Below are 113,583 nucleotides of genomic sequence, written 5' to 3'. Positions count from 1 at the left end.
ATAATCCTTTGAATGCGGAGGCTGGTGGGGTGATAAGTGAGGAAAAGGGGGACCCTATCATGGTTCTGGGAGGGAGAGGAAGGTATGATGCGCGGGAAATGGGCCGGACACGGTTGAGGGCCATGTCAACCACCGTGGGTGGAAAACCTCGGTTAAGGAAGAAGGAGGACATGTCAGAGGGACTGTTTTTGAAAGTGGTATCATCAGAACAGATGCGACGGAGGCGAAGGAACTGAGAGAATGGGATGGAGTCCTTACAGGAAGCGGGGTGTGAGGAGCTGTAGTCGAGGTAGCTGTGGGAGTCGGTAGGCTTGTAATGAATATTGGTGGACAGTCTATCACCAGAAATTGAGACAGGGAGGTTAAGGAAGGGAAGGGAAGTGTCAGAGATGAACCATGTGAAAATGATGGAGGGGTGGAAATTGGAAGCAAAATTAATACATTTTTCCAGGTCCAGACGAGAGCATGAAGCGACCGAAGCAATCATCGATGTACCAGAGAAAGAGTTGTGGGAGGGGGCCGGAGTAGGACTGGAACAAGGAGTGTTCCACATACCCCATAAAGAGACAGACATAACTGGGGCCCATGCGGAAAGCCATAGCCACACCTTTTATTTGGAGGAAGTGAGAGGAGTTTAAGGAGAAATTGTTCAGTGAGAGAACAAGTTCAGCCAGACGGAGGAGAGTAGTGGTGGATAGGGATCTAGTGTTCGGGCCTCTGTTCGAGGAAGAAGCGGAGAGCCCTCAGACCATCCTGGTGGGGGATGGAGGTGTAGAGTGATTGGACGTCCATGGTGAAGAGGTGGCGGTTGGGGCCAGGGAACTGGAAATTGTTGATATGATGTAGGGTGTCAGAGGAATCACAGATGTAGGTGGGAAGGGACTGGACAAGGGGAGAGAGAATGGAGTCAAGATAGCAAGAAATGAGTTCCATGGGGCAGGAACAGGCTGACACGATCGGTCTGACGGGACAGTCCTGTTTGTGGATTTTGGGTAGGAGGTAGAAGCGGGCCATCCGAGGTTGGGAGACTATGAGCTTGGAAGCTGTGGAAGGAAGATCTCCAGAGGAGATGAGGTCAGTAACAGTCCTGGAAACAATGGGTTGATGTTCAGTGGTGGGGTCATGGTCCTTCTAGATGGTAGTGGTCGTGGGTTTGGAAGGTGCTGTCTAAGTAGCTTTGGTAAACTCCTGCAGTGCATCTTATAGATGGTACAGAGCGTCGGTGGTGGAGGGAGTGAATGTTTGTGGATGTGGTGCCAATCAAGCGGGCTGCTTTGTCCTGGATGGTGTCAAGCTTCTTGAATGTTTTGGGAGCTGCACTCATCCAGGAAAGTGGGGAGTATTCCATCACACTCCTGAATTGTGCCTTGTAGACGGTGGACAGGCTTCGGGGAGTCAGGAGGTGAGTTACTCGTCGCAGGATTCCTAGCCTCTGACCTGCTCTTGTAGCCACAATATTTCTATGGCTAGTCCAGTTCAGTTTCTGGTCAATGGTAACCCCCAGGATGTTGATAGTGGGGGATTCAGTGATGGTAATGCCATTGAAAGTCAAAGGGTGATGGTTAGATTCTCTCTTGTTGGAGATGGTCATTCCCTGGCACTTGTGTGGCATGAATGTTACTTGCCACCTGTCAGTCCAAGCCTGGATATTGTCCAGGTCTTGCTGCATTTGGACATGGACTGCTTCAGTATCTGAGGAGTTGCGAATGGTGCTGAACATTGTGCAATCATCAGCGAACATCCCCACTTCTGACCTTATGATGGAAGGAAGGTCATTGATGAAGCAGCTGAAGATGATTGGGTCGAGGACACTACCCTGAGGAACTCCTGCAGTGATGTCCTGGAACTGAGATGACTGCCCTCCAACAGCCACAAACATCTTCCTTTGTGCTAGGTATGACTCCAACCAGTGGAGAGTTTTCCCCTGATTCCCATTGACTCCAGTTTTGCTAGGGATCCTTGCTGCCACACTCGGTCAAATGCTGCCTTGATGTGGCTTTAAACGAAAGACAATCACTCTCACCTCACCTCAGGAGTTCAGCTCTTTTGTCCATGTTTGGACTAAGGCTGTAATGAGGTCAGGAGCTGAGGGGCCCTGGCGGAACTCAAAATGGGCTCCAGTGAGAGGTTTTTGCTAAGCAAGTGCTGTTTAATAGCACCGTTGATTTACTTTACTGATGATTGAGAGCAGACTGATGGTGCGGTAATTGGCCGGGTTGGATTTGTCCTGCTTTTTGTGTACAGGACACACCTGGGCAATTTTCCACATAGCCGGGTAGAGGCCAGTGTTGTATCTGTACTTGAAAACCTTGTCTAGGGGCGTGGCAAGTTCTGGAGCACAAGTCTTCAGAACTATTGCCGGAATATTTTCAAGGCCCACAGCCTTTGCAGTATCCAGTGCCTTCCACCATTTCTTGATATCATGTGGAGTGAATCGAAATGTTTGAAGACTGGCATCTGTGATGCTGGGGACCTCCAGAGGAGGCCAAGATGGATAATCCACTCAGCACTTCTGGCTGAAGATTGTAGCAAATGCTTCAGCCTCATCTTTTACATCAATGTGCTGGGCTCCCTCATCATTGAGGATGGGAATACAACTCCACCAGTGAGTTGTTTAATTGTCCACCACCATGCATGACTGGATGTGGCAGGACTGCAGAGCTTAGATCTGATCCATTGGTTGTGGGATCACTTAGCTCTGTCTATCATTTGCTGCTTATGCTGTTTGGCATGCAAGTAGTCCTGTGTTGGAACTTCACCAGGTTGACACTTCAGGTATGCCTGGTGCTACTCCTGTCATGCCCTCCTGCATGGAACCAGAGTTGATCACCTGGCTTAATGGTAATGGTAGAGTGGGGGATATGCAGGATCATGAGGTTACAGATTGTGTTCGAGTACAATTCTGCTGCTGCTGATGGCCCACAGCGCCTCATGGAGGTCCAGTCTTGAGTTTCTAGATCTGTTAGAAATCTATCCCATTTAGCACGGTAGTAGTGCCGCACAACACAATGGAGGGTATCCTCAATGTGAAGGCAGGACTTTGTCTCCACAAGGACTGTGCAGTGGTCACTTCTACTGATACTGTCATGGACAGATATATCTGCAGCAGGCAGGTTGGTGAGGATGAGGTCAAGTATGTTTTTCCCTCACCACCCGCCACAGACCCACTCTAGCAGCTATGTCCTTTAGGACTCAGCCAGCTCGGTCAGTAGTGGTGCTACTGAGCCACTCTCGGTGATGGACATTTGGACATTGAAGTCCCCGACCCAGGGTACATTCTGCACCCTTGCCACCCTCATTCATCAGCTGAGGGAGGGCGGTACGTGGTATTCAGCAGGAAGTTTCTTTGCCCATGTTTGACCTGATGCCATGAGACTTCAAGGGGTCCAGAGTCAATGTTGAGGACTCCCAGGGCGACTCCCTCCAGATTGTATATCACTGTGGCTCCACCCCTGCTGGGTCTGTCCTGCCAGTGGGACAGGACATACCCAGGGATAGCGATGGAGGTGTCTGGGACATTATCTGTAAGATATGATTCCATGAGGATGACTATGTCATGCTCTTGCTTGACCGGTCTGTGAGATAGCTCTCCCAATTTTAGCACTAGCCCCCAGATATTAGTAAAGAGGACTTAGCAGGGTCAGCAGGGCTGAGTTTGCCATTGTCATTTCCGGTCGGTTTCATTCCTTTTTTGAGACTTTGTAGTGGTTTGGTACAACTGAATAGCTTGCTAGGCCATTTCAGGGTCAACATGTAGAATCACATGTAGGTTAGACCATGTAAGAACAGCAGATTTCCTTCCCTAAAGGACATTAGTGAACCAGATGGGTTTTTACAACAATTGACAATGGTTTCATGGTTCTCATTAGATTCCACATTCCCATCTAACCCTGATAACCTTTGATTCCCTTGCCTAACAAGAATCTATCTACCTCTGCCTTAAAAATATTCAATGACCCCGCCTCCATCACCTTCTGAGGCAGAGAGTTCCAAAGTCGCACAACCCTCTGAGAGAAAAAATTTCTCCTCATCTCTGTCCTAAAAGGGCAACCCCTAATTTTAAAACACTGCCCCCTAGTTCTGGATTCACCCACAAAAGGAAACATCCTTTCCACATCCACCTTGTCAAGGCCGTTCAGGATCTTGTATACTTCAATCAAATCTCCTCTCACTCTTCTAAACTCCAGTGGAAACAAGCCCAGTCTGTCCAACCTTTCCTCATAAAACAACCCATTCATTCCAGGTATCAATCTAGTAAACTTCCTTTGAACCTCCCCCAATGCATTTACATCCTTCCTTAAATAAGGAGACCAAAACTGCACACAGTATTCGAGGTGCGGTCTCACCAAAGCCCTGTTTAATTGAAGTATAACATCCTTACTTTTACATTCAATCCCTCTCGTAATAAAGGACGGCATCCATTAGCCTTATTAATTACTTGCTGTACCTGCGTACTAACTTTTTGTGACTCATGTACTAGAACACCTAGATCCCTCTGCACCTCCGAATTATGCAGCCGTTTTCCATTTAAGCAATAATCTGCTTTTTTGTTCTTCCTACCAAAATGAACAGCTTCACATTTTCCCACATTAAACTCCATCTGCCAAATCTTTGCCCATCCACCCAACCTATCTATATCCATCGACAGCCTCCTCATGTCCTCTTCACAACATACTTTCCTAACAATCTTTGTTTCATCTGCAAATTTAGCTACCGTGTCTTTGCTCCCCTCATCTAAGTCATTGATATAAATCCTAAAAAGCTGAGTACCCAGCACAGACCCCTGTTGGATGAATGGTGGAGCAGGCTCGATGGGCTGAATGGCCTATTCCTGTTCCTATGTTCCTATGTTTCAGTGATGTTGGTTCAGGGATATATATTGGTTCCCAGAAACTGGGGAGAACTCCCCTGTTCTTCTTCGAATAGTGCCACCCATCTGAGGGAGCAGGTGGGGCCTTGTTTTAACGTCTTACCCGAAAGTCTTGAACTTGAGCGTACAGGCAACAATTTCAAAATTTGCAGATGACATGAAACTTGAAAGTATAGTAAACTGTGAGGGAGATAGCAATAGAATTCAGAGGATATACTGTAGACAGGCTGGTGGACTAGGTGGATATGTGTGAGGTGATACATTTTGGTAGGAAGAATAGGAGAGACAGTGTAAACTAATGGCCCAATTTCAAAGGGACCGATTTGAGATTGTTTATGCATAAATCTTTTAAGGTGGCAGGACACCTTAATAAAGCAGTTAATAAAACATACGGGATCCTAGCTTTTATAAATCAAGACATAGAGCACAAAAGCCAGAAAGTTATGCTAAGCCTACATAAAACAATAGCTCGACCCCAACTAAAGCATTGTGTCCAATTCCACACTTTAGGAAGGATGAGAGTGATTAAGTAGAATGCTCTTTCAGCGAGCCAGTGCAGACTGGATGGGCCGAATGGCCTCCTTCTGCACTGTAAGGATTCTGTGAAGGCTTTGGAGAGGGCGGAGAAGAGATTTAGTCCAGGCTTGAGGAATTACAATTCTGTGGCTAGACCGGAGAAGTTGATGCTGTTCTCTTTAGAGTGAGAAGGCTAAGAGGAGATTTGATGGAGGCATTTAATTTCATGAAGGATTCAGATAGTAAATAAAGAGAAACTGTTTCCAATGGTTGAAGGGCTGATAACTGGAGGACACAGGTTCAAGGTGTTTGGCAAAGTATCCAGAGGTAGCATGAAGAAAATCTTTATTACATAGCGAGTGGGTGGGATTTGGAACACACTGTCTAAAAGGGTGGTGAACTCAGATGCAATAGTAGCCTTCAACATGCTACTGAAGGTTCTTGGGGAAGGAAACAGTTAACTCACAAGGCGTTCTATTGCTAATTATCAGTTAACAACCTAAGTAGCTGTTTGGATGTATTAAAGGGATAACATCCCTCATTTTCTTTAATTTAGTTTAATTGGTTGCTCAAAAAAGTAAAAGGGATAACAGGTGAGGCAAGTTCTCTCTGTAGAGAGTTTCATGCACCAGAAATAAAACTCTATCTGAAGGAGTCAGAATCGGTCTTGGTCTTTATTGCTATTTAGCTATTGGAGCTTAACAAGGGTGGGTGGAGATAAAATTTTTGCCCCCGTTTGTCCGTAAACAATAAATCTCAAAAACTAATGGATGGATTTCAATGAAACTTGGTACACTCATAGGGTATGGCCCAAGGAAGAACTAATTAGCTTTTGGTGAAGTTGCGGATCTGGATCCTGGAATTCTTCTAAAGGATCCATTGGCATTGGAAGATAGGGCATATTGACTTTTTTTTTAAGAGTGTTATGGGTTGTTCTATTTAGAATATTGTTGATTGTTTTAGAATGTTGTGGATTGTCTCAGCTGCTGTGGTGGAATTTGTCACAGCTGTTAAAATGTGAGCAGAGTTTTCAAAGCAGGTTGTTGGATGTGGGCCGGCCTTAAACCTCTTCAGTGAGATGGGAGCTCTTAATAAAAAGATTTCTTTTCCTGCTTTGTAGTTATAGAACAGGGAAACACCTCAAAGAAGAACTGCGTAATTGTAATAATATTCAATCAACACAACGTGACAAAGGTATGCACATGACTGAGTGACCTCTTCACTTATTAGTGGTAGTTTTTTCTTCAAATTGAGCCAGGCTAAGTGTATCCTGCAAGGAAGGTTTCAAATTCAAGGGGAGACAAGTTAAAAATAAAGAAATTGGCAGAAAGAACGAATATCAGATAGAATCAGTTCATCCAAAGGGTATCACATTGTGGAATAAATTACTGGAAAAGTATATTGAGGCAGGCAATATAAATGGATCAAGCTTATGTTAACTCTTGCTCTCTCCACAGCTGAGTGTTTCCAGCACTTTCTGCTTTTATTTCAGATTTTGCAGCATCTGCGGTGACTGCAGGGGTTGGAATCTAGCAATGAAGAACAGGTTTGTCGGGCTCGTGGCTTTATTCCTGTTCCTAAATCTGTTCCAAATTGGTGGGCCAAGAGGAAGCGTTATATAAAGCTGTTGTGTTACCATGACAATTGAACTATGGGATTCAAACAAGTGATAGGTCAGAAAGTCTGGTTGAAGTTATCACTTGAGCGCATGTCAACAGCCCCTACTTAGCAAAGTGCCATCTGTGGCGCACACAAGTCAGATTCTGGGACTAAGATGACCTGTTGGCAACAGACTAGCATTGTAAGGACATAAGAAATAGGAGGAGGAGTAGACCATATGGTCCCCTAAGCTTCCTCCACCAGCCAGTAAGAATCACAGCTGTTCTTCAGCCTCTGCTACATTTTTCCCATCCTATTCCCATTTTTTGGGCACGTATTAAGAAATCATGATTTAGAAAGCCTGACGCTGATGGGAAAGATCATTGGTAAAAGATAACGAGCTAGACAAAGAACGATCTTTCTATAGAGCTGCGCAAAGTGGATGAATGTGCCAACGAAGTTGGCCTCTAGAGCAAGATCAACATGGAGGCCTATGGTGGCCAATGCTCTCTTAGGGCATGGTACCTAAACAGAGAAAGATTCACATGTCCCTTGATTCCCCAAGGGTTCAAAAAAAATCAGCCTTGAATATATTAAACCACTGAACCTCCTTAACCGTCTGGAATAGAGAATCCTGTAAATTCACAACCCCATCGAGTGAAGAAATTTCTCCTCTTCTCAGTCCTAAATGGCTGAATCCCTCATCCTGAGACTGTGACCTCGTGTTCCAGTCTCCAGCCAGGGAAAACAACCTCTCAGCAGCTACCCTGTCAAACCCCCTCAGAATCCCACAACCTCTTTTATTGTGGTGGGGTGGGGGGTTGTTATTTTCCCCCTTATTAGGGATAATTATTCACCTCAGTTTGGGGTTATTATTTTCTTCTGCTTAGTTAATTTTTTTTTCCTGTACAGGGTGTGGGTTTATCATTTGCACCTGTTTGGGAGTATTTGCTTTCTTTTTGGCATGGGGTAATTTGCCTCTGTTTGGGGGTTAATATCTGCCCCTGTTTTGAGGCTAATATTTGCCTATTTGGGGTGCAGGATATTTTACCTCCTGTTTGAAAGCCAGGAATTATTCCCCACCTTTGCTATTTGGGGTTAGTAGATGCTCCCTGTTTGGGGGATGGGGGTTAATGTTCATCTGTTTTGGGGAGGGTAAATTTTTTTTTGTTCACTCATGGGATGTGGGTGTCGCTGGCTAGGCCAGCATTTATTGCCCATCCCTAATTGCCCTTGAGAAGGTGGTGCTGAGCTGCCTTCTTGAACCGCTGCAGTCCATGTGGTGTATGTACACCTACAGCGCTGTTAGGAAGGGGGTTACAGGATTTTGATCCAGCGACAGTGAAGGAACGGCGATATATTTCCAAGTCAGGATGGTGAGTGGCTTGGAGGGGAACTTCCAGGTGGTGGCGTTCCCGTGTGTCTGCTGCCCTTGTCCTTCTAGGTGTTAGAGGTCGCAGGTTGGAAGGTGCTATCAAAGGAGCCTTGGTGAGTTGCTGCAGTAAATCTTGTAGATGGTAATTGTAATAATATTGAATCAACACAACGTGACAAAGGTATGCCCTCTACTGAGTGACATCTTCACTTATTAGATGTAGTTTTTTTCTTCAATTTGAACCAGGCTATGTGCATTCTGCAATGAAGGTTTCAAATTCCAGGGGATACAAGTTAAAAATAAGGATCGGTAATGGAGAGGGTGAATGTTGTTGAGAATGGATGGGGTACCAATCAAGCAGGTTGCTTTATCCTGGATGGTGTCGAGCTCCTTGAGTGTTTTTGGAACTGCACTCATCCTGGCAAGTGCAGCATATTCCATCACATTCCTGATTTGTGACTTGTAGATGGTGAACAGGCTTTGGGGAGTCAGGAAGTGAGCTACTCTCTTACAAAATTCCCAGCCTTTGACCTGCTCTTGTAGCCACACTATTTAAATGGCTAGTCCAGTTCAGTTTCTGGTCAATGGTAACCATCAGAATGTTGATAGTTGGGGATTCAGCGATGGTTGCGAATGGTGCAGAACATTGTGCAATCATCTGCGAACATCCCCACTTCTGACCTTATGATGGAGGGAAGGTCATTGATGAAGCAGCTGAAGATGGTTGGGCGGAGGACACTACCCTGGGGAACTCCTGCAATGATGTCCTGGAGCTGAGATGACTGACCTCCAACAACCACAACCGTCTTCCTTTGTGCTAGGTATGACTCCAACCAGTGGAGAGCTTTTCCCTGATTCACACGGACTTCAGTTTTGCTAGGGCTCCTTGATGCCACACTTGGTCAAATGCTGCCTTGATGTCAAGGGCAGTCACTCTCACCTCACCTCTGGAGTTCAGCTCTTTTATCCATGTTGGGACCAAGGCTGTAACGTGGTCAGGAACTGAGTGACCCTGGTGGAACCCAAACTGAGCATCAGTGAGCAGGTTATTGCTAAACAAGTGCTGCTTGATAGTGCTGTTGATGATCCCTTCGACCACTTTACTGATGATCAAGAGTAGACTGATGGGCGGTAACTGGCCAGGTTGGATTTGTCCTGCTTTTTGTGTACAGGACATACCTGGGCAATTTTCCACATAGCCAGGTAGATGCCAATGTTGTGGCAATACTGGAACAGCTTTTCTAGGGGCACAGCAAGTTCTGAAGCACAAGTCCTCAGTACTATTGCTGGAATATTGTCAGGGCCCATCGCCTTTGCACTATCGAGTGTCTTCAGCTATTTCTTGATATCACGTGGAGTGATAATAATTTCCACTGCTTGGCATTATCATTTGCCTGTTTGAGGTTTAGTATCGCCCCTGTTTGGGTTAATATTTTCAAATATAAATATATTTAATTTTTCCCCTACTTGATTGATATTTTTCCGTGTTTAGGGTTAATATTTCTCCTACTTAATGGATAGATTCTCCAGTTACTTCAATGGATGAGTGTTCAGCAAACAAAAAACAATTTACAGCCTAGGTTGATGTTGTCTTATGTATGACATTAGGCCAAGTCTCAATTTACATAACTGATTGCAAATACTACATATGAAGTCAGTGTTGGAGGGCTGGGTGGAGACAATGGCTTTACACTTTGCTCGCTTGTCCTGAAGGCACAGGACTCTGTTCTCCTCAAATGTCAAAATCGCTTGATGATAGAGACTTGTCCAGTTAGGTCTGTCCAAGGTTGTTTTCCTTTCGAGTATTGTGATCAAGCTTGCAAGCTCTGAGGTTAGCATTCAGATTGTCTTTATATCTGAGTTTGCGACGTCCTGTGGTGCAGGTTCCCATGTGCTCAGTTGGATGTAGAGTCCTGTCTTTGGTATATGGGAATCTTCCATGCGAGCCACATGACCAACCCAGGGAAGCTGAGCTCTGATGGGGACTCTCTCGATGCCAGGTATGTCACACTTTGCAAGAACCTCGGTGTTGGGGACTTTGTCCTTTCTTTTTACTCGTTCACAGGACGTGGTTGTTGCTGGCTAGGCCACCATTTATTGTCCATCCCTAAATGCCCTTGAGGAGGTGGTGGGTGAGCTGCCTTCTTGAACCGCTGCTGTCCATGTGGTGTAGGTACACCCACAGTGCTGTTAGGGAGGGAGTTCCAGGATTTTGACCCAGTGACACTGAAGGAACGGCCAATATGTTTCCAAGTCAAGGTGGTGTGTGGCTTGGAGGGGAACTTCCAGATGATGGTGGTGTTCCCATGCATCTGCTGCCCTTACCTTCTAAGTGATAGAGGTCATGGGTTTTGAAGATGCTGTCGAAGGAGCCTTGGTGAGTTGCTGCAGTGCATCTTGTAGACGGTACACGCTGCTACTAATGCGACCTGATGTTGTAAATATATCTCAGTGAAGGTGGAACGCTTTCAGTTGTTTTATGTGATGCCAGTAGGTTATCCAAGTCTCGCACCCATAAAGATGTGATGTAAGAACCACTAAATGATAGACTTTGATCTTTGTTCTGAAACAAACTCAGCACTCTTTCCAAAATCTGTGAGTGAGATTTCCAAACGCTAAGCTTATTTTTGCCAGGCAATGGTTGATTTTGTCACCAGCATAGTGTCTTTGGAGAGGATACTCCCAAGATAGCAAAACCTCTGTACTGAATGGAGAGATTTGTTGTTGATAGCGACTGTGGGGTCTTGGAGTACATGACCAGGGATGGATTGATACAAGATCTCTGTCTTCTTCAGACTTATTTGCCAGGCCAAAGTGTTCTGTGGCTAGGGCAAAGTGATCAACAAGCAGCTGAATGGTTTCCAGAGTATGTGCTATGAGAGCGCAGTCATCCGCGATCAAGAGTTCACTCAGCAGATGTTCAGTAATCTTTGTACAAGCCTTGAGCCTTTGCAAGTTGTAGAGGTTGTTATCTGTCCTGAATTAATTGTGTACTCCTGTGTCAAGAGCTTTGAGTGCATACTCAGCATGGCCGAGAAGTATATGACAAACAGAGCTGGAGCCAATATACAGCCTTGCATGGTGCCATTGGCAACAAGAAAGGCATCCAATGACATACCACTTTGCATCACGCTGGCCATCATGCCATCGTGAAATGAGCGAATGACACTGATCAATCATCTTTTCAGGGCAGCCATATTTGTACAGAATTTTCCACAGGCCTTCCCAGTTTACCATCTGAAAAGCCTCGATCAGGTCAACAAACACCACATAGAGGTCCTTATTCTGTTGCACGGACTTTTCTTGAACTTGACGTGCTGCAAAGATCATATCCACTGCTCCCCATCCTGCAGACTGTGATTCTGGGTACACAGAGTCAATGAGGTGAGTGACAATCGGATTAAGAATAACCCTTGCAAGGATTTTTCCTGCTGTTGAAAGAAGTGATATTCCACGATGATTGTCAAAGACGGACTTGCTCCCTTTCCACTTGTAGAGATGAATTATGGAGGCGTCCTTGTCATCTTGGGGAACAGTGCTCTGGTTCCAGATTATGTAGAAGAGACTAGTGAGTCTCCTAAAAACGTGAGTCCCTCCGGACTTGAACACTTCAGGTGGGATGCCAATCAGCTCCTGGCGCCTTGCCCATAGAAAGCTGCTTTACGGCCTTTGTGACTTCCGCTTGAGAAGGATCGAGAGCAGGCTCTCCCAGAGTGTGGTGCTGTGGAAGTGACTCAGTGGTATCATTACATCCTATGGATTGTTGGTTTAGGAGAGTGCTCTGCCCAACGAGAGAGAATCTCATGCCTATTTGTTAGGAGCTGATTGCCATCTGCCGAGAGGATGGGTGTCACACTGTTGGTTTTGGGGCCATAGACTGATCACACACCTTCATTTTCAGCCTTCACGTCGGTTTTCCCAGCAGCTGCTGGAAGCTCATCGACCTTGTTTTCCCACCATTGGCTTTTTGTCTCTCTGAGTTTGGCCTGTAGCATGTGTTTTGCGCAATGATATCCAGCGTGCCTTGCTGGTGATTTTTGTCCGTTGTGTAAGATCTGTGAATGTCGTGCACTTAGTCTAGAAGCTTGCCTGTGTCTTGACCGTTGTTGTCGAACCAGTCCTGATGCTTCTGTTTAACAAATCCTAGGACCTCAGATACTGTACCATGCTGTAAGTAACATCCTTTAACTTTTTCCAAGAATCTTCAATGGAATATTGCCCTCAGGGATATCAGCTAATCCTGTGGCTAGCTTGCGTTCTAGTTCTTGTCTCTTGGCCATGTCTTTGAGAACAGTTACATCAAGTTTCCTTTGTGTCTTGACTGTGTGATTTGAGTAAAATTTGTACTTTGACCTGAGATTTCATTTTCAAAGACCCAATACTTCTGACGAGCCAATGGTCAGACCTTCTGCATCTCTAAGGGAGCGGGGTGGAGCACACGTCCTTGGGGTCTCTCTGCCGTACGATGATGTGGTCCAACACGTACTGGCATTAGGGACCATCCATGTTGTTTCAGTTTGTCTGCTTGCTGGAAGGCTATGTTTGTGATGGGTCGCTGCACTTAGAGAGGAGGAGTTGGCCATTGGAGTTTGCTCTGCCGATACCACGGTGTACCAGTGCTCCTCTCCATTAGCTCACTCAGGCATTGAAATCACCGAGAATAATGAGTTTGTCCTGATGGGATACCCTTCTAATCTTCTTGCTGAGGTCATCAAAGAATGCTTCTTTGACCTCATCTGTATGTGTCATTTTTGGAGCATAGGCGCTAATAAATGTTGCATGCTGGTTATTGGCAAGATCTAAATGAAGGACTATGAGTCGATCGCTGATCCCTGTAGGAAGTTAGTCAAACTTGCACTCGAATTCAGGTCGAATGGCAAAGCTCACGCCTGACTGTCGAGTCAGGTCCTCGGACTTGCCCATCCAGTTGAATGTGTAGCCTGCACCCACCTCCTCGAGGTGAGGCTCCTCAGCGAGCCTTGCGTCACTGAGGGCCACTATGTCTATGTTATACCTGCCCAGCATTCTGGCTATGAGGTTCTGCACTCTGGTCTCGTATTGCTGTCTAGAAATATTCTGACAGTCCGCGACCGAGTTTCATGCAAAGACTAATAGTCTTGCTCTTTACATTTCAACCATGCTGAGTGGATGACCAGCCAGGAGTGGTAACCTGGCAGGTACAGGGAGAGCTGGCTGCGTTTAGGGTTCCTTTTCTTCCCCTTCTCTGGATTGGGGAGAAAAGTGCTGTACCTGAAGAGGTCTGTTCTGTCGCCTCAGGAGCGTACAAATTCCACATCTGCCCCAATCTGTGGAGAGCCATTGCCACCCTGAAGCCCCATGACTTATGGCTGGATACTGCCAGTAGCATCCTCTATCTGTCCCCATCACCACTTTTCCAACACCACAGGGCTTGGTAGGTCTGATGTCATGGTTAAAGACTTGCTGAGCAACCTGCACATTGAGTATATGTAAGTAGGTGGGGTTTCCGCAGATCCTCTCCCAGTCCCTTATCCAAGGCAGCTCATACTATACTGGTGCAAGGGTAGCAGCTGAAAGGATGCAGGTTTGATTTTGGAGTTGTCCATCTCCTAGATAAGCGGCTGAGGAGGCTGAAACGCCTCATTCACCCATGACATCGCTGTCCAATCCACCGACACCATCCGCTGACGTATACCTTGCTAGTTGTGTATTTAAGACCGAGATAGATAGGTTCTTGATTGGTAAGGGGATCAAAGGTTATGGGGAGAAGGCGGGAGAATGGGGTTGAGAAACCTATCAGCCACGATTGAATGGCGGAGCAGACTCGATGGGCCGAATGGCCTAATTTCTGCTCCTATGTCTTATGGTCTTATGGTTAACCCATCACTGGGGGTTTAGAAATCAGAGTGACCTTCTCCTGGTAGGCTGCCAATTAAGGCTGACCCGGAACTGTCTGGTATAGAGGCACCAAACACCCGCCTGAACACCTCTTCCCACAGATCTAAACAGGGATTGGCACATGGAGACGGGCAGTCGGAGTTTGATTGGGTGAGGCTATTTGAGATGCTGACCAGGTGGATGAAAAATGACTTTTTGTGGATGAAGAGCATCTTTCAACTCTCTTCACCACTCTAGTCCTTGCTAATCCTTTGACCCCCCCCAATTTGCCCTATTTGATTTAATATTTCCCCCTTATTTGATTTCATATTTTCCCTGTTCAGTTAACATGTTACATATTTGGGGGTTAATATTTCACCAATTTAGGATGAATATTAACCCTGTTTAATTAATATTTTTTTCTGTTGAGGGTTAATATTTGCTCCCGGTTGGGGGGTTATTGTTCACCTGGTTTGGGTTGGGGGGGGGGTGAGGGTTGTTATGTGCCCCTGTCCGGACTCCAAGGTGTTATTGGCCCCTCTCCCATGTGTAGGACCGGGCGGCTGCCCCATGCGGGGAGCTCCGCCTGTCCGCTCCACCTCCGGGCGGGTCGCAGGGAGCGGCGCTTCCGCCTTTGGGCAAGAGGGAAAGCGGGGACGGGACAGGGGGATCTGGAGGTTGGGGTGTGGAGGCGGCGGCGGCGGCGGGGGGGAGACAGGCCGCGGAGATCCGGACAGGACGGGGGTCGGTCAGGATGTCGGAGGCCGAGTGCAAGCAGTGGATCCTGGACACCATCGACTCGCTGCGGTGCCGGAAGGCTCGGCCGGACCTGGAGCGGATCTGTAAGATGGTGCAGCGGAGGCACGGGCTGGCCCCGAGCCGCACCCGGCGGCAGCTGGAGCGGCTGCTGAAATCCCGCACCGTGCTGCGGGTCAGCTACAAGGGCTCGCACTCGTACCGCAACGCCGCTAAATGGCAGGCGGGCCAGGCGGAGCCCGAGCCCCAGCCCCCGCAGCCCCAGCCCCGCACCGTGCTGACCCGAGCCCGGCTCCGGGGGGTCCGGGAGCAGCAGGTGAGCCGGGCCGGGAGCAGGAAGCAGCGGCCGGGGGAGCGGAGCAGCGCCGCGAGCAGGAGGAGGATCCCGGAGCCCGGGACCGGCACCGGCACCGAGCGCAAGGCGAGTGTCGGAGAGTCAGGCTGGGAAACTACTAGTTAGTGAGGGAGTGACAACTAGTTAGTGAGGGAGTGACAACTAGTTAGTCCGGGGGGGTAATAACCAGCTACCGTGCGAGTGACAGCTAGTTAGTCCGGGAGGGTGATGACTAGTTACTGTGCGAGTGACAACTAGTTAGTGAGGGAGTGACAACTAGTTAGTCTGGGAGTAATAACCAGCTACCGTGCGAGTGACAGCTAGTTAGTCCGGGAGGGTAATGACTAGTTACTGTGCGAGTGACAACTAGTTAGTGAGGGAGTGACAACTAGTTAGTCCGGGGGGTAATAACCAGCTACCGTGCGAGTGACAGCTAGTTAGTCCGGGAGGGTAATGACTAGTTACTGTGCGAGTGACAACTAGTTAGTGAGGGAGTGACAACTAGTTAGTCCGGGAGTAATAACCAGCTACTGTGCGAGTGACAGCTAGTTAATCTGGGGGTAATGACTAGTTACTGTGCGAGTGACAATTAGTTAGTCTGGGAGTAATAACTAGTTAGTTTGGGAGTAATAACTAATGAGCGAGGGAGTGACAGCTAGTTAGTCTGGGAGTAATAATTAGTTGGTGAGGGAGTGACAACTAGTTAGTGAGGGAGTAATAATTGGTTACAGTGGAAGTGACAACTAGTTAGTCCATGAGTGACAGGTAGTTAGTGAGGGAGTAATAACTAGTTACTGTGGGACTGACAGCTAGTTAGTGAGGGAGTGATGATGAGTTAGTTTGGGAGTAATAACCAGTTAGTCTGGAAGTGACAGCTAGTTAGTCCACGAGTGACAGCTGGATAGTGAGGAAGTGACAACTAGTTAATCAGGGAATAATAGTTAGTTACTGTGGGAGTGACAGCTGGTTAGTCAAGGAGTAATAACTAGTTGGTGTGGAACTGACAAATAGTTAATGTCAGACTGTGCCCACTAGTTAATGCCAGCTATTTAGTGTTAGACTGTGCTCATTAGTTAGATTGGGAATGCAAGACCATGCCTACTAGATAGGGACTGCCAGCTAGTTAGTGTCATACCACGTGCACTAATTAGGGAGTACCCAGGTAGTTAGTGTCAGACTCTTCCCACTAGACTGTGCCTACTAGTTAGCGTGGATGGTTGGTATCAGACTGTGTCCAGTGGTTACTTCAGATTACCAACCAGCTATTGGTTGGCCCTTTAGTTTGTGTGGAAATACCAGCTGGTTAATATCAGACCAGCCCACCACTGTTGGATCGTGCCTACTGTTTAGCGTGTGAGCTGTTTAGTTAGGTTAGGGATGTGTATCCAAGTTAGCATGGGTGTTCCAATGTGGAATGTTATTGGTTGAGTTTGGGTTCTGCTGGCTCCTGTGGTGGGATTTGAACCCTGTGTCCCCAGAGCATTGGTCTGGGCCTCCAGGTTGCTAACCTAGTGACATTAACACTGCACCATTGTCTCCCCTAAGGATCCTTGAGAGGGTGCGGAGGAGATTTACCAGAATGGGTCCAGGGATGAGGGATTTTAGTTACAAGGTCAGGTTGGAGAAGCTGTGGTTGTTCTCCTCAGAGCGAAGGAGATTGAGGGGAGATTTGGTAGAGGTGGACAAGATTATGACGGGTTTGGATAAGGTAGATAAAGAAAAGCTGTTCCCATGAGCTGATGGTACAAGGACGAGGGTACACAGATTTAAGGTTTTGGGTAAGGGGTGATGGTGAGGGAGAACTGGTAATGACCTGGAACTGGCTGCTCATGAAGGTAGTGGAAGCAGAAACATTGAATGATTTCAAAAGGAAATTGGATGGGGCACTTGAGGGAAATAAACTTGCAGGGCTACGGGGATAGAACGAAGGAATGGGATTGGGTGGACTGCTGTACGGAGAGCCGGCATGGACTCGATGGGCTGAATGGTGTCCTATGCCATAAGGACTCTGATTGCCAGCTACCTATTGTTGGACCATGTCCAACAGTGTCGGATTCTGCCCACCAGTGTTGGACTGTGCCCTGCCTCCCCCTCCCCCGCCCCCGGCCACTCGTCCTCCCACCCTCCCTCACCCATCCCGCTCGCCCCCTCCCCCGCCCTCCCACGTACCTTTTAGATGAGTTAAGCGTTTCAGCCTCAGCCACTGTTAGGGTGGGAATGCCACCTAATTAGCGTCAGACTGTGCTCACTAGTTAGTGTGTGAGCCATCTAGTTAGTATTGGAATGTGCCCACTAATTAGTGTGGGAGTGCCAACTAGTTAATGTTAGACTGTGCCCACTAGTTAGTGTGGGATTGCTAGTTACCTAATGTCGGATCTTGCCTGCTGGTGTGACAGCTAGTTAAATGTCAGATTGTGCCTACTAGTTAATGTGGGAGTGCTATGTAGTCAGCTTTGGACCATGAACACTAGTTAGTGTGAGTGCCAACTAGTTAATGTGGGACTGCCAGCTCGTTCGTGTCAGACCTTTCCCACTAGTTAAAGAGTGATTGTCAGCGGTTCCCACTGGTTAGCTTGGGAGTGCTAGCTAGTTAATGTCAGACCATGTCCACTAGTATCAGACAGTGCCTACTGAGTGCCAACTAGTTAGATCCAGACCATGCCAGCTAATGCTGTCCGTGCCAACTAATCAGGGAACGTTAGCTTCAGACCATGCCCACTAGTTAGTGTTGGATCATAGCCACTAGTGTCAGAGTCTTGCCTTCAGTTAGTGTTGGAGCCTGCCACTAGTTTGTTTGGGAGTGTACAATAGTGGGTGTCAGAGCGTGTTCCCTGGTGGGCGTCAGTACATGCCTGCTGCTGGATGTTGGGCTATGCTTAACTATTGGTTAGCATTGGACTATGCCCACGAGTTAGGTTTGGACTGTGTCTGTCTAATGGTTAGACTGAAACATACCGAAATGCAGGTTATTTGCCAGGACTGTGTTAAAGGATTGTTAGCGTTGGACTGTCCCCACCGGGTATGTTTCTGACTATGCTTACCTAATGGTTAGTGCAGGACATTTCCTAACCAATGGATAGTGTCAGACTTTGTTGTCCAATTAGTTTTGGACTCTGTCTAGCAGTTGCTGTGATACAGGTCCAGTAGTTGGTATAGGACCATCTGTAATTAACTGTTGTTGTGGAACCCTGGCTAACTAACAATAGATGTCGACTGTGTCTAATGATTGGTGTTGGATTGCATCTCACAATTAATGACAGACCGTGCTCACTAGCTAATATCGATTGTACCCAAATGATAGTTAGGATTGGACTGTACTTTCCCCATGCTATTGGACAATGCCAATTGTATCTAGTTAGGACTCTGTCTAACAAATAGTTGGTATTGAACTGGGCTCATTAGTTTGTGTTGGATTGTATCCAAAGCAGACTGTGCCTACTAGTTAATGTCACCTGTACCAACCTAATGGTTACTGTCAGACCGTACCCACTAGTTAGTCTTTGTTTCTTGTCCAGTAGTGTGACAGCTATGGACTATGTCTAACTAATGGGTAGTACTGAATTGTGTTTAATGGTTCATGTTGGACTGCATCTAACGAATAGTTACTGTTGGACTGTGGCCACTGTTTAATATGTGCCCTTTGGTTAGTCTCTACAGTATCTAGTGGTTAGTGCCGGTATGTGTCTAAATAATGGTTAATGTTATACTGGCCCATTAATTAAGCCTGGTCTATGTCCTTCAGTTAGTGTCGGACTGTATCTAAGTAATGGTTGGTGTGGGACCGTCTAATTTATGGTTAGTGGTAAGATTGTGTCTAACTAATGGTTAGTGCCATACTGTGCACCGGTGGTTAATGTCAGATTGTGTCCAAGTAATGATTAGTTTTGGACTGTGTCTAATGATTAGTCTGTGTCTAACTAACGTTTAGTGTCAGAGTGCCAATTCGTTGGTATCAGACCATGTATAACTAATGGTTAGTATTGGACTCTGCCTGGTGGTTAGTGTTTGACTGTGTATGACGAATGGTTAGTGTCAGTCTCTGCCCATTTGTTGATACTGGATTGTGTCTAACTAACGGTTAGCGTCGGACTGTGTCCAGACATAAGTTGAGGTTGGACTATGACCACTGATTAATGTTGGGCTGCTTCTGTTTAGTGGTTGGTATCGAACTATATCTTGCGAATGATTAGTATCAGACTATGTCAAACTAATGATTAGTGTCAGACTGTACCCCCTAGTTGATGAAGGACTGTGTCTAATTAATGGTTAGTGCCAAATTTGACCATGAAAGGGCTTGACTGTATGACACTAAGAGTGGCAGACTATATTTAACTAATGGTCAATGTTGGACTCTATCTAACTAGTATTGGACTATGGCCACCAGTTAGTGCTGGACTGTTTCAAACTAATCACTGATTCATACGCAACAGAATGTGGCCATTTGGCCCATCATTCCTTTGTTGGCTCTGAAAGAGCTATCCAATTGTTCCTCCAATGGAAATATTTTCTCCTTATTTACCCTAGCAAGCTAATGGTTAGTTCTGGACTGTCTTTAACTAATGGTGAATGTCAGACTGTATTGTACTAATTTAGAGTCGGATTGTGGCTATTAGATATCGGTGGAGTTCAGCTAACTAATAGCTAGGGTTTAACTGGTCTCACTAGATAATGTCTCATTGTACCTAACTAAAAGGCTAGTGCCAGACTGTGCCCACTAGTATTATTAGATTGTACCTAAGTAAAGGTTGGCTTCAACTAACCCATTAATTACTGTCAGATTCTATCAAACCAATGGTTAGTACCAAACTACATCTAACTAATGCTGTACCTCATTCAATCCCTCCACTGTCTTTAATTATTGGGGAAACGGTAGCATAGTGAAAATGTCACTGGACTTGTAATCCAGAGACCCAGGTTAAATACTCTGGGGACATGGGTTCAAATCCCACCATGGTGGAATTTAAATTCAATTAATAACTCTGGAATATAAGGCTAGTTTCAGTAATGGTGACCACGACAACAATATTGGTGTAAAATCCCATCTGATTCACTTTAAGGAAGGAAATCTGCCATCCTTACCTGGTCTGGCCTACCTGTAGCTCCAGACCCACAGCAATGTGGTTGACTCTTAACTGCCCCCTGAAATGGCCTAGCAAGCCATTCCACTAAAGGGCAATTAGGGATGGGCAAGAAATGTTGGCCTTGTCAGCGACACCCACATCCCATGAAAGAGTAAAGGAAAAAAATAATGATTAGCTTGTCTGACATCCAGCATTGGATGAGCAGATATCTCCCCCAGTTAAATATTGATAAAATAGAAACTATTGCCTTTGGTTCCTGCCATCCCTCTCCCTGGCCATTGAGGCTGAACCAGACAGTGTACAGGCCTGGCATCATATTTGACTCTGAGCTAAGCTTATGACCACTTATGAACACCATGTCTTTGAGCGCCTATTTCCACCTCATGAAACCAATGCTCCACTTCAACTCTCCTACTGCTAAAATCCTCGTTCACGCCATTGTTGCCTCTAAACTTTATTACTGCAATACTCTTCTGGCCGGCCTCCCACCTTGCACCCTTTGTAACCTTGAGACCACCCAGCTGCTTGTGTCCTAACTCGCACCAGGTTCCGTCCACTCACCATCCCTGTGCTCACCGACATTGGCTTCAAGCCCATCAACACCTTGATTTTAAAATTCTCATCCTCGTTTTCAAATCCCTCCATGGCCTGGCCCCTCCCTGTATTTGTAACCTCACCCAGTTCCATAACCCTCAGGTACCTGGGCTCCTCCAATTCTGGCCTCTTGAGCAGCCCCGATTCTGATTGCTCCACCATTGGTGGCTTCAGCTGCCCGGGCCCTAAGCTCTGGCATTCCCTCCCTAAGCATCTCCACTTCTCTACTGCGTTCCTCTCCTTTATGAGGCTCCTTTACCTCTTTCACCAAGCTTTTGATCACCTGCTGCAGTATTTCCTGATGTGACTCTGTGTCAAATTTTGTTCGATAGCTGATTCTGTGAAGCTTCTTGAGACGTGCTGGACTATTGGAAGTGTTACCATTTGGATGCAGCGTTAAATCGAAGCCCCACCTACGCTGTTGGGTGGATCTAAAAGGCTCACGAGGCACTATTTCAAAGAAAAGCTGGAAGTGTCCTGGGCAATATTTATCCCTCAATCAACAGCACAAAAAATATATTATTTGGTCATTATCACGTTGCTGTTTGTGGGAGCTTGCTGTGCACAGATTGGCTGCTGAGTTTCTTGCATTACACCAGTGACTACACTTCAAAGGTACTTCACTGGCAGTAAAGCGCTTTGAGACATCTGGTGGCTGCGGAAGTTGCTATGTAAATGCAAGTTGTTGCTGTTGACTGTATATGATTAATTATTAATGCCCACTCATAAGTTTTATACTGTTTCTAACCAATGGTTAGTCTTAGACTTTATCTAACCAGTGGTTAGAGTTTGAACACATCTAACCAATGGTTAGTGTTGGACTGTATCTATAATGGAGAGTCAGGGTGGAGGCAAATGAGAAGTCAATGAGTATGACAGGTCAATCAGGGCAGAGACTAAAGTTGGACCGGAGAGAAAAGTTTTTAGTAATGGGGGAGTTGGAAAGCAAGAAAATGGATTATGAAAGAGAGTTGGGAGGGACAGTACACCTGTCCTGAATCAATGAGTTGGAGAGAAAGGATGATATGAGATGTGGAAGAGGGGCAGGAGTTAGAAATGTGAGGATGGGATGTGAGGGTGTTAAGCAAACTTGCCATGGAGCTAGGCTAACAAGACTAACCTTCTGCTGGTGACCAGTGGGACAGTTCCAGATTTACTGTTCTAGTTTACTTTTTCACCTGACTCTCCACCATCGTATCTTACTCACTAGATTCATTGAATTCACAATGCTAGTCACAGAAAGGTTCAGTGTTGTCACTGGGCTGGTTTAGCATGTTGGTACCAATACAGTGTAGGGCAAATCGCATTCTGAGGTAGTGTGCTTTGTCTTAGTGCTCCCACAGTGCTCTACATTGCTCCATCAAGGGGAAAAGCTTTCCATTGTGCATGGTGTTCTAGAAAAGAAATCAAAAACATGCATTTATACAGCGACTTTCATGACCTCAGGACATCCCAAACTGTTTTAAAGCCAATTAAGTGGTTTTGAGATGCAGCCACTGTTGTGATGCTTGAAATGCAACAGCCATTTTGTGCACAGCAAGGAGATAATGACCAAAACAATCTGTCTTACTGATGAGAGATCATCGACCTGAAATGCTAACTCTGTTTCTCCCCACAGGTGTTGCCTGACCTGCTGAGTTTTTCCAGCATTTTTATTTTTTGTGGTTCTTATTTCAAATTTCCAGCATCCGCGGTATTTTGCTTTCGAAATAAAAACCAAATGCTGGAAAACCCTAGGTCTGGCAGCATCTGGAGAGAGAAACAGAATTAATGTTTCGAGTCCAATACGACGACTCTTTGGAACTTTGCTTTTGAATCTGTTTGACTGATGTTGACTGAGGGATATATAGTAGCCAGGACGCTGAGGATAACTCCCCTGCTGTTCTTCGAAATACTGCCATGGGATCTCACCTGAGAGGGCAGACGGGGCCTCGGTTTAATGTCTCGTCTGAAAGAGGCACCTCACACAGAGCAACACTCCCTCAGTACCGGACTGAAGTGGCAGCCTAGATTTTGTCCTTGAGCTTCTGGAGTGGGACTTGAACACATGGCCTTCTGAGTCAGGGGCAAGAGGGCTAGTCATTGAGCCAGATATATGAGCAAAAGCCATAATCCATTATGTTTGCTTCAATTCCGTACCCCTTTATCCATCTGCTCTGTCCCCAGAATTTCAGTACATTGTAGCGCTAGGAATGTGAGACTTTCATATGGTGTGAAAGAAAAACTGGACTTGTAAATCCAACAAGCAAGGAAACTTGAAGCCAACCACATCTCTGTTCATTTATAATCCTCACCTGTGAAATACCTCCAGCCTGTTAGCCCATAGGTGATCTTCATCAATGGGCATTCATGCTGCAGTCACTAATGTGCTGCTCATGTGATTGGTTGGAAGTTGGATGATGTGTTCCTGAGGTTATATCATGTTGTTCTTTGTGATGGGCGTGAATTTGAGAAATAAAATATTTTTCAGTGGGAGCATGGTCACAAGCCCCTGGAGTCTCTTCTGCCATTGAGCTTAGATTGATACTGATGTGTACCTCGACTCCGACATGGTCCATAATCCTTAATACCCTTATCCACGAAAAATCTATCAATCTCAGGTTAGAAATTTTCAATTGAACCCCCAGCCTTGGCAGGTTCTTAGGCGACAGAATTCCAGATTTCCACTACCCTTTGTGTGAGGAAGTGCTTCCTGACATCACCAGGACCTGCCCAGCTCTAATTTTAAGAGTTTTCCCCCCCTTGTTCTGGACTCCCCTCACCAGAGGAAATAGTTTCTCTACATCCAATCTATCAATTCCTTTAATTGTCTCGAATACCTCAATCAGGTCACTCCTTAATCTCCAGTGGTGCTTCTAGCTGGATAGCTGATGAATTGCAGTGGTTCCCATTACCAACGCTATTCATTTGTGTTGGCTGCGGAAGGGACTGCCATTTCCGAATTCGGCCAATACAGCCACAATTGACGATGTTCAGTACGGAAGTGACGTACATTCTGGGCGCTGTCCATCGTCTCCCAAGACGGACAGATGCCAATAACCTAACCTAGCTGTAGTTTCCGTGACAGGCTCGCCGCATTAAAGGTATGAATTGGGTGTCCGCAGTACATCCTCTGTCTGAGTACTGTCGCTTTCTCTCTCTCTCTGCAGAAGACCAGGAGATCGAAAGGAGCTGACCCATCAGGCGATGAAGGAAGTGATGAAGAAGCTCCACCAGAGGACCAGGAATCCACAAGCCAAACCCCGAATGAGGCATGGAATGGCGTGGAGTCCGTCGCTGATTGTGCGAGTGAGGACTGTGATACTGAAGAGAGTCCCATCAAACCGCCTGCCACCGAAGGTCGCCCAACTGAAGATGTTGTCGAGGAACTGCCCACTGACAAGCAGGTTGAAGCATCTTCAGCTGTGGAGCACAGCCCTTCACCTTGTCCCAGTGTGGATGCCGAGATGAAGCTTGATGTTGAGGCTCTTAAGACTGTGCAGGAGCGACTTTCTCCAGATAACGCAGGGAATGTTGGTTCATCTGAAGAGTCAACCCCTATGGAGGAGGACTGCAGTGAAAAATGCTCCCAGGAACCCTGCGCCAATCAAGGTAATTTGGCTTTTAAACATGTTGGAACACATTATAATGGTCAAACTGGTAGCTGGACCCGGTAGAAAGTTCCAGTACCAGTGATTTACATTTGCACGTTTATACCACAAGTGTGCAGAAGAGCACTGAGATTAGTTACGTGGTGTAAGTACAGCCCAAATCTGGAGTGAGGACAGACCCATTTATACTGGATCAAAATGGAGTGGGATTTCCTGAAGTTGCTCCTGAGCCAGATTTGGCCTCAACTCCAGAGTTGCAGGACCCACACATTTAATGGCTGTGCAAGGTGAAACCCTCTGCGTCAATGCTGATATCTGATGGGTGCAAGGACCCCCTTAAAACCCATTGCAGTATGGCTCATAGCTGTTAAAACCACAATGGCAGACAAAGTGAGTTAGCAGAGCAGTCCCATTAAGCTTCAGAAAATATAGAAACAAAGTTCTTAATAACAGAACAAATGGCAGAACGCAATTAATTAATCCCTGTTGTTAAATTGGCTGTTTGGCTTACAATCTCGTAAAACTGTATTTCATGTAAAACCCTTAACAAGAATGTGAAATGAGTGGATTAACGAAAGGTTGAATGGATCAGTAATTTATCACAGATGCACTGTTGTGTTGACCAGAAAACTGCATTTGTACATCAACCTGGGAATACATTGAGGCGCGATTAAATTGTTAAGGAATATAGGTAGTAACGTTTTGGGGTAGCTTTTTGAACAAAGAAAAGTACAGCACAGGAACAGGCCCTTCGGCCCTCCAAGCCTGCGCCGATCATATTGCCTGTCAACTAAAACGTTTTGCACTTCCAGGGTCCGTATCCCTCTATTCCCATCCTATTCATGTATTTGTCAAGCTGCCTCTTAAACACCACTATCGTACCTGCTTCCACTACCTCCTCTGGCAGCGAATTCCAGACACTCACTACCCTCTGCGTAAAAAACTTGCCTCACACATCTCCTCTATAGTTTTCTCCTCTCACCTTAAATCTATGTCCCCTAGTAATTGACTCTTCCACCCTGGGAAAAAGCTTCTGACTATCTACTCTGTCCATGACACTCATAATTTTGTAAACTTCTATCAAGTCGCCCCTCAATCTCCGTCGCTCTAGTGAGAACAATCCGAGTTTCTCCAACCTCTCCTCATAGCTAATAACCTCCAGACCAGGCAGCATCCTGGTAAACCTCCTCTGCACCCTCTCCAACGCCTCCATATCCTTCTGGTAATGTGGCGACCAGAATTGCACGCAATATTCCCAGTGTGGCCTAACCAAGGTTCTATACAGCTGCAGCATGACTTCCCAGCTTTTATACTCAATACCCCTGCCAATGAAGGCAAGCATGCCATATGCCTTCCTGACTACCTTATCCACCTGCGTTGCCAATTTCAGTGACCTGTGGACCTGTACACCCAGATCCCTCTGCCCGTCAATGCACTTAAGGGTTCTGCCATTTACTGCATAATTCCTGCCTGTATTAGACCTTCCAAAATGCATTACCTCGCATTTGCCCGGATTAAACTCCATCTGCCATTTCTCCGCCCAAGTCTCCAACCGATCTATATCCCTTAGTTCTAAGGAAGTCTATTTGCCTCTTTTCACTTTCACATGGACCTGTATGACTCTATGGAAATCAATGGATGTGGGATGGGAAAGGGCAACAAAGTGTGCGATAGGAGATCAGCCAGAATCTTACTGAGTGGCAGAGCAGGATCAAAGAGGTGTATAGCCTACTCCTGCTCCTGGGTCTTATGGGAGTTCTCCCCAGTGTCTTGTAACATTCATCCCTCAACAAACAATACTAAAACCGACTGGTCGTGATAACTTGCTGTTTGTGGGATCTTGCTGTGTGTAGATTGGTTGCTGTGAAATGAACAGTAGAACAACGCGAAGCAAAATTTATGCAGAACTGGATGGAAGGATTTTTTAAAAATTCAGTCATGGGATGTGGGCGTCACTGGCTAGGTCAGCATTTATTGCCCATCCCTAAATGCCTTTGAGAAAGCAGTGGTGAGCTGCCTTCTTGGACTGCTGCAGTCCAGGTGGTGTAGGTACACCCACAGTGCTGATAGGGAGGGAGTGCCAGGATTTTGACCCAGCGACAGTGAAGGGACGGCGATATATTTCCAAGTCAGGATGGTGAGTGGCTTGGAGGGGAACTTGCAGGTGGCGGTGTTCCCATGCCAAGGGACGATGGTTAGATTCTCTCTTGTTGAAGATGGTCATTGCCTGGCACTTGTGTGGCACAAATTTTACTTGCCACTTGTCAGCCCAAGCCTGGATATTGTCCAAGTCTTGCTGCATTTGGATATGGACTGCTTCAGTATCTGAGGAGTCACAAATGGTGCTGAACATTGTGCAGTCATCAGAGAACATCCCCACTTCTGACCTTATGATGGAAGGAAGGTCATTGATGAAGCAGACACGACCCTGAGGAACTCCTGCAATGATGTGCCTGGAACTGAGATGATTGACCTCCAACAACTGTCTTCCTTTGTGCTAGGTATGACTCCAACCAGCAGAGAGGATAGTGCATAGAACATTACGACACAGGTAGTACTGTATAGCATTTTATGGAACTGTACAGCACACTTCATAGAAGCACCTTATGTAACAGGCATGGAAACAAATGGCCGGAGGGGTGAAGATACACTCCTGAGCCCCGATACCTGGACAATGAGGAGTGAGTTGATGGGTGACCTCAGAGAGGTATCAAAGGTAGTTTGGAATGTTAAGTATTTGCTACAATTAAGCAAACTGAAGGGGTAACTGTCCAACAAACGGGAGTGTCGGGCTACCGTTATCAATGATGCAGCTGGTAGACATTGAAGAACAGGTAAACACCGAGTATAATGTGGGCTATGGCCTTGTGGGAGCCCATGATTTTGTTTCTGCTTATGGGTTAACTATGCTTTGTCAGTCTAGCTCACTGGTAACACTCTCAGTTCAGAAGAGGCAGGAGACTTTGGTATCAAATCGCACTCCAGGACTTGAACATCCAGTTTAGGTTAGCACCTCAGTGCTAAGGGAGTGCTGCAGTGTCAGAGGGGCGTTGCCGATGGAACCCTGCACTGTCTAGGGGGAGCGGTGCTGAGGAAGATGATTACACTTCAGAAAGTGCTCATTGACTGTAAAGCAGTTTGGGGCACCCTATAAAGATGCTGTATAAATGCAAGTCAGGACAATGGGAGGGCTCTCTTGCTCTTCAAACAGTGTCGTGGGATCTTTTACATCCACTTGAAAATTAGACAGAACTTTAGTTTATTGTTTCATTCGAAAGACAGAACCTCTGACAGCGCTGCCCCTCGGACAGCACGGCCCCTCCAACAACGCAGCACCCCTTCAGCACTGAGGTGTTAACCTAAATTATGTGTTCAAGTCCTGGAGTGGGATTTGAACCCAGAGTCTCCTGACTCTTCTGAGCTGAGCGTTACTGGTGAGCTAAACCAATGAAGCATCATTAACCCATCAGCACAAACAAAATCTCATGCTTCATCACATTACCATATCCCACGTTATACTACGTTTACCTGTTCTTTGATGTTTACCAGCTGCATCTTGATAATGATAGCCCGGCGCTCCCATTTGTTGGACCCCTTCAGTTTGCTTACTTGTAGTAAGTAATTGGCATTCCAAACTACCTTTGATGCCTCTTCAGAGGTCACCCATCAACTCACTCCTCCCTCCAGGTATCAGGGCTCAGGAGTGTGTCTTTGTCCCTCCCGCCTTTTGTTTCCATGCCTTTTTTATAAGGTGCTTCTTAAAAGTGTGCAATACAGTTCTATAAAACGCTATACAGTATTGTTCTGTATAGTACTGTCTGTATGGTAGTGTTCTATGCACTATCCTCTCCATACAGTTCTGTACAAATTTGTACAGTATAGTTGTGTTTCTCATGGTTCTGCCGTCACTCTCTCCGTCCCAGCCTGGATCTGTACTTCCAATACCCAGTCATTGAAGCATATCGTGCAAGCAGTGGTCTATTTTGTGGTAATGGGGGCTGAGAACAGGGAAAGTCTGTAAACACTGCCACAAAACGCACAGTGCCACAGATGCTGGAAGTCTGCAATAAAGAACAGTAAATGCTGGAAACACTCAGTGGGTTAGAAAGCATCTGGAGAGAGAGGGAGTTAGGGTTAATGTTTCAGGTCAGTGACCCTCCCACAGGGCTCAGATCCTGAGACAGCCCGAGCCGCCTCTCTGCAGCCGCTCATCAACTTGTTGTGCCTTCAGCTGCCTGGGCCCCTAAGCTCTGGAATTCCCTCCTTAATTTTTTTTGTAAAAATATACTTTATTCATAAAATATCTTCAATCACATTCAAAACCATTTCAAAAACAACATTACAAGGGTACAATCCAGGTTAAACTTTTACAAAATGTATCACCAGGTGCATCAGTACAAACAATATTACAATCATTTACAGCCTTTCATTTTGATCTGTACAGCCCGAGGGGCTCTAAACAGTTCCCAGTCTCTCGGTGCGCTGTGGTAGAAAGGTCTTAGACAGCGACCCTTCCCCATTGCGCCTTTGCGGCAGCTGCCCCAAGCTTTAGTGCGTCCCTCAGCACGTAGTCCTGGACTTTGGATTGTGCCAGTCCGCAACAATCGGTCGGGGACAACTCTTTGTGCTGGAAGACCAACAAGTTTCGGGCAGACCAAAGCGCCTCTTTCACCGAGTTGATGATCCTCCAGCTGCAGTCGATGTTTGTCTCGGTGTGTGTCCCTGGGAACAGCCCGTAGAGCACAGAGTCCTGTGTCACAGAACTGCTCGGGATGAACCTCGACAGCAACCACTGCATCTCTCTCCAGACTTTCTTTGCAAAGGCACAATCCACAAGGAGGTGAACAACGGTCTCTTCCCCACCACAGCCACCTCGAGGGCAACGTGCAGAGGGGGTGAGACTCCTGGCGTGTAGGAAGGATCTGACGGGGAGGGCCTTTCTCACCACCAGCCAAGCTACGTCTTGGTGCTTGTTGGAAAGTTCTGGCGATGAGGCATTCTGCCAAATGACTTTGACAGTCTGCTCGGGGAACCATCCCACAGGGTCCACCCTCTCCTTTTCCCTCAGGGCCTCTAGGACGTTACGTGCTGACCACTGCCTGATGGACTTGTGGTCAAAGGTGTTTTTCTGCATAAATTTTTCCACCAGGGACAGGTGGTACGGCACGGTCCAACTACTTGGAGCGTTCCGCGGCAGCGTGGCCAGACCCATCCTTCGCAACACCGGGGACAGGTAGAACCTCAGCACGTAGTGACACTTGGTGTTTGCGTACTGAGGGTCTACGCACCGCTTGATGCAGCCACACACAAAGGTGGCCATCAGTATGAGGGCGATGTTGGGCACGTTTTTTCCCCCTTTATCTAGAGGCTTGTACATCGCGTCCCTGCAGACACGATCCATTTTCGACCTCATCGCTTCTCGGCCTTTTGGCTAAGATCAAGTGTAGGATCGCTTCTCGGCCTTTTGGCTAAGATCAAGTGTTGCAGGGGCGACACCATGGTCCTGCCATGGCAAGGTCGGGATGGAAGGGCGATAACCAATCGCAATCCAAATCTATACCGTGGGTTACCTATCACCGTCCGAGTCACGGTGAACCACAGCGACGAAGGAGGATCACCTATGGATCGGGGCTTCTTCACCAGGAGGATCCTGTTGAAGGCGTGCGGCTTCCAAGCTACGGAGATCTTCACCCTGCACGACTCCCGCAAAGGTGGTTATTTCGACGTGACTTTCAAGCGAGTGGCAGACTGCGTCCGGCTCCTGAGGGTGTTCGAGGAGAAGAGAGACCTGCCGGAGATGAAGATCCTGACGGCGGAGCCGCACTTTTCTCTGCCGTTGCAACGGGAACGTGAGGTGATGGTGCATGTGTACAACCCCTTCGTCCCTGTCGCCGACGTGGTCACCTTCCTCACCAGGTACTTCGATAAGGTGGGGAGCGGCACCGAGATTCGAGACGACTTGGGGATCTGGACAGGCAAACGCCTGTTTAAGGTCACGCTAAAGACCGATGGTAAGGGAGCCATTTTCCACCCTCCTTCCAGTTTCGCAATCGGGGGAAACCGTGGCTACCTGGTCTACGCTGGGCAACCCAAGCATTGTCGCTCATGCGGCAAGGCTGGCCATGTGGCGGCCAACTGCAGCGCCTCCCTCTGCAAGATCTGCAAACAGGAAGGGCACCAGACAAAAGACTGCAAACAGGCCAAGTGCTGAATTCCCTCCTTAATATATTATTGCGCCCAGCGTGGGACTCGAACTCACGACCCTGAAATTAAGTGTCTCATGCTCTACCGACTGAATTCCCTCCTTAATCCTCTACGCCAAGCTCTCCTGTTAAATAGAACCTACCAGTTTGAGGAAGCTTTTAGTCACCTGTCCTAAAGTCTCCTCCTTTTGCTCCATGTTAGGTCTGACCTACAACCCCATCGCATTTGCAGGAGAGAAGCAGGCCATTCGGCCCAACCAGCCTATGCTGGTGTTTAATGCTCCTATTCCATCTACTTATGCACCTTTGAAATGCCTAAGGACATTTTAAAGATGCTTTATAAATGCAGATTAGATTGTTTTGCAATACCAGTTGCTACTTTGTACTTGCTGAATGAGACCTATACTCCCAGGGAGCACTCCAAGCCCAAACTCCAGGCTAGATATTCTGTTAGTGGTTTGGTGCCCAATTTAGAGTCCTGATGGCACAGAAGGAGGCCATTCAGCCCATTGAGTCCATGCCGGCTCTCTGTAGAGCAATCCACTCGATCCCGTTCCTCTTTTCTGTAGCTCAACAAGTTTATTTCCCACAAGTGCCCCATCCAATTTCCTTTTGAAATCATTCAATGTTTCTGCTTCCACCCCCTCATGAGCAGCGAGTTCCGGGTCATTATCAGTTTTCCCTCACATCACCCCTTACCCAAAACCTTAAATCTGTGTACCCTCGTCCTTGTACCATCAGCTAATGGGAACAGTTTTACTTTATCTACCTTATCCAAACCCGTCATAATCTTGTCCACCTCTATCAAATCTCCCCTCAATCTCCTTCGCTCCGAGGAGAACAACCCCAGCTTTTCCAACCTGACCTTGTAACTAAAATCCCTCATCCCTGGACCCATTCTGGTAATTCTCCTCCGTACCCTCTCGAGGACCAGGGGTGAGACAATGATGCAGTGTTAATGTCATTAGGTTAGCAATCTGGAGGCCCAAACCAATGCTCTGGAGACACAGGTTCCAATCCCACCACAGCAACTGGTGGAATTTAAATTCAATGAATAAATTTGGAATTGAAAGCTAGTCTCAATCATGGTGACCATGAAACCATCATCGATTGTTGTAAAAACCCATCTGGTTCACCAGTGTCCTTTTAGGGAAAGAAATCTGCCATCCTTACCTGGTCTGGCCTACATGTGACTCCAGACCCACAGCAATGTGGTTGACTCTTAACTGCCCCTCTGAAATGGCCGAGCAAGCCACTCAGTTCAAGGGAAATTAAGGATGGGCATCAAATGCAGGCCTTGGCAGCAACGCCCACATCCCTTGAAAGAATAAAGAAAAAAATCATTCCTACTGTGGTGACCAGAACCGGGTGCAGTTCTCTAGTTGTGTCCTAACCAGAGCTTTATGTGGGTTCAGCATAACTTTCCTGTGTTTGTCCTCAATGCCTCTACTTAACTGGACTTGGAAATATATCGGCCGTTCCTTCACTGTCGTTGGGTCAAAATCCTGGAACTCCCTCCCTAACAGCACTGTGGGTGCACCTACACCAAAGGGACTGCAGCGGTTCAAGAAGGCGGCTGACCACCACCTTCTCAGGGGCAATTAGGGACGGGCAATAAATGCTGGCCCAGCCAGCAACGCCCACATCCCATCAATGAATAAAAAAGAAAATTGGGTGATGTTACTGGAAACCTTTAAGGTGTGTTCACTCCTCAGCAGCAGAGTTGGCAGATGCTATTTCCCCTCATGCAGGACAGGGCAGACCTTGTTTATATCTCTGGTCAACTTCATTGTAAGACATTTATTGCACTGAGATGGTACAGAGGGGTCAGGAATTGGCTTAATGGTGATTTTAATCGGAGGACTAAGGACCTATTCATTGGAAAATAAGAATCTTAATGGAGTGAGATGCTGACAGATCTGAGGACGTAGGTACACAAATGTCTCTATGTAGCGACACAGGTTCCTAAGGCTTTAAAAATGCAAATAAAGCTTTGGGCTGCACGAGGAATAGAATTGAGAAGCAGAGATGTTAAACTTGCATCGTACTTTGTTTAGACTACATTTGGGAGTACTGTGCGCAGTTCTGGTCTCTATATTACACGAAGTATATAGAATACTGGCGAAGGTGAAAATAAGATTTACAAGAATGATATCAGAGCTGAGAAGTTATAACTATCGGGAAGGACTGAACAAAATGGGACTCTTTCCGCTGGAAAAGAGGCTGAGGGACAACCTAGTGGAGGTCTTTAAAATTAGGTAGGGTTGATGTAGAGAAAATACGTCCACTTTTGGGGAGATCAAAACTAGTGGCCATAAATGTAATATAGTCACTAATAAATCCAATAGGGAATTCAGGAGAAACCTCTTTAACCAGACAGTGGTAAGAACAGGGAACTTGTTACCAAAGGGAGTGCTTGAGGTGAATAGCATGTATGTCTTTAAGGGCAAACAAGGCAAGGACACAGCAGCCCACTTGATCGGCGCTCCATCCACCAACTTAAACATTCACTCCATCCATCATTGACGCAGTAGCAGCAGTGTGTACCATCCACAAGATGCACTGCAGCAACTCACCAAGGCTCCATTGACACCTTCCAAACCCACGACCTCCACCACCTAGAAGGACAAAGGCAGAAGATGCATGGGAACACCGCCACTTGCAAGTTGCCCTCCAAGACGCACACCAACCTGACTTGGAAATATATTGCCGTTCCTTCACTGTCACTGGGTCAAAACCCTGGAACTCCCTCCCTGATAGCACCGTGGGTGTACCCACACCACACGGACTGCAGCGGTTCAAGAAGGCGACTCACCTGGCCTAGCCAGCGGCACTTGAATCCCGTGAAAGAATTTATTTAAAAAGTATGTGAAGGAGAGCAGATTAGGATATGCTGATAGGACTAGATGAAGTAAGGTGGGAGGAGGCTCGTGTGGAACATAAACACCAGCAGAGACCAGCTGGGCCGAATGTCCTGTTTCTACTCTGGAAATATTATGGAACTCTGCAAAAGGTGACAACGCTCTGTGGAACTCCTCTACATTTGTAATTGAACAATGTCTCTGAGTTTGAGGCCTATAGTCTCCCCCTCTTTCCCCCCCGTGGGCTTGTGTAGCCAGAATTGGATCAATTCAAATCTTCCTGGTTAAACTCTCCATTCCTGGAGTCTGGATTGTGCTCACACTCATTGAGACTCACGTTTTAAACCCAAATTCTGCTCAGTGTTCTGCACGTTTCATTCTTTTTTTTTCCTTTTCACATCACAGGGGAGGTTAAACCTGAGGTGAGGCCAAATGATCAACAGGAACCTGCACTCTGTGATTCCAGTGAGATGTCCCACGCTGTGGAGGATGTGAGTATCGGGGGTGCGTTTTACCCCTTTTGACGTTTTGATCGGAACGCAGGGGTTTTCCTTCTCTCCAGTTCCTATGATTCTGTTCCTTCCGTCCACCCTCCCCAGGGAGAGGTTAACCAAATAAGATTCTCATTTGGGAGAATTAACGGATGGGACTGGGGTGGTGGTGAAGGACAAGGAAAGGGAATTGGTGCTGGAGGGATGATGGGACAGGAGAGGGGGAAGGGACACAGTACAGAGGAGGGGAAGGGGTTCAGGTAGATGGGAGGACACAGGATGGAGGCACCGAAATGATGGGGAGTGGGGTGGTGGTGGGAGTGGGGTGGTGGTGGGAGTGGGTACTGGTAACTTCCTCCCTGAATACGAGATCAGTCATTCCTTTCTCTAACACTCGGTGGTTCCCTCTAGCATCTATGGTTCCCCTGTTAGAATCTTCTACCGTTTCAAACTTCTAATTATTTCTTCAGCTCTTGGGAGAGTTTGCAACCTATAGACAGACCATGTGGATCGCGGAGTGGGGGGGGCGTTGGTGTTGTGGAGGGGAGAAGGGTCAGAATCTGGACAGTGACGAGAGTTTGAGTGAAGATTGGGACTGTGTGTAATGGGGGAACCAGGGTCAGATCCTGATTGGGGAGGTTGAGGTCAGGTCTCTTTATGGAGCGATGGTGCCAGGCTGCTTTGACACACACCTTTCTCCTTTCCAGAAACCCAATGAAGAATCTGATTCCCTAACCTGCCAGCAGCCAGAGGCCAAAGCAACCGAAGGTAGGGAATGTTTAGCTCCATCACCACTATCTGCCCCTCAGTGAAACACTTTGACATTTTGCTTTTCCCTGACTGAGGTGAAGCCCCACAGCTATCAGCCCGCCACCAGTCCCTTAACTCAGCCCTCGTTCTTCTAGTGGACACATGCCCTATTTCCCCATGGTGGTGGGAGTGGGTACTGGTAACTTCTTCCCTGAACACGAGATCAATCATTCCGTTCTCTAAAACTCGGTGGTTCTCTCTGCGTCTATGGTTTCCCTGTTGGCATCTTCTACCTTCTTCATGGATGTTAATGAAGGGCTGATTTAATTCCCCTGCACCACCCCCAAGGACATTGGCAATCATAAGGTCAGAGGTAGAGGGGATGTTCAGCTGATGATTACATAATGCTCAGCACCATTTGCAGATACTGAAGCAGACCATGTCGATATGCAGCAAGACCAGGACAACATTCAGGCTTGGGCTGATAAGTGGGAAGTAATATTCACGCCACACAGTGCCGGGCAATGACCATCTCCAACAAGAGATAATCTAACCATCTTCCCTTGACATTCAATGGCATTACCATCACTGAATCCCCCACCATAAACATCTTTTGTACATAGTGGAGTGAATATTGGAGAAAAGTTCGGACATTCAAAACATTGAAACTTCTGTGAGAAATTGTAGAGCAATCTAAAGATGTGGAGGAAATAGATGAGAGGATATACAAAGGCCCATATAAAGGTTGGAGAGATGCAGTGGTGATGTCACTGAACAGGTAATCCAAAGGCCCAGGCTAATGCTGGGAGGACGTGGGGTCAAATCCCACCAGGGCAGCCAGTTTACCGTCTACAAGTCACCAGTCAGGAGTGTGATGGAATACTCTCCACTTGCCTGGATGAGTGCAGCTCCCACAACACTCAGTACAGCTCGACAGTATCCAAGGCAAAGCAGCCCACTTGATTAGCACCCCATCCAACACCTTAAACATTCACTCCCTCCACCACCGATACACAGTGGTGGCAGTGTGCACCATCTACAAGATGCACTGCAACAACTCACCAAGGCTCCTTTGATAGTACCCTACAAACTTGTGACCTCTACCACCTAGAAGGATAAGGACAGCAGATGCACATGGACACCACCACCTGGAAGTTCCCCTCCAAGACACACACACACCATCCTGACATGGAAATATATCGCCGTTCCTTCACTGTCACTGGGTCAAAATCCTGGAACACCCTCCCTAACAGCACTATGGGTGTACCTACACCACATGTCCTGCAGCAGTTCCAGTAGGCGGCTCACCACCACCTTCTCAAGGGCAATTAGGGATGGGCAATAAATGCTGGCCCACACCCTGTGAAAGAATTTTAAAAATCATAGCGACACTCCCAACACCAAGTTTATTTTATTCTTTCATGGGATGTGGGCATCACTGGCAAGGCCAGCATTTGTTGCCCATCCCTAATTACCCTTGAACTAAATGGCTTGCTAGGGCATTTCAGAGGGTAGTTAAGAGTCAACCATAGTGCTGTGGATCTGAAGTCACATATAGGCCAAACCAGACAGCAGATTTCCTTCCCTAAAGGGCATTAGTGAACCAGATGGGTTTTTGTGATTATTGATAGTTTCATGGTCACCATTACTGAGACTAGCTTTCAATTCTAGATTTTATTAATTGAATTTAAATTCCACCAGCTGCCCTGGTGGGATTTGAACCCATGTCCTCAGAGCATTAGCTCGGGCCTCTGGATTACCAGTCCAGTGACATCACCACTGCGCCACCAGTTCTCCAATGAATTTCTTAATGAATCAGTGATCGATCATGAGACCTTCTGTCCTTATGGCCTTGATCTTGCCCAGGTGCTTTCATGCCCTGGTGAGCTTGGTTATCTTTCTAACCACTCATGGGATGCTGAAGAACTGTTTTCAGAAAACGCTATTGTTGCCAAATCCGTCAACAGAGAGATGTCTTTGGCCTCAGCCACAAGCATCTTCAGTGTACTGACTGTCCACCTGCAGATAGTTAACACTGATATGGGCTAGACATCTCAATGGGCTATGTATGAGAAGGAGGCCATAGATCCACACCTCTGGCTTTAGCGAACTAATAGCTACTGAAACCAGAGATGTCCCAATATTAATATTCCCAAGCCATCAACTTCATAAAGACCTACATTCCCGGCAAGTCTTGCTACCATTTTGATATAGGTGACCTGCACACATTAATGTTCAGACTTCAAAGTATTGCGCTTTTTCATTGATATATTCACAACCAATCTGATCACTACAGGCAATTCCTCAGTTGCTGAGGCAACATGTAACCATGACAATACTGTAAAATGTTCAGTTGCTACTTGAACAACACCATCTGCGTTTATATTTATCAGTCATTTCCACAGATTTTTTTTTTCTTTTATGGGATGTGGGCATCACCGGCAGGGTCAGCATTTGTTGCCCATCCCTAATTGCCCTTGAACTAAATGGCTTGCTCAGTCATTTCAGAGGGTAGTTAAGAGTCAACCACATCGCTGTGGGTCTGGAGTCACATGTAGGCCAGACCAGGTAAGGACGGCAGATTTCCTTCCCTAAAGGGCATTAGTGAACCGGATGAGTTTTTATGACAATTGAAGATAGTTTCATGAACATCATCCACTGAGACTAGTTTTATATTCCAGATTTATTAATAGAATTCGAATTCCACCGGCTGCTGCGATGGGATTTGAACCCTTGTCCCAGAGCATGAGCCCGGGCGTCTGGATTACTAGTCCACGTTACCACAAGATGACCATCTCCCCATCTCCAATATTAGACTTCCATCTTCCATGCACATATAGACAGGTCAAAAAACTGAGGGAGATCATGAGTCATGTTCCTTTAAGGATATTGCTGACAGTGTCTTGCAAGATTCATGTGATCTCCATTCCTGTGATGCGTACTTACCATGACCAGTCCCAACTATTGTTTTCTCTTTGTTGCCATTGGCTGTACTCTGTAGGAAGGGCCTCTTCAACCTCCTGACTTACCTCTTGGACCTGTTACTAGCCATAACGATTTTACACCACCATTAAGAGGAATAGAATCTGAGAATGATCTAGCACAAGATGAAGGCCATTCAGCCCATCAAGCCATAGTGCAGTTTTTAAATTCGCTTTTGGGATGTGAGCATTGCAGGTGTTGCCCATCCCTAATTACCCTTGAGAAGGTGGTGTTGAGCTGCCTTCTTGAACTGCTGCAGTCCCATGCGGTGTAGGTACACCCACAGTGCTGTTAGGAAGGGAGTTCTAGGATTTTGACCCAGCGACAGTGAAGGAACGGTGATATATTTCCAAGTCAGGATGGTGTGTGGCTTGGAGGGGAGCTTCCAGGTGGCGTTGCTGGTACAAGATTATTTTCTACTGCGACAGTAATGGAATCGAATAAAAAGCCATTGCCATATCTTGTCTTGCGCAGGGTTTGAAGGTGGACTGGGAATCCCCATCGCATAATCTCACATGCTTTCCACCAGACCGGCAACATGTGTAAAACAGTGCCATTGGGCACTGAAGTCTCTGCCTGAAAGCAGGATGATTTGACCCAACAAGTGGGAACAAGCTGAGGCCGATTCTACATTGTTTTTTGATTGAGGGTTGAGACATTTCAGTTTCTCGCTAGTGTTCCCCCTTATCGATTCTATTCAGCTTCGACCATTCCACGTGAGCTTCACGTTCTCACCATTCTTTGGATAAAGAAGTGTTACGGACAGTGGGGGGGGTGTCAATTTAAACAGCCCTCAGTTCTCCGTCCATAAACAGAAAGGTGCTTTGATATGCTTCCCCCTGTATAAGTGGTGGCGTGTTTTTCAACCCCTTGGTTTTCGTGTGAGTTGATTTCTATTAATAACCCCACAGCAAATTTGTGATAGGATGAGCTCAGAGGGTTAGTTTATTTGCACACACTCAAAGGTGGGAGGAGGGTAGCAACATTGCCTCCTTTTCACTCATACACGAAAAGAGAGGGATAGCGAAAGAAAGATTGACAGGGCAAAGACCACAGAGAAAAGAATTATTGTTTCACATTTGTCCAGAGTCCAGAATCTAAGTCCAATGGTGTATTCCTTCACAGAGTTCGGCAGGCTGAACTGATGCTGGATAATTCATTTTTCCAGTAGAATTGACTTCCAAAATGAGAAGGGCACATGGAGCTGAGTCAGTCTTGTAGGCAGTTATACAGAAGTTCCAGTAGAGATTTTGAAATTTTAGAAATTAGCCATGAGGATATCTATATATGTTCTATAAAAATATAGAGTGGGAGGTCTTAGCCCCTGGATAGAAGTTTCTCCAGAAGTTCTTCATTTGATTTATTAATGGCTTTCTGATATTTATGACCTCTAGGACTGGGAGGTCTTGTCGCACAGTGGGTAGCATCCATATCTCTGGGCCAGAAGCTCTGGGTTCAAGTCCCACTTCAGGATTTGATGGCTGCAGAAGGTGCGTTCATAACGTGGCCAAACAGGTTGATTATCAGCTTGTAAATCCTTCCAATGTACCTGATGGCAGATAGTAAGAGCAGGAGAGTTTCCTGGTCAGCCAGACTGTAGAAGGCAACGACAAACCACTGCAGTACTTTGCCAAGCAGAATTATGGACCAATCCAATGGAAGTCCATGGTCGCCAGTGCCCTCTTAGGGCATGGTACCTGAAGGAGGAGGCAAGCTTTGGCATTAGGTAGGGCTAAGGCAGCTCCAGTATTACTAACTCTGAAATAAGCTCCAATGTTCTTTGAGCCACAGTGCACAAGGCATCATTGTCTTTGTTCAAGACTTTTTTTCTATTCTTTCATTGGATTTGGGTATCACTGGCAAGGCCATCCTCAGTTGTCTTTGAGGATTAGCCCTGCACTAATTGGCATTGGGATGGGAAAGCTGACTGTCAACAAGCACCATTCGATACCAGTCCAGGGGTTGGAATTGCAACCTATCAATTCAGCTCATTTCAATCCTATTAGAAAACGAGAGATCAAAAAGAAGAGACTGGCAATCATATAGTGCTTTTCACGACCACCAACGTTTCCAAAGCTTTTTACAGCCAATTAAGTACTTTTTGAAGTGTAGTCTCTAATCACAGCTGAATTTGCGCACAGCAAACTCCCACCAACAGGAATGTGATAATGAGGAGATAATCAGTTTTTGTGATGTTGATTGAGGAATACATATTGGCCAAGGCACTGGGAATAACTCCCCTGCTCTGCTTTGAAGTAGTGTCATGGGATCTTTTACATCCACCTGAACAGGCAAATGGGGCCTCGGATCAACAGATGAGCACCTCTGACAGTTTTTATTTCCGTTCACTCACGGGATGTGAGCTTTGCTGGCTGGGCCAGCATTTATTGCCCATCCCTAGTTGCCCTTGAGAAGGTGGTGGTGAGCTACCTTCTTGAACTGCTGCAGTCCATGTGGTGTAGGTACACCCACAGTGCTGTTAGGGAGGGAGTTCCAATATTTTGACTCAGCGACAATAAAGGAACGGCGATATATTTCCAAGTCAGGGTGGTGAGTTACTTGAAGGTAACCAGGTGGTGGTGTTCCCATCTATCTGCTACCCTTGTCCTTCTAGGTGGTAGTGGTCGTGGGTTTAGAAGGTGCTATCTAAGGAGCCTTGGTGAATTCCTGCAGTGCATCTTGTAGATGGTACACGCACTGCTGCTACTGTGCAGCACTCTCTCAGTGCTACACTGGAGTGTCAGCCTTGACTTTTGTGCTCGAGTCTGGAGTGGAACTTGAACCTAGAACCTTGTGATTTAGAGGTGAGAGTGCTACCAGCTGAACCACGGCTCATATCTAAAATCATAACATCTTAAGAGCAGGAGGGAGGCTATTTAGCCTCTCGAGCCTGCTCTGCCATTCAGTGGCCATTCAATTCATGGCTGATCTGTGACCTAACTCCATATACCTGCCTTTGCTCCATACCCCTTGGATAACAGATATCTACCAATCTCATAATACAAATTTACAATTGATCCAGCATGAATTGTCATTTGTAGAAGGAGAGTTCCAAATTTCTACCCGCACTTTGTGTACAGAATTGTTTCCCCAATTTCACTTCTTAAAGGTTTCGCTCTAATTTTTAGACTCCCAACCAGCACAAAATAATTCTCTCAATCTACCTTATGGGATACAAAAACAAAAATTGCTGGAAAAATTCAGCAGGTTTGGCAGTATCTGTGGAGAGGAAGTTTCGAGTCTGTATGACTCTTCATCAGAACTAAAGAGGGATAGAAATGAGGTGAAATATAAGCTGTTTAAGGGGGGTGGGACAGGTAGAGCTGGATAGAGGGCCAGTGATATGTGGAGACAAAGGAGAGATAGCCAAAAATGTCATAAACAAAAGGAGTGTTGACGGTGGTGATATTAGCTAAAGGATGTGCTAATGGTGACATTAATGTCTTTGGCAATCTCTCCTTTGCCTCCACCTATCACAGGCCCTCTATCCAACTCTACCTGTCCCACCCCCCTTAAACAGCTTATATTTCACCACATTTCTATCCCTCTTTAGTTCTGATGAAGAGTCATACAGACTCGAAACATTAACTCTGTCTTCCTCTCCGCAGATGCTGTCATACCTGCTGTGTTTTTCCAGCAATTTTTGTTTTTGTTTCAGATTTCTAGCATCCGCGGTATTTTGCTTTTACCTACCTTATGGGATATCTGGCTCCATCAGTCTTAATTTTTCAGTCCGTTTTTTGGTTATTTAAGTAAATGTTCATTTGCTTAAATGGCATACAGTACTTAAACAAAAATTGTATCAAATGTTATCTAAGGGCTTAAGTATGTCACATGTCTAGATTTACATTTAGGGTAGATGGTCTTAGTTAAAGGTCTTGTGGTGCAGTGGTAGCATCACCACCTCTGGGCCAGAAGCTCCAAGTTCAAGTCCCACTTTGGGACTTGATGACCACGGAAGGTGCTTTCTTAACACCAAATAGGTTGAATATCAGCCTGTAAACCCTTCCAATATGCCTGATGGCAGGCGGTAAGAGTGGGAGAGTTTCCTGGTGAGCCATACTGCAGAAGATAATGGCAGACCACTGCAGTACCTTGCCCAGCATAATCATGGACCAATCCAGTGGAGGTCCATGGTTGCCAAGGCCCTCTTAGGGCAGGGTACCCCGAAGATGGAGGAGGTCCTCCTTAACATATTGGGCATATTGTCCTCATAGGAGTGGGTTCAGCAGCAGATCTATACCCCTGGCAATGCCTCATTGAATTGTTATAAGTTGCCAGCATGGAATGGTTAGGCCTAATGGCCTGTTTCTGTATATTCTAAGTCATTTCAACAATGGTAGGACAATTGAGTTTTGTTCCATTTTTGGATTAATGTAGATCTGGTAGAGACATCAAAAATGACAGATTATGTTTTTTTGCCAGCAACAGAGCTGTGGAAAGTAATAGCTGACATTCTGTCAGAATCAGGGGGTTACCATGCGCTGATCCTTTATGTCAGTGCTCTAAGCTTCATTTTGAATGGTAGGTTGCCTACAGCCTATCTGAGTTCATTGCAGGACAATGCCCAGTGATCTTAGCCCTCAATGACTTCGTACAGTCCTGGGAGCAGATGTTTGGTTACGTACCTCCTCCATCCTTTCTGATGCCAAGAATGCTGAGGGAAGGTTCAGGCAGAAGGATGTCCAAACTGATCACAGAATGGTTAGAGCACAGGATGTGGCTATTCGGCCCGTCGTGTCTGTGCTGGCTCGCCAAAGGAGCAACTTGCCCAGTGCCATTCCCCTGCCTTCTCCCTATAGCTCTGCACATTCTTCCTTCTTGGAAAGCATTTGATAAAGCCCCACATAAAGGTTAGTGTGTAAAATTAAAGCACCTGGGATTGGGGGTAATATATTGGCATAGACTGAAAATTGGTTAGCAGACGGGAAACAGAGAGTAGGAATAAATGGGTCTTTTTTGGAGTGGCAGGTGGTGATTAGTGGGGTACCGCAGGGATCAGTGCTTGGACCTCAGCTATTCACAATATATATCAATGATTTGGATGAGATAACCAAATGTACTATTTCCAAGTTTGCTGACGCCACAAAGCTTGGTGGAGGTGTGAGCAGTGAGGAGGATGTTAAGAGGCTTCAATGCGACTTAGACAGGTTGAGTGAGTGGGCAAATACATGGCAGATGCATTATAACGTGGATAAGTGTGAAGTTATCCACTTTGATAGGAAAAACAGAATGTCAGAGTATTATTTAAACGGTGATAGATTGGAAAATGTTGACGTACAAAGGGACCTGGGTGTCCTTGTACACCAATCATTGAAAGCAAGCATGCAGGTGCAGCAAGCAGTTAGGAAGGCAAATGGTATGTTGGACTTCATAGTGAGATGACTTGAGTACAGGAGCAAGGTTGTCTTACTGCAGCTGTACAGGGCCTTGGTGAGACCACGCCTGGAGTATTGTGTGCAGTTTTGGTCTCCTTACCTAAGAAAGGATATACTTATTATAGACGGAGTGCAGCGAAGGTTCACCAGACTGATTCCTGGGATGGCAGGATTGTCGTATGAGGAGAGGTTGGGTTGACTGGGCCTGTATTCCCCGGAGTTTAGAAGAATGAGAGGGGATCTCATTGAAATGTATAAAATTCTGACAGGGATGGACAGACTGGATGCAGGGATGATGTTTCCTCTGGCTGGGGGGGTCTAGAACAAGGGGTCACAGTCTCAGGATACGGGGTAGGCCATTTAGGACTGAGATGAGGAGAAACTTCTTCACTCAGAGGGTGGTGAACCTGTGGAATTCTCTATCACAGAGGCTGTGGAGGCCAAGTCACTGAATGTATTTAAGAAGGAAACCGGTTTCTAGACTCCAAAGGCATCAAGGGGTATGGCGAGAACGCAGGAGTACGGCATTGAGATAGAGGTTCAGCCATGATCTATTGAATGGCAGGGCAGGCTTGAAGGGCTGAATGACCTGCTTCTTTTTTCTGTTTCTCAGATAATAATCCAATTCCCTCTTGAATGCCTCGATTGAACCTGACTCCTCCACACTCAGTGCATTCCAGGTCCTAACCACTCACTGTGAAAACCTTTTTCCTCGTCGCCATTGCTTCTTTTGCCAATGACCTTAAACCTGTGCCCTTTTGTTCTCGATCTTTGCACCAATGGGAACGGTTCCTCCCTATCTACTCTGTCCAGACCCAAATGATTTTGAATGCCTCCATCAAATCTCTTCTTGACCTTTTCTCCAAAGAAAACAGTCCTAACTTCTCCAGTCTACCTACATAACAGGTTCCATGGATAAGGAACTTCATTCTCATGGATCTTTTCTGCACTCTGTCCAATGTCTTCACATCCTTCCTGAAGTGTGGAACCCAGAACTGGACACACTAATCCAGTTGAGACCGTACCAGTGTTTTGTACAAGTTTAACATAACCGCCTTGCTCTTATACTCTATTAATAAAGCCAAGGATGCTATATGCTTTATTAACTTCTGTCTCATCCTGTCCTGCCACCTTCAATACTTTATGTACATATACACCCAGGTCTTTCTGCTCCTGCATCAACTTTAGAATTGTACCCTTTATATTGTGCCTCTGTGTCCTTCCTACCAAAACAAATCGCTTCACACTTCTCTGCATTAAGTTTCATCTGCCACTTGCCCACCCATTTCACTCACCTGTCTAAGTCCTTTTGAAGTTCTACACCATCCTCCTCACAGTTAACAGCACTTCTGAGTTTTGTATCGTCCGCAGATTTTGAAATTGTGCCCTGTACACAAAGGTCTAGGTCATGAATGTATATCAGGAAGAGCAGGGGTCCAAATACTGACTCCGGGGAACACCACTGTAAAGCTTCCTCCGGTCCAAAAAGCATCCATTAACCACTACTCTCTGTTTCCTGTCACTCAGCCAATTTTGTATCCTTGTTGCTACTGTCCCTTTTATTCCGTGAGCTCTGGGTTAAACTGACTGGCCTGTAGTTGCTGATGACCAAGGCTTCTGTAGCAGTGCTGCCCAGACTCGCCAGCTAGAAGGACAAGCTCATCGATTACAAAGGAACATCGCCACATCTAAGTCACCCATCCTCTTGGCTTGAATGTATCTTGTATCTTGTATCTTAACCCAAGCAAAGTCCTGGAACTTCTATTTAACAGCAGTGTAGGAGGACCTTCACCATGTATACTGCAGTGGTTCAAGGTGAAGGCCGAGGGCTCATATTCTCAATTCCACAGAAACAACAACATAAAAGCAAAATACTGCGGATGCTGGAAATCTGAAACAAAAACAGAAAATGCTGGAAAAACTCATCAGGTCTGACAGCATCTGTGAAGAGAGGAACAGAGTTAACGGTTCGAGTCCGTTTGACACATCTTCAGAGCTAAAGTAGAAATGTGATGGATTTTATACTGTTTAAGAAGGGGTGGAGCAAAATAGAAGGTTAGGGATAGGTGGGAGCTAAGAAGAAATTTGACAAAGATGTCATGGGCACAAGACAGAGGGAGTGTTAATGGCAGTGTTAAAGACTAAAGAAGGTGCTGACAGTGGCATAAAGGTAAGACGGCAGAACGAGGGTCAGCGCTCTGAACGCAAAACGTAAAAATGTGACAGATGGCCTTGTGGGGGGAGTGGGTTGGGGAAAAAGGATAACAAAATAAATTTTTAAAAATGAATAAATAAATAAAACTAAAAAAAATTATTGGATTAAAAAAGGGGTAAAGATGGAGGAGAGAGTTCATGATCTGAAGTTGTTGAACTCAATGTTAAGTCACTGTAAAGTGCCTAGTCGGAAGATGAGTTGCTGTTCCTCCAGTTTGCGTTGGGCTTCACTGGAACATTGCAGCAGGCCAAGGACGGACATATGGGCATGAGAGCAGGGTGGAGTGTTGAAATGGCAAGCGACAGGAAGGTCTGGGTCATGCTCGTGGACTGAGCAAAGGTGTTCCACAAAGCGGTCACCCAGTCTGCGTTTGGTCTCTCCAATGTAGAGGAAACCGCATTGGGAGCAACGAATGCAGTAGACCAAATTGAAGGAAATTGAAGTGCTGCTTCACCTGAAAGGAGTGTTTGGGGCCTTGGACGGTGAGGAGGGAGGAGGTAAAGGGGCAGGTGTTGCACCTTCTGCGATTGCATGGGAAGGTGCCGTGGGAAGGGGATGAGGAGTTGGGGGTGATGGAGGAGTGGACCAGGGTGTCACAGGGAATGGTCCCTATGGAATGCTGAAGGAGTGGGGTGGGGTGTGAGGCGAAGATGTTTGGTGGTAGCATCATGCTGGAGTTGGTAGAAATGGCGGAGGATGATTCTTTGAATGCGGAGGCTGGTGGGGTGAAAAGTGAGGACAAGGAGGACCCTATCATGCTTCTGGGAAGGAGGGGAAGGTGTGAGGGCAGAGGCGCGGGAGATGGGCTGGACACGTTTGAGGGCCCTGTCAACCACAGTGGGTGGGAAACTTCGGTTAAGGAAGAAGGAAGACATGTCAGAGGAACTGTTTTGGAAAGTGGCATCGTCAGAACAGATGCGACGGAGGCGAAGGAACTGAGAGAATGGGATGGAGCCCTTACAGGCAGCGAGGTGTGAGGAGCTGTAGTCGAGGTAGCTGTGGGAGTCGGTGGGCTTGTAATGAAAATTGGTGGACAGTCTATCACCAGAAATGGAGACAGAGAAGTCAAGGAAGGGAAAAGGGAAGTGTCGGAGATGGACCATGTAAAGGTGAGAGAGGGGTTGAAATTAGAAACAAAATCGATAAGTTTTCCAGGTCCAGGTGAGAGTATGAAGTGGCACCGATACAGTCATTGACGCACTGAAAAGAGTTGTGGGAGGGGGCCGGAGTAGGATTGGAACAAGGAATGTTCCACATACCCCACAAAAAGACAGGCATAGCTGGGGCCCATGCATGTACTCATAGCCACACCTTTTATTTGGAGGAAGTGAGACAAGTTTAAAGGAGAAATTGTTCAGTGAAAGAACAAGTTCAGCCATACAGAGGAGAGTGGAGGTGAATGGGGAATGTTCGGGCCTCTGTTCAAGGAGGAAGCCGAGAGCCCTCAGACCATCCTGGTGGGGGATGGAGATATCGAGGGACTGTACGTCCATAGTGAAGAGGAGGCGGTTAGAGCCAGAAACCTGGAAATTGTTGATATGAAGCAGAACGTCAGAGAAATCGTAAATGTAGGCAGGAAGAGACTGAGCAAGGAGATAGAGAATGGAGTCAAAATAGGAAGAAATGAGTTGCCTGGGGCAGGAACAAGCTGACACAATGGGTCTACCAGGACAGTCCTGTTTGTGAATTTTGGGAAGGAGGTAGAAGCGAGCTGTGCGGTGTTGGGAGACTGAGGTTGGAAGCTGTGGAGGGAAGATCTTCAGAGGAGATGAGGTCAGTGATAATCCTGGGAACAAGGGCTTTATATTCGGTGGTGGGGTCATGGTCCACAGAAACAACCATTGTTCAAGTTCGGGCCTGGTTAGTTTTTGCTGTGATGGATGGGCACCAAATTGGGTGAAAGTCTCCTTGAGGATGGCCAGGCTTTCAAGAGCACCTGGGCAGTGGATGAGGAACTGTCCTGCTTGGAGCTAAATAACCTCTTGTGGTGCAGGAGAAAAGAAATGTGCCATCTTAAGACAAAACCGGAAAATGCTGGAAAAACTCAGCAGATCTAACAGCATCTGTGGAGGAAAAAAAAATTAACATTTCGAGTCTGTATGACTCTTCAGAGCTTCTCTTTAGCTCCGAAGAAGAGTCATATGGATTCGAAACGTTAAATCTCTTTTTCTCTCCACAGACGCCGTTAGACCTGCTGAGTTTTACCAGCATTTTCTGTTCTTGTTTCAGATTTCCAGCATCTGCAATATTTTGCTTTTTCCTTCTTAAGAGTCATTTCTTGGCTTTGTGTTGCCTGCAGTTTATATCGGATGCCCATGTCCCTGGAACATAGGAAAGGGGAACAGGGGTAGGCTATTCAGCCCCTTAAGCCTGGTCTATCATTCAACTAGATCATGGCTGATCTACTTCAATGCCATTTTCAACACTTCCTATAACTTTACAATTAATAATTACCATAATTCTGTAAAAGACCTCTCCAGGCCTCAGTACCATGTTGGGATCTTTCTCTCCCTCAGTGTGAGGCTGTAATACCCTCCCCTTCCTTTGGGGGGACCGCTCACTCTCCCAGCCTCGATCACTGCTGGTTCCCGACTTCTGCGTGAGTCCTTGCGTCATGACGCAAACCGCGCAGGCGCCGTGGCGGCGCGCGCTCTTTCCTGGCCACGCATGCGCAAATGGCGTCCGCCAGAGAGCCCACTGGATAGCGGGGAAACGGACGGGGGCCCGAGTGCGAGCGGGGCGACGGCGGCGGCTCCCGCTGGTGGGTGACCGGCGCCATCTAAGGTAAAGGGAAAGGACGCGGGAGGCGCTGGCTGCCGTCCACGCTGGCCATGTCACAGTGGGCGTTTCCCGCTCCCGTGAGCGGCGGCGGCTGCTGGGCGGCCGGGAGGAGAGCGAGCGGCCTGATTGGCTGACGGGCCGGCAGAGTGACAGCCCCGCCAGCCAATCAGAGGGCAGCGAAGCGCGCTGCCTGTCAAATGGGATGGTCCAGGGGGCGGGGCTATGAGTCAGGGTGGGAGAATGTCAGTGGGCGGGGCTAAAGTGAACTCCTGAGACACAACATTACATCCATAGCATGAGGAGAAATGGCATTGCATGGTTATTATTACACCTTGGTGAAGATAGTGGTAGTGGGAATGGAATATAAAGCTAGTCCAAGTAATGGTGACCATGATACTATCATCAATTGTTGTAAAGACTCATCAGGATCACTAATGTCCTTTAGGGAAGGAAATCTGCCATCCTTACCCGGTCTGGCCTACATGTGACTCCAGATCCAAAGCAATGTGGTTGACTCTTCACTGCCCTCTGAAACGTTCAGTTCAAGGACAATTAAGGATGGACAACAAATATTGGCTTTGCCAGCAGTGCCCACATCCCATGAAAGAATAAAGAAAAGAAACCAAGAAACCCTTGCATTTATGCAGCACCTTGCACGACTTCAGGATGTTCCAAAGCCAACTAAGCCCTTTAAAAGTGTAGTCACTGTATCGAGCATGGCAGTCAATTTGCACACAGCAAGCTCTCCCAAAAGGCAATGTGATCGTGACCAGATGATCTGATTTCGGTTGAGGCATGAATATTGGCCAGCCCACCTGTCTCAGTGGGCAGCATGCTCATGCTGATTCACTCCTGAGAGAAGCGCATATTCTGGACTGGCAATCTTAATGCAGCACCAAGGGAGTGCTGTCCTGTCAGCGGTGCCATCTTTCAGGTAAAATGCCAACCCTGGACCTCATCAGGCCAGTTGTTGGGCACTAATTCGGAGCAGAGCTTGGGAGTTTTCCTCGCTGACCTGGGCCAATATTTATCCCTCATCCAACATTACGAGGACAGATTATCTGCTCATTATCTGATTGAACCATATAAGATCCTGAGGAGTCTTGACACGGTGGATGTGGAGAGGACGTTTCCTCTTGTGGAAGAACCTAGAACCAGGGGTCAGTGTTTAAAAATAAGAGATCACCCATTTAAAACAGAGACGAGACAAAAACCTTTCCCTCAGATGGTCGTGAGTTTTCGGAACTCTCTTCCTGAAAAGATGATGGTCTTTGAATATTTTTAAGGCAGAGGTGGATAGATTCTTGGTAAGCGGGGGTGGACTGATAGGTAATTGGAGGTAGATGGGATGCAGATTTTAGGTTACTATCAGATCAGCCATGATCTTACTAAATGGTGGAACAGGCTCGAGGGGCTGAATGGCCTACTCCTCCTTGTTTGTATGATTGCTGTTTGTGGGACGTTGCAGTGTGCAAATTGGCTGACTCATTTCCTATATTACAACGCTGACTGCTTCAATAAATGAGTACTTAATTGACTGTAAAAGCCTTGGGACATCCTAAGGTAATGAAAGGCACAATATAAATGCAAGTCAACATAGCTTCTACCAGTCTAGCAAAGTACAATAGCACTTGGCATGACAGCATGTCAAACAGACCTGAGGATTAAATCCTTTGTCTGTGCTGAGTTAGTTTACCATTGCACTTAAGATGCCCCCGTTGACCTCAGGCTCCTGTGCTTGGGAGGTGGAAGATTGGTCAGGTGTTTTGAATCTAATTAGCAGTTGCTATGTGACCACAGGATGAACTTATCCTGTTTCCGCAGCTCGAATTCTTCATTATTGCCAGCATCTCGGCTGATTATTTGGCTCGACCTCCGGTAATTGCGATAATGTCTTGTAGTTCTGACGTTGATTCCTCTCCTCAGAGCCATTCGCAAGGCCTCTGTATAAATCAGCTGTATGCCAGAGTGGCTCTTGAGGACATTCATTTGTAATGATTGCGCACAATCGGAAATAGCTGCTGCACATTTTATTGATGCAATGGAAATTGGCGGATTCCGTCTGGGGAATACTGTAAATCGCGATGTATAAGTCCATCTGGTGTATGAGACAACCCCATTTTTCTGGCCCCTAAGATCATGTTTTTGCATTTACTCAGTGTATAAGTCGACCCCCTTTTCAGCCACAACAGGCTACATTTGCATTAGTATTCAGCCTCAATTTTTTCCCCCACAAATGCATATTTTAATTACCAGTATCTTATACCTGGCATAAGGGATCAAGCAGGTGATAGGCTGAGTTGTGACGGTGTGCAGGAGTTTAAGATACGCCCACTGTTTGCACCAGAAGCATTCACCCACACCTACACCGGCGGTTCCCTTTTATACTTAGCGTATAAGTCGACCCTCGTTTTTGGGGGGATTCTTTGAGGCTTCAAAGGTTGCCTTAAGTGCCAACATCTATGGTATATTGCATACCTTCATTGAGTTCCAGGATATTCCAGGGGGTTTAGCATCACAGCCAGTTTTCTGTGATCCAACCCTGTCAATCGAATGCACAATGCATGGGCAGTTCAGTTCTGTTTGCATTTATGTATTCTAGCCCCTGGATCGTTTTGTTTGAATTTTGTGGGCCGGAAGGCTTCTCATTATTGCTGAACCATTGATGGATAAATGTTACATAGACTGCATTGAATTTGCAGCACAGAAGCAGGCCATTTTGTCCAGTAGGTCCATGCTGATGCTGCTGTTCCTCCCCACCCAATTTATCTCACCCTATTTGCATTTCCTTCTATACCGTTCTCCTTTTTGTACTTATCTTGCTTCCCCTTAACAGCATCTATGCTTCTTCTTAAGTGTATGTTTAGCTTAAAATAGGATATCAAAATCTATTAGTAGCTTCAATTTGAGATTTAAGGGAACGTGGCTTTGATACTTTGAATGGGGCTTCAGTACCAACTAATATGCATGAATACACCCACAGGCACATGGAGTGTACACCTTGCCTGCGGCTCACAGAATGACAGAATTGTTACAGCGCCGAAGGAGGCCATTTGGCCCATCGTGTCTGCACCGGCCCTCTGAATGAGCAGTTCAATTCGTGCCATTCAGGGTGCAGGGTGCAGAAATGATTCACGAGAATTGTTCCAGGGATGAAGAACTTCAGTTACGAAGATAGATTGGAGAAGTTGGGACTGTTTTCCTTGGAGAAAAGTAAAGAGAGGAGACTTGACAGGCGTTCAAAATCAAGAGGGGTCTGGACAGAGCAGATTGGGAGAAACTGTTCCCAGTTGTGAAAGGATCGAGAACAAGAGGGCACAGACTTAAAGTAATTGACAAAAGCGACGTGAGAAAAAACTTTCACACAGCGAGTGGTTATGGTCTGGAAGGCACTGTCTGAGAGTGTGGTAGAAGCAGGTTCAATCAAAGCGTTCAAAAGGGAATTAGACTGTTATCTGAAAAGGAAGAATGTGCAGTTGGTAGTACTCCTGCCTCTCAACCACTCCAGGACTTGAGCACAAGAATCAAGGCTGACACTTCGGTGCAGTACTGAGGGAGCACTGCACAGCTGGAGATGCCGTCTTTCAAATGAAACACTGGGAGGCTCCATCTGCCTACTTGGGTGGATGTAAAAGATCCCACTATTTCAAAGAAAAGCAGAGGAGCTAATTACTCCCGATGTCCTGGCCAATATTTATCCCTCAATCAGCATCACAAAAAGATTATCAGATCATTATCATGTTTGTGGGAGTTTGCTGAGTGCAAATTAGTTGGCACTAAATTGCCTGCAAATCCCTTTGAGACGTCCAGAGGTCATGAAAAGCGCTATTTAAATGCAAATCTTTCTGTTTTTTCTTTCTTGTTAGTTTCTCTTTTTATCACTTCAAATGTTTGGAGTTGTGGAACATTCTACTTATTTATGTAATATTTCTATTCCAATTCTGACCCATTAGATTGCGATCTGTCCTTGTACTTCCCAGCAAATCATTTTGCCTACTTTTTTTACTGGAAAAGGGTAATAGTGTCATTGTCTGGGTTTAAATTCCACTTCGAATCTGTTCAGATTTAAGGAAGCTTATGCAGCATTATCCCTGTGTTGTAGTGTGCTATATTACATCATGAAGTGGATCTATGGCTTGCTGGATGACACCCCATGAGAATGTGGAGCTATCTGGCCTTAAGAATGGAACAGCGTTCAAACTATCCCTGCTGACCCCTGGCGAAAAGGGTCCTCGTTGAGAAAATGATTTCTGAAGAATGCAAACCCGTAAAGGAGACCTAGTACAGCCATTCACACAAGCCTCAGGGACACGGGAGCTCATTGTATCTGGTGCGTTAGTTAACATTTCTGGAATTCGCTGGGCCCCAAAGGCACAGGTTTGGCAGAACCTGTAATTGCAGTATTATGCGCCGACACTAAAAGGTCTAAGGATTCAGACGCCTGTTTTTGGGGATAGCGGATTGGGATTAAGACTGAGGCTGGTGGGTGCTCAAATGTCACATCTGAACAAGGAGCACTCCACCCACATGAAGCATCAAAGAACCAGAACCTGAAAGCTTGTCCCATTAAGCAATAAAGAGGGTTTCAGAAGACCATGACTACAACCATGACAATCCATACTCTTGAAGTTCTTATCCTCCCCCAACCATTGGGGATCAAACATTTTACCCTCATGAGATCCACAATTGTTTTTTGCTGGTTGCGATCATTTGAACACATGTCTGGGGAGCTGGATATCAAAAGGGGATTGGTGTATGTTTTTGTCATCTCTGGGACTTCTTTCCGGTTCCAAACCAGACCAATTGGCTGAAATTCTTGTCTCGCCCTCTCCTATCCCACCACGTGGTGGGCAGTGACATGCTTTGATACTCGTTGGCACTTTAGGCGCTAAGCCTCATTCAGGCTGAGAGAGGAAGGCTGGCATCAGTAGTTGCATTTGAGGCATGTTGATGGAGCACATGGTATTGAGAGCTTTACTCTTCATTTAACATGCCATATGTAGAATATGCAGCGCCAAAACAGGCCAGTCAACCCAGCTGATCTCTGCAGGTGTGTGCCTCCTCTCATCCTAGATCATTTCACCCTATCAGTGTAACCTTCTAATCCTTTCTCTCTTGTGGTCCTTATCTAACTTCTCCTTAGAGACATCTATGTTACTCACCTCAATTACTCCCTGTGGTAGCAAGTTCCACACTCTCACCGATCGCTGGGTGCATAAGTTTCTCCTGAATTCCCTATTGGAGTTATTGGTGACTGTCTTATAATTATGGCCCCTCGTTTTGGTTTCCCCTCCACAAGTGGAAATATCTGTGGGTCTAACTTGTCGAGCTCCTAATAATTTTAAAGACTTCTATTAGGTCAGCCCTCAGCCGTCTCTTGCACAGGGATGAGACCCAGCCTGTTCAGTCTTTTCCTGAAAGGTGGAACATCTCAGTTCTGGTGCTATCCTTGCAAAATCTTTCTACGCGGTTTTTTTTTGTGTATTTCAACCCTTTTTGTAATATGAAGACCAGAACTGTGCATAGTGCATCAGCTGTGGTCTCACCAAGATTCCATACCATACCTCATGGGTGGCCCATGAGCTTTTGATTCCATGGACTCCATAGGTGTACACCACAGAGGACCAGGGGCCTAGTTTGAATATGTATTCCCAGTCATTTTCAAAAAGTTCCAAGCTGTTGATACTCAAATGAGGAGGCAGCGCTCAGAAAATCCCCATAGGGGAGATAATGGTGTGGTGGTAATGTCTGGACTCGTAATCCAGAGGCCCAGGCTAATGTCTGGGGACACGGGTTTGAATCCCACCATGGCAGCTGGTGGAATTTGAATTGCGTTAATAAATCTGGAATCAATGAAGCTCAGTAATGGTGGCCACGAAACCATCAGCGATTGTTGTACAGACCCATCTGGTTCACTAATGTCCTTTAGGGGAGGAAACCTGGAAATCTGCGGAGCTGAGCTGGTCTGGCCTACATGTGACTCCAGACCCACAGCAAATGTAGTTGACTCTTTTAGCCGCCCTCTGAAATGGCCTAGCAAGCCACTCAGTTCAAGGGCAGTTAGGGACGGGCAATATAAATGCTGGCCTTGCCCACGTCCTATGCAGGGATAAAGGAAAAAAAGGTTACAGGCGGAGCCTGTTCCACAATTCAGTTGGGCACGTGGCTGATCTGCACCTCGACTCCATTTACCCGTCCTTGCTCTGCATGCATTGATTGGTCATTCCCGGTTTGGGAAATTTCACTTGCCCTCCAGCCCCCACAGCCTTTTGAGGAAGAGTTACCCACTTGGACGACCCGCTGTGTCAAAATGTGTTTGCTAAATTTCACCTAAATGACCCAGCTTTAATTTTGAAATTGTGCCAGTTTGAGATGGACTCCCCCACCGCAGGTAATAGTTTCTCTCTGCCTAGCTTCTTGATTTCTTTCCTCATTTTAAACACCTTGATTAGCTCACTGCTTGATCTTTTAAACTCAGGTTGATGCAACCTCTCCTCATAATTTAACCCTTTTACTCCCTGGGTTTCACTGGCGAATGTGCGCTGTACCCCCCACCCTCTCTTCCCACCCCCCGGCCAAGGCCAACCAGGGGGTTGGTAGCGTAGCGGTTATGTTACTGAATAATAATCTACAGGCCTGTCCCAACCTGGAAACTAGGGTTTAAATGCCACCATGGTAGCTTGAGAACTTGAATTCAGTTAATTAAATAAATCTGGAATAAAAAAACCTAATCTCAGTGATGGTGACCATGAAGCTGTTAGATTGTTGTAAAAGCCCATCTGGTTCACTAATGTCCTTTAGGGAAGGAAATCTGCCGTCCTTACCTGGTCTGGCCTATATGTGACTCCAGACCCACAGCAGTGTGGTGGACTCTTAACTGCCCCTCCGAAATGGCCTAGCAAGCCACTCAGTTATGGTCACCACCTGCTCAAGGGCACTTAAATGCTGGCCTTGCAGGCGGTGCCCACATCCCATGAAAGGATAAATAGATGAATAAAAGCTGAAAGCAGTACTCGAGCCCCACAAAATGCAAACAGGAAAAACCAGTATGTGAGAAATGTAAAGACTAACATGAATTCCCTGGGCCTTCAGGGCCAGGATGCACAATTTCGTAGCTTGCTGTTTGGACATTTTAATTCCGTTTGCTTTAGGGAGTGATTGATAACATGGAAGACCAAAAGTTGAAAAAAAATGTTCCATTCCATAACTCAATTGCACTTCACATAAATCAGGAACAGTAGCTTCCTTTATGCATCAGTCCTGGATTTTATTTCAGTACTTATTTATAACCTTTGAATCACATTGTCGAACTTTTCCAGGCTGGACTCTCTCTACCTCTTGTGCCAGCATGGCTGAGTGAGTGGGCCCTCTCACTGGAGTTTTATTTTCTTTCATGGGATACGGGCATGGCAGCCTTTATTGCCCATCTCTAATTGCCCTTGAGAAGGTGGTGGTGAGCTGCCTCCTTGAACAGATGCAATCCATGTGGTGTAGGTACACCCACAGTGCTGTTAGGAAGGAAGTTGTGTGGCTTGGAGGGGAACTTGCAGGCAGTGGTGCTCCCATGCACCTGCTGCCCTTGTCCTTCTAGGTGGTAGAGGTCGCGGGTTTGGAAGGTTCTGTCGAAGGAGCCTTGGTGAGTTGCTGCAAGGTCAGACAGTTGTGGGTTCAAGACCCACTGCAGAGACTTAGGCACATAATCGAGCTGCTGTACTGAAGGAGTGTTACACCATCGGAAGTGCTTTCTTTCAGATGAAACGTTATAAACTGAGGCCACATCTGCTCCCTCAGGTGGAGAATATGAAAAGACCCCATGACACTATTTCAAAGAAGAGCGGGAGAGCTCTCCCTGCGTCCTTGCCAATATTTATCCCTCGATCGGCATCACAAAAATAGATTATCTGTTCATTATCTCATTGCTGCTTGTGAGAGTTTGTGTGCAAATTGGCTGCTTAAACAAAGCCAATATAGGTGTGAGGGGCAGCTGACTAAGGTTGATTGGGAAATAGACTAAAAGGTATGGGAGAAAATAACCACTGAGAACATTTAAAGGAATGATTCTAGACGTTTAACAAAAATACATTCCATTAAAAAGCAAAACCTCAGCGAGAAAAATGCATCAGTGGCTTACTAGGGAAGTTAAGGATGTGTTAGATTAAAAGTAGAGGCTTATGATGTTGCGAAGAATGGTCATAACCTTGAAGATTGGGAGAGTTTTAGAAACCAGCAAAGTTATTAAAAAGGGAAAAAATAGAGTATGAGAGTAAACTAGCAAGGAATATGAAACAGATTGTAAGAACTTTTGCAGGTACATTAAAAGGAGAAGAGTAGCTAAAGTGAACATGATTCCTTGGAGACGGAGACAGGAGAATTACCTTGGGGAATAAGGAAATGGCAGAGACATTGAACAAATATTTTTGTATCTGTCTTCACAGTAGAAATTACATACCAGAAATAGAAGGTAACCAAAGGGCTAATAAGAGTGGGGAAACTAAATTAATCGCTATCAGCAGAGAAAAAATATTAGAGAAAACTTAAGGGACTAAAAACCGACAAATCCCTAGGACCTAATGGCCTACATCCTAGGATTCTGAAAGAGGTAGTGATTGCACTGATTATGACTTTACAAAATTCCCTAAATTCTAGAACAGTCCCAGCAGCTTGCAAGTTAACAGTTGTAATACTGCTATTCAAGAAAGAAGGGAGAGAGAAAACAAGAGAAGTCACTGGGAAAATACTGAAATCTATTATTAAGGAAATTTTAATTATGCTCTTAGAAAATCATAGTATGATCAGACAAAGTCAACATGGTTTTACGAATTGAAAATTGTGTTTGACAAATTCATTACAGGTTCTTTGAGGATATAACTAGTAGGGTAGATAAAGGGGAGTCAGTAGATTTAGTATATTTGGATTTCCAAAAGACATTTAATAAGGTGCCACACAAAAAAGTTAATATGCAAGATAAGAGCTCATGGAGTTGGGGGTAACATATTAGCAAAGATGGAGGATTAATTAAAGGATAGGAAGCAGAGAGTAGAGATAAATAGGGCATTTTAAAGTTGGCAGGCTGTAATTAGTGGATCTGTACTGGGACCTCAGAATTTGCAGTCTATTAATGAGGTTATCCTACATATTATAGAAAAGTAGAATATATTTAAAAGGCATGAAACTATAAATGTTAATGTTCAGTGTACTCGTGCAAAGAACACAAAGTTAACATACAGGTACAGCAAGCAATTAGACAAATGGCGTGTTGGCCTTTATTGCAAGGGGATTGGAGTACAAGAATAAAGAAGCCTTGCCATAATTGTATAGGGCTTTGGTCGGACCACACCTGGGGTACTGTGCACGCTTTTGGCCTCTATGTTGAAGGAAGGACATACTTGCCTTGGAGACAGTACAGTGAATGTTCACTAGATTGGTTTCTGGGATGAGAAGGTTGTCCCGTGATGAGGGGCTGAGCAGAAGGGGCCTATACTCTCCGGAGTTTAGAAGAATGAGAAGTGACCTCACTGAAACACCCAAGGTTCTGAAGGGGCTTGACAGGGTAGGCACTGGGTGGTTGTTTCCCCGCCTGGGGAACCTAGAACACAGCGACATCGCCTCAGGTTGAGGAGTTGATCATTTCGGACTGAGACTAAGAGAAATTTCTTCACTCACTGGGTTGTAAAGCTTTGGATCTTTCTAACCCAGAGGGTTGTGCTTGTCCCACCATTGAGCTGTGTTGGTAAGATTTTCAATCTCCCAGGGAATCAAGAGATAATGGGGAACAGGCAGGAAAGTGGAGTTGAGGCAGAGGATCAGCCGTGATTATACTGAGTGGAGGAGCAGGCTCGAGAGGCCGTAGGGCCATAATGCTGCTCCTATTACTTAAGCTTTTACCAGCCTAGGTAGGCTGGGGTCATTTCTTGAGAGCTGGATCTCTGAATTTCATGTTGGCTGATGTAAGATTTTTATTTTTGTGCAGATACGTCGCTGCTCAGAGACTGCAACCCCAGCAACGCGGACAGCTTCTTGGACACTATGCTGCTAGGCCAGATCCCTGCAGCCAATCCAAGCCCGAAACTTGAAGCAGTCGAGACAGCAGCAGGGTTGAGCTCTGACCCCAGAGGCTTAGGTAGGTTTGAAACTCCATCCCGATAACACATTGGCAGCTTCTTTGTGTGTTTATTACTTCTGCCTTATGGACAGTGATCACAGTGAGTTTGGCAACCAGCAATGCAGAACAGAAAATCACAGGCATCTCCCTTGACCCACTGCAGCTGGATAAATACAGAGCAGCAAAAACAAACAGTAGAAATTGCAAATGCTTGCAATCTGAAATAAATTCAGGAAATGCTGCAAATACGCAGCAGGGCTGCAGATTAGCACATGAAGGGGAAAGGAGTGTGAGGTAAACTGATGGGATTTGATAAACGGGCGGGAGGAGGCTCGTGTGGAGCGTATATGGCCTCTTTCTGTGCTGAAGGTGCGATGTAACACGTAGAGTTCCAGTATGCACCAGCAGTGGGCGAGGTCATTCTCAAAAGAGAAAAGAAAGGCTTGCATTTATATAGCACCTTTCAAGACCACCAGGCGTCCTAAAGTGCTTTTGAAGTGCAGCCACAGTTGTATTATAGGAAACATGGCAGTCAATTTTGCGCAGCAAGCTCCCACAAACAGCAGTGTGACATTGACTGGATAATCTGTTTATGCGATGTTTATTGAGGAATAAATATTGGCCAGGACACCGGGAATAACTCCCCTGCTCTTCTTCGAAATAGTGCCATGGGATCTTTTTCATTCAGCTCTTAGGCAGACGGGTCTAGGTTTAACGTCCGATCCAAAAGATGGGCAGTGTAGCACTCCCTCAGTACTGCACTCCCGGTAGCGCACTGGGGTCAGCCTAGATTTTTTTGTCCTGAAGTGGGACATGAACCTATAATCTTTTGACTCAGAGGCTACCAGCGGAGCCAAGGCTGACACGCAAAAGTCATCATGCCCCAAGGAGCAACCAGGTTTGCATGTTCAACATTCTGGCACTTTAGAAGGGAGCCTGGAATTTTACAGCCCCACCGTTGAGGGACCCGCCAAAGATTCATTGATTTTCGGCAGGGCCGGAAAACCCCGGAAAACTGGAATGTGGAGTTGATCAGCTTGAGGGAAAAAAATTCCATGATGTTACCTCCAATCTTCAGAGCAGAACTGAGCTTCTCGCTGCGCTACATTCTCCCCTGTTACAGTTTTGGGTTTGATAGCATTTGCTGAACCTAAATGTTGTCCTCTACAAGTCAGAAGCTGTACATTCTCAGTTGCTGGACTTGAGGATTAACAGTGATCCTACTTTCAATCTCCTGTTCACTGGATTAGATGTATCACGGGATGACATTACACTTTTGTGTTTGTTTTACAATGGCAGTTCATTAATATTGAGATACACCTCTTTGCAGCAATTTGTGGCCTTAAAGAGAAAGGCTAGATTATACATAGTTTCCCCTTAGTAATAGGACAAAGCATTGTGCTTTGCAAAGCACAATGTTCCTATCACTATAAAATAGTATATCCACTGATTTACTATAAGCAACAACATGCGGGAGAGCGTAATGGGATACAGTAGCATAGTGGTTATGTTACTGGGCTAGTAATCCAGGGGCTTGGACCAATGATTTGCAGACCTGAGTTCAAATCCCATCCTTGCAGTTTGGAAATATAAATGTAATTATTGCATTTGAATTATAAATAAAAAGCCAGTCTCAAAGCCCATCTGGTTCATTAATGTACTTTAGGGAAGGAAATCTGCCATCCTTACCCGGTCTGGCCTACATGTGACTTCAGACCCACAGCAAGGTGACTGACTCTTAACTGCCCTCTGAACTGGCCTAGCAAATCACTCAGTTGAACAGGGCTGGGCAATAAATACTGGCCTTCAATGAAAAACAAAAAAATCTAGGTTGAACCTTCATTATCGAGTGTGGAGGGGATGCTGTGTGATTGGCAGTGAAATCTTTGGATGAGCTTTTAAACTGACCCCAATGTGTCTGTTAGGGTGGCATATAAAAATTCCCAGTGGCACTATTGAGAGAAGAGAGTTTTCCAAGATGCCTGGCCAATATTTCTCTCTCATTCACTCCCAACAAAAAGCCCCAGGGTCCATTGGTCCCTCACCTCATTGAGGTTTGTGGAACCTTGTTGCTAGCAAAGTGCTGTGAGGAATCCTGATGCAGTGATTAGGCCCTATATAAATGCAAGACCCTTTTTCCTCAAGCAAATTTTGTTTGATTAGACTCCTGTGAAGTGTGTTTTTCTGTGCTAAAGGCGCTGTATGAACGTAAGTTGTGTGGTTGTTGCAGCAAGTTAAAGATGAGTCTCCTGGCCGACCTATCAAAGGGCTCAGCCAGAATTCGAATACTGTTTCAGAAAGCTGCATTTGACCCCTCAGTTTTTGGAGTCGGTCATTTGGAGGAATTTAACAATTGCTGCATTCATAAATTCATTTGATAAATGGTACGTATTGAAATATTTGAGTGACTACATTTACGTAAGTGCGGATCTCAGTGAGTTACACATGAAGGCTAAAGAAGAAGCCCACTTTCTTTTCTCTGCCAAGAGTTAATTTGTGCACTGTCCTTCAGACAAAGAGGTCCCTTAGCTAACGTTTAACTAGACATTCACATTGGACAAAAGGCAACCCAAATTGCACTGATGTGAGTACTAGCAATTTAGATGAATCAATCTGATCCAGGATCGAAAGACACCAGCTGCTCCTTTTTAATTACAAATTAAACAAAGTAAATTCAACATTCATGACACTCGATTTGGTATGAGAATCCATAGTTTGCTTTTTGCCTGACTCTGGTGATCAGTTAGAGTCGCTCAGATCACAGGCTAGTGCTTCAGGATTGATGCGCCTTGCTCATGGGCTGCTTTTACCAGTCTTAATGTGAAGTTTAGGACTTTGGATGAAAAATTAGACCGAGGCCTCATTTGTTGCTAGGGCGGATGTAAAAGATCCCATGGCACTATTCGAAGAAGAGCAGGGGTGTTCACATCCTGGCCTATATTTGTCTCTCAACCAACTTCACTAAGACAGATTGTCCGGTCAGTTAGCTCATTGCTGTTTGTGGAATCTTGCTGTGTGCAAATTGGCCATCATGTTTCCTACGCAGCTTCTTCTCTTTACAGCTCTTGGACTGGGGAGTGGGTTGGGTTCTGGCCCTGGCTGATTCTTTCCACAGCTGCGTTGTCGCATAATAAACCAATTTGTGGTCAACCGTTAGCTTCAGCTGCAGGACAGAGTGTACACTCATCATATTTGGCAAGGCCAGTGAGAAACTTGAGATGTTCAGGCCTTTTATATAGCTGCCTGGGGTTTTAGGCGGGGGAGGGGAAGTAGCCTAAGAACGCCATTCTGTCAAGTTTTCCTTGTAAATTAGAACTCTGCGTACTATTGGCAAAGCATGTTTCAAGTAGCATGTGTAGCTGTAGGAAATTGGCCACTGCACGCGCACGATTTAATTATGTCATAAACCTGTCACTGAGGCGCATCCTAATGCTGCTGCCACCTCGGGTGGCATGCTCAGGTACCCTTGCATGGCAATCATCGATGTTGCCTGGTAACATCTTCTTGTTGCTGTGTTTAAAGTATCAGTTGTTTTCTACTGTAAAGCTACTGTTTAATTGCATCATGGGTCAGGTGTGTGAATGCCATCTGGTCTTGTCAGATTTAAGGCAGATTTAACTTCAGCGGAATTGAGTTACCACTAGTGCAGAACCTTTATTACCCGTAGTCAGATTGTTGGCAGATGTTGGCAGGAAATGCTGGTAGGTCAACAATAACCATCTGTATTTATATAGTGCCTTTAACATAGTAAAATGTCCCAAGCTGCTATGCAGCAGAGTGTTGACATTGAGCCAAAGGGGGTATTAGGAGAGGTGGCCCAAAGCTTGGTCAAAGGAGGAGGTTTTAAGGAGGGTCCACCTCTCTGCTCTCTTTCCTTCTTTAAGCATTCTTTAAAACCTACCTCTTTGACCAAGCATTTGATCATCTGCTCCAATAGCTCCTTATGCAGCTCAGTGTCATATTTTTTTTCATGACACTCCTGTAATGCTCCTTGGACATTTCATTACAGTAAGGTGCAGTCCATGTCCAAATGCAGCAAGACCTGGACAATGTCCAGGCTTGGGCTGACAAGTAACATTCACGCCACACAAGTGCCAGGCAATGACCATCTCCAACAAGAGAGAATCTAACTATCACTTTGCCATGCCATGGCATTACCATCACTGAATTCCCCTCCATCAACATCCTGGGGATTACCGTTGACCAGAAACCGAACTGGACTAGCCATATAAATACTGTGGCTACAAGGGCAGATCAGAGGATAGGAATCCTGCAACAAGTAACTCACCTCGTGACTCCCCAAAGCCTGTCCACCATCTACAAGGCACAAATCAGGAATGTGATGGAATACTCCCCACTTGCTTGGATGAGTGCAGCTCCCACAACACTCAAGAAGCTTAACACAGTCCAGGACAAAGCAGCCCACTTGATTGGCACAAATCCACAAACATTCACTCCCTCCACCACTGACACACAGCAGCAGTGTGTGTGCCATCAACAAGATGCACTGCATGAGTTCACCAAGGCACCTTAGACAGCACCTTCCAAACACACGACTACTACCATCTAGAAGGACAAGGGCAGCAGGTAGATGGGAACACCACCATCTGGAAGTTCCCTTCCAAGTCTCTCACCATCCTGATTTGGAAATATATCACTGTCGCTTCACTGTCGCTGGGCCAAAACCCTGAAGTACCCTTTCCTAACAGCACTGTGGGTGTACCTACACCACATGGACTGCAGCGATTCAAGAAGGCAGCTCACCACCACCTACTCAAGGGCAACTAGGGATTGGTAATAAATACTAGCCCAGCCAGCGCAGCCCATATCCCATGAATGAATTAAAAATAATAAATACAAATTGGTCTATTCTAGTAAGAGTTCCAAGTGCGGAACCCACAATAGAGTATTTTGATTTGCCAGAGTTCGTTTTACATTTCTAGCTTTTGGAGTCCCACTCCAAAGATTTGAGCACATAATTCGGATTGACATTCCTCAGCAGCACTGAAAAAGAGTGCTACACATTCTCATGAGACGTTAAATCAAATCTCCGTCTGCCCGCTCGAGTGAACATAAATGACCCCATGGCACCTTTTGGAAAAGAGTGGAGGAGTTTTCCCAATGACCTTGCCAATAATAATCCCTCAAACATTGCTAAGAAAAAGATTATCTCATTAGTTACTTCATTGCTGTTTGTGGGAGCTTGCTGTGCACAAATAAGCTGTTGTGTTTCCTTCATTACAATAGTGACTTCACTTCAAAAACTTACTTCATTAGTTGTAAAGCACTTTAACATGTCCTGAGGTGAAAGACACTATAGAAATGTGTTCTTTCCTTCTTTCTCTCACTTGTACTCATTTTCTCTCTCACACACACACACACACACACACACACACAAAGATTACAGAAACCTTGTGGGAAAACTTGTTCATAGTTTAATTCCTGACCTCCAAGTCACACTTTGGTAGCTGGTTAAAAAATGCTAGGACCACTAAAATCATAGATCTGTGTTATTTATAGACAGACAGTTACAAGCATTGCTTTTGCCTTTGTTGGAAGTATTTCATTTCTTCGAGTAGAATCCAACAATTCAACTCTGGAAAAAGTTTGTGGGAAGCACAGAATGATCAGAAGACACGGTTCTCTTATATCAACAACTGTATATCGAGCCAAGTGCGCCAGTATTAATTCTTCATCTAAAATTCCCATGAAAACCAACCAATATTGTATAATTGAACGAAAAACAAATGTCACCGAAATGAGATTGTTATTCTGCCTGATAACACTCAATAATGGCTATTGCAAATGTGGAGCAAAAGAGACTTGGACCAGTTCTTTATATCCTACAAAATACAATACTGTTTTCAACCTTCTTCCACCCTTTTCTGACTACTTTATCGCCTCCTTCTCTTCAGAATATCTTAAGCTCTTATCATGGGTGCTAGCTGTCTCCCAGTACCTTGCCCAAGAGGCCATTCTTCATGTTATGAGCTTAGGTGTAGAATGTTGCCAGCCTGGTCACCTGGGGATGGTCCTGTGGCGATTACATTATACACATCCAGCAGGGGTTGGGATAGTAGCCTGATTTTCCTGGGCCCAGAAACTAAGACTGATTGCCACATGTCTCACCGCTGCCCCAAGCTAACTCCTTACAATTCAAGGATCACATCCATGATCTTTGCTGTTTGCAAACGTAATCATCTGTCCTGAATTTTATTTTGTATTGGACTTGCAGTTCTCTCATGTCTTGGCTTACAGTAAATCGAAAACAAGGGTATTGTCCCCGATTGCTAGGAATTTCATTTAGAAAGTGGGGAGGTCTCCCTCCTGTGGGCCATAACTTGGTTGGAAGCCCCATGTTGTGTCTGGTTTGTGGTGGTCAATTGAGAAAACTCCCAAAGAAAAGTCCTCATGAATGCATTATTCTGTTGCTAAGGCAGAACCATTTCAGGTGATTAAGAAAGCAACTACCTGAAGTATCCATGGATTGTATGGCATTACCATCACGGCCTCAACACTAATGCTGTCCCCCTACTTGGCCATTCTCTCAGGTTGAACCAGGCTGTTCATAGTCCTATTCATCCGCATAGTGAACTTCTGACCCCATGTCTTCTCCTTCACCACATTCTTCCAACTACGTGGCATCACCCACCTCCTTCCCTGCCTCAGCCTACCTACCACTGAAATGCTCATCCATGGTCACCTCCACTCTCTAAACTTCAATTCATCCAAGACTCTACTACTTGTCTCCTACCCCACGTCAAGTCCCACTCATCCCAACCTTGCTGATTTACTTTAGCTCTCAGTCTCCCAAAGCTACAATTTTTTAAATTCTCCGTGCTTATGCTTTAATCCCCACCTCCCTCTTTGGCAATGTGGTTGACTCTTAACTCCCCTCTGAAATGGCCTAGCAAGCCACTTAGTTCAAGGGCAGTTAGGGATGGGTGACAAATAGGGATGGGCCTTGCCAGCAATGCCCACATCCCATCTTTGGCTTGATGTCCGTTTTTTGGTTATGCGTCTCTGAAGGTGGTTTTCTAAGCTGAAGGAGCAAATGGAATTCTACTTGGGCAAGCCTAAAGGTCTGAAGAATGGAACTGTTCCCATTTCAGGCACCCTATGTTGGTAACATCAACAGCAACCTATATTTACATACTGCCTTTAACACAATAAAATGTCCCATTGCACTTCAGTGGAAGGTTATAAAGCAAAATTGGACACCAGAGAGTTGTAAAGCAAAATTCGACATCGATCGAAGATGGCCTACCGCTTGGTCAAAGAGGCAGGTTTTAAGAAGGGTCGTAAAGGAAAACAGGGAGGTAGAGAGCCGGAGAGGTTTAGGGAAGAAATTCCAGAGCTCAGGGCCTTGGCAGCTGAAGGCCGCAAAATTGGGAACAGTCTGACTTAGTTTCAGGTAGTCGCCAGGGAGAGGGATGGAGTCCCAGAGGTGAAAAGCCCATGTGTAATCTACTTTGTAAACCAGTTTTCCCGTGACCTGCCCCTTTAAGGTCAAAAGTATCATTGCTGCAAATAAACACAGCCTGCGGTCAGATAGAGTCTAATTGCAAAAACAAAATGCTGCGGATGCTGGAAATCTGAAATAAAAATGTAAAATGACTCAGCGGGTCCGGCAGCATCTGTGGAGGGAGAAACCGAGTTAGTAGGTTAGATTCTGATGAAATGTCATCAACCTGAAACATTAACTTGCAAGGCAGTTACAGAGAGGTGCAAGAATTAGAAAGTAGTTATAATGGGGACTTTAATTATCTGAATATAGAATGTGATAATAATAGTGTAAAAGGCAGAGAGGGGCAATTGTGAGAGCATGTTGAGGAGAATTTTGTACATTAGTCTTTCGACAATGAGGATGGAGCATTGCTGGAGGATTGAGTTGGGTCAAGTGGATAAAGTTTCAGTAGTCTCATTGAGGGGACAATGATCATACATAAGATTTAAGTTAGCTATCGAAAAGGGCAAGGTGCAATCCAGAGTAAAAATAATTAATTGGGAGGACCAACTTCAGTGGGGTGAGAATGGGTCTTGCCCAGATAAATTGCATTCAAATATTAGCAGGCAGACCTTTAAGCAAAGAAAGAGTATGAGAAGAGACTGGCAACTAACATAAAAGGGAATTCACAAGTCTACTATAGGTGTATAAATAGTAAAAGTGCCAGAACAAGAGGGCTGATCCAGGACTAAAAGGAGATTTACACATGGAGGCAGAGGGCAAGGCTAAGCTACTAAATGAGTACGTTGCATCTGTGTTCACCCAAGGAAGAAGGTGTTTCCTAAGTCATAATGAAAGAGGAGGTAGTTGAGACATAGGTGAGCTAAAAATGGATAGGCTAGCTGCATTTAAAGTTGATAAGTAATCAGGACCAAATAAGATGTATCCAAGGATACTGAGGGACGTAAAGGTGGAAATTGCACAAGCATTAGCCATTGACCATAATTTTTCAGATCTCCTTTGACACAGGGTGATACCAGAGGACTGGAGAATTCCAGATTTAACACCATTGTTCAATAAAGGGCAAAATGATAAGCCCAGCAACTACAGGCCAGTCAGTTTAACCTCAGTAGTGGGGAAACTTTTAGAAACCATAATTTGGGACAAAATTAGCAGTCACTTTAATGCGGATTGATAAAGCAAAGCCAGCATGGATCTGCTGCGGACAAATCGTGTTTAACAAACTTGCTCGAGTTTTTTTTGATGAGGTAGCAGCGAGAGTTGATGAGGTTAATGCAGATGGTGCGATGTACATGGACTTCCAAAATGCCTTTGATAAAGTGCCACAGAACAGGCATGACCACAAATTTAGAGGTAATGGAATAAAAGGGAAAGTAGCAGCCTGGATACCAAAATTGGCTGAGTGACCGGAAACAGAGTGTAGTGGTAAACGGTTATTTTTCAGACAGGAGGAAGGTATAAGTGGGCTTCCCCAGGGGTTGGTGTTAGGACCCCTGCATTTCTTGATGTATATTAATGAACTAGATTTGGGCGTGCAGGGCACAATTTCAAAATTTGCAGATGTCACAAAACTTAGAAATATTGTGGACTGTGAGGAAGATACTGATAAACTGCAAAAGGCACATAAACAGGCTGGTGGAATGGGCAAACAAGCGACAGAGAAAGTTTAGTGCAAGGAAGTATGAAATGATTCATTTGGTAAGTAGAACAAGGAGAGGCAACATAAAATAAATAGTAAAATTCGAAAGGGGATGTAAGAGCAGAGGGGCCTGGGGATAAATCGTTCGAGTCCAACCAAATAAACTAAATTAACAAATCAGGGGACAAATTAAAAGGCATCCCCTTAAAGGGAAACTGCAAAAACAAAAGGCAAAACTTAAAGGAAACTCACCATATATGTACACAAATCATTGAAGGTGGTAGAGCAAATTGAGAAAGTGGTTAATAAAGCATATGGGATCCTGGGCTTCATAAATAAGGACATTGGGTACAAAAGCGAGGGAGTTATGATAAATCTGTGTGAAAACACTAGCTTGGCCTCAACTGGAGTATTGTGGCCCTTTCTGAGCACCGCACTTGAGAAAGGATGTGAAGGAGTCTGTTCGGAAAAGAATTGTGAGAATGATTCCAGGAATGAAGCACTTCAGCTACTTGGATAGGTTGGAGAAGCTGGGGCTGCTCTCCTTGGAGGAGAGAAGATTAAGATGAGATCTGATAGAGGCGGTCAAAATCATGAGGTTTCTGGACAGAGTAGATAGGGAGAAACTGTTGCCTTTGGCAGAAGCATCGGGAAGCAGAGGACACCGATTCAAGGTGATTGGCAAAAGAAGCAACACCGACGTGAAGAAAAACCTACCCTACGCAGCGAGTGGTTAGGACCTGGAATGCTTTACTCAGGAGTGATGGAAACAGATACAATCGTGGCTTTCAGAAGAGAATCAGTTAATTATCTGAAGAGAAAAAAAAATTGCAGGGCTACGGGGTAAAGGCGAGGGAGTGGGACTAGCTGAGTTGTTGTTGCAGAGAGCCAGCATGGACACGATGGACCAAATGGCCTCCTGTGTTGTAACCATCATATGATTCTGTAAGTCCCACTTCAGAGTTTGCAATATTGGCTGTTCACGCGAGTAATAAAGGTGTGTTGCACAGTCGAAGGCATAGTGTTTCGGATGAGACATTATGCTGACAATCTCTCTGTTAGATTTAAAAGATTTGAAGAGAAGGCAAAATGTCCTGGTCAACACTCAGTCCTTAAATCAACAACAAAATAAAAGCTGGTCATTCATCACATTGCTGTTTGCACGTCTTTGCTCTGAACGAATTGGCTGCTGCGTTTACCTGAAAAACAAAAGTGTTTACAGTTCAGGAGTAACACTTTGGAGCATCCTAGGAACGTGAAAGGTGCTGTATGAATGTATGTTTATTCAAAATGGCTGCCTTCCTTCCTTAATGCATTTCACTGTAAGAAGTGTGGCATGACTTCTGGAGAAAAGCACAGATCTGGTCGGCCAAATGGTCTATTTCTGTGTTGTAATATTCCACGATTGTAAAGTGTGATGGATGCTCTCAAAACACCTCTAAACAAAAAAAAAATCATCTGTATAAGAAACTAAATCACTACATCTGATTCAGTATAGTTTTATTTATTTATAGTATTTATTTAGTTATAGTATTTATATTATTATTTTATATATATATCATTTATATTATTATATATTTATTTAAATAAATCTGGCCAAACTTGTACTGTTGTCCAGTGAGTAGTATTTTTTCATCTTCTGAGGTGCCAGGCCAATGTGCTGGCATTTGAGTTAAAGCTGTCATGGTTTGGGTTGATTGTTCAATTTGGCTGTGCAAAAACATAGCTGTCATAGAACAAAGAAGCAGCTTTCAGTTCACCACAGACTTGATTCTGCTTGTGTGAACTGTAGCCTAGCAAGATAATTGTTGGAGGGCCGAAGATTGAAATGTAACTCCAAGGATGATGCTGTCCAAGACTAAGTAAATGCATGAGAGACCGTGGCCCTTTGGGATGTTTAGCGTTACAATGTTGGTAGAGAAGCCAGCCCCCCACCCCCAACCATGTAACATATAAAAGCCACATTGTGCTCCTTCAGTTTGTGTTTTGCTTGGTAGGCAAATATTCTGGGTTCTGCTGTGTTAAAATTGTCTTCAGTTAATTTATTGGGTTTGGTTCCGATCTGTCCCAGGATTCATTCAAATTGGAAAGAAGCTGAATCAAAGCAATGTACAAAGCCTCAGTGTACATTTACTGCCCCCGGACGTGACTGCTGCTGCTGGGAATACTTCTGTTCACATTTCTCTTGACTTTTCTACAAGGCCAGCATTGCCAAAGTCAATGCCTTGGAATTGGGGCATCGTGCTGCATGCCAATTGTTCAGAAAATCAACCAGCTGGTGCCATGTCCCCAGAAGAATTGATGGTGTTAGCTTAGAGTATATCATTGATCCTTTTCACTAGAGAACTATCTCAGTCAGATGATGTTTCTTAGCTAGATTTGGTGATACCCTTTCGCTACTCTCACCATTACTTGTTGCCCAATACTCAATAGAGAAAGAAGAAGGAGAGAGATTTCAAGGAACTAAGTTCAGGGAGTGTTAAAGGTTGACTAAGTACTTTCGATATGAGTGACTATGTTCATCATCCTCAAACGTATCTCTTGTCCAGTTGTCACTTGTGACCTTTGCTCCACCCTGAGTATCTCAGCCTCCTCTGGTGGCAAGTAAGTTTTCATTATTCTCCCACACAACGTGTGCATCACTGGCTTGGCCAGCATTTATTCCCCATCTCTGGTTGCCCTCGAATAGGTACTGGTGAGCCATATTCTTTATCCACTACAGCCTTGTGTGATGAAGGTTTTTTTAAAATTCATTCATGGGATGTATGCATCACTGGCTAGGCCAGCATTTATTGTCCATCCCTACCTGCCCTTGAGAAGGTGGTGGTGAGCTGCCTTCTTGAACCACTGCAATCCCTGTGGTGTAGGTACACCCACGGTGCTGTAAGGGAGGGAGTTCCAGGATTTTGACCCAGTGACAGTGAAGGAATGGCGATATATTTCCAAGTCAGGATGGTGCGTGGCTTGGAGGGGAACTTGCAGGCGCTGGTGTTCCCATGCGTCTGCTGCCTTTGTACACCCACAAGTGCTGTTAGTTAGGGAGTTCCAGGGCTTTAACCTAGCGACGAATTTGGGTGGCAAATTGTCCGTAGAATAAGACTCGGAACATCTAAGTTGTGAGTGCAAGTTCTACCCCAGAGATTTAAGCAGGTAATCTAGGGTGAAACTTCAGTGCAGTACCACGGGGCACTGCACTGTAAAAGATGTTGTCTTTCAGATGTGATGTTATACCAAGACTCTATAAGCTCTCTCAGGAAGACGTAAAAGGTCCCATGGTTCGAAGTAAAAGGTTTGAAGAAGGGCAGAGAAGTAGTCCCTGTGTGTAAATTGGCTGCATTCCTACATAACCAGAGAGTCTACACTTTAAAACAAACAGTTCAGTAACTGTAGCGCACGTTGGGATGTCCTGAGATCATGAAGTTGAAAGTTCTTTCTTTATGTAGTTGAACAGCTCCTTTTCTCCTCAGTTACTTCAGGCATTTGTTCCTTTCACAGTCTCTTACCATTGAGAGATGTACCGATGCCGATGATTTCAACACCCAAAGAAAGAATTGATGCCAATTCACTTATTGGCAAGGGCTGATGATTTGCAGGGTTTGACTCTGCAACCTGCTCTATTCATGAGCTGACAAGAGAGTACTTCTATCTGTACCTCTACAGAGGACTTGTCTCAGAACCACTATGCTCAATGAACCTGACCAGCCAGCATTGAGGGATTTACTGTGAATCTTGATTCAGTCCAGAAGGAAAGAGGTGATCTAGTCAATATTTGACTGGTTTTTGATGACACAGAGCCTGAGCCGTGACCTCCCAGGTTGTTCAGAGGGTAGAGCTATCACTCTAGATTGCCCAGGCCTAATCAATTTTTTCAGGGCTCAACTTACCCTTCATTTTGGGGACTGCAATCAAAGAAGCAGCCACTTGTGCTAGCCTGGGTACACTGTGCCTTGGCTGACCTCACTGTTACTGACTTTACTGGTAGTGGACCTTGTGCAATCCAGTCATAGTAAGGCTATCGGCCAGGACGTCAACCCTGCCAATGTCCCTCCCCACCCCCCACTCCCAACCCAACCTGTCGTCCAGATAGACAGATACATGGGATAGGTGACTCTTCACATCTTGTTAATCCTGGATGTGGTTAGCATGGAACTGGTCTTTCCCACAAGTGGACAGTCCAGCCTCAAGCTATGGATTGGGCTGTGCAGAAACTTCAAGGGAAACTTTTCATGATGGTATTGGACAACTTTGTGAAGAGAGCCTCACACAGTGGTAGGCCATAGTGGGATACACCTGACATACACCTGAAACAGGGAATTTATAATGGGGAAAAAAGAAATGGCTGACCAACTAAATACATACTTTGGTTCTGTCTTCACAAAGGAGGACACAAATAACACACCAGAAACGTTGGGGAACACAGGGTTTAGTGAGAGGGAGGAACTGAAAGAAATCAGTATTAGTAGGGAAATGGTGTTGGGGAAATTGAAGGGATTGAAGGCTGATAAATCCCCAGGGCCTGATAATCTACATCCCAGAGTACTTAAGGAAGTGGCCCCTGAAATACTGGATGCACTGGTGGTCACCTTCCGAGATTCTATAGACTCTGGAACAGTTCCTACAGATTGGAGGGTAGCTAATGTAACCCCACTATTTAAAAAGGGAGGTAGAGAGAAAGCAGGGAATTATAGACCAGTCAGCCTGACGTCGGTAGTGGGGAAAATCCTCAAGTCCATTATAAAAGATTTAATAGCTGAGCACTTGGAAAACAGTGGCAGAATCAGACAGAGTCAACATGGATTTATGAAAGGGAAATCATGCTTGACAAATCTACTGAAATTTTTTGAAGATGTAACTAGTAGAGTTGACGATGGGGAGCCAGTGGATGTGGTTTATTTGGACTTTCAGAAGGCTTTCGACAAAACCCCACATAAGAGATTAGTGTGTAAAATTAAAGCGCATGGGATTGGGGGTAGTGTATTGAGATGGATAGAAAACTGGCTGGCAGACAGGAAACAAAGAGTAGGAATAAACGGGTCTTTTTCCGAATGGCAGGCAGTGACTAGTGGGTTACCACAGAGATCAGTGCTGGAACTCCAGCTATTCACAATATATATTCATGATTTAGATGAGGGAACTAAATGTAATATCTCCAAATTTGCAGATGACAAAGCTGGGTGCGAGGAGAATGCAGAGATGCTTCAGTGCGATTTGGACAAGCTGAGTGAGTGGGCAAATGCATGGCAGATGCAGTATAATGTGGTTAAATGTGAGGTTATGTGGGTAGCAAAAACAGGAAGGCAGATAATTATCTGAATGATAATTGAGAGAGGGGAATGTGCAACGAGACCCGGGTACACTTGTACAACAGTGGCTAAAGGTAAGCATGCAGGTGCAGTAGGTGGTAAAGAAGGCAAATGGTATGTTGGCCTTCATAGCGAGAGGATTCGAGTACAGGAGCAGGGATGTCTTGCTGCAATTATACTGGGCCTTGGTGAGACCACACCTGGAATATTGTGTGCAGTTTCGGTCTCCTTATCTGAGGAAGGATGTTCTTACTATAGAGGGAGTGCAGCAAAGGTTTACCAGACTGATTCCTGGGATGGCAGGACTGACATATGAGGAGAGATTGAGTCGGTTAGGATTATATTCACTGGAGTTCAGAAGAATTAGGGGGGATATCATAGAAACCTATAAAATCCTAACAGGACTAGACAGGGTGGATGCAGGAAGGATGTTCCCGATGGTGGGGGAGTCCAGAACCAGAGGTCACAGTCTGAGTATATGGGGTAGACCATTTAGGACTGAGATGAGGAGAAATTTTTTCACCCAGAGAGTCGTGAGCCTGTGGAATTTGCTACCACAGAAAGTAGTTGAGGCCAAAACGTTGTATGTTTTTAATAAGGAGTTAGATATAGCTCTTGGGGCGAAAGGGATCAAAGGGTATGGGGAGAAAGCGGGAGCAGGCTATTGAGTTGGATGATCAGCCATGATCATAATGAATGGCGGAGCAGGCTCGAAGGGCCGAATAGTCTACTCCTGCTCCTAGTTTCTATGTTTCTATAGGAGGCCTCTGAATTCACTTACAGGTTCAATACACTCACAGCTATTGACCCTGATGTCAAAATGTTGGTGGGGGGTGGAATAGACACCAGGGTTTATAAACTCTCAAATCTCCTCCCTATCTCTGTAACCTCCTCCAGCCCCACAATACTCCCAACATCAATGCGCTCTTTCAATTCTAGCCCCTTGCACATTCTCAATAGCTGCCCTGCCTTAACCTACCAAGACCCTCAGCTCTGGAATTCCCTCCCTAAGCCTCTCTGCCTCTCTTTCACCCTTTAAGGCACTCCTTAAAACCTGCCCCTTTGACCAGACCTTTGGTCACCTGACCTAATATGTCATGTCGGCCGGCGTCAAATTGTGTTTGATAACACTCCCGTGAAGCACCTTGCGCTGTCTCACTGCACTTAGAGGCACTGTATGAGTGCAGGCTGCTGTATGTTCTGCAGTTTGTCCTCCTCTTGTCCCTTTCGCTTCAGGTGAGGTAGCTTCCTGTTCCCTGTACTTGATGGTAATTGAATATGGTATCCAGCCAGCTGCACACACAACCTCTCTCTGAGCTATTACTGGAAGTTTCTGAGCCGGTAATGGCGTTTGATCTTTTCTTCTGCTTCTGCAGTGCTGGAGCTGGAGTGCTCACCTCCGATTAATAATGACAGCTTTATGGCAGATTAAAATAAAGCTGTATTTCTGTAGCAGGCACTGTAAGTGACAAACAATTCTTCTCAGTACTTGATAGTTTTGGATGCAGTCCAATTAACCTGCCATCCACGGTAATGCAAAACGTGACATGATTATTCCACTGGTGTTGGGGAGCCTGTGGAGAACTGGGAGGCAATATTCATCTGAAAGTGGTTGATTTTTCTAACCGACGTGGCATGAAATTTCACAAATTTTTAAACTGAACTGTAGATTTTTTTTTTAAAAATGTGACTTGATTACCTGAGCAGGTTAGCTGTTTGAATCCAGGTTGTTCAATTTGTGCATTTATGTGACCTCCCAGACCCAACTGGTACCCGAGCGTAACCTTCTGCTGATAGTTACACAGGACTGCGTACGGCAGCATAGTGGTTATGTTACTGGACAAGTAAACCGGAAACCTAGACTAATGATCCAGAGATGTGAGTTTGAATCCCACTATGGCAGCTCTGGAATTTAAATTCAGTTAATTAAATAAATCTGGGGGAGAAAGGGAGTATCAGTAATGGTGACTGCAAGATTACTTAATGGTCGTAAAAGCCCACCTGATTCACTAACGTCCTTTAGGGAAAGAAATCTGCTGTGCTTACCCGGTCTGGCTTGTAGGTGATTGCAGACCTACATCAATGTGGTTGACTCTTTGAGGGTAATTAGGGATGGTGTTATGAGACAGCCTTTGGTAAAGGCTGAGTTATTTAAAAATCCCAAAGGGAAACTTTAAACAACTGTCATAACCTATATTTTTTGGTACGTTGGAGATGCAACTCTAAATGCAGGAATCAGACCGCCTGTTCTCGTGAGGTTTTATATTAAACTAAATGAAACATTTTATTAACGTGCACAAGTTAAATATATACACATGGCTACAAATTACTACTATCATAACTTTTAACAAATTCCCAAACTAATCTCCATTAAGGCAACAGCAACCCATAGATTCAACCAGACGCCGAACAAAGCATTTTCACCTTATGAATTCAAAATAAGGTTCTTTTCACTTTGGTTCCTGTGGAGATAGTTGCAGGCTTACAGCTACTTTCATCTTCCATTGCCTCTTCTCTGCACACATGAAAACTGCTGAAGTTATACCTAGCACAACTCATTGAATGTAAATTCTCATTGCATCACTTGCCCCTTTGAGTTCCATCTCTTCTAACCCCTTTCATAGTACCAATTTTATTAGTACTATGAATACTAGTCTCTGCTGGCTAGGTGCCAGATTTCACCCCACTGCTTGAATGCTCTATTGACAAAATGCAAATGCACGCTATCTCTACATCTCAAAACTAATACACATCACAGCATCCAGACTAGCTGCTTTAATCCAATTAAGACACACACCCACAAACCAAACCTTTATTTTAAAAGAAAAATATTTTCCAATAATATTAGATACATTAATAGCTTCATGACAGATGGGCAATAAATGCTGGCCTTGTCAGCAACTTCTACACCCCATGAATGAATACAAAAAGAGCCACCCAGTGTAATTTGCTTCCTGTTTCTGATTTGACTCTTCTCGTTGGAGTGTGGGTGAGATTAAAATCTTGGTGTTTGGAGGCTGCCACATGCAAGTCTCAGTTGAACCCATCGCCTGTGAGTACTTTCAATAGTGTCAGCCTTGGTGCAGTGGGTAGCATTCTCACTTTTGAGTCAGAACATTGTGGGTTCAAGTCCCACTTCATAGACTTGAGCACAAAATCTAGGCTGATGCCCCGGTGCAGTACCGGGGGGAATGCTGCACTGTCAGAAGTGTCGCTTTTCAGTGAAATGTTAAACCACTGTCTGCCCTCTCAGGTGGGTGTAAAAATGCTGTTTGAAGAAGAGCAAGAGAGTTCTCTCTGTCCATTAAACTATCACCGATTGTTGTAAAATCCCATCTGGTTCACTAATTCCCCTTTGGGGAAAGAAATCTACCATCCTCACCCGGTCTGCACTACATGTGACTCCAGGCCCACGGCAATGTGGTTGACTCCGAAACGGCCAAGCAAGCCACTCAGTTGTGCCCAAGCAGCTAGGGGTAGGCAACAAATACTGGCCTTGCCAGCGATGCTCCATATCCCTTGAAAAAAAATTAAAAGCAACAAGAAAGAGATGGAATATTTTCCATCCCATCTCATCTGGTTTATTGAAATTAAATATCATTTTTCAGATTTGTTTCTCCAAGCTATGGAATAATACAGCGCAGAAGCAGGCCTTTCAGCCCATCATGTCTGTGCTGGCTCTTTGAAAGAGCTATACGATTAATCCCTCTCCCTCTACCCGACATAGCCCTGCAAATTTTTCCTTTTCAAGTATTTATTCCACTCCCCATTGAAAGTTAGCTTTGAATCAGCTCCCTTCACCCTTTCAGGCAGTGCATTCCACATCATAAATCGCTGTGTCAAAAAAATGTCTCCATCTCCCTTCTAGATCTTGTACCAATTACTTTAGCCTGTATTCTGGTTATTGCCCCTTGTTTTTTTCATTTATACATCCAGGGGATGTGGGCGTTGCTGGCTAGGCCAGCATTTATTGCCCATCCCTAGTTGCCCTTGAGAAGGTGGTGGTGAGCTGCCTTCTTGAACCACTGCAGTCCATGTGGTGCGGGTACACCCACAGTGCTGTTAGGGAGGGAGCTCCAGGATTTTGACCCAGCGACAGTGAAGGAACGGCGATATATTTCCAAGTCAGATGATGTGTGACTTGGAAGGGAACTTGGTGTTCCCATGCACCTGCTGCCCTTGTCCTTCTAGATGGTAGAGATCACGGGTTTGGAAGGTGGAATCACTTTCACTTTTACCAGTTGAAGCACCTTCTCCCTATCCACGCCATCAAAACCCTTCATAAATTGAACGCCTCTATTAAATCTTAACCTTTGCAGCTCTGAGAGGGGAACAGTCCCAGCTTCTCTGGGCACTCCATTAATGTGACAGTACTTCAGCAATTTGTTACATTTAAGTTTGTTACAGTAAGTTGTAAGTTTCCGTGTTCAATGATCTTCCTGTTCCAGTAACTGTAGTGTCTGATATTTGTATTTTGCTCTTGCTGGACAGTTCCTGAGGTTGGTGGAGCCTCGTGTCTTCTTACGCCATCAGCGTCTCCAGTAGACATGGTCCCTGAGGAGAACGGCCCCACAGACAGACACCTGTAAGTACCTGACTCAGATAGCTCACAGTGCCCATCCCCTTCGCTGCTGCCCATTTCAGTGCCTGCTTCCCCCGTATTCCAATCAGCACTTTCCTGCGCATTTCACATTTCACTCTGCCTTCCCTTCCTGTTTCCCTTTAAAAGCAATAGTTAAGCACAACATCAAGAAATGTGCAGTGCCCACAGCAGCCGCCTCTGCCTAGAACTGTAACCCACGTCAAAATTCTATGTCCATCATGCTGGTTTCTTCTGGCCTAGAGCCAGGATTTTACAAAGCGCCTTGCAAACTTCCTTCATCAACACCAATTAACTTCTAAAATTATTCTGAAAGGGATATGTCACATAAGCACAACTGCACTGTAACAGCACACAAATACTCTGCATCGTATGAAACCTGCTTGTCGTAAAATAGCTGATCGACTTTGCTTACTGTGCACAACGCCATGAGATCTATTAATTTAAATTTAAACTATACTAATTGTAACAACTGTTCTATTGATTTTCTCTCTTCTAGTTTTTCTTCTGTGAACCTCATGTTCTTATAGTTTCTGTGTTTTCTATTCACTGACCCATGAATGTGCCTGTCCCCTGTTGGCTTTTCCTAGTAAGCTCATGGACAACAAAAGAGCTCTTCATCTTGAGCCAAACGTCAAGGGCCCGACCCTGAGACAGATGGAGGTGGTAACCCAATGTCTAGTGCTTGATCGTGATCCAGAGGGTGACTGTGACTGACCCTGAGCCAGACGGAGACAGTGACGGAATGTCTGGGGCCTGACCCTGAGCCAGATGGAGACAGTGACTGAAGATTTGGGACTGACCCTCAGTGACACTCTGACTGAACATCTGGGGCCTGAACCTGAGCCAGTCTGAGTCTGTGACGGAACGTCTGGGACTGATCCTGAGCCAGTCTGAGTCTGTGACTGAGCCTGAGCCAGATGACAACAATGACTAAATGTCTAAGCCTGACTCTGAGCCAGATTCTGAGCCAGACTGAGTTTGTGACTAAACGTCTGGCCCTGACCCTGAGCCAAATGGAGACCGTGATCGAATATCAAGGCCTGACCCAGAGCCAGACAGATACTGTGGCTGAATGCCTGGGGCCTGACCCTGAGCTAGACATTCAGTGACTGAATGCCTGGGGCCTGACCCTGAGCCAAATGAGGATTGTGATCAAATGCCTGGACATTACCCTGAGCCAGACGGAGACTGTGGCTGAATGTCTTTGTGTGTGACCATGAGCCAGACGGAGATAGTGACTAAACGTCTGAGCCTGTTCCTGACACTGAGCCAGACTGAGTCTGTGATCGACTGTGTGGGCCTTACCCTGAGCCAGACAGAGACTGTGGCTGCATGTCACAGAATCACAGAATCACACAGTGCAGAAGAGGCCCTTCGGCCCATCGAGTCTGCACCGACACGTGAGAAACACCTAACCTACCTACCTAATCCCATTTACCAGCACTTGGCCCATAGCCTTGAATGTTATGATGTGCCAGGTGCTCATCCAGGCACTTTTTAAAGGATGTGAGGCAACCCGCGTCCACCACCCTCCCAGGCAGCGCATTCCAGACCGTCACCACCCTCTGGGTAAAAAAAGCTTTTCCTCACATCCCCCCTAAACCTCCTGCCCCTCACCTTGAACTTATGTCCCCTTGTGACTGATGTTTGGGCCTGACTGTGACCCAAGAATCAATCTTCCTATCCTGGATGGAGGGTCAGAATCAGATGGTTGCAGGACCGTTTTCTTTACTTTTTCACCCATCATGTCTCATTCTTCTTCTCACTGTTCCCCATTCTATTTTCACTGCTCCTTTACCTCCTCTTGCACATTTCAACTGGCTGAGAAGCGCTGGGCTGTCTGGGCCTGATAGAACTGTAGCCCAGTATATTTCAGCAACCTGAGGGGGAATAGAGAGAAAAGTAATGATGGCGTCTTTGTTAACAGCCTGGAAGAGAATGGGAAGTCTGTCGACCCAACTGAATGGAGCATCGCTGATGTGGTGAATTATTTTAAGGAGGCAGGGTTCCCAGAGCAGGCTAGTGCTTTTGAGGATCAGGTGAGTGGGGAACTTTTCTGGTGCAAGGATTCCGACGCGTGAATTTGAATTTAGGAATGGGACCGATGTTTCTATTTTCTGAATGCATGCTGCAAGACATTGAAGAGTGCACTTAAAACGTGTGTTTAAAAGGGGCTTTGACAAGAAAACACACGGCCCACATTTGCCACCAGCTGTAGTGGAATTCTCTCAGTGAAGAATGGAATACTGGATCCCCTTGTGGCTGCAGTAGATAAGCGGATGTTTGGGACAGTGACCACCTGCACACTGCAGCCCCAGGCTCTGGAATGCCAGGGCTCCAGCTGTCAGTGATCCGTACCCACTGGGTTTTGTGCCACTGGCTGCCAATGTGTGGGTCACATGCAGCTGAGCAGTGACCCAAAAGCCCGCCTGCTGGACACCCTTAAGGACATCCCCTAGGAAGAGCCGGTTAACAGAACTGCTCTCCTTGACGGCTGGCTCTTGATAGATTTATGCTGGGATTCCACCCGGCTCCTGGTCTTTTAAACCCCTGGCTCTTTAAACTCGCCCATCTTTTTAGAGCTGGCTATTGGCCAGTTGTGTCAGCGGTGCCCTCCTTGGTCAAGGGAGCACTTGTCAGGAACTGATGATTATTTTGCAGTGAATACCGCTTATTGGTTCAGACAAAAACAGAACATTGCACATGCTGGAATCTAGCTAGCGAGAGCTGACAGGACTGTAAATGGACCGGAGCAGCTATCTTCTGGACTCAAGGCACTGGTGGTAGCTTTCAGACTTCCCTTTCAAAGGGATCTGGTGCTCCTGGCTGCTTTATTTGTAGAGGGATCAAATTGAAAAATAGAGAAGTCACGGTAAAGCTGCATAGAACCTAGGTTGGACCGCACGTGGAGCGCTGCGTGCGATTCTGGCACCATGTTATAAAAAAGAGCATAAGGGGCAGTGGATAGGGTGCAGAGATTCCCCAGGATGGTGCCAGGAATGCTTGGGTATAAATATCAGGAAAGGATTGACAGGCTTGGGTCCCTTTTCTCCTGAAAAAAGAAGGCTGAGGGGTGACCTTATCGAGGCCTTAAAAAGAAAAGGTAGCTCTTGATGAAGTAGACACACACACAGAGAATGTTTCCCCTTGTGAGGAGGAGCATAAGTAGAGGCCGCCAATATAAGATAGTCACCGAGGAACCCAAAAACGGAATTCAGAAGAAACTTGTTCACCCAAAGAGCGGTGAGAATGTGGAACTCAACTACCACAAGGATTATTTGTAGCAAATAGTATAGATGCACGTAAGGGGAAGATAGACAAGCACCTGAGGGTGAAAGGAATAGAGAGTTACAATGGTAGATTTAGGTGAGACGCTAGGAAGCTCGAGTGGAGCATGAACACCGGTATGGACTGGTTGGGCTGAATGGCCTGTTTCTGTGCCATATATCTGTTATGACCCACCCCCAGGTGACGTTCCCCAAAGTTGTTGATCCAGGTGAGACCCCTCAATTTGTCACCGTTTGGCCGTGACACCCCCAAATAGTTATGCCCCGGGTGAGGAGGGATGAACTGGCTCACTGTCTTTATTCAGCCCACCTCCCCCTCTGTCGGTTGCAATGAGATTTAATCTAAAAGGGATCCCTTTCGCAAATGCCTTTTTCTCAGACTCAATCGTTCTGGTTTTGAAGGAGCCAATTTGATCAGATTTTCTTGAGTTAAAGATAAGAGTAAGTTTATTAACTATTAAAGGCAAGAAAGGATAAAACACATGCATATACAGCCATACAGGTTAAAAGTAAGAATTTAGCTTGAAGTATATATATATATAAAACAAAGGTAAACCGAACTTGTGGGGAGTAGGTTATTGAGCGTTGCGATTCAAGATTCCAGTAGAGTTGACTCCGTAGATGAATAAAAACAGAAACAGAAATACCTTGAAAAACTCAGCAGGTCTGGCAGCATCGGCGGAGAAGAGCACAGTTGACGATTTGAGTCCTCATGACCCTTCAACAGAACAGTTGAAGGGTCATGAGGACTCAAAACGTCAACTGTGCTCTTCTCCGCCGATGCTGCCAGACCTGCTGAGTTTTTCCAGGTATTTCTGTTTCTGTTTTTGTTTTGGATTTCCAGCATCCGCAGTTTTTTTGTTTTTATATCCGTAGATGAATAGTCGGATTCGAGGTTCCAGTAGAATTGACTCCGGTAGATGAATAGTTGGATTCGAGGTTCCGTAGAGTTGAATCTTGTAGAGGAGGACGGAGATTGGGATACCTGCAAATTGACGATTTGCAGAGGTAGTGTGTGTGGCTGTTACTTCTGAGTCAAACTTCCAGCACTTGCTCTCTCTCAGAACACCCACCAGCAGTCAGACACCGGAGCAGCTTTTCAGCTCACTTTTAACCCCTTCTTTGTATATTCCAAATGGGAAGTGAATTCACAAATCTGTCTGGGCATCGCTCACCGGATTTCTTGATGAGATGATGCTCATCTCCCATTATGTCCCATTTTCTCTACCAAAGCAATTAGTTTCTGGAAGTCTTTAGAAGTACCTTGTCTGGCAGCAGGGTGGGGTTCCATTACCTCTTAGGGAGTCACTCTGCAGCATTCCAGCCAGTACCTTGTGTGCATTTTTAAAAAAAATTCAGGCCTTATTTTTAAAGTCCAATATTTCCGGATACATTTTGTTGTTTTTTTCCCCTTCATTATCATGACATATCCTGTGTGTGTAATAATGTTCCTATGAATGTAGGCTTCCCAAATCAGAGGGATCTGATTTCCCAAGCAGTGAGTGTTGGACATCCACTCAGAGGGCCTCCTATCCTTATGCATACGTAGATTACAGGTGTGCGAGTTTGATGCTGCAACTGAGGCTTAACATACTCTATGCCTGGGGCAGTGAGTGGAACACCTAATCCCGGTGAAGTAATGACGTTAATTAATGAAGATTTTTTAATCCTCCTTATTGCAGGAGATTGATGGCAAGTCCCTGCTCCTAATGAAGAGGAATGACGTTCTGACGGGACTGGCAATTAAACTGGGCCCCGCACTAAAGATATACGAGTATCATATCAAGGTGCTGCAGTTACATCATTTTAACAATGAGGCGCCCTCATGCTGACGGATGCCCGTCATTGGTAGCAGATTACGTGTCCTGTACACCCAGCTTCTACCTGCACGCGCTCCACTGCAGCCTCACTTTAATATGTTCCCAAATTAAATTCAATCGGTTTTTAAAGGGAAAGGAGGAACGCCGGCAGGAATAAGACGTTTATTCAAAGGAAAAAAAAAAGTGCTGGGTTTGTATAAAGCAGGGCTTGGGGAGTGTTGAAGCCTTCCTATCACTGTCTGACCCACACTGTACTTGAATCTCCCTTTTCTATGGCGTGGCTGAGCTCCCCAGTGCTGGGTTTTGTTCCAGGCTCTTGTCACCTTGCTGACAGGAAGAAATGGCCCTGCTGACTGGCTCTGATGTGTGTGTGTGTGTGTGTGTGTGCGCGCCGTTTTGCAATGGGGTGACGTGCTGTTCAAGCATAGAGGGGGGGGCTTTCTGCAAAACCTGCCCTTCATCCTGTTTGACAGCACACGAGTGCACAAAAAAAGCACACTTAGAGGGACTGTGCGGTTCTCTTGCCCGCATCCCAAGGATTGGAAACTGAGAAGCAAAAATCAATAAAGCCCAAAAGAAGCGGGAAGCGACTAAGCAATAAGTACTGAACAGAATGAGCATCTTCCTCCAGTCAGGCGGGAGCTGATAGTCCAATTGTAGCTTCCCAATAAAGGGAATCCCCTTCAGAATGAACACACAATCTTTTTATTGAACCCATAAATTATGGTGCAGTTGGATTTGTTGTAAACATTATCTCCATGCTCTATCCTTTTACAATTACACCCACTTAAGTTAATCACTTTGGAGTTTTGCATCAAGCTGTACAGTTGTTACTGGTGCTGGAAGTGTGTCTCGTATATTTTTAAAGTTTTCATTATATTAGATATGATCAGTATGTTCCAAAATGCAATGAAAGCCTTAAATTGAAATTTTGTGAGCTGGGGTTATGACTGCTTGCTCACACTTGCAGGATTTTGTGTGTTGGCAAATGAATCTGCAGAACTTAAAGAAATATGTATTTAAACCTGGCCTCTGTTCACACTTCCTGTTAACTTTTTCTTTTATAAATCCCATTGTCAGAATTTGTATGGAATTCTGGCTGTGTAAACTTGTCATACAACTACGTCCACCTGTGTTGCAGCATCACCACCGATAGGCGGATGTAACTACAATGTGACATGTTTACATAGGCGGTTTCCATCATAAATATGGGTGGAGGAATTTATAAGGGAAATATCAAAATTAGGGCAGAATGTATTCCTTTATAATGGGGATGAACTACTTCCGTATGCTCTAATCCAGTTACTCCCCTGCTCAATCTGAAACTACACTCGGCCTGACTCTCCATTTGCAACATCACAGGACATTGGTTAGTATCTATGACCAACCTCTTGGGTTATCAAATGGATGGAGCTTAACGCAGTGTTGCTCAGTGAAGCTGATAGATTTAGCCAATCCCTTGCTTTTCGGGATTCATTTCCTGTTAATTTTTTGGAACATTTTAAAATATGCCTTAACAAAATTTGACTGCAAAACTGGCTTGTGTTCACGTGCAGGATCTTGAAAGTTTTCGCCATGTGTTCAGACGCTCGGTTGAAAATGTGGCACTTTTTCTTAAGCCTTTCTGTTTAGTAAACTTTTGAGTTAAACATTTCTTCCTGTGACCTTCCACTGGTTTCCCCTATCAGTTTTTCCACAAGTTTCAGCTTATAGTTTAGCTTCCACTTGCAGTCCGGTAGGATCCCCTTGAAGGGTTCTGTTCCCTGCCGCACTGGTTCGTTTGCGTGCCTGAGGACTTGGTTTGAAAATGACTAAACCGGAAGGTGCCTTTGCTGGTCAGCACTTGTAAAATCTGAGGATTACAGGGTATTTTGTCACGTTAAATTTAAACGGCTACCATTCATCATCCGAACCATGTGAGAAACACTTCTTTGAAGAAATAAAAACCGGGTCCCGATTAGTGGCGTTCGTGCTGCAAGTTACCTTGCAATTCGATTGTAGAGTTCGTTGAATAAGTTGGGATGGAAGTGGGGAAGAACTGGACCTGGGAGTATTCACACTGGTTTTGGGAAGACACCACTTAGCATCTTTACTCTAGCTGTGCAAAGTAGATGCAGTTCAAACACTGTGCCATTGTGCAACATGACATACCTTATACAACTTGTGGCTAACCTAGGAGTTGCCTTGTTGGTAGGTTTGTTTGGCTACATGGTGCACCTAACACTTCATTAGCCCATTGTGTTCCCAAACTGACTTTGGAACGGGAGGAGCCCGTTCAGTTAGATCGTGGCTGACCTGTAGCTTAACCCCCATCGACCTACCTTGGTCCCATATCCCTTAATAGCCTCAACCAACTTAATCTTATCGATCTCAGTTTTGAAATTTTCACTTGACCCCCCATGAGCCTTTTGAGGGAGAGGGTTCCAGATTTCCACTACCCTTTTGAAGAATTGCTTCTTAACATCATTGCTCTACGACCTGACTCTAATGTTAACAAAGTCCCTTATTCTAGATCTCCGCCCACCAGAGAAAATAGTTTCAGAAAGTGGTCATGCCACTACCAGTGAGGACAGTGTGGCCCTTTGTTACGGCCCAGGTTGGGGGTCCGGGGGAGGTGCTAGGGGGGGATATAAAAAGAGGTTAATTTGAAAAATCTTGCACATGTGTTAGGAATTGCTGCAAGGGAAAGAAGATTAAAAGTTCTGTCCACTAGTTTTCTGAAATTATCCTTATGCATTACGTCCTTTTCCAGCTGGAGAATGATCAGCCTTCCTTTTGCACTCCACGTGTGCTATGCTGTTTTCAGAATTGTGTCTCTCAGTCAGTTGTCGTACTTGAATTCCTGTGGTAGCAGGGCTCTATTCCAGGTGCTGAGACAGGTGTGTCGTTTTGTGCTGAGTTTCATTGCTCCAGAGTGCTGCAGACTGGCAGTAAAGGTGCAAGCCTGTGCAATGGACTTTCACGTGGTGCAAAATGCTACGTACCACACCGATAGGGATGGTGCGGGACAATCGGCTGCTGCCGTTCCCTTTGAGTGGGGTGGCATTCCATGCTGATGCTGAGACATTGAGCCCTGCAAACAGCAGCTGTCAATGCGCTTTACAGAATCTTTTGTGTGTTTATATTGTGTGATTTTATAATAAAGGAGTAACTAAAAGCCATGTGTTTTGAATGGAATGCACAAAATGGATAGTGTGATTTTTTTTAGAGCTTATTCTTGCTAAATGAGACGCTGTTAAGCAATAAACAACAATATTGAAATGAGAAGTGTTTAATAAACTTGATTCAAAATGGTTCTTGTTGGTTTGTGGAATTTCTTAGTGTGACTTGGCATGTCCATTTTGTCACAACAACTTGCATTTGTATTGCGCCTTATACTTGGGGGAGTAAAATGTTCCAAGGTGCTTTAGGGAAGCGTTATCAATCTTCAACACCGAGCCACATGAGATGGGACAGGTGACCAGAAGCTTGGTCAAAGAGGTAGATTTTAAGGAATGTCTTGAAGGATGTGATTCTGAAGACTCAGCCGCCAATGGTGGAGCCGTGAAAATTTGGGTTACGCAAGTGACCAGAATTGGAGGAGTGCAGATAAATTGAAGGTTAACAGGGCTGAGGGAGAGCATTGAAATGAGGTGCGATGAGGCCATTCGGAGATTTGAGAAGAAAGGTGAGAATTTTAAGATCAAGGCATTGCCAACCAGGAACCAGAGTTGGTCAGCGCAGAATTGACAGTTGAATGGAAGTTGGTGCAAGTTGACTGAAGCAAATGTCTCATTCCTCAGGGCAATGCCTTGACCAATCAGGGTCAAGCTGCCTGGTTTAAATTTCAAACAATGCTTGGCAGTTAACTGTCAGTCACCATCAGTGGTGCATTCTCCATGGCAAACGTACTTGTCAACCAGTCAGCACTCTCTTCACATACAGCATAAATTGTTGTTTTCCCTTTATATTGGTATTCTTGCGATGGTCCTGATGAGTGCAAGACGAAAAGCTTTGAAATGTCTCTTTTTTTAAGTTCTGTACTACCAAACAACTATTAAAGAGTGTACTTGTAGAATCTCCCATGATGTGCTCAATTCCTTAAAGCATCTCAATCTTTTTTGACATATTATGGCAGCAATAGTACTGGAAGAATTTCTTAAGAGGACCCAGACAGCAGGAGTGGCAACACATTGAGGGAGAGAGAACATTTAGACAGGATAGCAAATCTTACAGTTGTCCAAGAGGCTCCAACAACAGTGGACCAAGTTTGGTCTGGAACCATTGTACTGCCGGATGGATAGGTCCTCTACTGCTCAGTTATGTGGAAGGGAGGTAAGTGAGTTTCTGCTTTAGGTGTCACGGCTCAGTGGAGAGCACTCATGAAACATAAGGTTGTGGATTCAAATCCATGTTCCATAGACCAGAGTGCATAATCTGGGCTGGTACTGCAATGCAGTACTGAGATAGTGCTGTGATTGTCAAAGGCCCTATATTTCACATGAACCATTAAACAGGCCCTGTCTGCCCTCACAATGGATGTATCCTGGCCAACATTTATCCCTGGATCAACAGCACTAAAACTAATTACCTGGTCATTATCACATTACTTGTAGGATATTATTCACGATTTGGGTGAGGCATTTCCTTCGTTATAACAGTGACTATGCTTCAAAAGTATTTTGTTGGCTATAAAACTTCTGAGATTGTGAAGGACACTATGTAAGTACAAGTCTTCCTTTAATGCCCATACAGAAAGTGCAAAAAATTGAGAATGGGCCATCAAATACCTGGGTGGATTGGAGCTCATTTAATATAGACGAATAAAAAGTCTAGAAACATAGAACATTTACAGCAGTGAGGGAGGCCATTCAGCCCATCATGTATTTGCCAGCCTAGAAAGAGCAATCCAGTTAAATCCCTCTTGGCCCATCGCCCTTTAGGGGTTTTTTTTATTCTTTCATGGGACGTGGGTGTCACTGGCCAGGCCAGCATTGCCCTTGAACTGAGTGGATCGCTAGACCATTTCAGAGGACAGTTAAAAGTCAACCATTGCTGGAGTCACATGTAGGCTAAACCAGGTAAGGGTGGCAGATTTCCTTCTCTAAAGGGAAACTAGTGAACCTGATGGGTTTTTAACTAACCATCGGTGATAGTTGTCATGGTTACTAATACTGAAACTGCTTTCAATTCCTGATTGAATTTACATTCCACATGCTACCATTGTGGGGTTTGAACCTGTGTTGCCACAGCTTTAGCCTGTAACATTACTAGCCCAGTGACATTATCACTATGTCACCATCCATCCCTCATGGCAAGTCAAGTGCATATTCGAAGGCTGCCTCTACCAACTTTTCGGGCCATGAGTTCCAGATGCCCATCACCATCTGAGTGAAAAGATTTCACACCAACTCCCCTTTAACCCTCCCAATTACTTTAAAGCTATGCCCCCTGGTTAATGAGCTGTCTGATAGATGAAATAGGTCCTTCCTGCTCCACTCTATCTAGGTGTCTCATAATTTTATACACCTCAATTAAATCTCCCACAAAACGTTAGATAGAAAAATCCTAGTCTAACCTTTGGGTAACTATATCACTGATGCCCCAATCAGTCATACTGACCCCCTCCCTCGACTCCCCCTCAACCCAACCTGACCCGACTTCACCACCCAACTGCCCCCCAACCTGACCTTGCCACCCTTCCCACCTGCCATGCTACCCACCTGCCATGCTACCCACCTTCCACCCTACCTACCTTCTGCCCTACCCACCTTCTACCCTACCCACCTGCCATGTTACCCACCTTCCATTCTACCCACCTGCCATGCTACCCACCTTCCACCCTACCCACCTGCCATGCTACCCATCTTCCACCCTACCTGCCCTGCCACCCTCCTCCCTTACCCACTTACCTCACCTGCCCATCCCCTTGGCAACCAAACATTCACCCGTTAAGTATTCGCTCGCCCATTCACTCAGGCACTCATGCACTGACACACTGAAAAGCTGTATAAATGGTCCAGCTTTTCGGTGCGTTAATGAACACCAAGCAAAATATGGCAGCTAGTGCTGTTAAAAGGGGACGTGGCTTGTCTTCCCCCAATGATGCAGTGCCGCAAGGAAGCAGTTGGGATAGAGAAGCCGGGATCGGAAGTCCCAGTCAGAAATGCGGAGCTTGCGTGTGCCCCAGAAAAGTAGGGATGGAGCGGCAATCCAACAGTGATTGTCCCTCCTCGGAAGATTCAGGTCAATATCTCTCCTGAGGTGAAGCTCTAAAAACTGAATGCAGTGGTCCAAATAGAATCGGACCAAGGCTTTACAACTGAAGCATAGCTATCTCATTTTTGTATTCCAACCCTCTTAGAAATAAAGGGCAACTAAATTAATTGATGGGATGTGGGCGGCGCTGACTAGCCCAGCATTTATTGCCCATCCCTGATTGCCCTTGAGAAGGTGGTGGTGAGCTGCCTTCTTGAACCGCTGCAGTCCATGCGGTGCAGGTACACCCACAGTGCTGTTACAGCTGGTACCTTGGGCTGCAGGTCCTGGAGGTTTACCTGTATTAAGGGTACCTGTATGCTGCTGCTGCTGCTTCTTTTGTATGGCTGGGTGTACAGCAGCAACTACAATTTTACATCAAGATGGTCAAGCCAGGATATTACGTCAGGAGTGGCGGTGCGCATTGCTGTAATACCGCCTTCGTATTTATGAGCCAGGCATTGAGTTGTTACATGATCCATGGTCCGTTCTGGGTGACGACAATCGCACGCAGGAGAGCTTTTAATTTTCCAACTGTGCATCAGGTATCCGCATGGTTTGTATAAGTGAGGTTTAGGGATGCCCATGAGCTTCATGGGAGGCCAGGACCAGGGACCCTCTCTGAAGGGTCTTTCATGAGGTGTTTGTGCGCAACTTCTTGTGAGCACCATTCATTTCCCTCAGGCTTCTTCAGGGCTGAAATCACGTTGCCTGAGGTTGTGTTCAGGGGTTCAAAAGGACTTACATGACTTCAAGTGGAGGCGAGGGACGTTGTTGTGGACCTGATGGATAGGGAGGTGTTTGTTTTCCTCGATTCACTGCTCTTCACGGAGGGTCGCAGCGGATGGGTGGCGGGGCTGGTGGGTGGGTGTGTAGGTGCTGGGATACATGCCAGCACGGGTAGCCAGCATGTGTGCACTAGGCTTTAGTGATTTCGGTATGTTTACACAATTGCAAAGCTTCTCCACAGCTCCTCACCTTCATCATCCTGATTTGTTTTCTTCCAGTTCACAGTAAATTGCCTATGTTAAATTCCATCCATCAAGGTTTTGCCCACTCACTTAATCTCTCCATGTCCTTTTGTTTCTTCCTGCTCCCAGTCATCTATGTAACTTATTGTGCTTCCTAATTTAGTGTGAACTTGCATATACAACTATCTATTCCTTCATCAAATACATTATTATATATTTGGTGTGAAGCAGATCCCTGGGGAACATTTGTCATATACTGTGAATCATAAAACATTGCTTTTATCCATACTCTCCGTCTCCTACCTTGCAACTAAGTACCCGCCCACGTCACATCACTGCTTTTAATTCCATGTGCATTCCTTTTCGATAATCTCTTGTGTGGTTCCTGATCAGATTCCATTGGAGTGTCAGTATAGATAACATCCATAGACACTCGCCAAAAAAACATACCAATGACCACAAAACATTCACTGGATGAGCCAGATGTGACCTACCCGCCAAAATTCCATGCTGAACCTTAGTTTGCTCATACTTCTCTAAGTGTTCAATCACTCCCTGTTCTGGATAATAGATTCCTCCAAATGATATTAAACTGGTATTAAACACCCCACCACCGCCCCCAACTGATGTTAGACAGATGCGTCTGTAGCTACCTTATTTCTCCCTCTCTGAAATAATGGAGTAGCATTCGGCATTTTCTAATCCTGAATATTGTGAATTTTGGAAAATTATGGCTTACCTGCAATTTCCTTTTTTTAAATTAATTGACGGGACGTGGGCGTCGCTGACTAGCCCAGCATTTATTGCCCATCCCTAATTGCCCTTGAGAAGGTGGTGGTGAGCTGCCTTCTTGAACCGCTGCAGTCCATGCGGTGCAGGTACACCCACAGTGCTGTTACGGCTGGTACCTTGGGCTGCAGGTCCTGGAGGTATACCTACATTAAGTCTTGTTATTTTCCCCAGCACAATTTTTTTTTCATATAATGAAGTGCACTAAATTCTCTTGCCTCATCTAGCGGTTACCTTGTACTGCTGATATTTTGCCCTTTTTCTTATTTAAAAGCCTGCCATTTCCTAATTTTCCATTATAGTCTCACACCTGGGTCTCTCAAATGCTTTACCACTTTGATTCCCTTAAACATGAGAATAAAACCCTTTTTCCATTGGCTTTGATATCCTCCCAGGGTTTTTTATTCCCATTAGTGAATTCAATCAGGTAAATCAAACAAGATCTGTCTTTAAGAAATCCATGCTGGCTATCCCTTATTAACCCATGCTTCTTAACCGAGAATTAATTTTGCATCCAAACTACCTTCACCTCGAAGGCCACCTGTTCACTGTTTTCCTGGCCAATCTGTATCTTCAGTCCATCTGTGCAAAATCCTTTTCAAATCGCCGAAATTGGCTCATTGCCAGTTGGGCATTTTCACTTCTGATTGTTCTTTTCCCTCTGCCGTAACTACATTAAATCTAATTATATTAGATCCAACACTGCTTCCTTCCTCGTTGGACTAAGAGTGGTATTGTCACTGGACTAGTATTCCAGAGACCCAGGGAAATGCCTGGGGGACCCAGGTTCGAATCCCATCATGGCAGATGGTGAAATTTGAATTCAGTAAAAACCTGGAATTAAAAGTCACAGTCATTCCAACTCGGCCTCCGCTTTGTAGGATCTCTCACTTCCTACTCAATCATTTCTGCCCTTGAGTCGTATTCACCAGCAGCTGTATTCCATCTGAAATTCCCAGACACGGTTAACATCGACAAGGTGCATGTCTACAAACCCTCTCTCACTTGGGTCATGACAGTCCTAATAATACAGAATCCCCAGACACTCCCTTATTCGATTGCTTTAAACAATCAGGTAGGTTCTGGCAACACTTAAACAGCCTGGCTGGTCTCAGACAGTTGCCAGGAAGAGGACGTCAGTGACAAGGGAGCAGAATTTGTGGTGGAGGCCAAAAACAATGGCTTCCATCTTCCCAATATTTAGTTGGAAGAAATTTTGCTTATCTTGGATGCTGGACAAATAGTCTTGACAATTTAGAGATAGTGGAGGGTTCAAGAGAGAGATGGCGGTGAGGTAGAGCTGGGTCTCATCAACATAAACATGGAACCTGACCCTGGGTTTTTGGATGATGCTGTGAAGGGGCAACATGTAGATGTGGAGAGGAGGGATCCAAAGAAGGATCCTTGAAGGAAACACCAGAGGTCACCGTGCAGGAGAGAGAAGAGAAGCAATTGCATGTGATTCTCAGGCTATGACAGGATAGATAAGAATGGAATCTGGTAAGGGCAGTCCCACCCAGAGGAGAGGTATTGGAGGAAAATGGTGTAGCCGCTGACAAGGTTTAAGGTCTATAGAACTGAAAAGGACCAAAGGCAATGGGTATAGCCCTACCAATGTTTCTTTAGAGGAAATCTCTGCTTGCCTAATGCTGGGGTTTGGTGTTCTCATGGATATTTTACCCTTGTCCTTTCTAGGTGGAAACAATACCAGTATTGGGAGTTTGGAACTCAGTCAACCAAACAAAGGATGGTGTAGAAAGATTAAGATATTGATAGAAGAAGAAGGCAAAGCCGACAAGCAATTTTTGGGATGCGTGTGTGTCAATATGAGGAGTGTTAAAAATTAGGTTGGTGAGCTGCAGGTCCAATTTGCCATGTGGGGTTATGATGTAGTAAACAATCACCAACACAACAGGTACTTTTCCAGTAGGACCTGTAACAGAGACCCGGGTTAAACATGGGAAGGAATGGGAACTCAGTATTCCTGGCTAAAATATATTCCCAGGGGATAGGGAAGGGAAAAGGTAGGGATGGGGAGTGACAATATAAATTATCGATAATATTACAGTTTTACCCCTGGGATAATGTACCCCAGGGTTAAAAGACCAAATTGATCTGGTTACAGTTAGGGATGGAAAATGACCTGTTGTGTTGGTGATTGTTTACAATAGACCTCCAGGTGCACATTGAGAAAGGCATAGAGCAGCCAATCTGTCAGTAAATTCTCATGAAATATAAAAATAATGGAGCAGTAATAGAAAGGGTTTTCAATTACCCTAATATAGACTGGGTAAAAATCAGAGTGAGGATTGAGGAAGACGAGGAATTCCTAAAATGTTTTTAATTCATTCATGGGATGTGGGCATCGCTGGCTAGGCCAGCATTAATTGCCCATGTTTAGAGAGCAGTTAAGAGCCCCACATTGTACTGGGCCAGGAGTCACATGTAGGCTAGACTGGATAAGGACGGCAGATTTCCTTCCCTAAAGGACATTTGCAAACGGATGGGTTTTTACAACAATCGTTTCATGGTTATCATCAGACTTTTATTGAATTCACATTTCACCATCTGCTATGGTGGGATTCGAACCCATGTCCCCAGAGCATTACCCTGGGTCTCAGGATTACCAGTCCAGTCACAATGCCACTGCCTCCCCATAATTGAAGAGCTGTCAAACTTGAAACCATCTCTTTGCATTAAGTCCTGGCCCAGGACCCCGTTCAAATGACGATGACCCACGCCTCACTACTAAGGGTTTCTGAACATTGTCCAAATCTAACGGTGTTAAACCTGTGACAGGTTAGAGTGACCAAATAAGATGAATTTTCTGTTGCTATTGCAAGGGAGGTGACAATTCGTCCTGGGCGTTTTGGGTGAACACAGCCCATAATCCTGCACAGTGAAGACCCAAACCAGTCACTTTGTTTGTAGCGGCTGAGCTGAATGTGCGTAGGGCCAGTGAAACCTGCTGTCATATTCAGGTGAGGGGAATGTAGACCAGCAACATTCCACACCAGGTGTACCAGTTGACTAAAGGAGCTACCCGGATATGAATCCACTTTGCTTCATCACGCTAGGGGTCCTATTCTGCAGTAATGGCTTGTTCACTTTGCAACCGCTCTCAGAATTTCCCAGTCCCCGGGGTCGGTGTTACCAGCCTGGGCATCCTCCTGTCTTATTCGCAGACTGCTTCTCACAGCTTCCAAACACAGTTTGAGCAGCTCCTCCGCCGCGTCGGACTGCAGAGGGGACAGTGCCCTGCGGTCCAGTGCCAGCTGCTGACCAGGAGGGTGGCCCCTGGCCAGCAGTTGGCAGGGCAGTAGCAAGGGAGCTGCAGGTTATTGCATGGCGCTGCGGCGCTTGAAGAGCCAGAGAGGAGGGAGGGAAGGTAGAGACCTCTAAAACAATCGTTGCCTGGGTGAGTTCCCGATTATTGTTATTAGTGGTAACGTGAGACAGTTTTACATATTCATGAGCTGAGTCACTGTGATGACAGCTGCTGTGAATGCTGTTCAGCGGCAGATTGCCTCACCCTTCAAGAGCTGGAGAGGCTCCAGCTGGCAGCAGTGACCAGGAGACCTGCCACTTTCTCCCCGCTGTCACTCCACCGCTCCTCTGGGATTGGACCCCCCCCCCATCTCTTGGCAGCAATGGGCTTGAACTATTCCACACACCTGGACCAAAGAATGCATGACTACCTGAAAGGTGAGGAGGGTTTTAATTAGTTAAACTTAAGACACGCGTTGGCTGCTGCTCCCCATATCCGGTGCACTGAATGGCAGGAGTGCTGCACCCTGTGTGACTGAATGTGTAAATCCTGGCCGCTGCTAACTGACACCTGTTAGATAATAAAATCCCAACACTCGGGCTTTCCTGTACTGGCCAGGCCACCTGTAAACAGTGAAATAAATGTGGAAAACAGCGAGGATACCCGTCAGTTTGTGCAGAGCCTGGAGGCTGAGATATTGTCAGAGAGAGAGAGAGACACCTGATATAATGACCTGCCTTTCTTCACTCGCTGTTGTAGGGGGTGGCGTGTGTGTCAGCTTTCAAAACTGACTTCTGGGCGGTTTGAATCGCTCCCACTCCCTGGGTTCGAGACCTTGGACTTATTTGGGTGTTGTGACAAAGTGCAGCAGACAACTGGTTTTGGTGCAAGAAAAAAACTGAGTTTATTTAAGTCACAAATGAATTTATAACATTAGGATTACACTGAGATTATACAGACCTACAAAGTACACTTAGTTAAGAATGGGGAACACACGGTATAACAAGGGAAAATCACGCTACTAATCCCCTTACCCTTGTCCCACCCCCAAAACCTAACTAAATTGAACTAGGAGAGGTCAGGGATCATGTCCACCAACCAGGGTTCCTTGACATTTCGAAATCCAGCCAGGTAAGCCGGTTGCAGTTTTGGGGTACGCTCTTTGTGTCCTCTGGGGCCTGCCGTCCCCACGCGGTCCTGGTCTGTGGAATCTGCGAAGGTTCTTCAGTTGGGTGGAGGGCGCGGCTGTGGGTGGTTGATCTTCGTGGAGGGCGCAGTTGTGGGTGGTCGATCTTCGTGGAGGGCGCGGTTGTGGGTGGTCGATCTTCGTGGAGGGCGCGGTTGTGGGTGGTCGATCTTCGTGGAGGGCTGTGGTTGTGGCCTTGTTGTCTTCGGTTGAGCCTGCCACCCCGTGCCCCTCACCGTGATGTTGCCTGCGGGCCTGCAAACCTCCAGATCTTCTTGCTTAAACTCTGTTTCAACTGCTCACTGCCCTGTGTCAGATTTCCAAACTGCTCACCCTTCTGCTAGCTGGTTTCTCTCTCTCTCTCTCTCTCGTAACTGACCGGGCCAGTTAAACTGTCTTTCGAATTTCTTATCTCAATCCAAATCCAAGGGTCAGTTCTTTGTCTGATTTTGGTGGGCTTCCCCCTGATATTGATGTCTCGTTGTTTTTAATGGGCTCGCATGATGTTTATCATTGTCTTCCTGCCTAGTAACTAGTTTTGAACTGAAAGCCATTGTATGTGTGGAGTATTGATGGGTTTGCATAATTGAATTGTCTGCCTTAGTAGTTAGTAGCGATTATTTATGCAAGATTTCGATGGGCTTCAGTTTCGTGAGGTGAAGTCTTTCTCTGGGTTGATTGTATTAAAGGGAAGAATGCGTATTCTGTCTCCTTTCGTCTGGTTTCAGGCAAAACAATCCACACTGCACTCAATAAGCCCGGGCATGTGCAACCCCAGGCCTTCATGGGCCCAGCCTCCTGTCTGCAGGGTTCTACATTTAACTCAACAGTTTAAAAGTCCAAATGTCATATCCTTGTTGATGATATGAAAAATGTGGGAATTTTGAGAACCCTTCACTGTGCACCTGCTTTTCACTGTATTACCTGCTTTTTAAGTTACATTTCTTTGCAAACTCCCTGAAACTATTTTGCAGTCGGTGATATCTTGTTTCCGTGTTTTACCTCATCACATCTCCTGCTAAGTGCAGGTTGTGCCATAACACACACATATCAGATATCCCTGTGACAGATACAGTTATCAATGTCCCTGTGACAGATACAGGGATCGATGTCCCTGTGACAGATACAGTTATCAATGTCCCTGTGACAGATACAGGGATCGATATCCCTGTGACAGATACAGTTATCAATGTCCCTGTGACAGATACAGTTATCAATGTCCCTGTGACAGATACAGGGATCGATGTCCCTGTGACAGATACAGTTTTGGATGTCCCTGAGGCAGATACAGGGATCGATGTCCCTGTGACAGATACAGGGATCGATGTCCCTGTGACAGATACAGGGATCGATGTCCCTGTGACAGATACAGGGATCGAAGTCCCTGTGACAGATACAGGGATCAATGTCCCTGTGACAGATACAGGGATCGATGACCCTGTGACAGATACAGTTATCAATGTCCCTGTGACAGATACAGGGATCAATGTCCCTGTGACAGATACAGTTATCAATGTCCCTGTGACAGATACAGGGATCAATGTCCCTGTGACAGATACAGTTATCAATGTCCCTGTGACAGATACAGGGATCAATATCTCTGTGACAGTGAGTTACAGTTATTGGATAACTCTGATGGTGAGATTCAGGTGTGTGATGTATCTATGGCAGTGAGGTACACTTATTGAGTTACTCTGTGACAGTGAAATATGGTTAGTGAATACATCTGTGACCACCTGATACAGGTATTGGATATCTCTGCGGCAGTGAAGTAGAGCTGTTGGGTGTCTTTGTGACAGTTCGATTCGGTATTGGGGAACCCTGCAGCAGTGAGATTCAGTTATTGAATAATTCTGCAGCAGCGAGATATGGATGCAGTGGTTTTTTCATTCATTCATGGGATGTGGGCTTTGCTGGCTGGGCCAGCATTTATTGCCCATCCCTAGTTGCCCTTGAGAAGGTGCTGGTGAGCTTCCTTCTTGAACCGCTGCAGTCCATGTGGTGTAGGTACACCCACAGTGCTGTTAGGGAGGGAGTTGCAGGATTTGGACCCAGTGACAGTGAAGGAACGGCGATATATTTCCAAGTCAGGATGGTGAGTGACTTGAAGGGGAACTTCCAGGTGCTGGTGTTCCCATCTATCTGCTGTCCTTGTTCTTCTAGATGGTAGTGGTCGTGGGTTTGGAAGGTGCTGTCGAAGGAGCCTTGGTGAATTCCTGCAGTGTATCTTGTAGATGGTACACACTGCTGCTACTGTGCGTCGGTTCTGGAGGGAGTGAATGTTTGTGAATGTGGTGCCAATCAAACAGACTGCTTTGTCCTGGATGGTGTCAACCTTCTTGAGTGTTGTTGGAGCTGCACTCATCCAGGCAAGTGGAGAGTATTCCATCACATTCTTGACTTGTGCCTTGTAGATGGTGGACAGGCTTTGGGGAGTCAGGAGGTGAGTTACTCGTTGCACGATTTCTAGCCTCTGACCTGCTCTTGTAGCCATAATATTTACATATGGATGCAATGTATCTCTGTGCCAGTGTGATACGGGTACAGTGTATTTCTGTGCCAGTGAGATACGGATGCAGTGTATCTCTGTGCCAGTGGGATACAGATACAGTGTATCTCTGTGCCAGTGAGATACAGATGCAGTGTATCTCTGTGCCAGTGAGATACGGATGCAGTGTCTCTCTGCGCCAGTGAGATACGGATGCAGTGTATCTCTGCGGCAGTGATATATGGATGCCGTGTATCTCTGTGCCAGTGAGATACGGATGCAGTGTATCTCTGCAGCAGTGATATATGGATGCCGTGTATCTCTGTGCCAGTGAGATATGGATGCAGTGTATCTCTGTGCCAGTGGGATACGGATGCAGTGTATCTCTGCAGCAGTGATATATGGATGCCGTGTATCTCTCCAGAAGTGAGATACGGATGCAGTGTATCTCTGTGCCAGTGAGATACGGATGCAGTGTATCTCTGTGCCAGTGAGATACAGATGCAGTGTATCTCCATGCCAGTGTGATACGGATGCAGTGTATCTCTGTGGCAGTGAGATGCAGATGCAGTGTATCTCTGTGCCAGTGAGATACGGATGCAGTGTATCTCCTTGCCAGTGTGATACGGATGCAGTGTATCTCTGTGCCAGTGAATTGCAGATGCAGTGTATCTCTATGGTCCAGTGAGATACAGATGCAGTGTTTCTCTGCGGCAGTGTGATATGGATGCAGTGTATCTCTGTGCCAGTGAGTTACGGATGCAGTGTATCTCTGCTGCAGTGAGATACGGGTACAGTGTATCTCTGTGCCAGTGTGATACGGATGCAATGTATCTCTGCCAGTGAGGTACGGATGCAGTATATCTCTGTGCCAGTGAGATGCAGATGCAGTATATCTCTGTGCCAATGTGTTACGGATGCAGTGTATCTCTGTGCCAGTGAGATACGATGTGGTGTATCTCTGCAGCAGTGAGATACGGGCACAGTGTATCTCTGTGCCAATGTGATACGGATGCAATGTATCCCTGTACCAGTGAGATATGGATGCAGTGTATCCCTGTGCCAGTGAGATACGGATGCAGTGTATCTCTGTGGCAGTTAGATATGGATGCTGTGTCTCTCTGTGTCAGTGAGATACGGATGTAATGTCTCTCTGCGGCAGTGAGCTACGGGTTCTGGGCAGTGGGCAGAGCTGCTGATCTTTTTCAAATCCCAGCCTGAGATTCTCCATTGCAGGTTGTAGACATCATTGCCATAAACATAATCTTCGTTGCCTTTGTTGTTCCTTGTTCCAGGGAAAGAGTGGCAGTCGGAGTCCCCGAGAGAGCTCATGAATGTCTGGCAAATTTGGGCACACTGATTCATAGGGGTGCCCAGGAGCCATTCACAGAGGGACTCTCGAAGAATCTTCCAAACCTGGTTGCTAATCATGTTTGCTGCAACCATGAGCAGAAACAATTCCTACATCACAACAACAACTACATTTCAACAAGTACATCATTGGTGTTGGGACAGTTTGAGGCTGTGACAGGTGCTGCGTAAATGCAACTTCTTTCTTTATTTCTCTAGCAATGGAAGGGTACATGAACAAGGAACTCTGGCTCAATCAATCTCATTGTAGTTATAAACATGGCCTCCACTTGCACTATGGCACAGAGCCCACAGAGTATAAAACTGCAGCCTAGGGAAGGAAGAACTCTCATTTATAAAGCATCTTTCACCACTTCAGGGACCCCCAAAGTGCTTTACAGCCAAGTAAATACTTTTGTAGTGCATTCCCCATTGTAATGTCATAAATCCTCTATCCTTATCGCAGTCTCTTTCTCTTCCCAAACATTGACAGGAAATTACAATGGAGGTGCAGCTATCCCAGCAATCATTGCACAAGTGAAAGGGGTCTATCAAAATATGTTGCGTCGATGTTGAGGGCTTTTTCTGCATGTCTGTGTGCATCCTTCTCTCTTTCATGGCCTCCCCGAGAGTCTTTCTCCTGTCTCTTTCTCTTTGTGTGTACGTCTCTCTCTCCCTATACATGCAGCTTTCTCTGCGTATCTGCGTAGCTTTTTCTAACCTGCACGTGTGTGTCTTTCTCTCTCTCCCTCTGTCTCTGCATCTCATGTTGCTGTTGGTGAGGAGACTGTACTAGATACGGGTAAGTAAATGACCATTGTGCTGAGGGCTGCAGAGCGACCGACCAGAAGCAAACAGCAGCTCCAACTTAACCCGTGACCTATTTTCGATCCAATCGAGTGAAGGCCTGGATGCCGTAACACTGGCTGCAAGGACGAGGCAGAGTTTGACTAAAACTCGCTCACACTATGGAGTGTGACTCATCGCCAAAATTTGCCTGCATTATTCAAACTGAAAAACGACAGGAGGGAGTTTAGCGATCACCTGCTTCCCTTTCTACGCTCCACTGCAATGTATAAACCACACTGACTGTGCCAACTGGGTGGGCCTGTGGCTGGTTGTTGGGATGGGCTGTGATTTGTTTGTTAAGTTTGTGATTTGGTTACTAGGTCAGCGATTTGGATGCCCTGGCTTGACAACAGCATCCCAATAATAAGAAGTGTATTTGAGCCAAATATTTTCCAGTGAACCCAGCAAAGTAAATTTATTGAATTGTCTTTAATTTCCTGGTACAGGGAAGTGCCAATGTCCTTACTGCTCCATCACAACGACACCAATTAATGATACGTTGTAGACCCCAGGTTCAGGGGGCCCAGGCTGCATGTTCTTGTCTGTAATGCTATACACAATAATAAATGCCATGTATTGAATCTGTGTGGAGACACTGTCCTTGACACAGGGAAGTGATCAGTCCCTGAAACATTGCTTGAACCAGTCTGACAACCTCACAAGTTTATAGAGCAAACCTTCCACCCCCTGTATCAGGACCAGGGACCTGCTGTTTGTTCCAAAACAAAGCAGGAATCTCCAGTTGTCCTTCAATCTCACCTGATCGACCTTCACTGTTTCAGCAGGAGTGGCAGCACTGGCTGCCCTGTCACCTGTGTTAGTGTAAACTTCGAAAATAGCACCTGACAAATGCAACCCCCCCCCCCCCCCCCCCCCCCACCACCCACCAGCCCCAAGGAGACTTCCCCGTTTACCTCTCACTTTGCCAGTCAAAACTTGGAGAACTTTACAGCGGGGGTCACCTGGGGTGGGTTCACTGGGGTCACCTGGTGGGATTACTGGGATCACTGTGGTGGGTTCACTGGGATCACTGTGGTGGGTTCACTGGGATCACTGTGGTGGGTTCACTGGGGTCACTGTGGTGGGTTCACTGGGGTCGCTGTGGTGGGTTCACTGGGATTGTGTGAGTGTGTGTGGGAGAGAGTGAATGAGTAAACACCCTGGAACTGGGAGTGAGCTCACTCTGACTCTCTCCCAACACAAACACTCACTCACTCTCTCCCATACACGTACACACTCACTCACCGTCTCCCACTTTCACACACTCACTCACCGTCTCCCACTTTCACACACTCACACTCTCTCCCACACTCACTCATTCTCTCCCCCACACACTCACTCTCTCCCATACATGTACACACTCACTCACCGTCTCCCACTTTCACACACTCACTCACTCTCTCCCACACTCACTCACTCACTCATTCTCTCCCCCACACACTCACTCTCTCCCATACACGTACACACTCACTCACTCTCTCCCACAAACACACACACTCACTCTCTCCAACACACACACTAATTCTCTCCAAAACAAACACACACTCACCTGTTCTTTCCCAACACAAACACATGCTCACTCACTCTCTCCCAACATAAACACACACACATTCTCTCCCACACACACACACACTCACTCTCTCCCACACGCACACACTCATTCACTCTCTCCCACACACACACACTCACTCTCTCCCACACGCACACACTCATTCACTCTCTCCCACACACACACACTCACTCTCTCCCACACGCACACACTCATTCACTCTCTCCCACACACACACACACACACACACACACACACTCTCTCCCACACACACACACATTCACTCTCTCCCACATACACACACACTCACTCTCCCACACGCACACACTCATTCACTCTCTCCCACACACACACACTCACTCTCTCCCACACGCACACACTCATTCACTCTCTCCCACACACACACACTCACTCTCTCCCACACGCACACACTCATTCACTCCCTCCCACACACACACACACTCACTCTCTCCCACACGCACATACTCATTCACTCCCTCCCACACACACACACACTCACTCTCTCCCACACGCACACACTCACTCACTCTCTCCCACACATGCACCCTCACTCACTCTCTCCCACACTCACTCACACACTCTCTCCCACACACACACACTCATTCACTCTCTCCCACACACACACATACTCACTCTCTCCCACACGCACACACTCATTCACTCTCTCCCACACACACACACTCACTCTCTCCCACACGCACACACTCATTCACTCTCTCCCACACACACACACACTCTCTTCCACACGCACACACTCACTCACTCTCTCCCACACATGCACCCTCACTCACTCTCTCCCATACACACACACACGCACTCACTCTCTCCCACACTCACTCACACTTTCCCACTTACAAACACACACTCACTCACTCTCTCCCACACATGCGCCCTCACTCACTCTCTCCCGTACACACACACACACACTCACTCTCTCCCACACGCACATACTCATTCACTCCCTCCCACACACACACACACTCACTCTCTCCCACACGCACACACTCACTCACTCTCTCCCACACATGCACCCTCACTCACTCTCTCCCACACTCACTCACACACTCTCTCCCACACGCACACACTCATTCACTCTCTCCCACACACACACATACTCACTCTCTCCCACACGCACACACTCATTCACTCTCTCCCACACACACACACTCACTCTCTCCCACACGCACACACTCATTCACTCTCTCCCACACACACACACACTCTCTTCCACACGCACACACTCACTCACTCTCTCCCACACATGCACCCTCACTCACTCTCTCCCATACACACACACACTCACTCACTCTCTCCCACACACGCACCCTCACTCACTCTCTCCCATACACACACACACGCACTCACTCTCTCCCACACTCACTCACACTTTCCCACTTACAAACACACACTCACTCACTCTCTCCCACACATGCGCCCTCACTCACTCTCTCCCGTACACACACACACGCACTCACTCTCTCCCACACTCACTCACACTTTCCCACTTACAAACACACACTCACTCACTCTCTCCCACACTCACTCACACTTTCCCACTTACAAACACACTCACTCACTCTCTCCCACACTCACTCACACTTTCCCACTTACAAACACACACTCACTCACTCTCTCCCACACATGCACACTCACTCACTTTCTCTCACACTCATTCACTCTCTTCCACACTCAGAAACACACATTCACTCACTTTCTCCCACACACACACACATTCTCTCCCACACACACTCGCCTTCCCTCACTTTCTCCCACATGTACACATTCAATCATTCTCTCCCACACACATATTTACTCACTCTCCCACACACACTCACTCATTCTCTCCCACACACGCACCCTCACTCACTCTCTCCCATACACACACACACGCACTCACTCTCTCCCACACTCACTCACTCTCTCCCTCTCACAAACACACATTCACTCACTCTCTCCCACACATGCACATTCACTCACTCTCTCACACTCACTCACTCTCTCCCACATTCACTCACTGTCTCCCCACATACACACTTACTCACTCTCTCCCACACATGCACACTCATTCACTCACTCCCTCATATTCACGTAATCACTCACTCTCTCCCACACACGCACACACTCACTCACTCAGACCACCAGTTCTCGAGGTTTTACATTAAACTAAATGAAACATTTTATTAATTTACACAAGTTAAATATATACACATGGCTCAAAATTACTACTATCATAACTTTTAACAAGTTCCCAAACTAATCTCCATTAAGTCAACAGCAACCCATAGATTCAACCAGACACCAGGCAAAGCGCTTTCACCTTACAATTCAAAATGAGGTTCCTTTCACTTTAGTTCCTGTGGAGACAGTTGGAGGTTTACAACTGCCTTTTGATCTCACATTGCCTCTGTCCTGCACACCCGAAAACTGCTGAAGTTATACCTACCACCACCTATTGAATGCAAATTCTCATTGTCTCATCAGCCTCTTCTAACAATAAAAGCCCTTTCATAGTCCCAATTTTATTAGTAATATAAACATATTGCTTTGTATCTATTGGATAGGCGTCAGTTTTCACCCCACTCCTTGAATGCTCTATTCAAAAAATGCAAATGCGCTCTATCTCTCTTACATATCAAAACTAGTACCCATCAAAGCACCCAGACTAGCTGGCTTTGATCCAATTAAGACACACCCGCAGACTAAACCTCTATTTTAAACACAAAATATTGTCTAATAATATTATATACATTAATAGCTTCATGACATCCCCCACCTTATCAGAAAATGAACCGTCATAATTCTTAAAGACGGCTTTGTTTTAATAACCCATCTCACTATCTCCTATACTCATTACACTATTACAATACCAGATGCATGCATTAACATAACAATATATATAGGCACAAGTCCTTGGTGTCAACAGAAATCACTCCAGTTCAGTGTCTAGGTTTTTAAAAAATGTCCCGTTTTCCTTTAAGCTTCAAACTCTCGATAACGCATCTGAGAACAGATTTTCTCTTCCAGTAACGTGTATAATCCATAGATTAAACGGTTGTAATAATAGACTCCATCTGAAAAAGTCTTGCACTTTTGTCTCGAAATTTATCCAAAAGCTTCAAAGGATTATGGTCTGTATAAACAATTGTTTCTGATGAATTGTTTGCAACATAAATTTCAAAATGCTGCAACGCTAACACCAAACTCAGAATGTCTTTTTCAATCATTGAATATCTTCTCTGTTGTACATTCAGCTTCCATGAAAAATATCCCATCGGCTTTTCAATTCCAGTGTCGTCTTCTTGTAACAGTACAGCCCCAATGCCTATATCGCTTACATCAACAGCCAACTTAAATTGCTTGGCATAATTGGGTACTGCCAACACTGGTGTCGTAGTTAATACAGTTTTCAAACTATCGAATGCCTCCTGACACTCCTGTGTCCATTGAAACTTCTTGCTCTTTTTTAATAATTCAGTCCGTGGAGCAACCACTTGGCTAAAATTTGGTACAAATTTCCGGTAAAACCCACTCATTCCCAGAAATCTCAAAACTTCTCGTTTTGTTGTAGGCACTGGGAAATCCACGATAGCCTAGACTTTCACATCTCTCGGAGCCACCTTACCATGTCCAATGGTTATGGCCTAGATACGTAACTTGCACTTTTGCAAATTCGCTTTTAGCCAAGTTCATCACCAAATTAGCCTCCTGTAGTTGAGTAAATAATTCTTCCAGATGCTGTAAAGGCTCCCCCCACGTCTGACTGCAAACAATTAGATCATCAGTATAAACAGCACAATTGTTTAGACTCGCAATTATTTTGTTTGTCAGCCTTTGAAATGTTGCAGGTGCATTCATCATACCAAATGGCATGACTTTAAACTGATATGGTCCACTTGGCGTTATGAAAGCTGATATTTCCTTTGCTCTCTCTGATAACGGTACCTGCCAATATCCTTTCAGCACGTCAATCTTTGTGATAAATTTCGATTGTCCCACTTTCTCAAAGCAATCTTCCAACCGTGGTATGGGATATGAATCTGCTTTGGTCACCACATTCACCTTTCGATAGCCCATGTACAGTCTTTGTGTTCCATCCGGTTTCTGTACCAGTACAATAGGCGAACTCCAGTTACAACTAGACTCAATGATATCATTTTGAAGCATGAAGTCAATTTCTTTTTCTACTGGTGATAACTTTGCCGTATTTCATCTGTAAGGTTGTTGCCTCACTGAAGGTGATATTTCCATACATGCATCATGTAAAGCTAAATATGTCTTTCCCAACTTATTTCCACAAATAGGTTTGTATGACTGCAATAGCTTTTCCAAATCACTTTGACACTTGCTTGCAAGGTAATTCAAAATTTCATTAAAATTTTCAAGCACCCCATCATCCAATTTGATTAGAGGAAAATCAATTTCAGAGTCCTGCATCATCCACCATCACTAATATCTCTCTTTTCGTTCCTCTTCCCTGTCAAAGTACTTTTTAAGCATATTTACATGACACACCCTCTGCTTCTTTCTTCTATCTGGAGCATTTATTAAATAATTTACTTCACTCAATTTCTTTTCAATCCTGTAAGACCCACTAAATCTTGCATTTAAGGAATCACCTAGTACTGGTAACAAAACTAGTACTTTCTCTCCAGAAACAAAACTGCGAATTTTAGCCTTCTTATCTACTTTCACTTTCATTACTTGCTGTGATATATTTAAATGTCCCTGAGCCAGCTCACATGCTCTGTTTAATCTTTCCCTGAAATTTGATACATAATCCAGGAGAGTAGTTTCTGAATTTTGACCCACCAATTTCTCGTGAATCAATTTCAGTGGTCCCCTTACCTCATAACCATAAACTACTTCAGAGGGGCTAAAACCAGTCAATGCATTAGGAGCGCTTGTAATAGCAAGTAACAAAACTGGAATTCTTATATCCCAATCCTGTGCATAATCCTGATAGTATGGTTCTTATCATAGTTTTTAAAGTTTGATGCCATCTTGTGACTCTGGATGGTAAGCTGTTGACTTAAACTGTTTTATCCCCAAACTGTTCATTACTTCCTTAAACAGCTGTGACATGAAATTTGACCCCTGATCTGATTGTATTTCTTTAGGTAAGCCATATCGTGTGAAAAGTTTAATTGGCTTCTCTACAATCTTCTTAGTTGTAATATTTCTTAAAGGTATCGCTTCAGGAAACCTTGAAGACACATCCATAATTGTCAATAAATACTGATGTCCAGTCTTTCTTAGTTTTTTAGTCTTGGGGAGGGGTCCTACACAATCAATCATAACCCTGGTAAAAGGTTCTTTAAATGCAGGTATTGGGATTAAAGACGCTGGCTTAATCACTGCTTGTGGTTTCCCTGTTATTTGACATGTATAACAGGTTCTACAGAATTTGACTACACCCCTAAGCAATCCTGGCTGAAAAAAAACCTCTGTATCTTTTCCTGTGTTTTCCTAATTCCTAAATGGAATTCCATTGGAATTTCATGAGCAATCCTCAGAATCTCATTTCTATACCCCGCTGGGATAACAATCTAATGCACCTTCCTCCAGCTTTCATTTGCTGAGACATGATCCAACCTCCATCTTTCTCATCAAAATATCCCCTCGAGGATGATAAAATACTGGGATACATTTTGCTTTCATTTCTGAATACGTTTTCTGATATAACTGGTTTAATTGCAAATCATTTTTCTGTAACTCCACTAACCTCTTTGAGTTAAGCATTTCACCTGAACTGTCCTGCATTCCTTCCTCCTGAACAATGTCATCAAATACTAGTTGGATTTCAACGCCTTCTTCTTGCCTTTGAACTGCCTGCTTATTTTGTTTATCTTGTTCTTTCCTATGGGCCTTTGGTCTCATTATAACACAATCCAGGATGTTCCTTCTGTAGCACTTCTGTTGAAAACACTTCTACAGGCTGCTCAACTACCATAGGCATCACCCAAATTTGCAATCCAGATATATCATTACCCAGAATAAACTGAATCCCTGCAATAGGTAATTTTTCCACCACTCCAACTATAACTTCACCTGACCTTTATTTGCTCTTTAAATTTACCTTCCACAATGGAATAGATTTAGCATTTCCATGAACCCCTTATTATTACCTTCTCCTGCAATACTCCCTCTGAACAACAAATGTCACTATCCCACAACGTTAAGGATTGACTAGCCCCTGTGTCTCTTAAAATTTTAACATCTTTACATACTCTACCCTATACACATGGAAAGGCTTTCCCTTCACATACAAAGTCCTCAAACATTTCTGCAACCTGCTCCTCAGAATTCTCTTGAGTAAACTGTGAACACAATCCCACTTTTTTACCTTTCACTGATTCTCCCTGTTTCACCTGTACACAAACCGTTGGTTTCTCCTGTGCCTGAACCTCAGAACCCACAGTACTTTTACTTCCAGAGATTTTCTGTACCCCAACAATTCCAACAGATTTTCTCTGCAATCTCCAACACACTTACTTCATGTACCCCACTTTATTACAATAAAAACACCTCAATTTTTGAATGTCACTTCTACCTTCAGCACCTTCCTTTTTATTCTGAGCTAAAACTTCCTGGGAACTTCCAGCCACTCCTTCTCTTCCCTGACTACCTAGCTTCCTTTCACCTTCCCACTTTTTATCCTTTTCCGATTTGAAAGGGTGATGGAAAAAGGTTTAGCTCTATGAACTAACTCATAATCATCAGTGATCTCTGCTGCTTGTCTTACAGAATCAACCCTCTGATCCTCCACATGAGTTCTCACTACCGAAGGGACTGAATCTTTATATTCTTCCAAAAGAATGACTTCTCTAAGAGCTGCATCAGTTGTCTCTATTTTTAACCGTATCCACCGGTCAAAATCACTTTGTTTTACTTTTTCAAACTCAATACAAGTTTGCCCAGGCTGTTTTCTCATATCCCTACATTTCTGCCTGTATGCTTCAGGAACCAACTCATATGCACTCAAAATAGCTTTTCTCACCACATCATAATTCACCGACATTTCTTCTGATAGTGAAGCACATACCTTAAGCTCGCCACCTCACAACTTAGACTGTAATAATAACATCCAGTTTTCCTGTGGCCATTTCATCTGTTTAGCTAGCTTCCCAACTGAAATAAAGAATGCTTCAATATATTTTTCCTCAAACTTTGGAAGAGCTTGTACAAATTTAAACATATCCCCACTGGCTTCTACTCTGTAGATAAATCCTTCCTCAGCTGCTGACATCTGTCTTCTAACTGCCAACATTTTCAGTCGGAATTCCTTCTCTCTCTTTTTCTCTTTCCTCCTTTTCCATCTTCACAATTTCTAATTCCCTTTTAAAAGCCATTTCTCTGTCTTTTGCTTCAAATTCAAGCTTTTTCAGTTCCTTTGTTTGTTCAAATTCAAGCGTCTTCATTTGTAACTGAAGTCTCACTACCTCCAGCTGTGACTCACTAGTGTCAGGTTTCACTTCCAACTATAGATGCTGTGCTGTACTTTTAACTATATCTGATTTCCTAGGCCCCCACACAAAACCCCAATTTTAACATCTGCCAACTCTGTTAGCTTACTTTAGGTTATTTTTTCCAACCCAATCAGAGTTCTTTCTTCTACTCTCAGACAAGCCCAAGCAATTGCCAAAGCCACCTTGCAGTCTTACCACTTCTAAAATACCTCACCAACTCCTGAATTCAAAGTGCTTCTCATATTCGTAAGCTTAAGATTCACCAATTCCAAACTAATCAAGGAATTAGAAATATAATTGACCCCAGCAAGAGCCCCCAGTTGTTATGACCAAACAGTTGGTAAAGCTGAGTTATTTAAAAATTCCAGACGGAAACTTTAAACAACTGTCATAACCTATAATTTTAAGTGTTATGTTTGAGATGCGACTCTAAATTCAGGAATCAGACCACCAGTTCTCGAGGTTTTACATTAAACTAAATGAAACATTTTATTAATTTACACAGGTTAAAATATATATACACATGGCTACAAATTACTACTATCATAACTTTTAACAAATTCCCAAACTAATCTCCATTAAAGCAACAGCAACTCATAAACTTAACCAGACACCAGGCAAAGCATTTTCACCGTACAAATTCAAAATGAGGTTCCTTTCACTTTGGTCCCTGTGGAGCCAGATGGAGGCTTACATTTGCCTTTTGACCTCACATTGCCTCTGCCCCACACACAAAACTGCTGACGTTAAACCTAGCACAGCCCACTGAATGTAAATTCTCATTGTATCACCAGAGTCTTTGAACTCCATCTTTTAACAATAAAACTCCTTTCATAGAACCAATTTTATTAGTACTATAAATATATTGCCTTGTATCTGCTCGCTGTGTGATAGTTTTCACCCCATATCTTGAGTGCTCTATTCAAAAAATGCAAATGCACACTATCTCTCTTACATATCAAAACTAGTGCACATCAAAGAACCCGTACATTAAGACACACCCACAGACTAAACCTCTACTTTAAACGAAAAGCATTTCTCAATAATATTATATACATTAATAGCTTCATGCCACTCTCTCCAACACACACACTCACTCATTCTCTTTCACACATACACACTCACTCTCTCCCACACACACACTCACTCACTCTCTCCCACACACAGATTCACTCACTCTCTCCCACACACACATTCACTCACTCGCTCCCACACACACACCCACTCACTCTCTCCCACACACACCCACTCACTCTCTCCCACACACACACACCCACTCACTCTCTCCCACACACACCCACTCACTCACTCTCTCCCACACACACACGCCCACTCACTCTCTCCCACACACACACACTCACTCACTCTCTTTCACACATACCCACTCACTCTCTCCCACACACAGATTCACTCACTCTCTCCCACACACAGATTCACTCACTCTCTCCCACACACACACACCCACTCACTCTCTCCCACACACACCCACTCACTCTCTCCCACACACACACCCACTCACTCTCTCCCACACACACACTCACTCACTCTCACACATGCACACACTCACTCACTCTCTCCCACCCACACACACTCACTTTCTCCCAGACACACCCACTCACTCTCTCCCACACACACACCCACTCACTCTCTCCCACACACACACTCACTCACTTTCTCCCAGACACACCCACTCACTCTCTCCCACATACACACTCACTCACTCTCTCCCACGCGTACTCACTCACAGTCACTCACTCTCTCCCAAACATATTCACTCACACTCACTCACTCACTTTCTCTCTCACACACACAGACACACACACTCACTTACTCTCTCACACACACACAGACACACACTCACTCTCTCTCCCTCCCACACACAGACTCACTCTCCCCCTCACACACTCTCTTTCTCACACAGACACACACACTCACTCTCTCTCCCTCCCACACACAGACTCACTCTCCCCCTCACACTCTCTGTCTCTCTCCCCTCTCTCACACACACAGACACACACACACACTCACTCTCTCTCCCTCCCACACACAGACTCACTCTCCCGCTCACACACTCTCTCTCTCACACAGACACACACACACACTGTCTCTCTCTCCTCTCTCTCTCTCTCTCTCACACACACACACACTCTCACTCTTTCTCCCTCCCACACACAGACTCACTCTCTCCCTCACACACTCTCTCTCTCTCTCTCACACACGCAGACACACACACACACTCTCTCTCTCTCCCTCCCACACACAGACTCACTCTCTCCCTCACACTCTCTCTCTCTCTCTCTCACACACACAGACACACACACACACTCTCTCTCTCTCCCTCCCACACACAGACTCACTCTCTCCCTCACACACTCTCTCTCTCTCTCACACACACAGACACACACACACTCTCTCTCTCTCTCTCCCTCCCACACACAGACTCACTCTCTCCCTCACACACTCTCTCTCTCTCACACACACACAGACACACGCACACACTCTCTCTCTCTCCTCTCTCTCTCTCACACACACACACACTCTTACTCTTTCTCCCTCCCACACACAGACTCACTCTCTCCCTCACACACTCTCTCTCTCTCTCTCACACACATACACACACTCACTCGCTCTCTCCGACCCATACACACACTCACCGCCTCACTTCCTCTAACCCACCTTCGGTTCCCTCGGCCTCAGCACACTCACCACCCCTGGTGTTCGCTGCTTCTCCAATCAGAGGCCGTTTCTCTCCCTCACTCGCCTGTCAGCAGCAAACACGGGGAGGGAATGGCTGTGATTGGAGGAGCAGCTCCTTGCAAAACCTTCCCTGTCTCACCAGCATTTTGAGCAGTGGCTCTGGGGGCCTGAGAGAGGGGCTCGGTGAGCCACAATGCAGCCCACCTGGTTGGACAAGGGTGGCCTGGACCCAATCTGTTCAACCTCCCTTCATTAGGTAAGCCCCTCACCCAAAGAATGAGTCGCGTGAAGCTTCTCTGAACTGCTTCTAACGCAAATATATCTCTTTTTTCAAATAGAGAGAGTATTGCAGCATTCCAGATGTGCTCTATACAATCCTGTGATGAAAGAGTAAGAAAGAGCAGAGGATGGTTAAATTTCTTGCTATAAACTTGTCCGCGTTGTGCAGACACGGGTTACAGCTGCCAATCAGCGCCAACTCCTGCCACATTGCACTGACTGACTGGCTCCCTGTCCTGTCGATTGCTTCCTCAGGTAGGGCTGATGTGCTCCTGCACGACCTGCGCCCCCACTGTCGGCGCCAGCGCACAGCGGGTTTTCTCCACCAAGTCTGGAATGAGGTGGAGCCACAGCCAAGCCAGGCGCCCCAGCTGCTGAAGAACAAGGTAGGAGTGCTGGTTCCCATGGGGCCCACTTTAGGTGGAGTGGCGCACGATGTCGGGCCTGCTTCAGGCTCCCACGAGCGCTACCTTGGCTCAGCCAATCGCCCTACGTTTTAAAAAATTCTTTCATGGGGTGTGGGTGTCGCTGACAGGGCCGGCATGTGTTGCCCTCGAACCGAGTGGCCATTTCAGGGGGCAGTTAAGAGTCAACCACATTGCTGTGGGGCTGGAGTCACATGTAGGCCCAGACCGGGTAAGGACGGCAGATTTCCTTCCCTAAAGGGGCATTAGTGAACCAGATGGGTTTTTAACAACAAAAAAAACATCAGTGATAGCTCCACAACAAAAACAGAATTACCTGGAAAAACTCAGCAGGTCTGGCAGCCTCGGCGGAGAAGAAATCAGTTAACGTTTCGAGCCTTCATGGCCCTTCGGCAGAACTGAAGCATAGTTAGAAGAACGGTCACCGATGCTGAAACTAGTTTCATAATACAGACTTTGTTCACTGAATTCACCAGCTGGGCAGGGGGATTTGAACCCATGACCTCAGGGCAATAGCTGAGGCCTCTGGATTACTAGTCGAGTGGTCCCGCCTCCCCCTGGGGCCTACCAGAGACAGGCTTTGGGATCAAACTCTACACCATGACGTGAGTTGTGAAATGATTGATTCAACAGGAATTTCAGCTCAGAAACAGGGCTGGACCGAGGGGAGACGGTGGTGTAGTGGTAATGTCACTGGGCAGGTAATCGCGAGGCCCGGGCTAATGGTCTGGGGGACAGGGGTTCAAATCCCACCACGGCAGCTGGTGGAATTTAAATTTGATTAATTAATAAATCTATTTGGCCCTGCATGTGACTCCACTCAGTTCAAAGGTGATTAGGGGTGGGCAGCAAATCCACCTCCCCATGGAAGAATAAACGAAATGCCAGTGGGTCCTCCCAGAATAAACTCCGCCTGTGTGCGTCTGGGATGGTGGTGGAGTGGGTCCTCCCTGGGAATGTTGGATGGTGCACCTCGCCAATCCACACGGAGCGAGGAAGCCTCCTGCCGGAAGGGGGTGACTGGGGTGGGCTGTTAGATCACCGTCGCATTTGACTCGAAAGTAATTCAGTCCCACGCGGCCCATTCCCTGAGGCGAATCCAGTCGCTTGCCCTGAGAAAGCTGTGCAAACAGACTGGAGCCGGAAGGGGGTGTGAGGACCAGGAACCAGCTCAGCCACTGCCTTCTTTCCTCAGGAGCTCAGGGATACTCAGCAGGCGATGGCTAAGGGCTACCTACTGCAACACGTGGAAAACAGGAGGAAGTGGAAAGAGCGATACTTTGTGCTGACGGCCTGCTACCACTTGGAGTATTTTGAAACGAAAGAGGTATTGGGACTTTATTAATTCACCTTCAGGTTTATCACTCATATTGCAACGTGTCTGCCTGGTGTGTTCGTCTGGGTAGATGGGGGTTTCTGCCTGCAGGCGGGGGAGTGTGTCTGGGACGGGCAGGGGGGTGTGTGTGTCTGGGACGGGCGGGGGTGTGTGTGTCTGGGACGGGTGGTGGGGGGGGTGTCTGGGACGGGCGGGGGGGTGTGTCTGGTTGGTCTGAA

General features: G+C 45.7%; 2 protein-coding genes across 4 annotated transcripts in view; both read left to right on the top strand.

The window, feature by feature from the left end:
- The first annotated feature begins 14,931 nt into the window (after positions 1–14,931).
- LOC144668808 (sterile alpha motif domain-containing protein 1-like) lies at positions 14,932–85,749 on the top strand. Of its 3 annotated transcripts, XM_078531176.1 has the most exons (8): positions 14,932–15,393; positions 24,131–24,572; positions 34,041–34,126; positions 34,834–34,894; positions 58,203–58,352; positions 77,236–77,329; positions 79,275–79,386; positions 82,317–85,749. In XM_078531176.1, the coding sequence occupies exons 1-8, from the start codon at positions 14,971–14,973 to the stop codon at positions 82,464–82,466; spliced, it is 1,518 nt and encodes a 505-aa protein (XP_078387302.1). In that variant the 5' UTR covers positions 14,932–14,970; the 3' UTR covers positions 82,467–85,749. The 3 variants fall into 3 exon arrangements, with proteins under 3 accessions (XP_078387302.1, XP_078387304.1, XP_078387303.1); XM_078531178.1 differs by lacking the exon at positions 58,203–58,352; XM_078531177.1 differs by lacking the exons at positions 34,041–34,126; positions 34,834–34,894.
- An 8,247-nt stretch (positions 85,750–93,996) lies between these two features.
- The window catches only part of LOC144668803 (protein Niban 1-like), a 58,689-nt gene continuing 39,102 nt past the window's right edge, over positions 93,997–113,583 (top strand). The window contains exons 1-3 of the mRNA XM_078531167.1: positions 93,997–94,156; positions 111,860–111,990; positions 113,225–113,356. Of these exons, the coding sequence (XP_078387293.1) occupies positions 94,102–94,156; positions 111,860–111,990; positions 113,225–113,356 (318 nt within the window). The 5' untranslated portion in view covers positions 93,997–94,101. The remainder of the gene's footprint in view (positions 94,157–111,859; positions 111,991–113,224; positions 113,357–113,583) is intronic.

Source organism: Cetorhinus maximus, chromosome 28 (assembly GCF_964194155.1).
Source record: "Cetorhinus maximus chromosome 28, sCetMax3.hap1.1, whole genome shotgun sequence".
Taxonomy (NCBI): domain Eukaryota; kingdom Metazoa; phylum Chordata; class Chondrichthyes; order Lamniformes; family Cetorhinidae; genus Cetorhinus; species Cetorhinus maximus.
Note: the sequence above shows the minus strand (reverse complement) of the source record. Positions and strands in the feature narration are given on the sequence as shown.

Coding starts and splice junctions, on each gene's coding strand:
- LOC144668808 (XM_078531176.1), top strand. CDS start 14,971: ATGTCGGAGGCCGAGTGCAAGCAGTGGATCCTGGACACCATCGACTCG. Junction 58,353..77,235: donor CTCTGACCCCAGAGGCTTAG/GTAGGTTTGAAA, acceptor CTTGCTGGACAG/TTCCTGAGGTTGGTGGAGCC. Junction 79,387..82,316: donor CTAGTGCTTTTGAGGATCAG/GTGAGTGGGGAA, acceptor TCCTTATTGCAG/GAGATTGATGGCAAGTCCCT.